Below are 144179 nucleotides of genomic sequence, written 5' to 3'. Positions count from 1 at the left end.
TGGGAATTATATCTTATCAATTGGATCAGAGGTTATTGTGTTGTGTGTTCTTTCATGTGGCGATTTAAGTTTAAGAGAGTATGTGGCAGCCAGAGACACTAGGCCGACACGGAATTGGGATGTATATTTCTGGAATGGTGGCAACCTGCCTTGGGAACTGGATGGGTAGAGAGATTGCTGCCAGGCTCAGAGAGTAGCCATCGGCAGTGTGATATGGGATGGAGCAGAGCAGGTGAGAGGCTTTGCTGACTGAGATGAAGATTATCTACCAGATACCTTGGGGCACTGTGGTGCCGGATCTAGTGCGGGATAAAAGAAAGCTTTCTTTTATAATTTTACAGCAACAGAGAGAGAGAGAGAGAGAGAGCTGGATTCTCAGAGGTATGGAAAATACTGAGAGCACAGGGGAGAACAGCACTTCAGCAGGGTCTGGGTACAGGGAGCTGTGTCACAGGGTCAGCTCTGGGCACAGGCAGAAACTAGAAGGATCCTGTCCCAGACTGCTCCTCGGTTCCTATGTCTAGAGGGCTCCAGGTGGGAGAAAGCCAGTCTCCAGGAGTGCTGACACACAGGCTTATACAAGGGTCAAGCCACTGTCAAAGACAGCCAGAACAGCTAGCACCAGAGATAAGCAGATGGCAAGAGGCAAGGACAAGAACCTAAGCAACAGAAATCAAGGCCACTTGGCATCATCAGAACCCAGTCCCCCCCAATACAGCAAGCCCAGGATATCCCAACACAGCAGAAGAGCAAGATTCTGATTTAAAATCACATTTCATGGTCAGGTTAGAGGACTTTAAGAAGGACATAAATAACTCCCTTAAAGAAATACAGGACCACACAGGTAAGCAGGTAGAAGAAGCCCTTAAAGAGGAAACACAAAAATTCCTTAAAGAATTATAGGAAAACACAACCAAACAGGTGCAGAAATTAAACAAAACCATCCAGGATATACAAATGGAAATAGAAACAATAAAGTAATCACAAAAGGAGACAACCTTGGAGATAGAAACCCTAGGAAAGAGATCAGGAGTCAGAGACGCAAGCATCACCAACAGAATACAAGAGGTAGAAGGGGCAGGGGCAGAAGATACCATAGAAAACATTGACACAACCATTAAAGAAAATACAAAATGCAAAAAGCTCCTAACACAAAACATCCAGGAAATTCAGGACACAATGAGAAGATCAGACCTAAGGATAATGGGTATAGAAGAAAGTGAAGACTCCCAACTTAAAGGGCCAGTAAATATCTTCGACAAAATTATAGAAGAAAACTTCCCAAACCTAAAAAAGAGATGCCCATAAACATACGAGAAGCCTACAGAACTCCAAATAGATTGGACCAGAAAAGAAATTCCTTCCACAACATAATAATCAAAACAGCAAATGCACAAAACAAAGAATATTAAAAGCAGTAAGGGAAAAAAGGTCACGTAACATATAAAGGCAGATCTATCAGACTTACACTAGATTCTCAACAGAGACTATGAAAGTCAAAAGATCCTGGGCAGATGTCGTACAGACCGTAAAAGAACCCAAATGCCAGCCTAGGCTACTATATCCAGAAAAACTCAATTGACATAGATGGAGAAACCAAGGTACTTCATGACAAAACCAAATTTACACAGTATCTTTCTACAAATCCAGCCTAAAAAGGATAATACATGGAAAACTCCAACACAAAGAGGGAAACTACACCCTAGAAAAAGCAAAAAAGTAATCTAATTTCAACTAACCCAAAAGAAGATGGCCACACAAATATAGTTCCACCTCTATCAACAAAAATAACAGGAAACAACAATCATTGGTCCCTAATGTCTCCCATCATCAATGGACTCAATTCCCCAATAAAAAGACATAGACTAACAGATTGAATATGTAAAGAGGACCCAGCATTTTGCTGCATACAGGAAACACTAACTCAGTGACAAAGACAGAGTAAAAAGCTCTAAAACAACTTTCCAAGCAAATGGTCCCAAGAAACAAGCTAGAGTAGTCATTCCAATACCCAATAAAATTGACTTTCAACCAAAAGTTATCAAAAAAGATAAAGAAGGACACTTCATATTCACAAAGGAAAAATCCACCAAGATGAACTCTCAATCCTGAATATCTATGCTCCAAACACAAGGGCACCTACATTCATAAAAGAAACCTTACTAAAGCACAAACCACACATTGCACCTCACACAATAATAGTAGGAGACTTCAACACCCTACTGCAATCAATGGACAGGTCATGGAAACAGAAACTAAACAGAGACACAGTGAAACTAATAGAATTATGCACCAAATGGATTTAACAGATATCTATAGAATAATTCATTCTAAAACAAAACAATATACTTTCTTCTTAGCAACTCATAGTACCTTCTCCAAAATTGACTGTACAATTGGTCACAAAACAGACCTTAACTGATACAAGAGGATTGAAATAATTCCATGCATCCTATCAGATCACAATGGACTAAGGCTGGTCTTCAATATCAACAAAAATGACAGAAAGCCCACATACACATGGAAGCTGAACTATGCTCTACTCAATGATAACTTGGTCAAGTAAGAAATAAAGAAAAAACATTTTAGAATTTAATAAAAATGAAGGCACAACATACCCAAACTTACGAGACACAAAGAAAGCAATGCTAAGAGGAAAACTCACAGTTCTGAGTACGTCCAAAAGGAAACTGGAGAGAGCATACACTAGCAATTGATAGCACCCCTAAATGCTCTACAAGAAACAGAAGCAAATACACCAAAGTGGAGTAGACAGCAGGAAATAATCAAACTCAGGACTGAAATCAACCAAGTAGAAACAAAAAGAACTATACAAAGAATTAACAAAACCAGAAGCTGGTTCTTTGAGAAAATCAACAAGATAGAGAAACCCTTAGCCAGACTAACCAGAAGGCATAGAAAGAGTATCCAAATTAACAAAATCAGGAAAAAAGGGAGACGTAATAACAGAAACTGAGGAAATTCAAAAATTCTTCAGATCCTACTACAAAGCCTATACTCAACAAAACTTAAAAATCTGGATGGAATGGACAATTTTCTAGACAGACACCAGGTACCAAAGTTAAATCAGGATCACATAAACCATCTAAACTGTTCCATAACTCCTAATGAAATAGAAACAGTTATTAAAATCTCTCAACCATAAAGAGCCCAGGACTAGATGGGTTTAGTGCAGAATTCTATCAGACCTTCATAGAAGACCTAATACCAATACTGTCCAAGTGTATTCCACAAAATAGAAACAGAAGGAACACTATCCAATTCCTTCTATGAAGCCACAATTATGGTTATACATAAACTACACAAAGACCCAATAAAGAAAGAACTTCAGATGAATTTCCCCTATGGATATTGATGCAAAAATACTCAAAATTCTCACAAACTGAATCCAAGAACACATCAAACGATCATTCATCATGACCAAGTAGACTTCATCCCAGGGATGCAGGGTGGTTGAATATATGGAAATCCATTACTGTAATCCACTATATAAACAAACTAAAAAAAACCACACACAATCATCTCATTAGATGCTGAGAAAGCATTTGACAAAGTTCAACACCTGTTCAAGTTAAAAGTCTTGGAAAGATCAGGAATTCAAGGCCCATATCTAAACATAGTAAAAGCAATATACAGCAAACCAGTAGCCAGCCTCAAACTAAGTAGAGAGAAACGTGAAGCAATCCCACTAAAATCAGGGACCAGACAAGGCTGCCCACTCTCTACCTGCCGATGCAATATAGTACTCAAAGTCCTAGCCAGAGCAATCACACAACAAAAGGAGGTCAAAGTATCTCTTTGGAAAGGAAAAAGTCAAAATATCATTATTTGCAGATGATATGATAGTTTACTTAGGTGACCCCAAAAGTTCCACTGAGAACTCTTACAGCTGATAAACAACTTCAGCAAAGTGGCTGGATATAAAATTTACTGAAACAAATCAGTAGCCTTCCTCTACTCAAAGGAAAGAAATTTGGGGAACAACACCCTTCACAATAGTGACAAATAATACAAAATACCTTGGTGTGACTCTAACCAAGCAAGTGAACTTCAAATCTCTGAAAAGAGAAATTGAAGAAGATCTCAGAAGATTGTAGGATGATGTCATACAGGTGAGGCAGGTACAAGATAGAATGAGGCCTGTCATTGGACGAGAAGGAAGGATGTGTGGGAGAAAAGTTTGAGGGAAGAGGAGGAGCTGGAACAGAGGAGACTGGAGGAGAGCCACAGAGAAAACATGGAAGCTGATGTTAAGAGTCCACTCTGTGTATTTACAGGTTGTTATGAATGTTCTTAAGGAGTGGATGTGTACTGGGCTTTCTATGTGTAGGTGGGCAATTATATCTTATCAATTGGATCAGAGGTTATTGTGTTGTGTGTTCTTTCACGTAGTGATTTAAGTGTAAGAGAGTGTGCGGCAGCTGATCTGGGCCACCACAGAGTTGGGATGTGTGTTTCTGGCATGGTGAAGACTACCTTGGGAAAGACCAGGTGGGGATAAAAGATTTTAATATAATTTTACAACAACAAAATGGAAAGCTCTCCCATGCTCATGGATTAACAGGATTAATATTGTAAACATGGTCAGATCGCCAAAAGCAATCTACAGATTCAATGCAATCCCCATCAAAATTCCAACTCAATTCTTCATAGAGTTAAAAAAACAATTTGCAAATTCATTTGTAATAACAAAAAAGCCAGAACTGAAAACTATCTTCAACAATAAAAGACCTTCGGGGGAATCACCATCCCTGACCTCAAGCTGTATTACAGATCAATAGTGATAAAAAACTGTATGGTATTTGTACTGAGATAGGCAGGTAGATAAATGGAATAGAATTAAAATTCAGAAATGCACCAACATACCTATGTCAAAGGTATGACAAAGGAGCTAAAACCATCCAGTGGCGGGGGTGGGGGGAGGAAGATAGCATTTTGTTCAAATGGTGCTGGTTCAACTGGAGGTCAGCATGCAGAAGAATGCAAATTGATCCATTCTTGTCTCCCTGTACAAAGCCCAAGTCCAGGTGTATCAAGGACCTCCACATAAAATCACATACACTCAAACTAATAGAAAAAAAAGTGGGGGAAGAGCCTCGAACACATGGGCACTGGGGGAAATTTTCTGAACAAAACACCAGTGGCTTATGCTCTAAGGTCAAGAATCAACAAATGGGACTTCATAAAATTGCAAAGCTTCCATAAGGCAAAGGACACGGTCATTAGGACAAAACGGCAACCAACAGATTGGGAGAAGATCTTTAGCAATCCTACATCCAATAGAGGGTTAGTATGCACTATATACAAAGCACTCAAGATGTTTGACTCCAGAAAATCAAATAAACCTATTGAAAAATGGGGTACAACCTTCAGCAAAGTGGTTGGGTACAAAATTAGCTCATATAAATCAGTAGCCTTCCTCTACACAAAAGAGAAACAAGCTGAGAAAGAAATTAGGGAAACGACACCCTTCATAATAGTCCCAAATAATATAAACTACCTCGATGTGACTTTAATCAAGCAAGTGAAAGATCTGTATGATAAGAACTTCAAGCCTCTGAAGAAAGAAATTGAAGAAGATCTCAGAAGATGGAAAGATTTCCCATGCTCGTGGAATGGTCATCTTACCAAAAGCTATCTACAGATTCAATGCAATCCCCATCAAAATTCAAATCCAATTCTTCATAGAGTTAGTCAGAATAATTTGCAAATTCATCTGGAATAACAAAAAACCCAGGATAGCTAAAAACTATCCTCAACAATAAAAGGACTTCTGGAGGAATCACTATCCCTGAACTCAAGCAGTATTACAGAGCAATAGTGATAAAACTGTATGATATGGTACAGAGACAGACAGATAGACCAGTGGAATAGAATTGAAGACCCAGAAATGAACCCATACACCTATGGTCACTTGAATTTTGACAAAGGAGCCAAAACCATCCAATGGAAAAAAGATAGCATTTTCAGCAAATGGTGCTGGTTCAACTGGAGGTCAACATGTAGAAGAATGCAGATCTATTCATTCTTATCACCCTGTACAAAGCTTAAGTCCAAGTGGATCAAGGACCTCCACATCAAACCAGACACACTCAAACTAATAGAAGAAAAAGTGGGGAAGAATCTCCAACATATGGGCACTGAAGAAAATTTCCTGAACAAAACATCAATGGCTTATGCTGTAAGATCAAGAATCAACAAATGGGATCTCATAAAACTGCAAAGCTTCTGTAAGGCAAAGGACACTGGTTAGGACAAATCGGCAACCAACAGATTGGGAAAAGATCTTTACCAATCCTACAACAGATAGAGGCCTTATATCCAAAATATACAAAGAACTCACGAAGTTAGACTGCAGGGAGACAAATAACCCTATTAAAAAATGGGGGGCTGGGGATTTAGCTCAGTGGTAGAGCGCTTACCTAGGAAGCACAAGGCCCTGGGTTCGGTCCCCAGCTCCGAAAAAAAGAACCAAAAAAAAATGGGGTTCAGAGTTAAACAAAGAATTCACAGCTGAGGAATGTCGAGTGGCTGAGAAGCACCTAAAGAAATGTTCAGGGGTTGGGGATTTAGCTCAGTGGTAGAGCGCTTGCCTAGGAAGCGCAAGGTCCTGGGTTCGGTCCCCAGCTCCGAAAAAAAGAAAAGAAAAGAAAAAAAAGAAATGTTCAACATCTTTAGTCATCAGGGAAATGCAAATCAAAACAACCCTGAGATTCCACCTCACATCAGTTAGAATGGCTAAGATCAAAAACTCAGGTGACAGCAAATGCTGGTGAGGATGTGGAGAAAGAGGAACACTCCTCCATTGTTGGTGGGATTGCAGACTGGTAAAACCATTCTGGAAATCAGTCTGGAGGTTCCTCAGAAAATTGGACATTGCATTACCTGAGGACACAGCTATACCTCTCTTATGCATATACCCAAAAGATGCTCCAGCATACAACAAAGACACATGCTCCACTATGTTCATAGCAGCCTTATTTATAATAGCCAGAAGCTGGAAAGAACCCAGATGCCCTTCAACAGAGGAATGGATACAGAAACTGGTACATCTATACAATGGAATACTACTCAGCTATCAAAAACAATGACTTAATGAAATTCATAGGCAAATGGATGGAACTGGAAAATATCATCCTGAGTGAGGTAACCCAATCACAGAAAAACACACATGGTATGCAGTCATTGGTAAGTGGTTATTAGCCCAAATGCTCGAATTACCCTAGATGCACAGAACACATGAAAGTCAAGAAGGATGACCAAAATGTGGATGGTTCACTCCTTCTTTAAAAGGGGAACAAGAATACCCTTGGCAGGGAATAGGGAGGCAAAGTTTAGAACAGAGGCAGAAGGAACACCCATTCAGAGCCTGCCCCACATGTGGCCCATACATATACAGCCACCAAAGTGGACAAGACGGATGAAGCAAAGAAGTGAAGGCCGACAGGAGCCGGATGTAGATCTCTCCTGAGAGACACAGACAGAATACAGCAAATACAGAGGTGAATGCCAGGAGCAAACCACTGAACTGAGAATGTTGAAGGAATCAGAGAAAGGACTGAAAGAGCTGAAGGGGCTTGAGACCCCATATGAACAACAATGCCAACCAACCAGAGCTTCCAGGGACTAAGCCACTACCCAAAGACTATACATGGACTGACCGTGGGCTCCAACCTCATAGGTAGCAATGAATAGCCTAGTAAGAGCACCAGTGGAAGGGAAAGCCCTTGGCCCTGCCATGGCTGGACACCCAGTGAACAGGATTCTCTCGGGGAAGGGTAATTGGGGGAGGATGGGAAGGGGAACACCTATATAGAAGGGGAGGTGGTGGGGTTAGGGGGATGTTGGCCTGGAAATCAGGAAAGGGAATAACATTCGAAATGTAAATAAGAAATACCCAATTTAATAAAGATGGAAAAATGGGGTACAGAGCACTTACTGATAAGTGGATATTAGCCCCAAAGCTGGGATTACCTAAGATACAATCTACAGACCACATGAAGTTCAAGAAGAAGGATGACCAAATTGCAGATGCTTTAGTCCTTCTTAGAAGGGGGAACAAAAATATTCATACTAGTATATATGGAGACCAAGTTTGGAGCAGAGACTGAAGAAAAGGCCACCCAGAGACTGCCCCCACCTTGGGATCCAGCCCATACACATACAGCCACCAAACCCAGACAATATTGCAGATGCCAAGAAGTACATGCTGACAGGAGCCTGATATAGCTGTCTCATGAGAAGCTCTGCCAAAGCATGACAAATGCAGAGGCAGATACTTGTAGCCAACTACTGAACTGAGAACGTGGTCCCCACTGGAGGAGTTAGAGAAAGGATTGAAGGAGCTGAAGGGGATTGAACCCCATAAGAACAACAATACCAACCATCCAGAGCTCCCAGGGACTAAATCACCATCCAAAGTGGACAGACCCATGGCTCCAGCTGTATGTGTATTAGAGGATGGCCTTGTTGGGCACTAATGGGAGGAGCAACCCTTGGTCCTGCCAAGGCTCGACCCTCCAGTGTAAGGGAATGTCATGGGGGGAGGCCGGAAGGGGTGGTGGATACGTGATGGGAACACCCTCATAGAAGAAGGGGGATTGGGGATGGGATAGGGGGTTTATGGACAGGGAACTGGGAAAGGGATAACATTGGAATTATAAATAAAAATATCCAATTTAAAAGTGGTAGTTTGCAAAAATTTTATGCCTTAAAATAGATCCTAAGAAGTATACAGTGAAAACTTTAAGAAGGTAGCTGTAGTCAGCCACAAATCTCAAAATTATGTGCTGCGACTTATTCAGAGGAACAAAGAGGAGGATATACCCAAGGAAGACTAACTCTTCAAAGAGTAGATGCGGACCTGTCTCAGCTATTTTCTACAGGATTTGGAACAGAAATGGCAGTCTGTAAGATTCTACTGGGCCCAAGGCAAGCCGCTTCATGTGAGCATGGTGTCATAGTGTTTTCTTGCTTTCTGTTTTCCAACTCCTTCACTATCTAAGCTTGGCTAGATCTTGTTATGTAGATTAACTTTGAAGTCCAAGATCTTGAGCCTTACTCCTGGGATTAAAGGTGTGTGCCACCACTCCTGGACTTAAGCCTTTCTTCACCTAGAATTTACTCTGTCCCAGGCTGGCCTTGAATTTAGAGATCTGTTTGCCTTTATCTCCTGGGATTAATGGTGTATACCACCATGCCTGGATCCAAATTTAGCTGGGTAGGATCTTGCCCTAAAGACCCACTCCCTTAATCTCCTAGAACACAGGATTAGGCTTCATTTCACTTCCAGGTTCCCTTTTAATACTCAGATTATGTATTTAATATTTCTCCTTTACAAGCTTTCTATGCTTGTTCAAAATGTTCTTCATGAGATTTAACAGAGAACAAAGTCTCTGCTGGGATTTTTTGAGACTTCCTTTGTCAGTGCAATTGATATAATTCTCTTTACCTTAGCCTCAGACAGACTCTTCAGGCAAGGGAAAACAGCCACATTTTCCACCAAAATACCACAAAACAGTCTCTAGACCACATATTAAAATTCTCCACTGAAACCTCTTGGGCCAAGTTCACACAATTCACATCATTGTCAGTAACAAAGTCTTCCATATTCTTTCTGGGTTAGCCCCTTAAGCCCCGTTTAAAGCATCCCACTGTTTTCCAAATCTGAAGGCCTAAAATCCACATTCTTCTATACAAAAGCATGGTCAGGCCTATCACAGCAAAACTTCACTCCTGGTACCAACTTTTGTCTTAGTGTTTCATTGCTATGAAGAGACACTGTGACAGGAAGACATTTCACTGGGGCTGGCTTACAGGTTCAGAGGTCCAGTCCATTATCATCAAGGTAGGAGCATGGCAGCATCCAAGCAGGCATGGTGCAGGAGGAGCTGAGAGCTCTGCATCTTCATCCTCAGGTTTCTATCGAAGACTGAATTGCAGGCAGCTAGGAAGAGGGTATTAAAACCCATGCCTACACTGACACATCTACTCCAACAGGGCTATACTTGCTAATACTGCCACTCCCTGGGCCAAGCGTATACAAACATATACAAAATGTGGATTCTAAGAAATACATTTACTCTTAGCCTATACCGATAGTATAGTGTCATCTAACCTTTATCACACGCACCTTTTGCCTAAAAAACTTGAGGATGGTTTTGTCATACCCCCATGATTCTTTCCTTTGGACTTGTTGGCCTAATACAGTGGATGTCTACTACCCAGAGGAACATACCATCTCACTTAGGGTCAACACCTTTGTGGCCACCTACCTTCTATCCAACACCCTCCACTTGTCAGAACTGACCCTATTGTTCTTTGCAGCCCAACTCGCAGACATTTGCAACGGAGTCTTTATGCGTGCTCCATGAAGGCCTTCATTCTCTAACACCACCATGGACACCTTGAACTCTACTTTTTGTTCTGTGGAAGCTGGTTTTTTGGCTATATACAGTGCTACTAGAGTGACAACTCATTTCTCAGGCCAGGTAAACAGGTCAAAGGTCTTTAGCTTAACCTTTGAAGAGAATCATGTTTTAGATTCAGGTGCCCATATAACAATAAACATGAAGAAGACTTGCCCTGAAAGGCTAGGAGAGCCACTCATGATATTTCTACTGTTTTCTCCTTTCACATGCCACAAAAGTACAGTCACTGGATTATGAAATTACTAGGGATATGAAACTCTGGGAGGACAGATTGAGAGAGTCCAACATTTAGCAGTGTACTCAAAGCAGACACTATTATCTATACCCATAAAGTTAGGAAGCTTAAAGCTATCACAGCAGAAGGAACAAAACAGCGATGTGTGAATCCAGTTGATGCATCTGTGCAAACTGTGACTGGAAAAACTTCTTTAGGAGATGCCCTGTCTCCATGGTGACACCTCAGGCCAGGAATACTATATTCCAGATTCTCGGTTCTACCCCACCCAGTAGTTACCATTTTTGCCTGAGGAGATTGTGTACCTTGGTCTTAGGACCCAAGATGGCCGTCTCTGGAGCCTCCTCAGACTTCCTGATGTTTCACATTCATCATTTGCTTTTCATAATGTTAGCGTCAACAGAGCTGAGGGACAACACTGGAAGCTAATGAGGCTCCCTGGACTCTTAGTTGCTCTTTTCATTAATAAAAACATACCTGGCCCAGGACTATGCCCCGTAGGCTCCTACTTGACTCTGATTCAGTTGGGTGATGCTTCACTATGATTGGCTTAGCTCAGAGTCCTACAGCTTCAACCTGTCTACAACCCCCTTTACAACACTTTTGTTTGAAAGTCATTTCATTACCTTTTATTTCTGAGTGTACTTTTCAGCTTGGTGTATACCAAACCTGGAGAAATATAAATCTGAAAAAAAATACGTAAGTGCCATTGGGATTGGCCAATGTCCTGCAATCTACATTATTTTATTGTCTTATGTTGTATTGTCTTAGTTTATTTTTCTGCATTTATTGTTTATTTATTGGAATATTTATTGTACACGTTCTCTTTTTCCTGTTGGGGTCTGAATTTGTAAATTGCTGTGAAACTGGTTTTTTTTTCCTCCATCTTTATTAACTTGAGTATTTCTTATTTACATTTCGATTGTTATTCCCCCTCCCGGGGTTCCAGGCCAACATCCCCCTAACCCCTCCCCCTCCCCTTCTATATGAGCTTCCCCTCCCCATCCTCCCCCCATTACCACCCTCCCCACAACAATCACATTCACTAGGTGTTCAGTCTTGGCAGGACCAAGGGCTTCCCCTTCCACTGGTGCTCTTACTAGGCTATTCATTGCTACCTATGAGGTTGGAACCCAGGGTCAGTCCATGTATAGTCTTTGGGTAGTGGCTTAGTCCCTGGAAGCTCTGGTTGGTTGGCATGGTTGTTCATATGGGGTCTCAAGCCCCTTTAAGCTCTTCAAGTCCTTTCTCTGATTCCTTCAACGGGGGTCCCCTTCTCAGTTCAGTGGTTTGCTGCTGGCATTCGCCTATGTATTTGCTGTATTCTGTCTGTGTCTCTCAGGAGAGATCTACATCCGGTTCCTGTCAGCATGTACTTCTTTGCTTCATCCATCTTATCTAATTGGGTGGCTGTATATATATGGGCCACATGTGGGGCAGGCTCTGAATGGGTGTTCCTTCTGCCTCTGTTCTAAACTTTGCCTCCTTATTCCCTGCCAAGGGTATTCTTGTTCCTCTTTTAAAGAAGGAGTGAAGCATTCGCATTTTGGTCATCCTTCTTGAGTTTCATGTGTTCTGTGCATCTAGGGTAATTTGAGCATTTGGGCTAATATCCACATATCAATGAGTGCATACCATGTGTGTTTTTCTGTGATTGGGTTAAACTGTTAATAATTCTTGTGTGTGGTCCTTATTAGCACTTAAGGACCAGGGGCTGGAATGTAATGAGTGTTGTAAAAATGCCCTTTAGACATGAAAAAAAATAAGTAGTCAGGATCTGCACTATCCCAAGACTGTGCCTGTCAACCAGAACTCAGTGACTCAGTCAATCACTCACTCAGGGTGACCAGACACAGTCCTAGAACCCCATGATGTTCACTAGACAGTATGTAAATAGAGACCAAGGACAATAGCTTTTGTTATATTAACTATGTGTATCTACCATCTTGCTCATGATATGGGCTGACTCAGTGGGTAAAATGCCTTTCTTGTAAATACCAAGACCCGAGTTTGGTCTCCAGAACTTGCTAAAAAGAAAACAAAACCCAGTCAGGCATGGTGGCATGTACAGAAAAGTCCCATTGCTTGTGAATCGATGAGTCCTTACCCTGGCTAACCAGACTGACCTAAGTGGTGAGCTCTGGGACAATGGGGGACTGTCCCAAGGGAAGTGGATCCTATTCTTCACGATGACCTTGAGGTCGTCCTCCAGCCTTCTCAGGCACACACAGATGCACCTCCATCCAAATGAACTTGCACTCACATGCAGAGAAGTATTGAGCTGAGTCAGGGGTTCAGATTGAACAGTGCTGTGTGACTGGCCCAGAGTGAGGCAGCCAGAGTGGGCACAGTAGGGTGGCCTAAAGGCCCTGAAGTTTAGCAGGTTATGGCACCCAGGCAAGGCCAGCCCACCTGGTCAGGGTAACAGCACCAAGAGGAGTCTGATGAGACATGCAACTGAGGCGTCTTGCTGCCACTTACTTCTTGTCCAGAGCTGGCAGCATTTTGGAGGTGACTAGTCCAGAAGATTCAAGGGCTGAGCAATTCACTCTGGATTCTGTGGGCAGAGAGGGAGGCAAGATTACCAACCTCCCTGTTGAGGAGATGGAGCCCAGGGGAACCAAGCCCCAGGCTCGAGTCCTACTTCTCTCCCTCGGCTGACGATTCCTTCAGGGCAGGAATAAGGCTTCTCAAAAATATCTCCCAGGGAGAAGGATGGGCAAGTATGACAAACTATGCTGAATGAAGTTCTCAGAGAAGTAATAAAAATGTTTTAAAATGGTAAAGGTATCCTCTGCCACATTGATTTGGAACTAAAAGATTTAAAAACAGAGGCAGGAGGGAAAGCGAAGGCGGACTTGCTGACTCTCCCCGCCCTGATGACAAGGCCCATTGCAGGCATCTGTGCATCCAAGTGAAGGGAACAGGTCGGAACAAATCCACTGTGCTTCCCTGCCCTCCCGTCTCTAAAGGAACAAGCCACTCACGGCAGCACCTCTGAATCTGAGAGAGTGGGGTGTCCTTGTCATGATTTCATCCTTATCCAAAGCTCGAGTTCCCTGAAAAGCGCTCCTAACCACTGGCTGGCAAGATGGTGCCCGTAACATCAGGGCATCCCTTCTACTGCACCTTATTGTGCCGTAGACCAAAGCTCCAGAGGCTGAGTCAGGAGGATGGGGAGTTCTGGACCACCATGTGTTATATAGAGAGACTTCTCAAAAAACAAAACAAAACACAAAACAAAAAATCCCAAAGAAGTCGTGGGGAGGAGGAGCGAGGGATGGAGCAGGGAAGTAGGGAAGGGAGAGGGGACCAGTAGAGTGGGAAGATGACAAACAGAGCCAGTGTCCCTGTGAACACTGTAACCAGGGGAGGTCAGTCCCCCAGGTCAGGGCCCTTGGTTGGGTGTTTCTGTACACACTGTAACGTCTGCTCTGAGGGGATGGAGACAGAAGGACAGTAGGAGCGTGGGGCTTGCTGGCTTCCTGTTTAGCCTAGAAGACTCCCAGGTTCAGAGACTCTTCGGAAAGTGAGAGAGGACACTCAGCACCCTTGTTTGGCCTCTGAGCACAAACAGGTGTGTCCACCTGTACACACATGTAGGTATGGTCACACAAACATATACATACAGGAATATACACAGGCAACTTCACTGTAAAATTAAAAAAAAGACCAAAAAAACAAACAAACAAAAAAAGAAAAACAAAGTAAACCAAGATTGGCCATGTACCTCAGAGGTACAGTGTTTGTGGCATATGCAAGTCCTGGGTTTGAAACTCTGTACCGAAAAAGATAGATACATCAAGTCTTTCCCCATACGAACTACTAACTGGAAGTCAGTGAACTACCACAATTAATTAAGCTTTCTTCCTCAGAGTGCTGCAAATGCAGCTGCCTTGAGATTTGTATTCATCAAATAATTTGTGTTTTGACATAAGGATCAAAGCAGAATAACTCGGGATATGGGAATTTAAACCGGTTTATTAAAATGCATGCAGAATGCAGAGAGTTGGCTCCAGGGTTAAGTGAACCTTGCGGAGGCCTGGAATTAGCACTCTCGGCCACCTGGAAGTCCAGCTCCAGAGGACCTGTGGGCACCGCCCACATAGATACATGCACGCATGAGCTAAAACATGCAAACAACCCGTACACAAACAGAAGGTCTAGTGCCTCAGTTGCCTCCTTTGGATGTGCGTTCTAGAGTTGCCTCTTGTTGAGCTTTCTGAGCTTCGATCTCACAACGTCACACTAGTGTTTAGTGAGCGTCTTCCACATGCCTGTTGCTATGGTAAATGCTATGTACAGATGATCCGTGTCATCTACACTTTAACCCCATTTGATGGGTCTGATCCAGACTCTGAGGGCATAGCTAAGATGTCAAACAGCACACAGCCCCAAGACAGTGGGTTGGAATTCTGATGCCCTGAGCTACACATCCTTAAATGAGCTGAATTTGCCATTTTTGCTATAATCCCCTCTCCTATGTTGGCCTCAAACTCAAGGCCATCCTCCTGCCTCAGCCTCTGACATGCTGGGATTACAGATTACAGGTAGTTCTAACTTGTCTCTCCAGACAGAAATACGAAAATTTACCCAAGGTCCCCGGAACTGTGTGAAATGCCTCGGGTACCACCCTTTGGAGCAGCTGGGTTATTTATGTCTTAGGGAGACTCTGCCTCACTGACCTGGAGATCCTGTGGCTCAGACTGACGTCATGCTCCTTCCTAAAGCATGGCACCTTAGAGTTAGTTATTTGTGTACACATGAGTTTCCTACATATCCTACAGACTAGCGGGGCTGATGGAGCTCTTCTCTGTGGCCCTTAGGAACTCAGGGGCATCTCTAGAAGACCTGGTTTTCTCCAGAAGTGAGGACCAAAGGGTTGGTGGCTGGTGGCCCAGAAATGCTCCCAAGATCTGCTCTAATCTCAGATGGATGGACCTGGAGAGCAGCACCTTTAAGAGCGTCCTTCCTTCTCATTTCTGTTTTCTTTCTGCCAGCAAAGAAAAGCTGCTAGGCCCCAGGCCAAAGAACTCAGACAGAAGAACCTTGCCTACCATCTTGTCAAGGAATTCTGATGCCAAGGCTGTATTGTCTCCGGAGTTCTCCTGGATCCATCCATCCATCCATCCATCCATCCATCCATCCATCCATCCATCCATCAATTAATCAAAACTCTCAAGCTTTTCTTCAGCCATTCACTGACCTCATTTTCAGTCAATGTGACCAGAATTTGACCCGGGGCTTAATGGTTATAGGATGGCAATTAGAAGTATCTTCGCATTTTTCTTTTACAGGCCTTCCTAAAGCTAATGTATGGATGATTAAGAAGTATCCCTTTCATGCTTCCCCAATGCCTTAAGAACAGATGGCTGGCCAACACTGCCTCCTAGTGTCTCAGGTCGATGCTGTCCAGAAGGGTAGATGTGAGAGCCTAGCTGTTTGGCCTCAAACTCAAGGCCATCCTCCTGCCTCATGCTTATATATATGTACCCACTGTACAACCCTATGGATTTCAAAGTTTAATAATTAAATCGGTTCCAGGGCCTCAAGCAATACATGCTTGACTTTTCATGACCAGGATTAAAATCCAGTGCCAGAGCTCACAGCCTTCACCAGCCTGGAGACAGGAGTGAGAGACCAAATGGGAAATGGCCACCCCTCAGGAAAACATTTCTTTTTTCAGGCTTTAAAATGTCACGTGCACCCCTAAATCGTCCTAAGGACCGCACCAGGATCTAAGGTGTCATTTAAACAATTCAAAATGGGTTGGGGACAGAGAGGGTGCTGGGGGTGTCACTTGGTTGGCGAAGTGTTCACTTGGCACCCATGGAGTCCTGGGTCCCATCACTGCACCTTGAATCTGCTGAGCACCCCTGTAACTCCAGCACTCAGAAGAGAGAAGCAGGATTGGGAGTTCAAGGCTGGCCTCAGGCTCAGGAGCGTCCTCATCTAAATTGTCCAATGTCACTCTTGGGCTAAGCCTGAGACACTTGAGGTCTTACCTGTTGATGAGCAAATGAAGAAAGACAAAGTTGTTCATTTGTTTGTTTTGTGGAGTTTTAAAAACTATTCTGAGTGAGCTGTGCTGCAGGGTTGCAAATCCAGCCTGATTTTAGAGTGCAAGTTTACATACCCCAACAGGACCAGAGGTCTTTTTCTTTTTAATTTTGTAATTATATTTATGTGTAGAAAACTTAGTGTATATTTAACCCAGTTTAGTGGCGAGTTCTTTAGCCTTTGCCTTTTCCAGCTTGGCAATGCGAGCCACAGACTTAGGACCCAGGACGTTGCCTCCCCAGTGGCGGCGGATCTTGTCATCTCTGTCATTATAATTGGTCCTAATAGCTTCCACCAGCTTAGCCAGAGCACCCTTGTCTTCCGAGGTAACCTGTGTGAAGGCAGCAGTGGTGCACGTCTTCCTGTGGACCAGGCGCCCCAGCCTGGCCGTTCCCTTGATGATGCAGTAGGGCACCCCATCTTTTGACAAAGGGCAGGCAGGAAAACCACCAGTTCAATGGCGTCTACACCATGGGCAATCACCACCAGCTGAGCCTTCTTGTTCTCCACCAAGGTGGTGACTGTATTGACCCCTGCTAGGAGGACAGGTGGTCCCTTAGTTGGGATGTCCCCTTTGCCAGCAGCTTTCTTCTCAGCGCGGGCCAGCAGCCTCTGCTTCTTCTCCTGCTTTGTCTCTGGCCTGTACTTGTGGGCGAGCTTAAGCAGCTGGGTTGCTGGGGAAACATTTAATTAGACCCCAAGCTTTAACTCTTTTAGCACAGGTTAGCTGCTTCCTGAGTGTGGGGCTGGCTACCTGGCAAGCAGTCTCAATTCTCCCTTGTTATGTGAATGGTCCCGACCCCTGACAGCTGTGGCACACAGTTTTAATCCTAGCACATGGAAGACAGAGGCAGGAATCTCAAAGCCTACCTGGTCTACATATTGAGCTCTACATCTAGATACCCTGATTCCACAACAAAGCCCTCACAAACTACCCTGTTGTGGTATGTACACCGATGAGAACGTGGGGGTCAACACTTTCCTCATTTGCTTCCCCACTTCACCTTGTTTCCGGTGTAGGGATGAGGACCCCCTTCCACCAATCCCTGCCACTTATCTTTATACATAACTGTTTTAATGTGGCTGTATACTGCATTAAGGGCAAACTCAGGACCAGTTTCAGGCTCCAGAAACTTCAAACTGGCTGTGTCACAGAACCTTACCTGTTTGCCTGTCCAGGGTGAACTGGTTGATGGCAGGAGGTACTTTGAGCAGCTTATAGAGGATGACTCTTTGCCGCTGAAGCCTGATGTAGCGGGGCCATTTGACGAAGTGGGACCATTTGATGGAGTGTGTGAGATCTCTTTTGGGCTGGATGTCCTGCCCAATGCCGAAGTTCTTAGGCCTTTTCTCAACAAAGGATTGACCATCTTTTTGGCCTCCTATTTCTTGACCATGGTGGGAGCCGGGGCCACCTTCTTCTCCTTGGCCTTATTTCCTTTGGGCATCTTGCTCAGCTGGAGGAGAGAGCAGGACCAGAGGTCTTATAACTGAAGCTGAGAGCCCTGTGATTCTGTGTGCAATGCCCTACATCCGTGGTTCTTAAGCTGTGAGTCACGACCCCTTTGGGGGTTGACATATCAGATATGTCACAGGGTTCGCATATCGGACATCCTGCATATTATCTACTTACATTTATGATTCAAAACAGTAGGAAGATTACAGTTGTGACGTTGCAACAAAAAATAAACTTATAATTGGAGGTCACCACAACATGAAAAAATTTATTAAAGGGTCATAGCATTAGGGAGGTTGAGATCCATTGTCCAGCATTAAGGATGGGGCCACACTTGGCTCAAGACAGTTTGCTGCCTTGAGATCCCTCGTGAGTTGTTTGTTGTTTTGTCCTGAGGCTGCAGGTTATGTTGCCATTCCCCTGGTGACAGAAACTGCCACCTCTGCCCCTTCTCTACAGTCTGTTTCCTTCCCTCACTCTGGGCTTGGTGCTGTATTAGGCATTGAGCCTGGCCTGGAACCGGAGTGCGGGAGGGAACTAGAAGAGAGGCAGGGTGGCAGTGGCAGTTCAGTTGTTTCTTTTCGCTCTCACCACGGTGCTGACACCAGGTCTGGGCACTACCTCGTGAGGTCCTCCTGCATAGGCCCCATCAGCACAGTGAGACCCCGTCATGATTCTGTTTTCGTGACTTGGTGACCCTGCCCAGCTAACATTTTTCTTATTATGAAAATTATTTGCTTATTTATTTATTTGATTGTGGTTTTTGGTACATGTGCTATATAGTACGTGTGTAGAGATCAGAAGACAACCTGCAGGAGGAGTCTGTCTTGCAGGAGTTTATCTATTCATTCCTTCCAACTTCTGGGTTCCATGGGTTGAACCAGCTGAACCGTCCCACCAGCTCCCAGTTTTATTCTTGCTGCCGGATATGCCTATCTTATTATGTATTTGTGTACCTTTTTGAGGGAGGGACTTGCTGTGTGTCCTTGGATGAGATTATGCTCATTTTGGATCAAGCTGACCTCAGTAGCAGTTCTCCTACCTGAGTAAGTGGGATTAAAGTCAAGCATGCCTGTCCCTGGATGTATCGTAAAGCCTTCAGCTTGCTTGCTGACAAACACGGGTGTCAGTCACAAAAGTGCCCGATGCCAACTGCACTTAGATGTGGGCCTTGACCTGAACTCGTCCCTGCCTTTAGACAGCACGTGCTCTCGTCACCTTCACTGTATTTCCCCTTGCCCTCTAGTGCGTTCCTATCCTGCTGTTCACCCGCTTACCATCCCCTCCGCCACACTGCTTACGAGACTGTGTGCTGAGTCGTGTGCATCCCGCACTGTGAATGGATTCTGCTCATCCCTCTCCACCGGCCATGAACTAGTGGTGTCTTCATGCATCTCCCGCTTGAGAAAATGGAGGCCTGTGAAAGAAACCTCACTCCAGTGTGCATCCCACTGCTGCCTGCCTTCTAATCCTGCCGGGAATTGTCCACCAACATTTCCTTTGACTGTCTCTAACCAGAAGCATGTCCCCTTCACTCTGTCCATTAGAGCATGTCGCTAACACTGGGCATGTGGGATGGGTTCTGTCTTTGGCCTTTATCTAGTTACCCTCCCTGCCTCTTTGACTAGCATGGCCTCAACCCCAGCTCAAACATCCTTCCACCTCCATGGTTCTAATAATTCACTTCTCAGTCCACACACACAAGCTGAAAAACAAAGTCTTCATTGTGTCTTGTTTTTCTCGCTGCAATGTGGGTTGTCTGAAAAGCATCCTTCATGGCTGCAGGAATGGTAGCTTCCCTTCCAGAGGACCTGGGTTTGGTTGCCGGCACCCTCATGGTAGTTCACCCTATGGTAGTTCACCCTCGTGGTAGTTCACCCTCGTGGTAGTTTGCACGCAACCGCTGTGACTCCAGCTCAAGAGTACCTCATGCCCTCTCTGGTCTCCGAGCTCTGAGCCGGTCACTACACACATATGATGACAGACACACATGTAGGCAAAACACCCATTAAAAACACCCAAATCATCAGTCATCAATCAATCCATCCATCCATCCATCCATCCATCCATCCATCCATCCATCCATCCACCCACTCATCTATCCATCCGTCCGTCTTTGAAAACTCCATGCTTTATGAATCCATGGTGTCCTAGAGCTCATAGCTCAGTGTTCACACTCACTTCTCCCCTTGAGGCAGGGTCTCTTGTAGCCCAAGCTGTGGCAAAGATTGGACTTGAGTTTATTATCCTTCCCGTGATCTTCCACATGCAGGGCTATTGGATGTGTACTACCTTATCTGGCTTATGTGGTGCTGGGGCATCAAACTCAGGGCGCTGTGCCTACTTGGCAAACACTCTGCTGAGTCTCACGCCAGGCCCAGGCCTCTGCTATTGCTAACTTTCGCCTTCCTGTTTTAATTTTAACCCATCATAGAAATGACTGTCAGAACCACTTCAGTAGCTTCTGAGCCCACATCAGTTTAAAAACAAAAAACAAACAAACAAAAAAACCCAAAAAACCCCTCAGTGTTTGGTCTCCCTGTTTCCCAGCTTTTTAGGCTTCGTTTATGAAACCCTCCTTGCAAGTGAACAGGACCTGAGATAGTTTGAACGCTTAGCTGGTAGATGGCTTGGTAAGCAAATGCAACCGAATTTCACAAGTTCTTCCATAGAGGTAGGCACAGTCACACACACACACACACACACACACACACACACACACACACACACACACACACACGAGGACATCTGCCCTTGAATAGAATTTGAGGTGTATCATTAACATTTTTCACAGCCCAATAACGAACATTTCCAATGACCCGCAAACCCCCCCCCCCCAGTAACCCAGAAACAACTGCCTAGTGTCTGCAATGAGAAACAGCCTGCAGCTGAGAGTGGGAAGCTCTTTAATGACTGCAGAATCACTTTTGGAGAAGTCGCCTTAGGGCCTCTGTGAGCAGTAGACAGGTCCTCAGTATTGAAGCCTTCACAGAACAGCCACCACTGCCCTCCTTGGTTGGTTGGATTCATTAAGCCCTTGGTTTCTAGGGCTTTTGTTGGTGGTTGAGGTGCCCTGAATGGCACCTTTCTCCTGCCACCCGAGGGATTAGCTTGAGATGACCTCATGCGATTCTGACACACAGTGAGCCTCATGCTGATGTCATCAGACCCTGCTGGCTGCCCTGGTGCCTGCTGGCAATCAGCACCTGCCCAGTGCAACAGCTCTCATGGCCTTTCATTCTAACGACACCCTTTCTGGAGTGTACAAGGACCTTCGGATTTAAGGTAATTGTCTGTGTAGATGTATTAGGCCTTTAGTTCTTAGTGTCTTAGATACAAACAACTTGTTGAAAACGAATCACACACACACCCCCCTTTTCTACCAAGAGGAATTTTTAAAAAATCAGTTAAATTTCAGAACCAATTTGTGCTGCTTAGAGAATCAATGTCTTTGCTTTGAGATTTGTTTTAATTACATGTATGTGTGTGGGTATGTGCATGTAAGCACAGGTGCTCTTAGAGAGAGGTGACAGATGCCCTGGACTTGAAAGGATCCAGGCTGGAGAGATGGCTCAGCCGTTAGAGCACTGTCTGCTCTTCTAGAGACAGTGACAGTGTGGAAATTGTGAGCACTTGACGTGGATCCTGGGAAATGAATTTGCATCCCCTGGAAGTAGCGCTCCTAACTACTGAGCTCTCTCTAGTCCAACTTTCAGCTTTTTGGGACAAGGTCTCACTATGTGGACCAGGCTGGTCTTGAACATGCAGCAGCAGTCTTCCTGCCCTAGCTAGGGGCAGTGCAAGGAGTATATCTGTGAGTCACAGTGCTGTGCACCAGTCAGGATTCAATACTTGTGTGCCTCCCCTCATCCAATAAGAATACTCTTTCACTTATCTTCTTGTTTGGTCATGTGCCTTGACCCTAACATATGCCCATATACTCACCCAGAAACAGATACAAACAAAAACGTAAAAATAAAAGAAATAGGTTAGAGGATACAGCTTAGTTGGTAGAGGGCTTCCTTAGAGTGCCCAAACCATGGGTTCGATACCCAGCTCTGCATAAACCAGGAGTAGTAGCTTCATCCTGGGTTTAATGCCCAGTATGGTATAGAACAGTCATGGTAGGCAGGGAAAGAACTTCACCTTTAATCCTAACACTTGGAGACAGACATAGATAAATTTCTGAGTTTGAGGCCAGCTAGGTCTAGACAGTGAGTTCTAGCATGGCCAGAGCTACATAGAAAAACTCTCTCTCTGTGTCTGTCTGTCTGTCTGTCTGTCTGTCTGTCTGTCTCTCTCTCTCTCTCTCTCTCACACACACACACACACACACACACACACCAGGAAACAAACACACAAACAAGGAATTTCAGAACTGGGGAGGCAGAGGCAGGAAGATAACAAATTCGAGATCAGTTTTAGCTAAATCACAAATAGGCCAGCCTGGACAATGTGAGAACCTGTCTTAAAAACAACACAGGGGTTGGGGATTTAGCTCAGTGGTAGAGTGCTTGCCTAGCAAGCGCAAGGCCCTGGGTTCGGTCCCCAGCTCTGGAAACAAAAACAAAAACAAAAAACAACCACAAACAAAAAACACACAGGAAGTGTTAATAAATGAAAATAAACTTAAGGAGTTAATAACTATTGGATATGAGATGAAAACACACAGCGTGTGATGGTGAAGAGAGACCTTGAAGAACAAAATGCTCCTGGACATTACGATGACGATGTCTTTGGTCTATTTGCTGGCACTAGTCTGTCACTGTTCCTCCCATGCTTGAGGATTGCTTGCTTTTCTTGTGCCCTGCCACCCCTGTTGTTCAAGCCACTAAGAACTTAGATTTTATGTAAAAATTTAAGAGTAAAAAAATTTTACTCTGTTATAGTCAAGGTAAGAAAGTTACAGACTGAGATTTGGTCTTGACCAGTCAAGGCTGGTCTCAGGTGACGCCTAGTCCCACGGTGAGTCCCTGGCGTTCGGGGTCCCGGATGTGTGCGGTTGTCTAGCTTGCAGCCATGGTCCTTTGCTTGCTAGTGTCCTCCGCAGGTGGCCTGAAGAGAGGCACCCCAGCCCAGCGGCGATGGAACGGACCTAACTGCTGAAGCCCGAGACTCTGGCCGACCTCATCCGCATCTGGCATGAGCTCTTCGCGGGGGACAAGTAAACATGGAGGAGGTGCAGGCTGTGCTGGAAGCTTATGGGAGCAATCCCGCTGAGTGGGCTTTGTATTCCAAATTCGATCAATACAGGTGAGTGCACTCCGCACTCCGGCTTGGGAGCGCTTCTCAGGTTTTCTGCTCCCTGTCGCTCGCGAAACCCCATCACCCCTGTCCCCAGCCTGACACAGAGACACCCCGCCTCTGCAGCCACCGCTGGCACTGCGCTGCGGGAACCCCTTCGCTACCTGGCACGTTAGAGCTCGGGGAGGTGGGGGGGGGGGTGGTGGTGTGGATGTGTTGGGGTGGGGGTGGGGGAACAGCCGCCTGGAACTGAGATCACCCTACCAAACATTCAAAAAAGGGTAGTTAGTGGTGGGAGACACAACCCCAAGTCAGTCCTATCACCGTCCTGGAATGCTTTAATGTAAAACAGCTCTCAGGTTTGGCCAGCTGTTACTATCCTGTTCTTCCAAGGCACTGTCACCCCCCCACTGGCTCACCCACTGTCAGGTTTTGTAAAATGGGCACACCTGGCTTTTGCAGCCCGCAAGTCTTTTGCCCTTTCTTGCCCTTGTTTTCCAGAATCTGGAAGGGAAAACTAAATAAAGACTGCCACTTTCCCGGCTTGCTTGAATGAGCTGACTGGGACCTTCAAAGCCTTGAATTCATGACCAGTTTGTGGGCCAAGTGGTCCTCCAGTCATGTGCATAGTGAGAGACAATGTTGTTCTTATCTCAGTTTCACCAGCAAAGACTGGTATGAAATGAGTTAAGTACGCTATACAAGGTCTATTTCCTCAAGGAGCCTACACTGGATCTGGGCCACGTGCAGCCCCTTTGGCCTGAAAAACTTTTACATAGCTCCTTGTATAAAATAAAAATAATTATTGGAAGTCAACCATAACTTTTTTTAGAAAATTGACATACATGTAATTTTATCATTTATTAAAATTAAAGCAAATATATATACTAAATAAAAAAGAAAGAAAGAAAGAAAGTCACAGACTACCATGCACATATGGCCAAATGAGAGTCCTTGATTTAAGTGGGCAACCACAAGCAAGTTCTTGCCACAAAAAACTCTTGTCCCAAAGCTTAGGGCCACAGTGTTTATAAATTAAAACACCACAAAACCCAAAGTGACCCAAAGGGGAGCCTGGTAACATCTATTCTGGTTATACATATTCAGTAGACATTTTGGCTATACATCTGGTCCATAGTCAGAGTCATGGACAGTCTCCGATATGTTGCAAGGTAGACATGACTGCCCAGGGGGTTTGGAGCTAAAAAGCACCTAAGCAGACACAAAATGAAGTTAGGGCAAGACCAGAACAAGATGGCGTTACCTCAGTCGCTTACCTCTGGAAGTTTAACAAGATCAAGATTTTTATTTTGGTGTTGGTGACTTGAGAGGGTGGAGGGAGGGGGTGGGGATAAAGCGCTTGTCATGCAAGCCCAATGACCTGAATTAGATCCGTGGAGTCCACTGGAAGGAGAGAACCAACTCCTAAAAGTTGTCCTCTGACCTCCACATGGGCACGAGGGCACAATGTGCCCCTCCTAATATCAAACAGAAAAGCACAATGGTAGGGTGTGGTGGCTAATGTCTATAATCCTAAGTAATCAGGAAAGGGAGACAGGATGGTAAGTTTAGGCCAGCCTGGGCTATAGAGTGAGTTCCAGGCAAACTATAAGGGCTATAGTATAGACCTTCTTAAATGAATAAACAAACAAACCAAAAAAGCAAAAAGAGACAGCAGAGGCTGGAGGTAGAATTCAGTGGGCAGAATGGCTGCCTACACACGAGGCTCCATCTTTAGCACTGCATAAACTTGGTGTGGTTTCGTGCCTATAGTCCCACTTGGGAGATAGAGGGAGGAGGATCACAAGCTCGAGACCATGCTGACTCACTGTGTAGTGAATTTGAGGAATATCTGGGCTGCAAGAAGCCTTGTCTCAAAACAAACAGGCAAACAAAGACATAAGCAATCTCCCTGTAAGAAAGTCACACAAAGCAACCAACCGACCTGAAGTGTGACAAAGATACGAAACAAAATAACTAAAGAGAAACAGTACTAAAAACAATACAGACGACCTGAAGTGTGACAAAGATACAAAATAGTTAAAGAGAAACAGTACTAAAAACAATAAGGACGACCTGAAGTGTGACAAAGATGCAAAATAGTTAAAGAGAAACAGTATTAAAAACAATAAGGACGACCTGAAGTGTGACAAAGATACAAAATAGTTAAAGAGAAACAGTATTAAAAACAATAAGGACGACCTGAAGTGTGACAAAGATACAAAATAGTTAAAGAGAAACAGTACTAAAAACAATAAGGACGACCTGAAGTGTGACAAAGATACAAAATAGTTAAAGAGAAACAGTACTAAAAACAATATGGACTGGTTGTGTGCCCTAGTCGGGCTCCCTGCACAGTGGCGCTGGCTACAGTGTAATAATCAGTCACCTCAGCTGCTTACTGAGCGGTTGTTCTCTTGTGCACTGTAATTAGTGCCAGCAATGGAAGCTTACACTGACAAAGCTTGCGCTGACAAGTGCGCCATTGGTTTCCAAAGCCTGCCCAGCATCACTCCCCACTTAACCTCATGACCTCCAAGATATATCGACAGCAAAGGTACTGTTCCCCCTTTCTGGCATGCGACAAGATGCAATCAGGATGAAAGGCCGTGGCTAACACCAGTTTTCCAGTTAATGACCCAGACATGCCAAGATACAATCATTTCTGTCATCTTAGACACACTGCCTGGGAAGGTTTTGTTGTTATTAGTAATAGAATCTTTATATTTAGTACTGTGCACCATTGGCCATGAGTGTAAGGGACTAGGGATGTAATTTAGTTGGTAGAGTGCTTGCCTAGGGTGCATGAAACCCTGGGACCAATCCCCAGCCATGGCATAAACAGGGCATGGTGGCACACGCCTGTGAGCCTAGCACTCAGAGGTAGAGGCAGAAGAATCAGAGGCTTGGTTATCCTTGATTATGTAGGGAGTTAAGAGGCCAGTCTGGAATACATCAGAGAAAAAAGAAAGGAAGGAAGGAAGGAAGGAAGGAAGGAAAAGAAATTTTTGAAAGATAGTTTAAAAGTTCCCATCAGGAGTTGGCAAGAGGCCTCAGTGGGTTAAACCACCTGCTGCCAATCCTGATGTCCTAAGTTCGATTCTAGGGTCACAATCGAAGAAAGACCCAACTTCTGAAAGCTGTCCTCTGACTCTCTCTCTCTCTCCCCTCTAAGACAGAACCTCATGTGTCCTAGGCTGACACCATGCCCAGCATGATGCATTATGATAAATCATTATTAAAGCTTTATTATGTGTATCTCATGTCAGTGTGTGTGTGTGTGTGTTAACATGAGTGTGGCGGTCAGATGACAGTTTGTGGCAGTCAGTTCTTTTTCCACCATGTGAGTTCTGGGCATGAACTCAGTTCATCAGACTCGACGACAGTGTCTCCTGCTGAGACCTGGTCAGTCTCTGACTTTTGATGCCATGTGATACCACACACTTTTTCTCCAGTTGGGCTGGAGAGATGGCTCAGTGGTTAAGAGCACTGACTGCTTTTCTAGAGGTCCTGAGTTCAATTCCCAGCAACCACATGGTGGCTCACAACCATCTGTATTGGGATCTGATGCCCTCCTCTGGTGTGTCTGAAGAGAGTGGCAATGTGCTCACATACGTAAAATGAGTAAATAAGTCTTTAATTTTTTCTCCAGTTATAACGTATCTTTTTTTCCCCACAAATTAATTTTCTAAGAACTCTACTAAAATCATTCTTCAAACACTGTTTGGAATGGCTGGATCTGCTTCCAGTAGGAAATATAGGAATATTAGTTGAATATTATTTCTCTCCTGAAAGATAGTTCACTAATTAATTGAGTCTATGAGTTTTCCATTTGTTCATCTAAGACTCAATGCTGACAGCCATCAGCCAAGCATCTGTTAGCACAGCTGTGAGGACAGTACTCATGAGTTGCTAGTTTTAGTTTTCTTTTCTAGAGGACTGCCTGGATTGCTACAAAGAACAGAGAATAAAGACATGCTATATTTTTATTTAGTTGAGTATTAAGTTTCATATTTTGAATTTTACAACCTTCCACAGCTATTAATTTAAAAATAATTTTCAATGATTAAGTACCTTCAGATTGCCTCTAGACACTCTTATAAAAGGATCCACAATCCTGTGTGATAGTTACATGTTCTGAGGCTTATTAAATGTAATGATGTCTGAAATTATGAGGAATTTCCCTCAAAGGCAAAGCTGAGGCAGTGTAATAAAAAAAAACAGGGAACATTAGTGGGGCCATAGCTGAGTGCTGGAGTGCTTGCTTTAGCATGTACAAAGCTCTGGGTTCCATTCCAGATCTGAGAGCAAAAGAAAGGGGACGGGGGTTGGGGAGGGGGAAGAACATCTAATTCACATGCTGCTTTTTAATATCTTCAAGAGCAGATTATTTTAATAAATGATCAGTTAAGGTAATGGTTTTCCCCACCCCATGAGAACTGGTGGGTTATACACCAGCCAGTCTTCCTTGCAGAAGGAGATGCTTGAGTGCTGGAATGTGTCTCCATTGGTACTGTGTTCACGCTGGCAAGCACAAAGTCCCAGGTTTGGTTCCCAGCACTGTGTGAACCAAATGAGATCGTACAACCCTGTAATCTCAGCTCTCAGTAAATGGACACAAGAGGACCAGAAGTTCAAGCGAGTTTTGAGGTTAGCCGAGGTTATATGAAACCTTGTATCAAAAACAAAGAAGGAAAAAGAGAGAAGGGAGAAGAGGGGGAGGGGGAGGAAAAGGGAGAGGGAGAGGGAGAGAGGAAGGGGAGGGGAAGGGAGAGGGAGGGGGGAGGGAAGGAAGGAAAGGGAAGGGGAAAGGAGAGAGAAAGGGGGAGGGAAAGGGAGAGGGGGGGAGGAAGGAGAGGGAAGGGAAAGGGTGAGGGAAAGGGGAGGGGAGGGGAAGAGGAAGAGGAAAGGAGTGGGGAAGGGAGAGGGGGGAGGGGGAGGGGGTTGGGGAGAAGGAGAGGAAGAAACTATAAATGAAAGGGACACAGGAAGAAACCTGGGGTCCTTGGTTACTGCTGACCGGCAGGGAGGAGATGCAGGAAGCTTCCTTTCGGGTGCAGGCAGGGAACAAGACATTTCTTAAACATCTACCTCTTCAGGAGTTTGTTTTGTTTTGTTTGTCAGCATAAGAAATCTATGCTTTGGGGCTGGGGATTTAGCTCAGTGGTAGAGCGCTTGCCTAGGAAGCGCAAGGCCCTGGGTTCGGTCCCCAGCTCCGGAAAAAAAAAAAAAAAAGAACATATTATGAGGCTGATACTCACCCTGAGAGATAGTTTAGTGGGTCAGCATGAGTCAGGGCCCTCACAGGCCCACTTTCCCCACAGCAGAGCTGAAGGCAGGAAGGTCTCTGGAAACACAAGAAGGCACCTGTGGTATGTCCCCTTCCTTCCAGCAACGTGTGGGCACAAAGTGACTACAGCATTAATGCGTGTGATCTATACAAAGGTCTCTGTAGGACACCTGGGGCAGTAAACACCAGTGCAGAGTGCTTTGGAGTCTCACACACAGTAATGTGCACCTTATTTCTCTTCCTTGGTGACAACTTTTTCAGCTAAGCCATCTGGTCTGGTCAATGACAAGAAGTCAGAAGGCAAACTGAATTTGATACCAACCTTCGAAGAACCGTTTCTCTAAGATACGGATCTCATGAACTACTGAAAGGTAATCATAAAGCAAATGCATCTTTGGTCTATTAATATGTGAAATACAATGCGTATTATTTCAAAACAGTCATTGTTTTATTCTTTAGTATTTTATCTCTTTCATGTTTTTGAATATTGGTACTGTAGTAATACACTTATGTATATGTTGTATGTAGCTGTCTTAGTTAGGGTTTTACTGCTGTGAAGAGACACCATGACCAAGGCAACTCTTATAAGGACAGCATTTAATTGGGGCTGGCTTACAGGTTCAGAGGTTCAGTCCATTATCATCAAGGCCATAGCATGGCAGTGCCTGGGCAGATGTAGGGCTGGAGGAGCTTGAGAGGCAGACAGGAGAAGACTGCCTTCCAGGCAGCTAGGATGAGGGTCTTAAAGCGCACACCCACAGTGGCACACTCCTCCAACAAAGCCACACCTATTCCATAAAGGCCATGCCTCCAAATAGTGCCACCCCCTGCCCCAACATATTCAAACCACCACAGGGATTTAAACATTTGTGTATAAATAAATATACAGTGGAAACTCAAAAGTGTTTTTGAAAGCAGTCTGAGGTGACACTTTGAAGACTGGTATCTGTGTGGTACTCCTTCATTCCTGAAGCTGACCTGAGTACCATTACTCTGCTTAATGGCTTTTGCTTGTTAGTTTAGTTTGTATGTGTGGTATACATGTGTACCATCTTTGTGTGTGCATGTGTGTGGTGAGGCCAGAGGCTGACAATGGGGGTCTTCCTCAGTCATTATTTTGTGAGACACAGTGTCTCACTGAACCTGGAGCTCACTGATTCTGACCTGCAAGCCCCAAGGATCTGTCTGTCTCTGCTTCGCCAGTGCCAGTTACAGGAGCACACTACTGAGCTCAGGATTTGAACTCAGGTCTTTACCCTTAACTAGCAAATGCTCTGTCCGTGAGCCATCTCCTTAGCTCCTTGGTTATTTAGTTTTATGGACAGGATCTTGGTGAGTTGCTCAGGCTGGCCTTGACCTGCTGGGTTCAAGTCTTCTGTCTGCCTTAGCCTCCCAGGTAGCTGGGAGGGCAGATGTGAGCCTGTAGGCTGCACTGGGCTTCAGTAATTTCACCAGTATCAAAAGGAAATCAGGGAGAATGGCAAGGTATCCCTAAGAAGGCTACTAATTTAACTACCTGTGTGTAACATGCATTAGTGTTGAAAGCTTGGAGTCAGAGGGTCCTGCTCCAATTCCTGTCTTGTTGCCTACCTGCCTTTGATCTTAAGGCAGTTCTGAAACCTCTCAGGGACATGGCTCTCCTTTGGCTATGAATTGGCACCATGGTCAACCGCAAAAGAGTCTCTCCTTCAGGGTCACACAAAGCTGACTTTACAAATTAAGGCACGAGTGTGTGCCTCAATCTTCCACATGTCCACAATCCCACCCCTGACTATTTTTCTCTGTGTGCGAGACATTCCCACACACGCCCAGAGCACCGGCAAGCTCACTGTTAGTGAGTGTCCCCTCTTCTGTTCATCCTGGCCTCCTAGAGCACAGCTGGGGGGGGACAGCAGAGGCTGTTGGATGTGTTTGGTGGTCACTTTCTTTCTGTGCCTCTGTGAAGGGGCTGCATTCACATCCCCGTGCTGACTCTAAGTAAATCTGACTGGAGGTTAGCTTTTGCACCCTCACCCTCGGGCCCTGCTGAGGCAGATTTAATTAACAATGGAATTAATTAATTCAGATTTTCCCTTTTTTTTTTAATTTTGAAGACAGATTTCTTTGTGTAGCCCTGGTTTTCCTGGAACTCCAGCTGCAGACCAGGATGGCTTTGAGTTCACAGAGATCCTTCTGCCTCTGTCTCCCAAATGCTGGGATTAAAGGTGTACATCACTACTGTCCAGCAGATTTTTCCTTCTTTAGAGAAAATCTCACTATGAAGTCTAGGCTGACCTGGAACTTGCTTGTAGATGAGGCTGGACTGAACTTATGTCAAGCATGACATATGTCAGTTATGGGAGCACACCACTGAATTCGGCCGTTTACATGGGTGCAGGGACTTGAACTCAGGTTTTCACCCTTGACTAGCAAACATTTTGCCCATGAGTTATCTTCCCAGACTCTTGGTTACTTAGTTTTAATTTTAGAGTGTTGGAAACTTCTAGGCGTTTATGGGACTCTCTCTCTCTCTCTCTCTCTCTCTCTCTCTCTCTCTCTCACACACACACACACACACACACACACACACACACACACACACACACACACACACACACAGACAAAGGCCAGGGGTGGGGTCATGGAGAGATGGAGGTTTGTAAAGTCAACTTTGTCTGAACCTGAAGGATATACACCTCCCTACTGTTGGCCACGGCCAACCTCTCCCTCCTGAGTGCTGAGATTGTAGACATGGGCTACCACACCCATTTCTGTGGAAAACCTTAGATGAATGCCTCCAGCAAATAATTAGAACCAATTTCTAATTACCTTATTGTTTCTTGTGTTTGTGTCCATGTATTCCAGAACTTTCTAACATTGCAAACATTCCAAATAAGATGTTTTGTACATGCTGTGTGTGTGTGTGTGTGTGTGTGTGTGTGAGAGAGAGAGAGAGAGAGAGAGAGAGAGAGAGAGAGAGAGAGAGAGAGAGGGAGAGGGAGGGAAGGAGGAAGTAGGGAGAGAGAGAGAGAGAGAGAGAGAGAGAGAGAGAGAGAGAGAGAGAGAGAGAGAGATTGATTTTACTGACCCATCCATTTTAGTTTGGGAACTTTCAGTTTTCTAATTTGTCAGCTGCAGATAACCCCGATGGGAGCTATAAATGTAACTGGATTACGGCGAGGAGTCTGCTCTTCTCTAGGCTGAATAAAATTCTCTTGGTGATATTTCTGGTTGTAGAGTGCCTAGAGGAAATCCTTTTTAATATCTCAGGATAGAATTCCTGAGGTTCGAGAGAAGCAGAAGAAGGCACGACCCAACTCTACATGTTGGAGTGAAAGCATGCACATTTGTGTACAGTAGGGGCTCGTTTTTTAGCCCAGACTCACCTGGAGCTTTTAGTAATCCTCCTGCCTCAGTGCTGGGACTTCAGATGAGTGCCATCATACACCTGATCCCACACTCATGTTAATTTGTTGTTGTTGTTGTTGTTAACTATTTTGTGTCACCGAATGCTCGCTTCAGTGCTGCACCTCAGCCACCAGCCCTAGGACAGACAAGGAGTGTCTGGTATCATCCATGCTGTGAAAAGTCACACACCTTATGTCTGCTCAGTGTCTGGCCGTGTCTACAAGGTCAGCACCGCCCCCCTCGCCCCTCACCCCCAACCCCGGCCCCTGGTTTTGCAGATGAATGTAGTGGATAGCCAAAAAGACCCAAAAATCATGGCCAGGGAAGCTCGGCAGATAAGCTGCACAGAGAATATGAACGCGTCCATTGGCTCCAAGTCCCTATTCAGCAGTACAGAGCCTCTCTCGGGGACACCCCGAGTTACCTCGTTCGATGACAGTCTTTGCTTTTATCTGAACTGCAAACAAGTGGTCAGCTCTGAGCAGCACAAGCCCCCACGGTGTCTGGGGAGCCTGCCCTGTGTTGGGGCTTGCTGGTACCTTGAAATCCTGAATCCATCCAACATGGGTCGCTAAGTTTATCTTCTCTGTAAAAGCCAAATAAACTCGCTAGTCTCAGGGGGACTACAGGACCGCATGAAGTCACCGTATGAAGAGCCAAGTGGAGCCATAGGTAAATTTAAAACTCACATGGTAGATCTCTTGTATAGTACCTGTAATACCGTGTATGAATACATGTCTGTGCACAGATACATGCCATTCTAGCCTGAGAAAGTGTCCAGTCACAGGGGCTGGGGATGCCTAGCATGAGGAAGTACTTCAATGACAACCAGCTCTGCACAACCCAGATGCTATGGCGTCAGCCCATGATCCCAGCACTGAGGAAGTGGAAGGCAGGAGGATCAGAAGTTCCTATAGGGAGTCCGAGGCTAGCCTGGGCTACAGATACTGTCTTAGACATTTGTCCTGTAACTGTTTCCTCCATGTGGGGTGTACCATGGCTATCTTAAATCAGAGTCTGTGTGTCACACAACTCGTGGGGAGAGGGCTGGGCTCACAGAGCCCAGAAGCATCATGGATCCTCCTGGACCTCTAGTCCTCAGGTGATATGAAAGAGTTAACCTGGGTGGGGCTCTTCACTGGAGCGGTGCCTGTGAGTCCTGGTGCACCAGTGATAACCCACCCTTGGCCCACTAAATTGGACCTGGAGGGAATCCTGTCTTTGGTCTCTGGGGGCCATTCCCCTCATTAGTCTCCCTGGGTAATACTGTATAGCAGCATTCTGCTATGCGACCACAACTGCTACTACTCCTTACGTAGATGCCAGGGTATGAACGCAGGGCCTGATGCACGCTCTACCATTTGGCCATGCCCTGAGCTATCCCTAACCACTATGACTGCATAGCTACAACACTGGCCTGCATCACCGCCTGGCAGCCACAGGCAGGATGGAGATGAGGTGCCAGCCACTGCCCCACAGGGCTTTCTCCTCAAGAACCCCTCAGCGGCCTTAAACGTCTGGGCTATAGGTTTCCTGCTTCCAAAATTTAATTACTCTCCTGCAGCAGTAATTAAATTTTCAGCCCCACTGGCAGTTTCCCAAACTTAAAAAAATAAACATCCCCTCTCCCTGCCTCCCATCACCCCACATCCTCACTTACTGGCTCAGGAAATAGCAATTAATTTACAATTTGGTGTGTATGCCTTGCAGCCCCTGACCTTCCCAGGGCTGTTTATGTTTATAAAGAATGGAATCTAGAAATTCAGAGCAATTCCAAAACCTGTATCAGAGGGATGTTAATCTTGACTTTTTTTTTTCCTTCCCTTTTCCGAGACAGGGTTTCTTTGCATAGCCCTGGATGTCGTAACTCACTGTGTAGACCAGTTTGGCCTCCAATTCAGAGATCTTGCCTACTTCTGGCTCCCAAGTACTGGGATTAAAGGCATGGACCACTGTGCCCAGCAATCTTACAGCATCCCTTCAGGCTGCTGTATTTTGGGGCTGACTACTCATGCCTAGAATTTCAACTAGAACATTTTCTTCATTGATTCTTTCCCCTTTCACTGATCCCCCCCGCCCTCTCTCTCTCTTTTTCTCTCTAGGGTCTCAGGGTCTAGCCTGGAAGTCATGAAATCCTCCTGCCTCAGCCTCCCAAGGACAGGGGCTATATAAGCATTCAGTTCCGTGTCTCCCTTTGTGCAGAGCTGGAGAGGAAATGGGGTTCTTGCCACCTAGGCAAACACTGGACCTACTGAGATACATCCCTAGCTGTTTTCCATTCCTTGGGAAATTTTTCTTCTGTAAGAGACCCCTGAGGTGGCTTAATGGGTAAAGGATGCTTGCTGCTAAGCCTGGTGATCTGAGTTGAATCCCTGGAAAGCACATGATGGAAGGAGGGGACCAAGTTTCAGAAGTTGTTCTTTGATGTGATCACCCCCTTCCCTCTACCAACATGTGAAAAAAGTCCTAGAATGTTTGTAGAATTAAGACAGAGGTATTGCAGGATATTCGATTACATTGTGAACCTCAAGGATGTGAACTGGGAAAACCTTGTTGTGATGTGGCTCAGTCCTAGCACACACTTTTAATCCAAGAGCTCTCTGTAAACAAGAGGTAAATAAAGCCAGGGGGAGGTCAAGGGTGGAGCAAGCAACCATTGACAGGGGTGAACATCGGAAGACCCAGGACAGAGGAAGGACGGTTCTTTGAGTATTTGAGACAGAGTGGAGAAGGACACATTCCTTCTGGAATTCCAGTGGAGTAGGAAGGTCGGCTGGGTGCTTTCTCTGCCTCTCCGAGCTAGCGGCTTTCACCATAGCATCCGGTTCCTGAGTCTTCTTCATTTGGTAAACTGAACATTTGGGATTTTGTTTTGAAAAATAACACAGAGGGACTTTTAAACACAAGGAACTCGTGCAGCCTCTGATAGGTCATGCTTGTTAGGAGACCGACTCTGGGTTATACATGCATCTGTGGGATATGAAAAGGGCACTCGGGTTGGGGATTTAGCTCAGTGGTAGAGCACTTGCCTAGGAAGTGCAAGGCCCTGGGTTCGATCCCCAGCTCCGAAAAAAAGAACCAAAAAAAAAAAAAAAAAAAAAAAAGAAAAGGGCACTCAATCCAGGGGCAGGAGGTGAGGCTCTGCATAGCTGATGACTAAGGGACACAGACCACCTCAGCCCGAAACTGGGACACCAACTCTGAAAAGTACAAACAAAATCTGGGGATAACAGAATGAATAATTAAATTGGGAGGTCTGCCAAGGTTCTGCAAGCTGGCAGAGCTCTGAGGAAGACTGGGAGAGGAAGTACAAGGAACTGAGAAAAGACAGTTGGCATTTCTGCATCTCTCTCTGTCTGGATTGACAGAGATGAAGAACCCGCTGCTTGCCAGGGTCAGGTAGGCCCTGGGGGTGGGGCATCAGAATAGTGCTTGCTTTCTGTTCAGCCTCAGAGCCACAGACGAACCATTCCAGTGCCTCTCAGAAATGCCTCTCTGTTCCCAAGGCCTGGCAATTTGTATCTGTATGTCCCTCATTTTCAATCCAACAGTTTCAGAGATCTTTGTTTATACCTGGGAGATATCTTTGTTAATCCTATGACAGCATACTCCTCTGGCTGAGCCCCATCCTGTGGCTCTCTAGTCTTTGCACCCTATCCAGACCACGTGAACTGGATATAGAGACCATACAGATGCACCGAGACACACAGGTACACACACAGAGAAATACAAATAGCTTATAGATACACAGGCAGAAAGAAGCACACAGAAATGATAGACACATACACAAACACACTATATACATTGACACACACAAATACACTCAAATGTATGCAAATGGACACTCATGATTATCACAGCATGAAACATACAGAATTAAGAATGTTCTGTAAACTGGGTGTGGACACATCTTCAATTCCAGCACTCAGGAGGCCTCTAGGATCCTTTTGTCTAGACCTCCCCCATACTGAGATTACAGATGTGTACCCTGTATGTGTACACATACATAAGTTCTGGGAATCCAAATTCAGGTCCTCATGCCTTACCCATTGAGGTATTTCTCCAGCTTCTGTGCTACTTCTTAAAACATTCTAGAATGAACCTCTGCAAAGAGGGGGTGGGAACAATGTTCTCTCTGACCACTGTCTCCTCTCACCCATGATACTGTTTGTCCCAACGGTCTTTCTTTATTGTCCATCCTCCTTTGTGAGAGTAACCCCCACCTTAACCTCACAATAAACTCTACCTAGCGTCTACACTGGAGAAAAATGTGGGTGTGGTCTCACATGTTTGTAGTCCAAGAACTTGAGAGGAAGAGACAGGAGGCTGCTTTAAGTTTGAGGGTCCACGCTATTCAAGTTCCAGGCCAGTCAGAACTATATCGTGAGACACTGTCTCAAACAAAGAAAACAGAAGAAAGAAGAGAGAAAGAAGAGAAGGATGCTTACTCATGCAAACCTGTTGCTTGTGTGACTGAGCAATGGCAAGAAACGCAGGCTTCAGCCTCTGGCAGCACAAACTGTCCTGATCTCTTGGAGCCTAATTACACCGCTCAGCAGTTTTATTCCATATTGGCAAAGCAATTTTTCGGTTGGATACTACTCAGTACAGAGCATACAGGGGATTGCCTTGTGGAAATTCATGGGCATTTCTTACTGGAAACAGAAAATATTCAAGAGCTCAAGAGTAGCAAAGTGTATCTGGAATCAGGCAGGGGCTGGTGCCACACGGCAGGCTGATACCTGTGTGCACCAGGTGCTGATTTTTGTAAGGGTTCAGTGTTTTCTTGTTTTCTCAGGGGAGCAGAATGAAATGAAATTTTAATCTATGCTAATTTTAAAACGATGTGCCTGGTGTTCTTATTTGATTAAAAAGCTATTCGTAGTAGGGATCTTGTGGGAATGCTCTCAAGATTGGAGGTGAAATGCACTGAAAGAAGTTTGTAAATGAAGATTCCGTTGTAAACCAACTCTCCCTACGCACAGGGTACCTCGGAGTATCTGACCAAGGTGCAGACCTCAGACCTCACCTCCAGATGCTGACACAGGTACAGGCTCAGTGATCGGCGCTGAGGAGAGCATGAGGAAGCTTCAGAGTGTTTTGTCGAATGAATTAAAATGAAGTTGGAAGGCTGAGTGAACTTCCAACAGGCTTTTGAAAGACAAAGAGGATGAAGTCGGCGAAGAAGGTTCTAGACTAGGGGGTGGGGCTGCAGGACAGTTCTGCAGGTTTGGAAAGTGGGGTGTGGCTTGGTCTACACAGACATGTCCAGGGTCATAATATGAAGTGAGATAGGATGGAAACTTACTTTCCTCAGCACCAGTCACCAGGTCACATGAGCATGAGTACCACACTTCTGGTTTGGACCAAATTCTATACTATATTCTATAATATAACAGGATGTATTGCAGAAGGTTTGGGGGAAGAAAACTGACATGTTATATGAACTTTCTGTGTTTGGTAATGCTGCCTGCTATAGCAGTCCAATCTATCTAAAAATGTCTTTAGGGAGGCAAAAGCCTGGAGACAATGAGAATGACAGTAGGAACAGAGGCAAGGACTCGGGTCAGGACAGCTCAGCTCAGGGACAGACTTGTCTAGCATGCAGAAAACCCTGGGGTTGATCCCTGGTTCTACACAAAGCAAGCACTCCTGTAATCCCAGCACTCAGGAGGCGGCTTAAAGGCTGGAGGATCAGGAGTTCAAGGTCATCTTCTCACACATCATGGGTTCAATGCTAGTTAGCCTGGTTACATGAGACCTTTCTTCAGTGAAGGAAGAGGAGGAAGAGGAGGAGGAAACAAAGGAGGTGACTGAAAAGGAAGTGGGGTGAGGGGACCGAATGAGGGAGCTCTGCAGCTGGGTAGCTTAGGGAAGAGAGAAGCTCAGAAGGGGCTGTGGAGGACCAGGCTGCAGCCCAGAATAACTGCCCAGAGCAGAGACAGAGACAAAGCTGTGAACAGGCTCAGATCTCTGGAGTTTTTCCTAAAGTCTGTGGCTCTGCTCTGTTATCAACTCTCTTACCACTCTGAACACTTAGCCAATCAATCCGGTCTTGGATCATTTTCTCCTGCCGTTGCCAAGACAGCAGGGAGGTCCATTGAGAGCAGTGACAGGACCTTCCTCTTAAAGGAGAATGCCAGATACTTCCAAAGGAACCGGGTCCTAATCTTTTCTCTCTTTGCATCCTCATGGCAACAGAGAACACCCAGCTGGATCCTGCCTACAGCTCTGAGATGGAAGGTTTATGGAGCTGCTGGGTGGGCAGTTTTTGAAGTGAGCCTATGGTTTTTGTGTTCCTTTTCTTTCGTGGCCCTGCACAGCTAGTTAAGCACAGGAAGTAAGATCACATTATTCAGTTACTCATGGGCTAAGTTCCACAAGTTAGACAATCTCCAAGACTGGTTGTTTTATTCTTGCTGTCTTCTATGCATAAATACACATCACAGAAGGATGTTTATCAAGAGCTCATTTGAGGGACCGGTGCACACAAGATGGTAGGTAAGGCATGACATCTACCACAGAGGCCATGCACCATTCTAGAGAGGAGCTGTTTTCCTGTCAGGGCGAAGGAAGCCCTTGACTGGGAGAAGCATAAACAGAGATAACTTTTCTGCAAATGAAAGTTACTTGAAATATTTCTCTCATTACCAGTTTGGTTCAGGCTACAAACGAGGGAGGCAGGCCAAGCACTCACAGGGAAATGCACTCTAGGTTAGCATGCATTTAGTAGCAGGAGTTTTGCCTGTGTCAGAGAGTACATACCTCCTCGGTGATACAATGATGCTTACTTCTTCCAGAATGTGGGCATTTTGCCCCAGACATGATCAAAGTAGAGGCTCATGATTTCTGGAGCTTTCAATGTAAGAAAGACAAGAGGGTGCTCTGAGCACCATTTAATTTGCTCAGGATGCCATGACAGAATAGCCTGGCTTGCCTGTTGAGCAACAAAACTTTATTCTCTAACAGTTCTAGAAGGTGAAGTCTGAGATCAGGATGCTAGTTAGTGTTGTTGGGTCCTAATGGTGCATCTTCTACGTTTGCAGGCAGCTGTCTTCCTTTGTTACCCCCCCCCCCCCGCCTACAGTGTGTTTTATAACACAGCTATCCCCCTTTCTTGTAAATCAAAGTACACTCTAGGCAGGTATTGGCTACCACAGGCTTCAAAGGTCATGAGGCTCATCTCCAGACAGAGTAGTCACCTTTAACAGGCACCACGGCACTGATATCTACCTTTGCCGTATCTGGTATTATGAGCTGACCAGCATCTCCTGAAAGGACAGGTTGCAGTCTTAAGTTTTGGAATCTGTAAATGTGATCTTATTTGGAACATATTTGCCTACGTGCAGTAATTGATTCAACATAGCTAGCTTCCTTAGAAGGGGAGAAGATCAGGGGCCGGGAGATGGCTAAGGGAGTGCAGGAAATACTTGCTGTGCAAGCACGACGACTTGAGTTCGTGTCTTAGAACCTTTGTGAAAAGTTCACGTATGGCGTGCACTTGTGATCTCAGTGCTAGGAGGTGACAACAGGTAGATTCTTGGGGCTCACTGGCCAGCCAGCCTAGCCTACTTGATGAATTACAGGCCAGTGAGAAACCCTGCCTCAAAAAAAAAAAAAAAGGGTGGAGGGTGTCTGAGGAATGATACCTAAGGTTGATCCAGATGTGGCCTCTACATTCTTGCACATACATGTGCATGAACATCTACACACACACACACACACACACACACACACACACACACACACACACAGATAGATGGGGGGAGAGGAAAGGAGGGAGGAGGAGAAACCCACAGAAAATGTAGATGATTGATGATACAGGCAGAGATGAGAGTGATACAGGCCCAGCCAAGGAACCCCTGGTAGTGGGCAAAAGGCACAGAACAGAAGCCCCTACAGGCTTCTGAGAACACAGCCCCATCTACACTTGACGCTGGCCTCTAGGCCTCTTGAATGGTGAAGGTTTATGTATTAAGCCACTCCATTTGTGGTGATTTCTTCTGGCCCATTCACTAGGAAAAAAGGCATCGGTCAGTGCAGGGGTTCTCAACCTGTACGTTGTGACTTCTCTGGGGTTGAATGACTCTTTCACAGGGGTCGCCTAAGACCTTCAGGAAACACAGGCACTTATATTACGACTCCTGACAGTAGCAAAATCACAGCAATGAAGAGAATGTAATGTTTGGGGGTCACCACAGCATGAGGAACTGTATTAAAGGGTCATAGCTTAGGCAAGCTGAAGCTCACTGGGCTAGTGAAACAAAAGGGGAGACATCTGGGAGCATGGCTTCTTCAGAGTCTCCTCTCTGTCCCTCTCAGAAGGGAATTTATCACTATAGTTTTGCATCGTGGAGTTGCCGTAACCATGGTGAAAGTGATGAGGCTAGGCCCGAGGACCAAGGCCAGGGCGCAGGGCCTGCTGGGACAGAATGCATAGGCTCACGAGGACATCATGGAGTTGCTGATGGGTCTCAGTTACAAATGAGAAAATACAATTTGTTCATTCTAGGGCATCTAGCTATGTTTGTGTTCTACTGGCTGCCCACAACATCTTTTTAATTTTTGCATTATTTTTGAGACAGGCCCTAACCCTGCAGATTAGGATGGCTTTGGATGTTTTATCCTTTCTCACCAGCCTCCCAGGTGAGGGGAAAACAGGCACAATTGTAGCACAAAAACATCTTTGATAATCTTCAGGGCTAGTGATGTCTACAGGAAATTGCAGAAGCCAGGAAATCTTTCTCCTATCAGTGACTGAGTGGCCATCAGTCCCAGTGAGTCCCATGCAGAGTGGACAACCCCTGGCAAGGCACACTCTATACTGGTCAGCTTCAGGTTTCTCTAAAGCTTCTTCCTGGTGGAGTGAACAGGACATTTGGGTTCTGGGGTGCCGTCCTGGCTTTGTCTGTCTCCTCTCACAGAAGCACACACAGCCCATATTCTTCCTCTCCCTATACTCTGGGTTTCAGCGCAGACTCCATGGTTTTGGGAGACATCTACTTGACCTAATAGTCAAGGCCAGGGGTGCCGGAACGGCTTTCTGGACACTTGCATTTCTGTATCTAGCATTTGCACTGCAGTCGCCTGATCACTGGTGCTAGACTAGATTCTAAGGCAGCGGTTCTCAACCTGTGGGCTGAGACCCCTTTGATGGGGGTCATGTATCAGATAGTCATAGGACCATTCATAACAGTAGCAACATCACAGCTATGGAGTAGCAACGATCTGATCTTATGGTTGGGGGCCTTGGCAAGAGGAGGATCTGTATTAAAGGGTCGCTGCATTAGAAACATCGGGAATCACCACTCTAGGGCCAGATCCTGTGAACGACTTATTTACTGTTCACATTAGTCACCTTCTTTGCTCTGACAAAGCGCCTGGCAAAGGCATCTTCAAGGAAGTGTTATTTTGGCTCACAGCTTAAGCATTGCACGTTGCTATGACAACAGAAGGGGTCACACTGTGCTGCCTGAGGTCAGCAGCAGAGGGAGATGGAGGCTGGTTCTCAGCCAGCCTTCTCTTTCCAACTTCCCTGGGACCTCAACCACATTTAGGTGTGTCTCCCTCTCTCAGTTAGCACAATGGGCAAACTCCCTCACAGGCATGCTTGTTCCCAGGTGGTCTAGGTCCTGTTGACTTGACATCATTATCAATCATTGACCACACACGGTTAAAGCACATGGTCAATGTAGTAAATATACGTCAAGGAAATGATGCTAAAACACACGGCAATGCCAACAGCCTGCAGTAGGGACTTTGTTGCTTTGGTCCAGGCTTCAAAAACAGACAGACTGACAGACAATAGGAATGGGCAGGACATTAATAACATGCACAGAAGGAAAGATGTCTTGTCTGGTTCTGGGCCCCGTTTGGGAGCGTTCACACTTTTTATTTGTCTTCATATTTTCTCTTTAGTTCCCCTGGACATTGTTTTAGGTTTAGGATTATTTGCTCCCTTGCATGCAGGAAAAAAGGATAAAGAATTACCTATGAGTGGTCAAATAATCTAATTCATCTGTGGAAAACCCACAATTCTTTAAGTCCCAGAAAAGACCAAGTGAATTACTACATCTCTAGAAAGTTCCTCAGGCATCAGTCAAGAACTTTAGAGGCTAATGTGTAGGGCACAAGTGGGATTTCCGGTAGGTAGGCAGTTTCCTTCTTTAGTCTTGGTTTCCTCAACGATGCTGGGTGATCACCCTATCTTTCATATTGGAAATATTTCCTAGTTCTGTTGGTGTGGTATTGACTTAACCTAAGTGTTCTAGGTCATGTCGACTTGACACACTGTTAAAGCATGATCAATATAATAATATACATGGAGCAAATGATGCTAAACACACAGCATTTATTCCTTAAGACTAATTATACATTTGTTGATTTTCTCCCAGGATACATTTATGCAATGTTCTATCATAGAAAGTCGTCAGTATTTTTTTCTACAGTGAAGGTTACTCATTCATTCAACATTCAGGTGATTACTATCAGAGCGCTAAAGGTGTTAAGCATGAGGCCCTGTCCTAGGAGACCTAGTTCAGCAGAGGTGCTTATCTATAAATAAGTACCCAAACTAGCTTTAAAGGTTAGAAACAAAATCAGGAGGTTGTTGGGGTAGAGAATGAAGGGAACACCGAAGTGAGAATTAAGAGAAGAGAAAGCGGGGCTAGAGAGATGGCTCAGCTATTAAGAGCACTTGCTGAGCTTCCAGAGGACCCAGTTCGGACTCCTGGTGCCCACTCACTGCTGTCTATAACTTCAGCTGCAGGGGATCCCAAGCCTCTGGCTTCCAAGAGCACCTGCTCTTACATACATGCACCTACCAACAGACAGACACACACCCAATGATATCAAAAAAGTTGCAACTAGATAAGCCGAGAGTGGTGGTGCACACCTTTGATCCCAGCATTACCGAGGCAGAGACAAGTGGGGCTAGCCTGGTCTACAGAACAAGTTCCAGGACAGTAAGGGCTACACATAGAAACCCTGCTTCGAAAACAAAACAAAACAAAATTACGATTTGAAAAAAAGAGAGAAGAGAAAGAATTCAGGCCTCGCAAATGGGGTCATAGTCATCTTATGCTTGTTAAAAATAGACTCCAATCTCTTCCACTGCAGGATGGATGCAGAGGCTAAAAAGCCTAGCTGCCAGCAGTAAGGATGGCTGACAAGGGGGCGGAGCGTGCGCGTCCCCGATTGGCCAACTGTAGAGTGACGTCATGAGGCGGAGCCTCTGGGTTCCCGGCCGCTCCTGGGTGGGGAGCGGCGCGGGCAGCGACCTGGCAGCTAGGCTCTGGGTCCCCGGTGCACGCTGGGGCTGGTGGGGACCGAGCGCCTCGTGGACGAGCATGGCGGGCTCGCTGCCTCCCTGCGTGGTTGACTGCGGCACCGGGTAAGAGCCGCGCCCACTCACGCTTCGCTGGGCGTCCTGAAGCCATTTCCCCGCGGGGTCAGACCGCTGGAGGAGCGCGGAGGGACGAAGCGCTGAGGGACAGAGCTCAGTCTGAGGGTTTGGGGAGTTTGAGGGATAGGGCTCAGTCTAGGGGTGGGGTGGGGAACTGAGGGGACGGAGCTCAATCTGAGGGCATAGAGAGCTAAGGGATGGGGCTCTGAGAAGATGGGGTGCTGAGGGCATGGGGCTGCGGGGTTGCCGGGTGGGCAGCACCTCGTGGGGATGTTGCTGCAGATGCTTTCGCTGCAGGTCTTGCACCTGAGAGCTCAGGGTCCGGCCCCCTTCCCCCCACGACTGCTCCCCCCCACCCCCATGGTGCTTGTCACCTGTCTTCATACTTTGCACTCATGGGCGTTTTACCTTTCTCTTCTGATGTACCAAGCACCTACTTGTGGAGATGTTTACACGTGCCTTGTCAACTTGACACCCTGTCCCCCTTCCCACTCTGCTCTTTTCCACTCTGAATGGCACAGCCAAGCCCAGCCCCTGCTTTGGTTTGCATGCACTCATCTTTGCTTTACACACACACACACACACACACACACACACACACACACACACACACTGACCGATGCATTTAAAAAAGACTAACATTTTGAATAAAAAGTCTTCTTTTTTGGGAGGTAGATAGCTCTTTTCTTTTTGGAAGACGTTGATTTTTTTTTTTCAGAGGAGACCTTAAGCGTGGCTTATGCTGTCAGGCTTAGCTAATTTTAGGAAGGTGGCAACCAAGCCCTCCAACCTGGGGGTTTGGGAATACCTGCTGGCATTGCCGACAAAGTACTTCATAAATAGCCTGCAAATAAATTTAGCCTCTTAAAATGTTTTTCAAGGGATTGTAGTCCTTTGTCACCAAATAGTCTGTGGCATGTTCTCTTGCTATTCTTTCCTGTAGAAAAATATACTTGGTTTGGTTTCCTTGACAACCTTGTGGGGGTGTCTTCTAATTTGTTACAGTCCATCTCCTACTGATGTGTCTTTCCTTTTGGTACTGGGGAACCAGCAGTGATGCAGACTGGAAAAACATCCTTTATTTGTGCTAATTCTTCTTTTGGAAATACACGTTCTAGAGAAGTTTTGTTGCCCTGTATTTGAGAAGTTGCTTACTTCCAGACATGCTCAAAGCAGTAGGGCTCTCCCAGCCCACTCTGTATGTGCTGGCTCCCCTTACAGTCTCACCCTAACTGGTACTCCCTTCAGTCTGGTAGTGTCAGCAGTGAAGGCAATATGTAAAAGTTGTTGTTTTAACGTCTGCGGGTGAGATTTTTGGTTGCTGAAATACGAAGCATTGTGCAGTGGTACAGCAAAACAGTTCTCCCCGGGTTTATAAACTGTGTTTTATTTCTTATTAGTAAGCTGAGATCTTACTCATTGTTCTTGCTATAAATATCTAAAGCATGCTCAGTTTTGACCTTTTGGGGTCAGTGATTAATGCTGCTGTCACCTCCAGTGGATCATCATGGCCCTGGGTGCCTCAGGGTGTCATCTGTGGGCTGTCATAGGCTCTGGACACAGTGCCAGGGACCTGGGGTTCCTATGGGGTGTTTTCTGCCATTGAAGCCCCTGTGGTTATCATGACTTCCTAGTGCTCAGTGTGTGAGCAGAAGGAAGGCTGCATAGCCTAAACGTGCCAGCTTCCATGTATTAGTAACTCTTGTATTTATTTTGGATTGAGTTTTTACCTCAGAATAGAACTAAATGTAAGATACAGCTGAAAATAGCAGGGGCTGGGGGACAGAATAGACTTGGGAGATCTCATTTTGGACCAAGTTATACCTCAGAATAGAACAGTGCAGCTAAAAATAGCAAGGGCTGAGGAACAGAATAGACTTGAGAGATCACGTGGGCACTGCTGATGAAATAAGTGGACAGATTTTTGTTTTGCATTGTGTTGTGTTGTTTTGATGGTGATAGGCGTCAAACCCAGCGATATTGGTAAGGGAAGCCTCTGCCACTGAATTGCACCCTGAGGTCCAGTCTTGTCCGTCTGTGTGCCCTCTCTGTTTCTCTGTCTTACTGTCTCTGTCTTTCTCTTAAATAGAGTCTTCTCATTGTATAACCCAAGCTTGAACTGGACTTGAAGAAATCCTCCTGCCTCAGCCTCCTAAGTGTTAGGATTACGGGTGTGAGCTAACATGCTCATCTGGCCTGTGTTTTATAGGAAATACATTTCTTTTGTGACCTCGAGTCTGATGAGCTGCCAAGCTAGCTGAGTGGACACAGGCATGCTGGGGACAAGAGAGAAACAGACGAAGGTATCTGTGAGGCCCAAAATTAAGTCTCAACTATTTAAAGGCTGCTGAGCTCCCAGAGAAAACACCACAAACCCTGTCTCACATCTCACCCAAACGTTTAAGGTAGTTTTACACAGTTAAACCATCTTTGAAGTGATTCCAAGCTTACTGAGAACTGGGAGAGAGCAAATCTATTCTTCCAGGTTCAGCGGCTTTGAACGTCATGCCACCCAAGACTCCTGAATGTGCTCTTACTTTTCTGAGCTGCTTAAAAGAAGGTTGTTGGCATTACCCTCCTAGATTTCAGTGCCTACTTTCTGAGTGAGAGCAAGGATTTATATAATCCCAGACTCGTCAGAGAAGTTAACATGTGTGCAGCACTGCTGTTCCCTCTGCAGTCTGGACTTGGGAGCAGTTTCAGTTCTTGTCTTTTTTGGAGTCTAACCCTGTCTAGCAATTGCCTCAGACTTTGCATTTGGTGGTCATGTTTTTAAGGGGGTGGAGTGAGGGAGGGCCTGTTATGCAGCCCCTGCTTCAGCCTCCACACCTGATCATTACGTTAGTCGTGTCTCACAGCTTCTGGGATAGTTCCTCAGTCGTCTTTTTGATACTTTTATGTAGATGATGCCCCTCAGTTTTGGCTGTCTGGTGTTTCTGGTAGAGAGAGGTTGTGCAACTTTGTAAGGAGTCATAGCATCTGTTGCTCTTCCCTGGTGCATCCACCAAAAACCCTAGCACAGCATCTACCTCTTTCTTTAAAACGGGGTTTTTGTTTCTTTGTTGAGATAGGGTTTCTCTGTGTAGCCCTTGTGGGTCTGAGTCCTCTGTCTCCCTCTCTGTTTGTCCAGATGCACACTGGGCTGGAAGGATGAAGCAGCCTGGTCAGCGTATTTCTTTATTCTGTATGTACTTGTATACACATACACTTGATTCTGGGTGAACCAAGGTTTATATAGTTTTGGGGAAGAGGATGAGAATATCCAGGCAAAGACCACGAAGGCTTAAGGAACTGAGATGCCTCATTAACATGGGGAGGCCTTCCAGGAATCTTAGGTGCATGTGTGGGGTCCAGGAAACCCCAGTGAAGAGGAAGCTGGGAGTCCACCATTTTGCACCAAGCTTGGGGCTGTCTGGTAGTGTCAGACTTTGACCTTAGCTGCAGCCTTGCTGTTTAGCTGTCTTAGAACTCACTCTGTAGACCAGGCTGGCCCTGAACTCAGAGATCCGTCTGCCTCTGCTTCCCTAGTGTACAGATTAAAGGTGTGTGACACCAAAGCCTAGCTTAAAAGTGTTTTTTAATTAGTGTGTATTAACTATACATAACTGTTAGTTTTATGATGACCTTTTCATACATGTATAGAATATATTTCAGGGCCGAAGAGGTAGCTCAGCCATTAAAGGCTAGGCTCACAACCTGAAAGTCAAGAGTTCAGCTTCCAGAATGTGGCACCCCTCTCCCACTCCCTGCTGCTAACCCCCTCTGTGTTTTCAAATAGCCCTGCTTCTCCATGCAGGCTGGTGGAGGGGGCAGTGAGTTTCATAAAGGTTGTTTACAGAGCATGGCCACCTTACTAGTGGCTACTACACTAAAGAAAGTGTCCCTCCCCATTACATCTATAGAAATCTTCAGAGAGGAGTGGGCCGATGAGCCCTTCCCTTCCAGGAGAAGGCAACTGGTCCAGTCTTGTGCAGGGAGGGAATCATAGGTAGTGTAAGCTCAAGGGCGCCACAGCTACGCCATGTCTGAAATTCAGTGACGCACTCCTTCCCCACCAGCTTTCATTTCATTTATTTCATTTCTTTCTTTCTTTTCTTTTTTTAAAGATTTGTTTGTTTGATGTAAGTACACTGTCTTCAGACACACCAGAAGAGGGCACCCATTACACATGGTTGTGAGCCACCATGTGGTTGCTGGGAATTGAACTCAGGTCCTGTGGAAGAGCAGTTAGCGCTCTTAACCGCTGAGCTGTCTTTCCAGGTTCTGACTTGAGGTTGGTCATTCAGCAGGTATTTATTCTGAGTACTGGGGCTGGCTCTAAGTCTCTATAGCCACTGGCAATCACTGTAACAAAAGAAACTTCCATGAGCAAAACCAACAGCAGCACCAATGGCTGACATGACAAGGCCTGAGGTGTCTCCAGCAGGAGGGTCTTCACTCCAGTGGACACCCAGTGTGCTGTAATTGCCAGTATTGCTTAGGGAAGCTCAGGGGCCTTCCTGACCAACACATGGGGAGGTGGCTCACCCCTGAACCTCAGATTTTCATTTAGTAACTTATGGCTCCTGAGTGTAGCTTGATCATCTCATGTGGCTTACTTTTGTTCAAACTCTTTTGCAATTATCTTCTTAATTTTAGAAAAGATTTGGTCCTTTTTATTATGTGTACTTGTGTTTTGTCTGCCTCTGTATGTGCACTGTGTGCATGCCTGGTGCCTATGGAGATCAGAGGAGGGGCTGGAGCCCCTGTAAGCAGTTACAGATGCTCGTTAGTCTCCATGTGGGTGCGGAGAAAGAGCAGCAAGTGCTCTTAACCAATGAGCCATTTCTCTAGCCCCAACTTTTATACATTTTTTGAGACAGGATTTTATTATGTACATCTAGCTGGTGTGGGACTCACTGTGTAGCTCAGCTTTTCCTCTAACTCATGAAGATCCACCTGCCCCTGGATCCCAGTGCTGGGATTATAAGGCAAATGCCACCATGCCTGCTCTCTCTCTCTCTCTCTCTCTCTCTCTCTCTCTCTCTCTCTGGGCATTTTTATACATCATTAGTTTTGGTTGGCCCTCTCCCTCCTCCCTATGGTTGGCCCTCTCCCTCCTCCCCTATGGTTGGCCCTCTCCCTCCTCCCTGTGGTTGGTCCTCCCCCTCTTCCCCTATCTCTCTGTCCCTCTTCCCTTGATTACACCTATAAACATTCTTCTTCGGCTGTGTATCACAAGAGTTCTACTGCCTGCCTCACCAAATCTTTTCTCCTTTCTCACGGGTCCCTTTCTAGTTTCCTGGACCCTATACACACTCCCACATACTGCGTATATAGAAATGAAAAGCTAGGACCTATATTTTAGAGCTCATGTTGTATTGTCATTCTGTGCTTGGATTGCTTCACTTCATATTTTTCAACCCCATACATTTTAACGCAATTTTTACCTTTCTTTATGGTTGAATAAAGTTCCATTGTTGTGGGTACCACCTCTATCCATTTATTAGTTGGTGGCCATCTAGGTTGTTTTTCTTAGCTTGTGAATACAGAGGTAATAAACATAAATGTGCAAGAATCCATGTGATAAGATTCAGACTTCTTTGGGCACACAACCAGGGGTGGTATAGCTAGGTCATGAAAGTTTGTGAGAAAATAGCACACCCATTTTTATAGTTTGCACTCCCACTAGTAATGAATAAGGGTTCTCCTTTCCTCATATCCATGTTTATTAATAACCATTCTAATTGGAATGAGGTGGGCTCAAGGAAGTTGAAAATCTTTCAGACCTTTAAATTTTATGTATATACATAAACATATGTGTAGTTTTTCCTGCATATATGTATGTGTACCACATGTGTGAAGTAAGTGCCTGTGGAAGTCAGAAGAGGGCATTGGATCCCACGGAACTGGTGTTATTGATGATTGCAGGCCACCATGTGGTTGCTGGGAACCAAACCTGGGTCCTCTGCGAGATGAGCAGGTGCTCTTACCCGCAGAGCGATCACTGCAGCCCTGTGCTGTGTGCATTTTAGTGTGGTATTGGAATGTGTTAGGGTGGTGTTGACTTCAGATTGCTGTGGCGTTCGTTCTTTCAGTGAGCGTAAGGGGCCTTTCCACATCGTCTTTCTTAGTTCTCTTCTCTTCTGTGTTCTCATCTGAGCACTTTCTCTCCTTTGGCTAAGTGTGTTCTCAGGATTTTATTATTACTGTCTTTTGTGGCCGCGGTGAATGGAATTGTTTCCCTGCTTTCATTCTCAGTAGGTTTGTCACCGGGCTCCAGGACTGCTGTTGATTTTTGTGTGATAATTTTGTATTGTGCCACTTTGCTGAAAGTGTTTATCAGCTCTGCGAGTTTTCTGGTAGAGCCTTTAGGGTCTTGTATGTGGATGGGAACCTTTTATTCCCTTCCCTTAGCACTCTGGCTAAGACACCAAGCACTGTCTGGAGTAGGAGTGGAAAGAGTGGACACCCTCATCTTGTCCCTGATCCTGGTGGAACTGATTTCATGAAGTGTTCCCTTTTAACATGAGTGGCTCTAAGCTGGTCATGTACAGACATTAGTATGTTGGTATAGGGTCTCTCCATTTTTAGTATTTTTTGTGTTTTTTATCATGAATACTGTATGTTGTCTAAATCCTTTTGTGTCTTTAGGTAATTGTGTGATTTCTGTCTTTAAATCCATTTTGTGATATATTTCTTACATATATTAGATCATTTGTGCTGTCTCCAGAATATAGCTAACACCAGTCACCATGCGGTGAATGATTTTTTTAATGTGATCCTGAATTCTGTTTGCAAGTATTTTATTGAAAAACTGTTTTGTCTAAGTTTATCAGGGAGGTTGGTCTGTAATTTTTGTTTCGTTTTTGTCTTTATCTGCATTTGGTATTTGCCTTCATAAAATGAATTTAGAAATAGAATTCCTTTTCTATTTTATAGAATAATCTGAGAAGGGTTGATTTTAGTTTTTCTTTAAAGATCTGGTAGAATTAGTTAGTGTATTTCTTCTAGACTTCTTTCTTTCCTTCTTTCTTTCTTTTTTTTTTTTGAGACAAGGTTTCTCTATATAGCCCAGGCTATCCTGAAACTCACTTTGTAGACCAGGCTGGCCTGAAATTCAGAGATACGTCTCTGCCTCCCAAGTGCTGGGATCAAAGGCGTGCACTACCACAACCAGTTCCAACTGCGAGATTTTTTTTTTTTTTTTTTTTTTTTGGTTCTTTTTTTTTCGGAGCTGGGGACCGAACCCAGGGCCTTGCGCTCCCTAGGTAAGCGCTCTACCACTGAGCTAAATCCCCAGCCCCTAACTGCGAGATTTTTAATTACTACTTTTATCTATCTTAGTGTTGATCGTAGATCTTTAAAATTGTCTCATGTTGGTTTAACTTGGTTGATTGTCATATGTACTAGAAGTGCATCTGTTTCTTTTAGATTTTCTACTTTAGTGTAATACAAGTTTTTAAAATCCTTATGATAGTTCCAAGTTTCACTGCTATCTGTTATTTTTGATTTCATATCTAATTTTTATTAATTTGGATCTTTTCTCTTTTTCCTTAGCCTGCTAAGGATTTGTGGATCCTTTTTTTTTTTTTTTTTTAAGAACCATTTTTTAAATCTTGTCTTATCAATTCTTTGTATTATTTTTTGTTTGCTTTGTTTCTATTTCCATTACTTTTTGCCCTCTCCCTCTTTTTTTTTTAACATTAAAAAAAAACAACCCTACATCTATTTATTTGGGATGTGTGCTTTCTGCGGTGTGCGCATGCACAACTTCTGTGTGTGGTTCCAGGGGATCCAACTCTGGCAGACACCGTTGCCTGCTGAGTCATCTCCAGCCCCTTCTGCTGGACCTTAGCTGTTTCTTTACATGTGCTGCCTTAGAGCTTGACTTACTCTTGTTTATTTGAGACTGCTGTGATTGAAGCCGAAGCCCCCATGGCTTCCAGTCTCAACCGGTTTCATTGTGTTGCACAGACGGGTTGTTGGTATGCTGTGTTTTCATTTTCATTCAGTTCCAGAAATATTAAAAATTTCCTGATTTATTTATTTATTTATATTTTAGCAAGGTCATTATTAGACCTTGTTGTTTAGTTTCTGTGGTTTGTGAAGTTTTTTTTTTTGTTTGTTTTGTTTTTTCTTGCTGTTGGTCTCTAGCTTTATTCCACGGCGGTCTAAAAGGATACAAAACATTATTTTAATTTTCTCACATATGTGATCTGTTTTAGGCCGTTCCATCGGCTGCTGAAGAGGGTGGGTGTTCCGCACTGCTCAGATGAACTGTTAGATAGATGTCTTCGTTGGGTTCCTCTGACTTATGATGCTGCTACTTAGCCATCGACAGGACTGAGTTAGCCAGAGCCAGGCTGACTCCATGACAGGCTGCAAACTGGCAGTTTGGGAGACTAGGCCTAGGCTTTCGCTTCTCAGAAATGAGAACCCAGATCCAGGAACCGATGGTCAGCCAACCACAGCTGCGGGCAGCCAATCCGAGAAGCCTTGCCACCCTGGAAAGTCCCCAATCACAAAGGCACCCGTACCCCTGGAGATAGAGCCACCAATCAAGGGAAAGAAAGGTAAAGTCAGTCACTCCCACCCTAACAGCTCTAATTGGCTCAGTAAAGCACACACGGGGTTTCTATTCTCAAATGCAGGGACACCCCCCCCCCCCGCGCCCTCCCCGCTCCCCGCACTAGACTTTTTAAATGAACACTCTTTGCCGTTGCGTATTGTTGAGTCTGGAGTACCATTCTTCGGCGTACCATGGACCCTTGCACTAGGATGTTTGCTCTTTTCTGTGAGATTGGAGTATTGAGGACACCGTTACCGTGTCGGGGGTTAGGCTCTCATTTATATCTAGTAGTATCTGTGCTGTGGAATCAGGCGCTCCTGTGTTCACCGAGTACATACTTAGAGTCGTGCTCCTGATGGGTTATTCCATTATTTAGTATGGAGTAACATTTTGAAAAATCTCAACTGGTGGTGCTGGAGACTTGGCTCAGCAGTTAAAACAATGTTCTCCAGCCGGGTGGTGGCCATGCGTGGCGGGAGGCAGAGGCGGATGGGCCTGGGAGTTTGAGGCCAGCCTGGTCTAAAGAGTGAGTTCCAGGATGGCCAGGGCTACACAGAGAAACCCTGTCTTGAAAAACCAAGATAGACAGACAGACAGACAGACAGACAGACAGACAGACAGATAGACAGAGACAAAATACACTGTTCCTTGCAGAGAACCTGACTTTCGTTCCCAGCTCTCATGGCACACGGTCACCTACTACTCAGGCTCCAGGTGATCCGATGCCCTTTTCTGACCTTGTCAGATATGCACTCGCATGAGCACCTCCCACACGTGTGTAATTAAATAATAGTAGGAATAAAAATAATAAATTCTTGGGCCGTAAAGAGCATATACTGCTATTGCAGAGGACTGGAGTTGAATTCCCAGCAGCCACATGGTGGCTCACAACAGTCTGTAGCTGAGGAAGTCTGACACCTTGGGCACCTATACATGGACACACACAGAGACACATACACACAGGTACACATAGATACACATACATAGACACACAGCCACACACATATACAGACACATGTAGCCACACACAGACGCACATAAGTACACATATACGCAGACACACACAGACACATGCAGACACAGATAGACAGACTGACAGACAGACACACACAATTTTAAAAATGTCTGAGTAGTTTTTGGTTGGAATCTATTTTGTCAGATGCTAGAATGAAAGCTGGCTTATTTTTTGGCTCCATTTGCTTGGAACGCCTTTCTACCCTTGCCTCCTAAGATAGTGTTGTTGGTGGTGAGGTGTGTTTCTTGGAGGCAGCAAACAGATGGATCTCATTTTAAAATCCAGTCTCCCAGTCTATGTCTTTTGATTGAGGAACTGAGGCATTAGCATTAGGGTTATTATTGACAATTACTTGTTATCATTTTGCTGATTTTGTAGCAGTTGGTGTTTTCCGAATTCTGATTTGTTCTCTATTGTTCCAACATATCTAATGATTTCCCTGTAGCCACTTTGATGGGTTTATCATTCTCTGGCCCAGTAATTTCTTTTGGAATCCTCCAGAGAGCTACTTAATACTCTCAATCCTTCTAGTCTGTTTTCTAGCATAGAATGCTGTTCTCAGTTATGACAGTTTGTCGGTTTGTAGGAGTTATAGATGGATTTACTGAAGTTATTTGGGTTGGCAGCTCTAGACTTTAAGGCCTTGAAAAACATCCTTATTAGCCCTTTTGTCTTTTGAAGTTTCTGTTGGGAAATCAACAGTTATTCTGATGGGCCTGTCTTAGTATATTACTTTGTGTTTCTCTCTTGCTGCTTCTAATATTTTCATTAGAATGTATTATATAGTGTTCTTTATATTGGGTACTTTAACTCCCATAGGGAGTTTCTCTTCTGGTCCTTTCTGGAGATATATGTGCTTCTTATATTTGAATGGTCCTCTCTTCACCTAGACTTGGGAATTTTCTGCTGTAACTGTATTGAAGATATTTTGTATGCCTTTGGCATGAGTTTTTCTTTCATGTCTGTAATTCATAGAGTTAGTCTTATGGCGTCTAGAAGACCTTGTATGTTCCACTCACCCATTTTGTGTGTGTGTGTGTGTGTGTGTGTGTGTGTGTGTGTGTGTGTATGTGTGTGTCTGAGAGAGAGAGACAGAGAGAGAGAGAGACAGAGAGATAGAAAGAGACAGAGAGGGACAGAGAGAGACAGAGAAACAGAGAGACAGAGAGGGACAGAGAGAGAAACAGAGAGAGAGACAGAGAGATAGAGAGAGAGACAGAGAGAGACAGAGAGGGACAGAGAGACAGAGAAACAGAGAGAGACAGAGAGAGAAAAAGAGAGAGACAGAGAGAGACAGAGAGACAGAGAGAGACAGAGAGGGACAGAGAGAGACAGAGAGAGAAACAGAGAGAGAGAGAGAATTCGAGCTCGTGCTAGCATATGTTTGCAGATGCCCATGGAATCAAGGAGAGGACATCAGACCTTGGAGCTGGAGTTAAGGTGATTGTGAGCCAAACCTCATCCTTCGCAACAGTGGCAAGCACTCCCAACTGCTGAGCCAACTCTCCAGCCCAGTTTGTATGTTTTAAAAACATATTTGTGTCCTTCAAGCCTCTCTCTGACCCGTTGCGTTGTTTGGACTTTGCACTGCTCTTTTTACTCGTGTCTAAGTGTTCCCATCTCATTCTCTTCTGTGTTGCTTTCCATTTCATATCCTGTATTCAGCCCTTAGCTCTGTGTTTTCTCTTTAAAGATTTTTATTACTTTATGTATGTGTGTCTGTGTACCATGTGTGCTGACATCACATCCCCTGGAACTGAAGTTATAGATGGTCACCGTATGGGTGCTGGGAATCAAACCTGGGTCCTTTGGGAGAGCAGCTGGTGTTCTTAACCACTGAGCTATCTCTCTCTGTCCATGCTTTCTTAACATTTGTTGAGAAGTTTGCTCATGTCTTCATTCCTTTTCCTTTAATAATTAAAGAATATTTAGTGTCTAAGTGTTTTACCTGCATTCATATAGACCACTTGCGTGGTGCCCGCAGGGTTAGAAGAGGGCATCAGATTCCTTGGTTGTGAGCTGCCATGTGGTAACTGGGAATCTAACCTTCCAGGTCTCTGGGAGGGTGACTAGTACTGCTAACTGAGGAACTTCTTCTCTCCCTCAGTGATGCAGATAGAGGCCAGGTTAGACCAGATTAGAGCAGATTAGACCAGATTAGACCAGATTAATGTAGATAATGGCAGGTTTATTAGGAGGCAGCTCTGGGGTGGGTTCACTGATCTTAAGGTAGAGGTCAGTGAATTCACACATCCAGGCTAAAGCAAGGGGGGTTATGGGTCCTGGGTTTAGAGTCATGGTGTGTGAGTAGGAGCTGAGATTGTGCCCATATGTGGTCCCTGGGTGGGTGGGCATTCTTGGTTGGGTTGCCAGAAACATGCAGATGAAGAATCATAGCATGTTAGCCTGGAGTTTTCTCTGTGTGGGAAAGGTTGGGGAAGAAAGGCTGACAGGGTTTCCCAGCTTGTGCAGGGGCTGAGCAGGGGCTCCAGCCTAACACTAACTGTTGAGCCATCTCTTGCTAGCCCATGTCTTAGTTTCTTTGAACACATTTGTCATCATTTAGAATTCTCTGTCTGAAATGTCATATAAGTCACTCTTACTGGGTGAACATGACTTTAGGATTGGTAGAGGTCAGAGGAGACATTGTCTTTGGTTTCCCGTGTGTGTGTGTGTGTGTGTGTGTGTGTGTGTGTGTGTGTGTGTGTGTGTGTGTGAATCTGTTTAGTTGCTCTTCTTGTTTCAGTGGAGTGTGTACAGTGTTTTGAGGGACTTGGTTCTAGGTAGGATTGAACTGCTGTTTTTCTGTTAGACTGGAGGTCAGGGCACCAGGCTCCATCCCATGCTCTCCCTGTGAGGAAACCGCAGCGACTGTCCAGGGGTGGAACGCTGTGAGCTAGAGCGGTAGTCAGCTGTGGAGTGTTCACCCCAGCAGTGATGGTCATCGTAGGGAGGAAAGAGACAATGACTGTACTGTGTACACCAACATATTAGCTATTGTAGGAGACTGGAAAGAAAAAGAGACCAGATAGAAAGAAGAGAGGAGCGAATAGAAGGTAGAGCCTTAGTGAGTAAACAGTGTTGGGAGATGCTGGGGAAATGGCTCCGTGGAGAGAGGGCCTCATAGAGCGCTCAGGAGGTGTAGACAAAGAAGGGATCCTGGGACAAGCTGATTACGTAGACTACTTAACTTTGCAAGCTCTAGGTTCAGCAAGAGACCTCATTACATAACACGGAGAGGACAGAGGAAGACATCCAGTGTTCACATGTACATGTTCATGCTAACACCTACAGATATGTACATACAGGCATACACATGCACAAGCACACACATGCACAAGCACACACACACACACGCACAAGCACACACATGCACAACGAAAAATCAAGTAGGGTGGAGGATGGAGGGATTCTGGCTGAAGATGGAGTTAAGAGGGAAAGATGTCAGGGTTGGGGATTTGGCTCAGTGGTAGAGCGCTTGCCTAGTAAGTGCAAGGCCCTGGGTTCGGTTAGATCCCCAGCTGGGGGGGGGGGGGATGTCTGCTAGCTAGCAGAGCAGTTCCTACTGCAGGAAGCTGAGGTGGGGAGGGGGAGGGAGGATCCGCAAACTAGCCAGACTCTGTTCCTTGGGAGTGGAGAGTTCAGATGCAAAGAATGGGGAAAGAGGGAAACAGGCAGTCCCTGTTTCCCTCTGTGTGTGTGTGTGTGTGTGTGTGTGTGTGTGTGTGTGTGTGTAACAGGAGAGCAGGGGAGACTAGGGCCAAGGGTGGCCTGCCAAAGTGACACTGGGTTAGGGGAGCTCTGTGTGTGTGTGTGTGTGCGCGCGCGCGCGCGCGCGCGCGTGCTTGTACACGCGGATCTTTGGTCTTTTGTGCACTTTCTGTCTGGAATAAGTTCGTAGAAGTGGGGTCTTGGGGTGGAAGGGCAAGCTGGCGGGCACTCCCTGCAGTCCTGCCCGAGCTGCTGCCCGTGGCTGCAGACTCACCTCAGCCTTGTCGCCACAGCTTTTGATCTTTTCCAATCTGGAATAGAAGTTGTGCTATCTCTGGGTAGTTTTAACTCGAGTTTCTTGTGAGGTGGGAAGCTAGATATCTTTTCATATGTTCAAAAGCCTTTTGGGTTTCTTTTAAATCTCCATTTCTGTCACTGTTTTTCTCTGGGTTTCGGTTTTCTACCTTATTTTTAGAAGCTCTTTATATATTAGGATTAGTGCGGGCGTAGGTGCCACAGACACTCAGCTTCAGTGATTTGCTAGGAACAAGACAGTAAGTCTGGGAGGGAGCGTGGGACGGGATCTGGAGGAAGCCAGGTGCAGGCTTCTGAGCCCCCTCCACCCCTGCCTCCTGTGCAGAACAGATCTGTGCACCCTCTTCTTTCTGGTGAGTTATGCCAACCTGCTATAGGGCCATCAAGTGCCCAAGGCTGTCACTGGAGCTGGTCATGAAGTCCTTTTCCAGAGGACTCGGGTTTGATTCCCAGGACCCATATGGTGACACAAATCTAACTCCATCCAGTTCCAGGACATCCACCTCCCTATCTTAGCCTCCAGGGGCACCAAGCTCACAAGCGGTACACACACACAGGAGGTGCAGACAAAACACCAGGCACATAAAATAAAGATAAGTGAAAGTTAACAATAACAGATATTCAAATCCCAGAAGAGCTCCTCGTAAATTGAGTTGCTGGCACCATATATCCACCACTATGGTTAGGGAAGGTAGGGATCTTCCTAACCTGTCTGTCAGTTCTTAGATACCAGCAAAAGGCCACACTAGCACACAGGCCTATCTTAGGCGTGGGCTCAGGCTTGTTCACACTTTTTTTTCACTCTGTGTGTGTGTGTGTGTGTGTGTGTGTGTGTGTGTATGTGTGTGTGTGTGTGTGTGTGTGTTGTATGTGTATTCATTTTTCTTAATTTTCTTTTACTGTGCAAAATTTTAAGTAGTTATATTGACCCATCTTTTCTTCCTTGATTTTGAATCAAATAAGAAAGGTTTTGTTTTTGTCATTTTTTAGAATGTTGTTGTTATAAAATGTTATGTTATTTGGGGCCATAGCTCAGTCGATAGAGGGCTTCCCCAGAACTTCATAATCAGGTATGATGACTGTCCCAGCACTCAGAATGTAGAGACAGGAGGATCACAAGTTTAAGGTTATACACCACCATTTAGGAGTTGAAGGTTGGCCTGGACTACATGTGTGAGACCCTGTGTTAAAAAAAAAAATATTTACCTTCATTTAAACTCTAGCTCACATGGAGTTTGGTCTGGAGTTTTGTATGAGGAGTAGAACCATTTGGCTCAGTTCCTTGTTCTCCCATTGGCTGTTGTGTGTATCCCAGCATTACTCACGGGACAACATGAAGCTCACGGCTGGACGGGTTCCCTTACTGCCTGTCTTCAGCTGTTTACTCTGCACTTATCTTTGCTGGACTGCTTGACCTCTGCCGTGGGGCATGAGCCTTCCAGGATGCTGCAGGTTTGACACCTGCTGACTGGCTTTTCTGCCCTGACAAGTCTCTCAGGGGTTTCCTTCTATTCTTGTCTACTACGCCAAGTGAACCTTACATTCAGCTTCTCCAGGTCCTGGATAAAATGCTTGATTGAATTTTTTAAGATATTAACTTTCATCTAATGAGCATCATCTGAAAATGCCGAGTCTTCTTATCAAGAATGTAGTGTATCTCCATATTTCAGAAAGAAGCATTGTGGTGTTTTCAGGTGGATTCCCACTCCTCTTGGCCATAGTCCAGGCTGGCTTCTAACCAAGATGCCCTTGCCTTAGCCTTCTAAGTGCTGGGATTACAGCAGGCCTGAGCATGAGTTCGAGGCTAGTCTTGGCAACATGACATGAACCTGTTTCAGAGAAAGAAAAAAACAATAAGGCAACCGCTGGGATTACAGGTCTGCACCATCACACCTGGCTTATTTCTTAAATGTACACCTTGGTATTTGATCCTTCCTGTCCTCTGCCCTGCTGGGAGTGAACCCTGGGCCATACAGGCTAGTGAAGCACTGCACTGCTTAGCTAATCCTCATCTCGGTTTTTATTTTTTGCCTGTCATAAATAAGCGTCTTCTCTATAAATTTGTATCTCCCCATAGCCGGCTCCTGTTGAGTGGATTCTGTACCCTGAGCTGGACTTTTGGTGCCTTCTTTTCTTGAATACATGAAGGCCAGTCTTGAATTCCTGGTTCTCCTGCCTCAGTCTCTTAGGTTTTGGGATGTAAGATACCATGCCTGACTAGCAGCTAGTGTCCTCTTCTTTTTTTTTTTTATTTTTTTATTTTTTAGTGTCCTCTTCTTTTTGAGACAGGGTCTCAACCTATAGTCAGGCTCTCTGGTAACTCCCTATGTAGGTGAGACATGCGTGAGTCACAGAGATCCACCGCCTTTGCTCCTGAGTGCTAGGATTAGAGGTGTGCAGCACTGTGCCCAGCAGCAACTGCTGTGTTTAAAACTAAAGTAGGGTCCTTTGGGTCTACACTGTTAGCTTGTGTGTGTGCAACATATATGTCTATAAATACATGAATACACATTATACATATAGCAGATATAAAATGTATATGTACATATATAATATCAATAGGAAAGTATCTGTCAAGTTAAATATTTTGGAAAAATTTGTATCTTGAATGAGCATTAGATGTTAGATATCTTTGTCCTAAGTGGACATATATGTATGCATGTACATATACACATATAACATATGCATATACATACACATATACATATATACATCTAACATATACACTACCCACCCAGCAGACATCCCCCTGCTGGGATTCTGCTTCCTGGTGTGATTACTCTACGGGTTTATCTCTGTAAAAGGAAAAGACAGTGCTACAGCCACAGGCCAGGCAGAGACCCAGAGGGACACTGATCCACCATCTTCTCAGACCTGCCTGGGGCAGTAGAGCTGCCTTTGTCCCGCTATCATCATCTGACAGACGCTGAGACCTGCAGATAACAGATGGGATCTTTTAGCGGCAGATGAACTTGGGCAAACTTGCATGATAGTACGTAAAACTGATGTTAATACCCTCGCAAACTGTACAATCCACTGAACAATGAATTAGTTCAATAACCCCTTGTCTTTCTAGCCCCCACCCCTTGTTACCCCTCTGGCTTATGTTTTGTTTTATTTTGATGCTTATACCCACCCCACCGAAGATTTCCACTACAAATAACATTAGGGACAGTCACTCCAATGACACCTCTCCTTTATAAGAAGAAAAGGAGGAGCTGTGGGACAGGGGACAATGCCAGGAAACTTGGTAAGGTAGAGTAGGTCTGAGACCCCGGTACCAACCTGAGACAGTAGTTGCCTCCCTGCTCCCTGCCAGATCCTGGCCTGGAACATTGCCCGTATAAGAAAATGTGACCTGTGGTCATGTAGTCCCAAGACAGAGTTCTCCATGGTAACAAGGTATCTGGAGGCCCTGAGCACTCCCTGAGGTTCACCTCCCCAGCAGTGTGTCCCACACACCAGCGACTGGGGACAGTCTTAGGTAACCCAGGGTGTCCTTGCATTCTTGATAACCTTGAACTTCTGATCCTGGTGCCTCTGCCTCCCACGTGCTAAGATTACAGATGTATGGTGGTTCAGCCAGCAAGCGTATGCAGTGCCAGGGGCAAACCCAGGGTTCATACTTCCTAAACAAGCGTTCTCTCAACTAAGTCATCTTTACCCTTGGATGCAGTATATTTTGACACAAAGCTTTGACCTTTTGTTAGCATTTTACTTAGATTATAACAGAAGTCAAAATGTAGGCGATTTTGTAGGTTGTGTCTCTGTGTGTCTTTGCATCTTATGTATGGGTATGTGTGCATACATGTGCGTGCCACCTGTTAGGGTTGACGATTACATTGTCTTCCTAAAACACACTGGGCTGTTCCTGTTCTTTCTGTGTGTTCTGTGTGTTGGAACGACCTGAGTGGAAGTCTTGGCACAATTCTGCAATGACTCTCTGAGTTTGGTGCTTAAGGAGGCTGTCTACTCCATTTCTTGAAGTCTAGCTATGATTTTTCTCCACTAGAGCCAGTTTGGTATGTTTCATTTGTCTAAAGAGTCCATCTCATCTAGATTTTTCAGTTATATGTATATGAAAGCTTCCTAAATCTTTAAAATATGATTATTTCCTGTTTGTCATTTATATTTGGCTTACAGTTTCCATTGGTAATTAGTCATCAGGACTGTGATCAGGTCTTTAAACTTTGCTGGATCTTTCTCTTTTCAAAAGATAAACTTCGGGGTTTATTCTGTTGTTTTCCTGTCTTTGTTTTGGAACTCTCCTCTGTATTTATTGATCTTAATTCCTTGCTGTTCCCTTTCTCATTCGTGATAGGGCCAGGGCTGGCTTTGAACCTGTGAACCTACTGCTTCAGACTCCAGGTGCTGGAACCCTACAGGCGTGCACGGTGTACCCGGCCCTGTTGCTTTTGTTTTGTTGTGTTTGAGTGTGTTGTTAAATTAGTGTTCTGTTATATAGAAAGGCTGTTCAGCACACACAGCTTTGGCAGAGGTGGGTCTTAGGTATGTGTTTAGCCATTTGAATTCTTAGGTTTTGGATATTTTGGGTATCACTGTCAAGACATTTCTTACTTTTGGTTTTGACATACCCACTTGACACAATATTTGTATACTATTCTGTGAATAAGCATTCCCCGTAGTAAGCCTTTTTGTTTTTAACTATGGTTTGGTTTCATTTGTCTAAAGAATGCTGTTCATGCTATTTCTGTTCTTGGGACTTCACTTTGCTCCAGGATTGTTAGGGAAAGTTTCTGAAACCCGGTATTGCCTCTGTGTGTTCAGCGTTCAGCATCTTCCCGCATCAGCTGGAGGCATCAACATCATCCTTGTCCTGGATTCTCCAGATATCCAGCTTCTCGTGTGTTTGGCCGGCTGAACGGTCTTGGTTAAGATCGCCTGGCAAGGTGTCCTGGGGATACTGTCTTTCTTTTTCCTCCTTGTGGCTCCTGAGACTTCTGCTAAATGGGAGTTGTTGCTCTCTTGAGTGGGTGCTAATCATCACTCGTGTTTCCCTGAAGCGTCGTAGTGTGGAGCAGCAGCGCCCTCCGCGAGACTTTCCTGCCTGAATTCTGCTTCACTGTTTCGGAATGATTCCTGCTTGTGCTCGTGTCTGCCTTCGCACACATTCTTGCCCATTCCCTCATTACTGTTTCTGCTCGTTTCACTCCTGACCTTTATATACAACTGTACTGTTAAATTTTGACATGTACCAGCATGAAAGCATTTTATATAATGGGTCACCTAATCTCATTTACGTTCATTGGCAGCCATATTAAACACATTTGTATTCATTGATGTGATCAATATATTTGGCCTCTGTTTCACCATATGTATCTATGTATATATATGTATGTGTATGTATAATGTATATGGGCATATACATATATACATATATGTATAATTATATACATATACTTCTGACTTAAGCTCAATGTGTTTGATTTCTATATTTTTAGAGGAAATTTGGGATTTCCCTTTTTCTTCTGGCACTGGGATTAAAGGGCTTGTGCACTGATGAACACTACACCATTGAATGATGGTCTCAATTATTTTTAAAGTTTTGTTTTGAGACAGGGCTTCATACTCACTACGTAGTCCAGAAAGGCCTCAGATTTGTGACTCTCCTACCTTTGTCCCTAATGCTGGGGTGGCAGACCATGCTTATCTCAGGTTGCAGTGCAATGGAACGGTCACTGTGTCTTTAGGGACTTCTCGGCAGTGAGCTGTGAGGGAAAGGCTTAGTATCCCTTCTTTCTCTTCCTAACATTTAATTTGGAGGGAAGAAAATCATTTTATGTCTAATTAATAACTACATAGTCATCAACAAGGTTGAAGAAATGTATTCTATTTTGTAAACGTGTCTTTTGGGGGTAGAGAGATGGCTTGGTGTTAGGAGGCTGGAGAGATGGCTTGGCGTTTGTTAGGGCTAGAGTGATGGCTTGGGGTTAGGAACACCTATTTCTCCAGAAGACCAGAGCTCTGTTCCCAGCGTCCACATGAGATGGCTCATTCTCAGTCACCTGTAACTCTAGCTCCAGCATCTGGCCTCTGTAGGCACTGCAGTGATAGGCACAGTCTCTCTGACACTCTCTTACACACACTCACAGTTCAAAATTAAACCGTGTCCTTTTGAGTAGTTTTGGACCTTTGTTGTCAGGATGTAGCCATTTATTCCCCCTTTCTCCCTTTATTACCTTAAAGCTTCATTATGGAAGTTGTCTGAATTACTAGTAGCTTTGTTTTTTAAAAGCACGTATCACAACGCCATCCTAGACCAGAGGTTTTACATACTCTGTTGTCCATATGGGACTATAGACATACATTCATACGACTGTTCCCAAAGTGGACAAACTAAGTAGAGAACAGAGACAAAACCATCTGAAATTCCTATGTATTTAATGATGTTCACAGTAAATGTGCACCCACATGAGGGAGGGAACTGAGATGTGATGTTGTTGTAAAAAATATAGAAAATATGAACGTATTGTTGTCTTTTATCCCACTGGATCCTGCACTGTGGCAGAATCACATCCCAACTCCTCGGCAGCCCAGTGTCTCCTGCTGCTGCACACTTTCCTACACTCAAACCGTCACATAAAAGAACACACAACACAATAATCTTAGATCCAATTGGTAAGATATAATTGCCCACTTAAACATACAAAGCCCGGTACCATCCATCCCTTAGGAACATTGATAACAACCTGTAAATACACAGAGCGAGATCTTTACGTCAGCCTCCATTGTCCTGCCACGGCTTCTCCCTCTCTCTCCTGTCTCTCTTCTTTGTTCCAGTCTCCTCCTTCTCCTTCGAGCTTCTCTCTCGCCCATCCTTCCTTCTCCTCCAATGACAGGCCTCCTTCTATCCTGTACCTGCCCCTCACCTGTATTTTACAAATTCAATGGGGAGGTTCTGGTGACATTTCTGCTACCTCTGGGTGGCTCCATGTGTTTCAGCGTTAGTGACAAGGTTTCAGTATTAGTGACAAGTCTCTGGAGACCCACCTACAGCTCTTGCTGGATAGCTGGGCTTCAAATCATGAAGAGGCCATTGCCTTGCCAGAGAAGTTCATTTCCACAGCGCCAAGTAGCAAAGCATGCTGGGCTGAGGCAGGGTCACTTCTCCCGACCCCCAGCAGACTTTATGCTCCTGGAGATCAGGCCTCCTGTGAGGAAGACCTGCTTCCTTCACAGCAGGAATAGCTAATGTCTGGATAGCTGTTTCCCTTAGACTTTCTACATCCTGCCATGAGCTGTGGACTTGGATGTGTTCAGGACAAAGATTATAGAAGAATTACAGAGGAAATTCAGTGTACCTGTGCTTCCAGTGAATTCTTCTTTCTCTAAAGCATGGCTCAGAGCTTGCAGGACATTGCGTTTCACATCTCTGTAAGTGAGGAGGACTTTGTTAAGCAAATAGGGCATCCAAGAGAACTGTTCTTATTCAGAACTGATTATTAAATGGAAAGGACCCAACATGAGACCCACACATACAAATAAGTCATGTGCACACACCACACACAAGCTTGCATGTGTGCACACAAGAAGGTGGGCATCTCTACAAGCAAAATGGCAGATGTTTTTTGGAACAAAGAGTGCTTCAGGAGTAATTTTCAGAATATTTTTAGAGAGAACTGTCTTGTTCTTAAAAAATTTAGATGGCATAGGCACAAAAAATTGAAAGATCAAAGAAACAAGAAGATTGAAAAAGGAGGATGTTAAAGATGCCTATAAGGAGGGGAAAAGTGGTTTTTGGACTAGTGAAATGGTTCAGTAGGTAAAGGCACTTGTAGCCAAACCTGATGACTTGAGTTCAGCTTCTGGGACCAGCATGGTTGAAGGAAGGCTCTGAGTCCCTCCAGATATTTCCTGATGTCCTGTTGGGTGGCACTGTTCTTGGGAAGATATGAACACTCATCTATATAGGAACTGATAGCAGATCAAAGCACCATTGTAGCTACAAATTAGCTAAACTGCTTTGTGCTCCGAGCAGGTCACACTCTCAGTCACCTGCTAGAGGAGTGCGCGCGCACACACACACACACACACACACACACACAAACACACACACATTACAGTTTGTGTAAGGCTGAAGAGGAAGAGGCCTTGTGAATCTGCTCAGTTTCAGGGACTGTCAGAAACTTTTGAGTTGTTTACTTCCTTAGTTTCGATCAACCTTCCTGGAAGAATAAAATGTTTCATCTCTCTTTAGGACATTCAGCATCTTTAGGAGCTTTCCTCTAAGACAGAAAATTTTATCTTGGAGAAAATTACTACTACACAAGTGCACCCTGGGAAGCATAGCCTACTTGTAAACACAGACACATGCCCCACCCCTAAATAAATAATTTTAAACATCGTATCATTACTGGGGAGATTGGAGTTCCCTTCTGGTATCATTAGTAAAAGAATTTTAAAAGTCAGATAGAGTGTTGTATGCCTATAATCCCAGAACTCAGGAGGCATAGACAGGCAGATCTCTGTAAGTTCAAGGCCAGCCTGGTCTACATCGTGAGCTCCAGGACAGCCAGGGCTACATAGATAGAACCTGTCTCAAGAATGAATGGATGAATGAATTTAAGATTGGACTCTGAGCTTGAGGACAGCTTTAGTCATATTTAAAGAAGAATCCCAGGGGAGGAAAGCTCAGCATCTGCCTAGAAGAGAAAGATGGAGAACAGGAAAAGAGAAATACCATTGGATTTAAGCAAGCATGAAGGCCAGCCACGTGGGGGACAGGCAGCCATACTGATAGGAATAAGAATGAAAAGTCCAGAGTTCCAGAGAAGGCAGATTCCCCCCACCCCCACAGCCTCACTATGTAGCTCTGACTAGCCTGGAGCCTGCTGTGTAGACCAGGCTGGCCTGTAGCTCACAGAAATCTACCTACCTCTGCTTCCCAGGGTACTTCCAACTCAGAGGAAGCCTGATTAGATTCTGGACAACATCAAAAGACACAGAAAAGAAGAAAAAGGAGAAGTTAGGCTTTTCCGAGTAATTCAGAAAAGTGGGCAGGCATAAGCCAGCTTCACGGCTCCATCCCTGCATCCCCGTAAGTGCTGCACTAGGACTGACTATCTGGGAAGGAACAGTACATTATCCCATTTAAAGGACTGGTGTTACTCCTGTTTCTTTAGCATGGCTTAAGGTGATCCTGCCGTCCTGAGGTCTGGGCCCAGCTAGAATGTCAGGTCCTCACCTAGGCTAGAGCCTCCTTCTCTTGACCAGAAGAAAACAGCTTTTCCTTAATGGGCCTTCACCGCCACCCTAAGAATTTCAGAATGGGAAACAGTGTTGGAAACGTGAAGAAATCACACCGTTGCCTCTGAGCTCAGTCCCATGAGGACAAGCATTGGGAAAGAGGCTCTGAGAGCTTCTGTATGGTCTGAAGAATGAGCTATGGTAGCCATACTTTTTATTAAGTGCATGGAAAGCTAGAGTAAAAGAAATAGCAAGTGATAGGTAGATAACAGGCAGACAGATAGATGGATAGATAGCAGAACATGATCAGATCAGGTGCTCCAAACATTCACAGAAATTGACCCTTCTGAAAGCCCCTCTAACGGCAGCCAGCTCGTGTGGCTGACTCAGAGTCTGGGGCAGAACAGAGCGTCTGCTTGTGTGATGTTTCCCAGTAGAAGAACAAACAGTAACAGATGACATCATCAAATCAGGTGCTCACACCGTGCAGTAGAAACCAGCTGGAGGGTGAGGCAGTCAGCGGGTTCCCAGTGAGCTTGCTTTCCATGCCGTCCTTCCTGTGACTCCATTTCCTGCTTCTCCTCTCCACTGACAGCCCTTTTATAAACAGTGGTAATGCCTGTGGGAAGTGGTTTACTTTTAAGCTGTTCTTGAGGACTAATGTTTTTATTCTTGGGCGGTTTTATGGTCTTCTCTCCTTGTGGGTAGTTAGGGAGGCCCGTCTATCCCCAGACAAGAGACCTTAGAGCACATTTTAGACAAACATGCTTGGGTCATCTGCTTCCAGAGGCAGCTTCTCAGTGAGCTCAAACAGCACACTGACCAAGTCTAATGTACATTCCAGAGCTAGAGTGCTGTCTCACAGTCAGACTGAAACGTTCATGTAGTCGCATGTATAGACGGGCTCACTATGGACTGGTTATGAGTTCCCTGAACACTCACTAACATGGAGACTCGTCCTATTGAATCATCCTGGAAGATCAAGAAGGAGCCACATGCACAGCCACGCAGGAAACCTTCCCTGTGCTGCTTAACACTGATGATCAAGCTGGCAGGATGCAGAATCCTTGAAGAGGGAAGAGAGTGTTCTCTGCATGTGTCTGTGAGGGAGCTTCTTAGACAGGGCTGTGGTGGAAAGGCTGACCCTAACTGTGTGCAGTATATTCCATGGGCCGCACAGGAACGAGAAAGCAAGCTGCACTCCTGTCTCTGTTTTCTAACAGTGATGCCCTGGCCAGCTGCCTCGTGTCCCTGCCGTTGCACTTTCTCTGCCAGGACGAACTCTTGAACGGGCACCCTGAGTAAAACCTTCCTTGAGTTGTTTCTGTTAGTTACTTTCTGGTAGCAGCAGAATGGGGTAACTGAAGCACGCTTGCTACATGTGGATCTGCCACCTATAACAGAACCCTTAGAATCAGGTTAGCCTGAACTTCCGAGCAGTGTATCTGCCTGAAGGTGGTGGAGCAGTGTGCCAGAGTGACAGTGTGATCTGATTGAAATGTCACTAAAGTGCAGCATGATCACACCCTCAGATGTGCAAAAGTTCAGAATTGCAGCACCACAAGCCTCTCTGAAAAGCCTCCATGTGGGTCTAATCCAGCCAATGGGGGGTGAATCGATGAGGATTCTACAAATGGAGGAGCTGATGTGGGGCAATGCCAGCTTTAAAACTGGATAAACACTGACAGCATCAACATATGGGAAGCGGAAGGGAGTCGGTGAGATTGCATGGGGGATGAGAGGTAATGAGGACGATGAATGTCTAAACACATATGTACAGGTATGGAAATGTCGTGACGAGACTCATGGGCACTGCATGCCAATAAGAACATGCCACATGTATCAACACAAAGGTAGCAAGACAGCAAACATCCTGGAAAGGCCAAGAAGCAGTAGGTTAAGAGTGGGCAGGGAGTGTGGACAGGAGATACCTGCTCTCTGCTTCCCCTTTACGCCTATGGAGAAGACTGAGTTCTGGCGTTGGTCAGCTGGGAACGCTCTTGCTACATTTGACACTGCCTTTGTGTGTAGACCTCTGAGATCGGCAAACTGGGAGAAAGAAAAATAACCCAGCAAGAACAGATCGTTTCGGACTGTAGGCATGGAACCCCGTGGTACGGAACCTGTTTTAGTGTGTGTAAGTCTCTGCTTTGAACTCCAGTGTTCTCACAGACCTGTACACACACACCGTTGAGGAAAACCCAAACAAAGGGAGGAATTGTATAAGGATTAAAATGAAGGTGACTTAAGTCTGTTGCCTTGAGATGAAACCGTCTGACTTTGCCTAAACAATTTAATTAACGTCTTTTATTAAGATTTAATTACACTGGGGCTTAGAGGTGGCTTTTAGTGTGAGCATTTACATTCTTCCAGGGACCACGTTTGGATCCCAGCACCCGCGTCAGGTGGCTCACGACTGCCCTCACCTTCTTCTGATTTCCGAGGGCACCGGCCCACATATGGTGCACATACATTATCACAGGCACATGAACATCCATACATGGAAATTAGTTACAGTTGACTTATTATGTGTATGTATGAGGGGTACGTGTGGGGTATCATAGTACCTGAGGAGGTCAGAAGACGCCCATGTGGTAACTTGTTCTTTCCTTTTGTTACGTGTGTCCTGGGGGGATCAGATTCAGGTCATCAGATGGACAGCAAGCATGTTTACTTACTGAGCCACCTTGGTGATACTATAGTAATAATAATAATAATAATAATAATAATAATAATAATAATATAAAGCAATTAAACTGGTGTTGGTTTTTGTAAGTCAAAATCATTCAGGGAGCAAAAGGGTAGTCAGAAATATACAAGCAGGTTGAGAGCAATGGGTAAAGATCACTGGCTGCTTTCCTACAGAGCCAAGGTTTCATTTCTAGCACCAACATGGTAGCTAGTAGCTCTAACTCCAGTTCCAGGGCCTCTAATTGCCCTCTCTTGGCCTCCACAAGCTCCAGGCATATGTGTGGTACACAGACATTGTCTTACTTAGGGTTTTACTGCCGTGAACAGACACCATGGCCAAAAGGACAACATTTACTTGGGGCTGGCTTACAGGTTCAGAGGTTCAGTCCATTATCATCGAGGCAGGAACGTGGCAGCATCCAGGCAGGCATGGCGCAGGAGGAGCTGAGAGTTCTACATCTTCATCTGAAGGCTGCAAGTGGAAGACTGACTTCCAGGCAGCTAAGACAAAGGTTTTAAAGTCACGCCCACAGTGACACGCCTTCTCTAACAGGCCACACCTTCATTAATAGTGCCACTCCCTAGGCCAAGCATATACAAACCATCACAGACATGTATGCAGACAAAACAGCTGTACACATAAAATAAAATAACAAATTGACAAACAAATTAGACTAAAAGAGAGCAGGGATATTATTTGAGTGCTTGGCTAAAGCTTTCAAAGAATGCTTCAAATTAAAATTGGTTGATTGATTGACTGACTGAGGTAACCAGAGCTCAAGGCGAAGGCCTTGTGCCCATGAGGCAAGTAGTTTACAGTTAAGCTCTGTTCCATCTCTAAACTAATTCAGAACAATTTTGGTAACTTTGTATTTTTTTTTCCACTGACTCCAGAGACCCTTTTCTCCAAATACTGCCAACACTCACCTTGCCGTCAGAGCTGCGTCCAGAGAGTAGCAGGCATTGGCATGGAACAGAAGTGGCCTAGTGTGTCATTCTTCCCCGGAGCTTCTGTTCCGGCCTCACAGGAGTTTGTGTAGTTGCTGAGGCCGGAGCTCCTGAGGATCAGGGGTGTACATGGGTCTGTTCTGCAGCTTCTGTTGGCACTCCCTTCTGTCTTAGTCAGTGTTCTATTGCCATGATTTAAATGTAAAGGCCCATGAAATAGATTAAAAGATTAAACCAGGTGTGCTAGTGCACAAGGATTTAATCCAAGCATTTGAGAGCAAAGGCAGGCAGATCTCTGGGTTCAAAATCAGTCTGGTCTATGGTAGTGAGCTCCAGGACAGCCAGGGCTACATAGTGACAGGGTCTTTTAAGACAGGGTCTTTGTCTTAAAAAAAAAAAAAAGCAAATACATTTAGGTAAAGTTAATAATACATTTGAACATATAGTAACTCTTTGTTCCATAAATAGACAACCTAAGGAACATCTTAATATGTTTCTCTTTTAAGATTTATCTATCATGTATAAGTACACACTGTAGCTGTCCTCAGACACACCAGAAGAGGGCATCAGATCTCATTACAGAGGGTTGTGAGCCACCATGTGGTTGCTGGGATTTGAACTCAGGACCTCTGGAAGAGCAGTCAGTGCTCTTAACCACTGAGCCATCTCTCCAGCCTAAGGAACATCTTAAAAACTGGTTGTGTATTTTCAGTACAGTGTGAGCATTAGGTGTTATTTGAAACTATATTATGAAAATGAGGTAACAGTTTCATGTGAAATCTTGGGGGGATTAGAGCAGTTCTGGTTGAAACTTAGGACTGCAACAAGACTTTACAAGGCGCTCACTCAAAAGAGCCTTCTTCAGGGTACAGTTGGAGAGCATCGTATCAAGATGAGAAACAGTTTTAAGATGTAACATTTCCACTTTGGAACACAAACTAATTGAGCTTACGTTGTCACCTTCTGCTCCAGACACATGGTTGTAGGAGGAATTTTGATTATACAGAAATATGTTCAGGCAGCTAATTCTCCTGACTTAGCAGAATTAAGTCTCCATGTGCTATGGAGAGATAGTGGCATTTCCGAGGAAGAGGGAGAGTCTGTTTAAAATGTATGGGGCAGATAAGGATACACTGCAGTTATGGGGGATGGAGACACTAGAATAGAAAGCAGAGTTGGGTGTAGGAGAGCGGTCAGACCCCAGGGGATACTTTTCTCCTTTTCGAGACATGGTCTCATCATGTAGACCTTGCTAGCTTAGACCTCACTGTGCAGACCAGTCTGGCCTGTCTCTGCTGTCTGAGTGCCAGCACTAAAGGCGAGGGCCACCACACTCAGCCCCCTCAGCGAAGACCTTTGATTTTGATTTCGAACCTGGAGGGCACCTTCTCCAGAAGGCAGAGGCGTAACATTGGCATTGCGTTCTGAAGCTGTCGAGTATGTGCCATCCTTACCTTCTTCCCCCTTCTGCCTTTCCGGATTTCCAGGTGGGTTTTCTCAGGTCAAGGGTGCAGAAGGTCATACTGAGTGAGCATAGATAAGCTAGCTTGTGATTCTGAGAATGATGTCTGTCTGGCTTTCCTGCTGGCTTTTCAATGGAGGTATTCAAACAGAAGCCAGGGCTTTTAATGCAAAAACTAACTAGTTTCTTTCTCCCTTTGTTTCTCTTTCTTCTTCCACCCTGCCCCCCTTTTCTGAGTCAAGGACTCACTGCAAGTCTGGTCTGGAGTTCCTGGTTAACCCTGCTGGCCTCAAACCCAAGTCAGTATTCCTGCCTTGGCCATTTGAGTGCTGCTTATAAGCATGGCCCTTCTGTCCAGGGAAAGCTGATGGTCGTACATGCTTCTAACATGTTTGGGGAAACCTGGTTAGCACAGTTCTTCCTGTGAGATTCAAAATGTATCCTACACCAGAGATAAAATGCAGAATCCATTATGTGGGGAACTTTCAGAGTAGAAACATGATGAAGGCTTTGTAGGGAAAAGATGTGGCTAAGCCCGCCCAGCCCATGTAAGTTGTTATAGTTCAGAGAATGCATGCTTCATGCACTGCATGGGTGCTGGTTGTTCTAGGCCTCATGTCAGCATGGGCAGTGATGGTCACCTTTATGACGGGTTTGTGTAAGTATAGTCTGTGATAGTCACACACGTGACAAAGTCCCCTGATAGTGCATTCTTAGGATGCATCTCTGCTAAGTGACTCATGACTGTATAAGTCAAGATCAGCAGCAGGGAGGAAGTCAGTGTAAGTAAGCAGATGTGTGTGCAAAGAGTTCATAAAGGTTGGTTTGCAGACACTGAATTCTGTTGGGGACTGTGCTTAAGTCAGGGAAGAAAGTATATAACAAACACTGTTTAGTGGCAGAGGTGACATCAATGAGGATGCCATGTGTGCTTTTTGAATTAGGAAATAGTTCCAAAACGGTAAGTGTAAGATAGTGGCTTCAGATGACAGAGTGAGGATAGAGGACGAGTTATTTCCCTTTAGTCACGTGACTGGCGCTGAGCCTTGACCTCAGTTTACCTGTTTTGTGGTGCTGTGAAGCTGCCTCATGTCACAACCATGTACTGAGTACAGTTATGTCAATTATACTAGGCATCTGTTTATACTGTGGGTCACCATCTTACTGAATGGATGTAACATATTTAGTACGCCCTGCTTATTGTCTTGTTGTTGTTATAGTACTGCAGTAAACCTCTGTGTGTGTGTGTGTGTGTGTGTGTGTGTGTGTGTGTGTGTGTGTGTGTGTGCGTGTCTCTTATAATGTCAGGTTTCTGGGCACTTACTGGATGTGTAACAGGCTCTACACACTAACATTTTGATAGAGTATGTGAAGTTGTCCCTCACGATTGATCTTCAGCTCCTGGTCACCACTGCTGCTGAACTGACCCCCGCCCTCAGTATTAGCCACACTTGAGTGGTTTGCAATACATTTCCAGATGGATTCAGTGACATTGGATGTTTATTTGAAAAATACCGTCTTCCTGTATTAGGATGTGTCAGTACCCACTTGCGAGCATGGGAGGTCTTCACACCTGCAGTTTCAGACTAAGGCTGGCATTCCGAGTGAGATCTTTTCACTCAGCAGTTGTTCTTGGTGAATTTTGCCTATTTACAGGCTGTCATCTTATTGAATTCCTTGTTGCTTTTTGTTTGTTACTTAATTTTCTCAAGTATTCTATAATTCTATAATATATAATAATAAAATATAATATACATAAAATATACCATATAGCATATAATAGCATATGTAATATATTCTATAATTTTATTGTAGAATATAAGAATATGATTATATAATTATAATTCCATAGTTATTATAAAATATAATGTAACTATAGAACACATTATATAATAATCACTTACAAATTATTTTTGTAGGGATGCCTCCGAGGCTGGAGGTCTCAGGTTTGGTTTCCTGCATCCACATGGTCTGTAACTTTAGTTCCATGGGATTTGACGCCCTTTTCTGGCCTCCATAGGAACTGTGTGCACGTGGTGTACATGTTTAATAAGCATAAATAAATCCTAAAAAGTGTTTTGGGTTCGGCAGAGAAGTCTCTAGACTTCTTTAGGTTGAGAAAGTCAGAGTTTGAGAGATTCTTAGCCCTGGTTGTCTCACGTCTTAGAGCTTTATTGCTGTGAAGAGACGTCATGACCACGGTTACTCTTATGAAGGAAAGCATGTAACTGGGGCTGTTTGTTATTACCACACTATCATCATCACAGTGGGACGCACGGCAGCGTGCCGGCAGAGGTGTCTGAGAGCCCCGCATCTGGATTTGCAGGCAGCAGGGAGTAACTGACATACTGGGTGTGGCTTGAGCAGCTGAGACCTCAAAGGCCACCCCTAGTGATGCACTTCCTCCAACAAGGCCACACCTTCTGCTAGTGCCTCTCCATGTGGGCTGATGGGGCTATTACATTCCACTCTCTGGTCCCCATAGGCTTATAGATATCACAATGCAAAAATGCGTTTATTCTAACTTTAAAAGTCCTTATATTCGGGTTGGGGATTTAGCTCAGTGGTAGAGCGCTTGCCTAGGAAGCGCAAGGCCCTGGGTTCAGTCCCCAGCTCCGAAAAAAAAGAACCAAAAAAAAAAAAAAAGTCCTTATAGTCTATAACAAGTCTCAAACTTTTGAAATTCAGGCAATCTCTTAACTAACTCTCTGTAAAATCAAAATAAAAAAGCAGATGCCATGCTTCCAACATATAGTGGCACAGGGTGTACATTAATATTCCAAAAGAAAGGAAAGAGGAAATACTGTTCAGTAGGAAGATTGAAAACCAGCCGGGCAAACTCCAGACTTTGCATCTCATATCTATCTGTCAAGATGTTCTTCAGATCTCCAACTCCTTTCAGTTTTATTGAACAAACGTCTTTCTCTTGGGCTGGTTCCACACCCTGTTAGCGGCTCTCCTCAAGAGATAGCCCATGGCTCTGGCATCGCTAACATTTTGGGGTCTCCAAGGCAATCCAGGCTTAATTTTCAGTTTAACACAGTGGCCTATCCAGGCCTCCATGCAGGGATACCCCTGACACATACCTGGTCATAGTAGGTTTCCTTAACCATGGAGAGAGATTTTTAACCCCTTTCTTGTAACTTTGACTCTAAAACCAGATCCACGTGGCTGAATCGTCCAAGTTCTGTTTGCTGGGGCTGCACCATGAGCTCCCCTTTCAATGGAAGGGCTCACCAGCTTTTGTTTTTTGATGGTTTCCTTCACTGCTTAAGCCTGGCTGTCCTAAAAGTCAGTCTCTAGACCAGGCTGGCCTCAAACTCAGAGATTTGCCTGCATCTGCCGCTGGAATTACAGGTGTGCACCACTACACCCGCGTCCTAAGCTTTTCTTTAATTTCTTCTCACAAGTTGGAATCTTAACTGGGTCAGGTCTTGCCCTGAGGTCATTGCTTCCTTTATTCCATTTAACATCAGGGTTTTCTTTAGTCTGTTCATCTCTGTGAACACAGGACTTAGCCTCAGTCTACTTTCCGGTGCCCCGTTCTCCCTAAGCTGTGCATTTTGCTTTGTTCCTGTTCAGTTTGCTCCTTTTCATTGTGTATCTTCATCAGGGTCAAAACTAACAACCACACGACACAGCCAATGCTGGGCTATTTTGAAATTTGCTCTACAGCACAGTGAATCCACAACCCTTCAATTTAGCCTCAGGTGGACTTGTTGGAGAAGGACAAGAAGCTGCCACATTCTTTGCCAGAATATTGTAAGAATGATCTGTAGGCCATGTATTAATGTTCTCCTCTGTAACCTCTTGATCCGGGCCCCCCAAGTTCAAACCACCCAAAACACCTCTGTCTTCTTTGTTCCTAAGCGTATGGCCTGTTAAGCTCCACTCAAAGCGTTTTTCTAACCCAAAGTCCCAAAGTCCACATTCCTCCAAGCACAAGCATTGTCAGGCCTATCACAGCAGTACTCCATTCCCAGTACCATGCCGTTTTAGGGTGTTACTGCTGTGAAGAGACACTGTGACCACAGCAACTCTTATAAAGGCAAACATTTCATTGGGGCTGGCTTACAGTCTCAGAGGTTTAGTCCATTGTCATCGTGAGGGGAGCATGGTGGCATGCTGGCAGACATGGTGCTGGAGGAGCTGAGAGTTTTTTATTTGTATCCACAGGCAGCAGGGAGAGACTGCCATAGTGGATGCTTGGGCCCACCCCCTAGTGGTGTACTTCCTAAAACAAGGCCACACCTACTCCAACACAGACACACCTCCCAATAGTGCTTCTTCCTGTGGGCCTGTGCGGTTCTTTTTATTCAAAGCATCACACCTTATAAGGATTAAATGCTTCTGTAATAAGCTTATTTCCTTTTCATTTGCTAGTTGTGCCTAGTTTATTTTCTACGTGTAAATTGTGTAATATTTTAAATCGAAATGACATTTTTTTCATGGAGTGCCTAAGCAGTATGCTGTAGTCATTGCAGCTGGGTCCTCTCATCTGGACTTCTGGTTAGCACTAAGCTTCACCGTATAGATATTGTATTTGGTGATTGGGGTGAGCACGGAGTTATTTTGTTAGAATGTGACCGTGAGGCCAGGGACCTTGTGTTGGATACATGGAGAGTTGATTGTGTGTGATTCGGGTCTGGGAACTGTTCTACCCTGGCTGACCTTTGCCTTGGGGCAAAGGGAGTAGGATGTTAAAATATGGGTGCCAGGCTCTTCCTGAGTCTTGTGGGCCTGGGGACGTGGGTGATAGGTGTTTGTCATGGGCTGCTGATTCTTTTCATGTGTCTGCTCAGGTGATCTTAAACTTGCTTATGAGATAGAACATGTCAGGTAGCCATGCAAACCTCAATTTGAAGTCATGGTTCAGTAGGCAGACAGATAGGGCCGTTCTGAAGACCTCGTGTTGTTTCCCTCCCCACCTCAGTATCTTTGGTGACAATGGCATGAGCTAATAGACTCTAGTCAGGAAGCTGATTCCATGGAAGCTTGGTTTGGGAATGGGAGCTTGAATGCTGTCCAGATTTAAGGATGGGGCTTTATTTGTTGAAAAAAAATCTATCTATCTATCTATCTATCTATCTATCTATCTATCTATCTATTTATTTTTTTTTTGGAGGCACATTCTGGAAAGTATTTGAAAATAAGCACCTTATAGATTACTTTTACAGTTTTAATTCATAGGTTCTCAGAGAATTTGGTGGGAGCTTATATTAATGGAGGATTTATTAAAATTTTGAATTTGAAAATTTGTGTTAGATATTCATTACACTGTGATTATTCAACAGAAGTCACAGGTATTTGATACTTTATGAAGAACAGTACAGGAAACCTGAAAGTCATTTAATTACTGTGATATAGTTATACTCTATGTCTTTGCCAGTGGACTGCCTCTAACCCTCATGGCTCCAGTACTCCGTGGAGGGAGAGAAGAGCCTCACAGTTTGGCATGCAAGAATATAATACATCATTGTGGTAGTTCCCTCAGGCATGAAAGTCACTGCTCAATGCTACAGGAGCTAATGTGGGAAAAGGGTTTCAGAATGTTACTCCAGATACTCTGAAGGCCATCAACAGGTTTGGTTGGAGTTTGGAGCATGGGTCATAAGGGTTCCTGCCTATTTCTGTAGTCTGACCTCCTGCTGTAGGCACCTATTAGGGTTCAGGGAAGATGACTGAGGCAGGGAAATGAGATATTTAAGGGTGTATGGTGTCTACTAGAGTCACCATTAACGGTCATTTATTTTCATCCTTACCTGGGTGTGGTTTAAAGAGGGACCACTGTGACTTGGGGCAAAGTATATTAAAAAAATAAGAAAAACATTCTCAGCTGCAGGACTTGGGAAAGTGGCTCCTGCCTGGCAGTGTGGGAGAGCTGGTCCTGATGGGTGGTGATAGATAAGCTGGCCTGAGGGTGTGAGCCTGGGAGAGCTGGTCCTGATGGGGTAATAGAGCAGGAGAGCTGACCCTGATGGGGTCATAGAGCAGGAGAGCTGGTCCTGATGGGGTCAAAGAGCAGGAGAGCTGGTCCTGATGGGTCATAGAGCAGAGAGCTGTCATGATGGGGGTCATAGAGCAGGAGAGCTGGTCCTGATGGGGTCATAGAGCAGGAGAGCTCTCCTCAGATGGGGTCATGAGCAGGAGAATTGACGGTGATGGGGCCAGGAGCAGCAGGGGTGTCCTGATGTGGTCATAGAGCAGGAGACCTGTCCTGATGAGGTCAAAGAGCAGGAGAGCTGTCCTGATGGGGTCATAGAGCAGGTGAGTTCACCCTGATGGTGTCCTAGAGAAGGAAAGCTGTCATGATGGGGTTATAAGCATGAGTACTGACCCTAATCTTGTCATAGAGAAGGAGAGCTGACCGTGATGGGGTCATAGAGGAGGAGAGTTGACCCTGATGGTATCATACAGCAGGAGAACTGTCTTGATGGGGTCATGAGCAGGAGAACTGTCCTGATTGGGTCGTAGAACAGGAGAGCTGACCCTGATGGAGTCATGTACAGGAGAGTTGATGCTGATGGGGTCATAGAGCAGGAATGCTGACCCTGATGGTATCATGAACAGGAGACCTTGTCCTTATGGGTGGGGAATATATAAGCTGGCCTGAGGGTGTAATCCTGGGAGAGCTTACTCTGATGGGGTCATAGAGCAGGAGAACTGTCCTGATGTTGTCAAAGATCAGGAGAACTGACCATGATGGAGTTATAGAGCAGGAGAGCTGACCCTGGTGGGGTCATGAACAGGAGTCCTGGTCCTTATAGGTGGGGAATATAAGCTGAACTGAGGGTGTAAGCCTGGGAGAGCTTACCCTGATGGGTAAGAGCAAGAGAGCTTTCCTGGTGGGGTCATAGAGCAGGAGAGCTGTCCTGATGGGTCATAGAGCAGGAGAATTGTCTTGATGGGGTCGTAGAGCAGGAGAGCTGACCCTGATGGAGTCATGTACAGGAGAGTTGATGCTGATGGGGTCATAGAGCAGGAATGCTGACCCTGATGGTATCATGAACAGGAGACCTTGTCCTTATGGGTGGGGAATATATAAGCTGGCCTGAGGGTGTAATCCTGGGAGAGCTTACTCTGATGGGGTCATAGAGCAGGAGAACTGTCCTGATGTTGTCAAAGATCAGGAGAACTGACCATGATGGAGTTATAGAGCAGGAGAGCTGACCCTGGTGGGGTCATGAACAGGAGTCCTGGTCCTTATAGGTGGGGAATATAAGCTGAACTGAGGGTGTAAGCCTGGGAGAGCTTACCCTGATGGGTAAGAGCAAGAGAGCTTTCCTGGTGGGGTCATAGAGCAGGAGAGCTGTCCTGATGGGTCATAGAGCAGGAGAATTGTCTTGATGGGGTCGTAGAGCAGGAGAGCTGACCCTGATGGGGTCATAGAGCAGGAGAGCTGACCCTGATGGGGTCATAGAGCAGGAGAATTGTCTTGATGGGGTCGTATTGCAGGAGAGCTGTCCTGATGGCTCATAGAGCAGGAAAAAGCTTGTCCTCATGAGGTTGTAGAGCAGGAGAGCTGGTCCTGATGGGGTCGTAGAGCAGCAGAGTTCACCCTGATGGGGTTGAAGAGCAGGAAAGCTGTCCTGATGGGGTCATAGAGTAGGAGAGCTGACCCTGATGGGGTCATGAGCAGGAGAGTTGACCCTGATGGGGTCATAGAACAGGAGAGCTGTCCTGATGTGGTCGTAGAGAAGGAGAGGTGACCTTGATGGGGTCATGTGCAGGAGAGTTGACCGTGATGCCGCCATGAGCAGAATAGGTGTCCTGATGGGGTCATAGAGAAGTAGAGCTGTCCTCATGGGGTCATAGTGCAGGAGAGTTGACCCTGTTGGTGTTTTGAGTGCAGGAGAGCTGTCCTGATGGGGTCATAGAGCAGGAGAGCTGGTCCTCATGAGGTTGTAGAGCAGGAGAGCTGTCCTGATGCAGTCATAGAGCAGGGTAGTTGACCCTGATGGGGGTCATATAGGAGGAGAGCTGGACATTTGGTCCTCACCTGCTGCAGCACTTGGAAGAGCCCTGCACCTCACCTGGGCAGCACAGTAGAACTGGCCCTGAATGTGGGAGTTGCAGGTGTGATGGCCCTGAGGGAGTGAGTATGACAGAACAGGCCCTGCAGCTTGTCTGCTGTGGTGCTGGTGAGGGAGGACATCTCTCCCTCACCCTCACTTCTTGCCACCTATTGTTGGGGAGAGACCTTGCTTTGTTGTCTTGAGAGCAGGGAACTGGTCCTGCTGTAGCCATTTGGTGAGTGGGTTCTGTGCCTCACCTGGGCAGCAGGGGTAGACGTGGCCCTGTTCACGAAGGGTGTGCGTGGGGGTTGCCAGTGAGCTGTCCAAAGGGTGTGAGAGCTGGAAAGCCAGTGGACTGAGCAACTCAGATACCCCTCAGGTCCACATCCGCTTTGACTTGGCCCATCCTATGTCTACTCCATTGACGAACTGCTTGAGGGCATGAAGGGCTGGTCCATCATTTAAAGCCGCAGCATCTGCAGGACCCAGGGCACCTCATTGCAGTGAGCACTTGCAAACAAAGAAGCGTGGACAAGGGGGTAGATACACGACACACTGGGATATACCACAGCTTCCACAATGAGATTTCTTTTGTGGGGGAGGTTGCAAGAGTAGAGGGCAGTTATGAGGGGGAGGGGAGAGGAATGGGGTTGGATGCCTGATAGGAAATGCACAAAGAACTAATAAAGGTTAAAAAATGAAAGAAAGAGAATGCTATTTTTGCTGAAGGGTCTCATGTAGCCTAGACTAGCCTCTAACTTGCTGTGCTGTGCAACGGAAGCCGAGGATGCCCTTGAGATCCCAGTCTTTCTTCTCTTCCCTTCCCAGTGCTGGGATGACAAGTGCGTGCACCTTATCTGGCTACTTTCCAAATTTTTAAGTTTCGATATATTTCTATCATCTAGAAGAACGATATTAAAATAACAAAAGAAATGCACAAGCACAACACTGTATCCTGTTTACGTATCTTATCTCCAGGGTATTACTGTCCCAACTGTAATTTGGGGTAGGGGAGGGATGGCTCATACAGAGAGGTAAAGTATTTTTCTCAGATTCGGCAAATAACGGGTAGGACTTGAATTCAGACCCTCTGGTACCCAGTGACATGGTTTGCTTGTTTTGGAGATGGGTCTCTCATTATGGAGTCCTGGCTGCTGGTAGAATGCACTGTGTAAACTAGGCTGGTACTGGGATTAAAGGCACCCACCACTACCAAATAACAAGAAATACTTGTTTAAAAATACAGTAAGCATGAATGCTACTTCCCACCTAATATTAATAAGTGCCCACACATTGCCATACTCGTAGTAGATCCATTACACGTGGTAGGTCTGTCCCCGTCCAACAGTTGATCGTAAGAGTCCGACCCTCTCTGGTCTCATCGCTTTTCCTTTTCAGGACCATCAGCACCACATGTTAAGCCTCAGTCTTGGTCTCTGTAGCTCAGCGTCTGGCAAGAATGCTTTCAGCAGGTTCTCAGGAAATTCTGCTCTGTGCCCAAGTAGTGCCCCAGGGAGCAGAGCTAGGGCCATAAATGCCAGCCACTCATGTGCTTACTGTGAGGAAGAGTGGGTTGGTTTAAGTGACTTAAGTACAAGGGCATAGTTTTATGGAGTAGGTCATGAGTGAGTAAGTTGGGTTATTAAAAACATGATTAGACCTGATGATTTAGGGACACCTGGCTTACTTATTGGCTCACTAAGCATTTTAGCCTTGGGCATGCCTCAAGAATGGTATCAGGTTATGTCGGGATGAGCTGGCTATCTCTCGCTGGGGCCTTGAACTTGCTGTTCCTGCCTCAGCTTCCCTGCTGTGCGAATTGTAGCCTGAGCCACCATACAGTGCTATCTTGGAGTCTCAAGTTCAGTCTGTGTTGCCTTCATTCTCTAAAGGCTCCGGGTGACTTAGAAACTTACTCTGCCATGGGTCTGTGATCCCTGACATGGGAGACTGTGGATCCGCTTGGTTATTAATTCCTGTGCCCAGATCTGAAGGGGCTTCAGATGGGCCTTTTCCTGTTGGGCCTAGGTGTGTCGGGTTCTGGCCTTGCCCTCTCCCGTGGTCTGAAGAACTCACACCCTGTGGATGGTGAACAATTGGTGTGATATAAGGGTAGCCAGCTTGTGTGTCTTACCAGTTATGTTTTCAAAAATACCAAAGCCAGCATGTGGTAAAGTTTTTTTTTAAACATAAAATTAAGAAGATTTAGAAATATCAAGTGGAAGCATTTAATATTAAATATATTGAAATGATCTGTAAGTTAGAGTGTGTTTATTGTTCTTTTCTAGTCCCGGGAAGTGTTTTGCCCACTATAAGCAAAGGCCGGCTGCCCCGAGTGCGGGGATCCGCTGGGATCAGCTGGGATGGGGCACTGGCCCTCAGCCTCCTCAAGCTCCTGTGACCGCTCTTCCCTGCCCTTCCAGCAGATGGTCTGGGTGGTGTTTTACCCCCCGCCCCCCTATATTCAGGAGGATAGCGAAGGCTTTTGGAACAGAAAGTGGCGTTCTGGCAGTGTCTTCGTAAAGGCGTTGGAATCCACCAGAATGTCTTGACAGAAAGTGGGCTTCTTTCTCCTGTATGGAGATGGGGAAGAGATCTCATGTCAGATGATCCTCAGGAGACGGCAGGAGCTGTGTCTAGACATATGCCACGGCATTTTAAGAAGATGACGTAGTCAATCCGAAAGTTTAGGAAGTGAGGAAGTAAGTCCTTTGCATAGAGCCCGTTCTGGAGTTAGCCGCAACTCAGGCGTGGGCTCTTTTCTGAATTTCACCAGCTCTTTAGTCTGGGTGTAACTTCTCAGTGCCCCAGTTCTCCTATCTGCAAAACTGGGACAACTGTGTCCTCTTTGTGTTCCTGTGAAGGTCAGAAGAGTGTGACAGCTCTTCGAGAGGCAGGGGTCGGAGGCACAGGCAGTCATGCTTCTGTCCTGCAGCACAAGGCAATGTTGTAAGCATTGCAGCTACTTTCAAATGGTTCTCATGGAGCACAGTTCGTTTCGCTGTCTCTTTACGTCAGGGAGTGCCATAATGAAAGGCACGAGTGGGTGTGGTCTGGAGCATTGCTGTTAAATCTGTGTTGATGACTTTGTGCTTTTAGGTACACCAAGCTCGGCTACGCAGGCAACACTGAGCCACAGTTCATTATTCCGTCATGTAAGTAGAGCTCTCCTCGGGTTCTTAAAGGCTTGTACGTCTCAGCATTTAAAGCATCCTAGTTCTGTGTGTCAAGCTGTCATATGTTTTTAGTGTCTTCTTTTAGACCATCACCCACTTCCTGGGAAGGGCTGAATGTTGCTCTGGGAGGTGGCTGTCACCAGGACCTCATTAGTAGCACGCTTGTCCTCCATCCCTTCAGACTGCCTTCTTTGTCATTGGCTTTCTAGTTTCACGGGGAGGCTGGCAGGGCCTTCCATTATTTTCTAAGTGTCCCAGCTGTCTGGAACAGTGTCTCTGGTTCCTGGAGGCTGATCAGTAATTGTAAGAAGCACAGCTTCGTGGCCTGCCTGAGCGTCGGTCGCACGGCGCCAGTCACTGTTGAAACTTTGTTTGTTTGTTTGCTTGTAACAACAAGAGGTCTATGGTTACCCTGTTCTGTTTCTTTAACTTTTCAGCAGCCAAGGGTGGTGCACTTAGATGTCAAATATTGGGCATGAACTCATCCTACCTGTTCTTTATAACCCATGGGCCTCTCTAGCTGGACTTCAGAGGTAGACGTCTCTGGTTTGGATCCTAGAAACAGTTTGTCCAAGGGAAAGAGGAGTAAACACAGATGTTGCTGCTGAGGTCCTAGGACTCAGCTCGGAAGGGGAGCTTGGTTACAATGTATTTAGGTCAAGGCCAAAGCCTTTCTGTGATTAGTGTGAGCATCAGATCACTAGACAGTGCACTCCAGATTCCACAGTCTCTGGCTCGGTGCCTGCGGGAAAGCAGCAGCTCTGGCTTTCCTTGGGTGTCACATGTGGAGTGTACCTGGGAATGTGTGTGTGGGCTGCTGTGCTCCTGTGTTCTGGTTTTAAGTTCATACAGTGGAGCGTTGTCTGATAAGGGTACCTGGTAAATAGCAGACAAGGGGACTTAGTCAACAGAACCGAAACCCAGTCCTGCAGGTCCAGAGTCCAAGGTCAAGGTGGTGCCTGGTGAAGCATCCTTTTCTGGACTTCCGGACAGGCTGCCTTTCTCCCCACTGTGCCTTCTTGTTACCTTTGCTCTGTGTGAGTATGTGTGAGTGAAAGGGAACTGCTGTTCCTTCCTATCAGGTCAACGTGCTGACTGATTAGGACCTGCCCTCGCAACCTCTGGGGGCTCACTATGTTCATAAAAGTCCTGCCTCCAAATCTAGTAATAATGGAAGCCGGGCTTCCTTCTGTGGAGGCTTAGACCTCTGACATCTGTACAGGGATTGGCCACTGGACTTCCTCAGGAGTAGTGTCGTTCCATGCTGAGTTGACAGATTGGGCTTTCCCGTTCTCTTTTTCAAAGAAGAGATTAGATTTTTAACCTTGGTAAGCCTGACATCTAGGATGGTGTCCCTTGGCTTTGCTGGAGCCCAGCAGCAGGCGCCCGGCGGGCTTCCCCACTCAGCTGCCCTCATTCACAGAAGGACCCGAAGCCTGCTATTAGCAAGAGTCACTGTGGAAAGGCAGGCAAGCTCTCAGACTGGGGCTGTGGGAGCCTCAGCAGGGACAACAGTTAGAAGAGAATAAAGACGTCCGAGAATGGGGTGTGGGGCGGGCCAAAGGATGGGGATGTTCAAAATTCATTTTATCTGTTTAAAGTTTCACTTATTTATTTTCATGCGTATGAGTGTTTTGCCTGCATGCATCTGTGCACCATGTGTTACAATGCCCTCCGAGACCAGGAGAAGGCATTGGGTCCTCTGGGACTGGAGTTGGTTTTCAGCCACAACGTGGTACTGGGAATTGAACCCAGGCTCACCAGAAGAGGGGACATGCTCTCAACTACTGAGCCAGCTTTCTGCCCTCATCTTTTTATTTTGTAATTTATATGTGTACACGGTGTGCATGCGTGTGCGTGTGGGTTTGTGCACTTATGAGTTCAGATCCCTGCACAGTCCAGAAGAGGGCAAGACCCTGGATTTATAGGGGGTTCTGAGCCACTTGAGATGGGTGCTGAGAGACGCAGTCCTCTGCGAGAGTGGCGTGTGCTCTTAACCACTGGGCTATCTCTCCAGCCACCAAGGCGATCCTGTTGGCTGCAGTTCTTATGGGAGAGCCTTGCCAGAAACACAGCTGAAGGTGCAAGGGCAGATGGGTAGCTGTTGTGGTAGGCGCAGGCCTTCCTGGACCACTCACTCGTCCACTGCTTGCTTCTGTGCTGAGAGGTTTTCTGTTTGCAGAGGTCTCATTTACAAGACCAGCTTGAGGATGTTTGTGCTGAAGAGGCTTCAGGAGAGATGGATCTGGAACTTACCTAGCTGGCACCAGACCCATGTCCCATAGCACAGGGAGGGGGGCGGGAGGGGGAGAGCTGAGAGAGAGAGGGGATGGGGAGAGAGGAAAGAGAGAGGAGAGGGAGAGGGAGGGAGGGGGAGAAGAAGTGAGAGAGAAGGGGGAGAGAAGGGAGAGCAAATGAGCAACAGAGGGAGGGAGGGAGGGACAGAGGGAAAGAGGGAGGGACAGAGGGTATTAAGGACTGAAGCAAGACTGTGATCCCATGTAAAGAGGTGGAAGCTGAGCTCCTTGCAGCCTGACAGGAGACAGGATTGAAGTCTGGAGAAGAGTCATGTGACTGACTGGATTGTCCTCCTAGAGAAGCTCATTTTGCACATCAGGAATGCTTACAGGACCCCAAGGACTTCCACAAGGGCCTGCCTACTGGGAGTATACTGGCAATACACCTCTCCAGACTATCAGTAGATGTGTCCAGGCCTCACTGTGTCTGTCTGTTGAAGGCGCTGTGTTGTAAGCCTCACCGTTTGGAGGAAGTTTATTCTTTTCCTGCCTGTTTTTGTTTTGAGGTTGCTGGAGATGTTTGGAGCTGAGGAGAGCGTTTGGAGCTGAGGAGAGCGTGTTGAGCAGGGCAGTGGAGAGGGCAGTGAACAGGGAATGTCAGGGGTGGGGTGGGGGAAGGGTGGGACGTGCTGCCTGTGCTCACTGCATCAGACTAGGTGAGTTCTGGAGGAGAACTTGTCTTCAGAGGCCCTGAGGCAGCTTTGTTGCTGTTCTTTATTGAGATGGATGTTACTGTGTAGCCCTGGCTGGCCGTGAACTCTTCATGTAGACCAGGCTGGCCTCTAACTCCCATAGCTTTACCTGCCTCTGCTTCCCTGTCTGCTGAGATTAATGCTGTGTGCCCCCACTCCTGGTCAGTTTTTTTTTATTCTTTTATTAAATGAAGTTAAATATAGCCTTAATATTTTGGCTTGGTCAATAAAATGCAAAGGAAAATATAGTAAAGCTCCAGGACACCACCCACAAAGGCACAGTAACCTTTCATCTTCATGTCAGAGTAAACAGACCTTCAGGTGCTGGGTAAGGAAGTCTGGCCAGCGCTGGCCCGCAGTGACACGGGCCTTGGAAGGTTTTAGTTGCTGTAAGTGTATCTGCTTGCTCTGCCATCACCCGAAGTGAGGTTCTCAGATAACAGCTGTCTGTGATGGACACCTTTCAGGCTGCATCTCAGCCCCTCCTTCCTTCCTCCCTCTCTCCCCTTCCTTCCCTCCTCTCTCTCGCTCCCTCCTTCCTAACTTCCTTCCGGTGGTGGATATTTTCTGCCTAGGTTTATAGTGTTACATTTCAGCTTTAACTTCCTCAGTGTTGTCTTTAGTATGTATCACTGCTAACGTATGCAGGTCTAAGCCGAGTCTAGTATGCTATAAAACTTAGTCTCCTTTTGTAGACTCCTCTTGCCTCAGCTTCCTTGTGCAAGGATTCCAGACATAGGTCATTACGTCCAGCTAACATTTTAGCCACACGGATATTTCCCGGTTTTTCTATTATACATAACAGTGTAGCGAACATCTCCTTATGCGCATGCCCATCTCCCCGCAGGGGTCTGAGCTGCTCTGATTGGGTGGCCGCTGTGCTGCTGTCTTTTCAGGAGTCCGTGTGGACCTCCGCCCACCAGCACCTCCAGCGAGGTTCTGTCTTCCCTCGGTTAGCCGAAGTTCAGTGAATGTAAAGTTACCCGGCTTTTAGACTTTGACTTCTCTGATTACCAGTAAAGCTGAGAATCATTTGTTGGCTGTTGATGTTTTTTGCCGTTTTTAAAATTACATTTGTGTTAAGTTTTGGTGTTATGGGGACACTAGGTATCGTGTACTGATTTGTTACAGCTATTGTTCCTATTTTTGTGATTATTTATTTATTTTTGTGGTGTTAGTGCGTACTTACCACTGAGCTACATTCCTGGCGCACTGTGACATTTTTAAACCGATTTTATTTTTGTCATCTAGAAATTTTAAATTTTGATAGAGTGAAACATTTCAATGTCTTTTCAGCTTGTAATCTTTCTATTTTTAAAAGTGCACTCCCCTTCCAAAGAGCTCATAAGGAATTGTGTATTTTCTGAGTTAAGGTTTGAATATGTATGAAGGATAGCTAGTTGATTTCCAAGTCTGAGCCAGTTGCCCCAGTGATCAACACGCGCATTCCCATCTGACACTCCTCTTCTGTCACACCGGGGTCATGCTTATGCTTGGGAATATTGTTCTGGAGACAGGATTTTACCAGATAGCTCAGAACTGTCTGTTTTCTGCCTCAGCCTCCAGAGTGCTGGGATTATAGGTGTGAGCCACCATGCCTGCCCATGCTTAGGAACATCTGGTCTTCATTTTCTTCATTGATGTGTTCATCTGTCTCTGCTTCCGGGGTGCGATTTGAATCCCATTGTTGTGTTGAACAGTTTTCTCTAGTGGGTTTGATGTTTTCTTTTTCTTTCCTTCCTTCCTTCCTTCCTTCCTTCCTTCCTTTCTTTTTCTTTCTTTCTTTTCTTTCTTTTTGAATGATTTGGCTCTTCCTTTATACTGTAAATTTTAGAATCAGTTAGATAATTATAAAAACCTATAAGAAGCCTTGATTTGAGATACTCAAATTTCTAGGCTAATTTAAGATTTTTACATGTCATTTGATATTCACAGGCAAGAAATGAGCCTTCAACCCCTGTGTGCGAAGGCAGTATAGTGTTGGCCTTCGTTTAGTCATGTCCAGTGAGGTTTATCGTCTTTAAATTCTTCCACATGCTTTTTTTTTTTTTTTTTTTGGCTAGATTTATTTTTAGCAGTTTTATGTCTTATTGTGTGTGGATTTATTTTAAAGATTTATTTTTGTGAGTCCACTGTCACTATTTTCAGACCAGAAGAGGGCATCAGATCCCATTATAGATGGTTGTGAGCCACCATGTGGTTGCTGGGATTTGAACTCAGGACCTCTGGAGTTCAATCAGTGGAGCAGTCAGTGCTCTTAACCACTGAGCCATCTCTTCAGCTCTGGATTTATCTTTAAAATTAAGCTTTTTAATTAGTTCTTGCTAGCCACATAAGCATGCTCTTGGGGCTGGAGCAGCTGAGAGTGTGTACTGCTCTTTCCAAGGGTGTGAGTTCGGTTCCCAGTACTCGTGTTAGGCAGTTCACAATGTCTGTAAGTCCAGCTTGAGGGAATCCTTTTCCCTTTTCTGGACTCTGTGAGCATCTGCATACACACATGCACAGTCCCACATACAAATGTGTAACCTGAAATACGAATCAATCATAAAGAGTAACACGTTGAGATGTGTAAGTTATTTTTGTATGCAGCTGCATTTGTTTGATGCCTGAAGACGAACCCTCCCTCTCCCCCTCCCTCCCTCGCACCTTGAATGCCTTCCTAGCACGGAGGTTCTGGATACATGAGTTGGATGCTGTGTGTGGATGCTCTAAACTCAGGTTCAGTTGCTTGTAAGCAAGGCAGGCTCCTTACTGATTGGGCCATCTCCCAGCCCCCTCTGCAGGCAGGCCATTGTATTGCTGGCAAGTAATGGTCATGTTTGGCTTCTAGTTCCCGTCTTAATTTTGTTTCCTTATTGTGGCTGTTTGTATTTGCTTGTTCTTTTGGAACATTTACTTACTTATCGTATGTGGGGTGTACATGCACCCACGGTATGCGTGTGGAGATAGAGAACGGCTTCTAAGAGTCAGTTCTCTTTTTCTATCATGTGGGTCTCAGGGATGAAGCTCAGAGCATCAGGCTTGGTGGCAAGCACCTTTACTCACCAAGCCATCCTGCTGGTCTTTGGGTGCTGTTATGTTGGCTAGAAGGTATATGAAAACAGTAATTAGAACTGGGGCTTGCAGGTGCTTTTACCATACTGTCTTTAAAGAGAGCACGGTTTTAGTGTGTCATTAGTGGTTCTGTATAGGTTTATGGCTGTACCATTTCAGGATTAAACAATGTTCTAAGTGACACAGCTGGGCCCTTGAGAGGCAGAGACAACCAGGACAGGTTGTGTTCTTCATGTTGATTATATTCCGATTTTTATTTTCTGAACAGAAATCGTAAGACAATGAGTTAAGATAGTAGGACATGGTGTATTCCAGACACTTCATTGTTTTCCTAAAGGCAGTGTTTTCTATCCCTTTGACTCCTGCCGTTCTGCTGTGATGGTTTGGCATCCATAGTATTTCTGATTTTATCTTTACCCCAAATGTGCTAAACAAAGAGTTACTCTCTGTGTACTTAATTCCGTACTCTAAGGAAACACTGCCTGACTGCATAAAACACACATACGGAACATGATTTTGATATTTGCAGAACACAAGTCTACTTGGACATTTAGATTTTCTTTCTTTGTTCCTACTGAGATCCTCAAAAATAGATAGCAAGAATTTCATTCACTTCAGCAGTGCATAGGATGGCGCCCGTCAAGCTCCTCTAAACAGACACGCTACAAACATTCCCAGCAAAACTTAATGCCTGGAAGTGTGATCAAAAAATATAAACATGGTGTGTCGGAACTAGACTGGCTTTACTGTGCAGCTTTCCCTAGGGAAAACAAAGCCCCGAAAGAGAAGTAACAACAAATTAGATACAAAGAAACAGTGTGGGGGCTGGGCAGGATAACCCAGCACTGTAATCCAATCAGCAGGCTGTGGCAGAAGGATGGAGAGTTTGGGCCAGCCGGGACCATACAGCAAGAGTCTGTCTCCAAAGCCATCCAAACAGTAAAATCCTGTTCTGTTCCAGGGAGCTGCTTCCGTGTGCGTGTGTGCAGGTCTTTGTTTGAAATTTCTCCTGAAGACTGTTACAGGCTTGTCCTAGGGACCTTGCTTGGTAATGGGATATCTCTGCCATCTCTATCTGGTCTTATTTAAGATGAGGTTCCTGATTCCTGCTCTATGGTTTGTCCGGCCATGAGATTCTTATCTTGTTTCTGGCAGTTTGAGGTCAAAGTGCAAGGTTTCCATCAGGCCTTTTCCGACACCTAGTTGGAAGGGTTTGCGTTAGTGTTGGGTGGGGAGGAGGCCAGGCTCTGTAGCTTGCTGTGGGTGCTGGGGTAGCCAGGTGACCTAGGTTAAGTACCATCTCCTTCCCTACTTCCAACCTCTCTCCCACCTCTCTCTTCCCCTCCCCCTTCTTTTCTGCCACCAAAACTTAGCTTTGTTATGACCTAGGCTCAGAACCGGGAGGGATAAGATTTACTTTACTGTCATTTACATTTCTGTTTGTCCTCTTTTATTTCCTGTTAAGTCTTAGGCTTTTTGGGGGGGGGGGTGGAGCATGGCTTTCTTTTCTTTTGGTTCATGTTTTGCCCCAGACTCTTGGCAGACGTGAGAAATGTCATGAATTGTGGGATCTCTTTTTTCCCCTCACCACCTCACATTTTGTACCTCTGGCTTGACAGTTTAACAGAAACTTATACATATTTCGCTTGTTCTTGCCAGACGATAAAATAACTCTGTATCTTTTCCTTCTTTTAGAAAAATATTTTATGTGTGCAGGTAACTTACTTGCACGCATGTCTGTGCATCACATTCATATCTGGCCCACAGAAGTCAGAAGAGGGTGCCAGATTGCCCTGGGCCTGTTACAGGCGCTTGTGAGCCAACTGATGCTAGGAGTAGAACCCAGGTCCTCTGGGAGAGCTGCAAGTGTCCTTAACCACTGAGCCATCTCTCCAGGCCCTTCTTGTATCCTTCTCTTTTCACTGTTACATCATGATGGAAAAAAGAAAAAGATATCCCATTCACTCTTAAAATTCTTTAATTCTGCATAATAATTTGAGGGTGTCAGAAAATTTACTTTTAGAAATAATTTATGTGTATATTTGTTTTGGAATAATGCTTTACATTTACTTGTTATTACTATTTATTATTATTATTATTATTATTATTATTATTATTATTATTATTATTATTGGTGTGTGTGTGTATGTGTGTGCGCGCTTGTGGCACAGTGTGCACAGAGGTCAGACGATGAGCTGCTGGTGTCAGTTTTCTCCTACCCGTTGGCCCTCGAGGTTGAACTCAAGCCATCAGACCTGGTGGCGTGGGCCTTTCCCCTGAGTCATCATGCTAACCCTAGAATCGTTTTTAAGATGAATTCTGCAAAGTTTGTATCTCACAGTCCCAGCTAGGTGTGTAGTTGAGTTTATTTTAAATGTCCCACTGTGGGAGGTCCCAGGCTGCCTGCTGACACAGTTACAAGCTCACTAAACTCAGCTGTGCAGTTTTTAACTGTGGCCTTGTCCATGCCCACTTTGTGTAGCAATCTTAAAAGCTGGGCACAACCTGCTAGGGTACAAACATTTGAATTTTGCTCTGTTATCTTCCCTCCCACCCCCATGATTGAAAAGCAAGTGTGCTTAGCAGCTAAAGAGAAAGCTACTGTGGTCCTGCTGCCCAGGGTTAGCTGTGGCCTGCTTTGACTGACAATCTCAGGCCCACACACGGGTGGTCTGCAAGTTACTGAAATGGAGCTTGTGGTTCTGTAAGGCCACTTGGAAGCTCTGTGGGAGGCTTTGATACAGTTTCACTGCCTCTGACTTCAGATGAGGTAGGAGTCCTGGGTGTGCCTTGTCACCGTTGTGATTTGCTCTGTGGAACATCCTTCACTCGGACACTCCTTTAGAGTGACTTTTAAAGGATGACTTATTGGATGAATCCATTGTCACAGTGTTTCTTCATTTCTCCCTCCCAGTGGTTCCATCTTGCTGCCCCTTGAGCATTCAGGCACATTTTCAGTGTGCTACTATGTCCCCGTTGAGTGAGTGTGTCTGTCTGTCTGTCTGTCTGTCTGTCTGTCTGTCTGTCTGTCTGTATTATGCAGTGCTGCAGCCCTGCATGGGAGGTGGTGGGACACATCCCTCCCTTTCCTGGTGAGAGCACTTACCACAGAGCAGCTAGCCTGGAAGTGGTGAGCTTCATGTGCACAGGGGAAATCATCAGAAAGATCACGCACCCTGCCTTTGGAGGTACACACAGGATTTTCACGGTGGAACTCTGAGGAATTTCTGTTTATTTGCAATGGTGACTGTGGCTTCACCAGGTATATACTAAACTCCTTAGGAGGTTCTGTTGGCATAACCTCAGAGTTTAGACTTACACTGGAACAATTTGGCATAGTCTGGGCGTTTTCCAAATTCACTATCAGATTTCAATGGTGTAGAGTATTAACACAGAGCACGTTTCTCTAGCGCTCACTGGTGGCAACTGCTCAGGTGCAAAGCCTGGCTCTGTCTCTCGGAAGCAGCATGACCTTGGTTGTTGACATAGCAGTACCTACCTGATAGGCTCCCCTGAGGACCCAGTGACAGTGACACACAGAGGAGCAGCCAAGTGCTCCCCAACTGCTGCTTCTTACTTTAGTGATTTGCATGTGTCTGTCTGTGGAGATGTAGTAGAAGACATGTATTTGTGACTCGGAGGTGTCTCCAGTCCCCGTGGTAGACTGGTTGGCGTTCTTTTTGTAGAATGTATTGGTGGGAGTAGGAAGGGCCAGTGACATTGAGAACGTGCCCTCACCTGCTAGGTAGTCAGGGAACGTTTCCAGGAGGGGATGATTCCCGCAGAGACCTGAGGATGGGGAAGAGTATGATCAGGGGTTAGGGGTGTCAATGCAACAGAATCTTTGTTTCATAGTTCATTAAATTCTGGAGTGAAGTTTATATGATTATTATCACTAATATGTACTGCTAAGATCTGTGATATTGTTGTTTGAATAATTATATTTCTCTTTTTGCAACAGATGCCGGCCTATAACCCAATAGCTTCGTTTTAATTGGAATGCACAGTTTCCCCCTCTTTATAAATAAGCTCTATATCTAAGAACTAAGATGTCATTTCATTAAAATGACTTAACACATGCACATTATTTTTCCCTTCGTCTTCTATGTTGTATAGAACTTTGCCCTCCACCCTATTTTACAACCACCCCAACCCGAGGTGGGTATAAGGCCCATAACATCCCCTGCTTGCTTATGGGGTCCTCCAGATGAGGCTGATTAATAACATTGCTTCTGTGCCGACATTAAAAGCAGTTCCCTCGCATCCCACTGAGATGATACTAGAAGAGAGCTATTTGTTTCTCTGTTACGTCATGTGCTCGCCACGTCTCCTGTGAGCATCCCAACCCCAGATACAACCTAAGCAGTCACCATTCACTTGTTTGGACATACAGATCACGTCCATTTCCTGAAACTTCAGGTAGCGCATGGAGACTGCTGGCGTCTTTGTGAAAGAAAAACATCTCTCTCCCTTCAGGTATTGCCATCCGAGAGTCGGCAAAGGTAGTTGACCAAGCCCAGAGGAGGGTGTTGAGAGGAGTTGATGACCTTGACTTCTTCATAGGGGATGAAGCCATTGATAAACCTACCTACGCTACCAAGGTAAAGTTGTGCCGCAGTGCGCTTGGGTAAGAGCAGAGCCAAACCGAGCAGAGCCAAGCCGCGCAGAGCCAAGCCTCGCAGAGCCTGGCTGTGCCTGGAGATTGTACCTGTGCGTTGTGGGCTGTCCCTTTCTTACGCTCAGGAGGAGGTGGTTAGTTGAACGGGGGCGTTGCTTTTGAAGAGGTGCATTTCTGAGTGGAGTACCGAGTCACACCGGTGTCAGCAGGGTGAGCAAGCTCTGCCCTTCTGGGAAGGTGCAGGTTGACTAACTCATGTCAGATTTGGAAACTTGCAGACTGAGTGACTAAGAAGAAGCACTAATATTAAAGCAGGCATTTTGAAGACATGATTTACATTACTTTTTAAATTTAGCATACCAAGCCATGGATTGCATCCTGGCATTTTCATAGACACAAGTCACTGTACTTTGTTCTTACTCTTCCCTACTTCCTCTGATGACCTCATGAACTCCTTTGTCTACCTGTCCACCTTTGCAGTTCCCTCCAAACACTCCTCTTCTCTGCCCTCATGAGCCATGAACTTCACCATTCTCCTTTTCTCCTGCCTCCCTTAAGAGCACTTCCTCTCCACTCATGGTACCCTTTTGCTTTCACTCATTACAGTAACACACAGACATACACGTACATTCATACACACACACACACACACACACACACACACACGAGAGAGAGAGAGAGAGAGAGAGAGAGAGAGAGAGAGAGAGAGAGAGAGAGTTAAATCTAGGTTCCATATATGAAACATGCAGTCCCTGCTTTTCTGAGTCTGGCTTATTTTATTTGCCCCAACAGTCTCCCTTTGCATCCACTTTCTTGCAATTGTCATGATTTCACTTTTTAAAATGGCCATTGTGTACCGGTACTACACTTAAAAGGAATCCACCCACCTGTTGACTGACATCTGGCTGGGTTCCATTTCTTGGCTACTGTGAATACACAACGGTCGCCATGGACATGCCTATGTCTTCCAGGTTCATGCCTTGGAGTCCTTCAGTTGTTACATGCCGTACGTGGGCTCCCTGGGCTATACTGTAGTTCTGTGTTTAGTTCTCTTCAGGAACCTCCACACTGACTTCTATAATAGTTCTGTCAGTTTACAGTTCACCAGCAGTGCTCAGTAGTTCCTGTTTCTCCACCTCTTCACCAGCAAAACCAGTGTTTCTTCTGTAATCACAAAAGGACCAGAGGGCGTTGGATGTAGATGAGTCTGCCCATGGCTGCCCAGGTAGTTCCACGTACTAAGAGGAGCTGCCGTAAACGCACTGGAGAAGTAGTTCCTTATAAACCATGCTGTTTATATTCGAATCACCGGGAGCTTCCCACAGGATGCCTCCGTTCTGTTGGCCTACACGGCCTCCTCTGTGCTTGCGTGGTGAATTTGTTGCTTCTGTCCTTTTTGCTCCAGTGGCCTATACGACATGGCATCGTTGAAGACTGGGATCTTATGGAAAGGTTCATGGAACAGGTGGTCTTTAAGTATCTCCGTGCCGAACCTGAGGACCATTATTTTTTAATGGTGAGTAGTTGGAACCAAGAGAAATATATTCCTGCGAATTCCAAAGTACTTGGATTTTTTTAAACATAAAGTCCTCCTAAAGACTTTGGCATGAATCAGGCTGCTTTTAGGGCCAAATACCAGAAAGTGCAAGAAAAATATCAAGGACCTAAAAGGCTTAGCACCCTGTAGCTCAGGAAGGCCGGAGCCTGGCTGCCTTGGGCCGCTCAGTTCAACAGCTTGGAGACAGACTGGTCTTTTAGTATGGCATCTTCTTGTGGCTCTCTGGTGCCTCAGGACAGCTGTCCAATTCTCTGTGTTGCTACTTCAGAGTCTTCGTGTATGTCTGCTCAGTAGTGAAGGAAACTTCCTGAAGCTTAGCAGCCATTCTGAGGAACCTTCCTGGTGGTTTTGCCCAGTTCTTGAGTTGTCAGTGGGTCTCTTAGACTGAGAGGAGGGGTGGCTACTGTAACCTCCAGCACAGGGTCCAGAGAGGGAGGCTTGGGTGGGAAGCTCTTGTGTCCTCTGTGTCCTGGAGAAGTAAGTGAGTGTTATTCTGTCATAGCAGAGGATGTCACTTTGCAGTGTTTAGATCCTACTGTAAGAGGGAGCTGATCTGAGCCATGGACTCTGCTTATGACACTTAAGTGTCCTGTGAAACAAATCAGCATAGAGAAATAAGGAGAAGCACCTCTCGGCATCTATGAGATCTGATTGTTCTATTCAACAATGTTTCCTTCTGTGGAGTAGCCTTTTTACATTAAAAGTAGTCCAAGGTAGGGGTTGGGGATTTAGCTCAGTGGCCCTGGGTTCGGTCCCCAGCTCCGAAAAAAAAAAAAGAAAAAAAAAAAAAAGAAAAAAAAAGTAGTCCAAGGTATAAAATGCTTACTTCATAAACAGCAACTCTATACAACATAAGCTGCATATTAAACTCACATGAATAAGCTTTGGATTTCTCTATGCAAGTATATTGTTAAATGGTTTCAAATTCAGTTATAATTATTTCCTACACACACTCTTTAGAGTTGTCTGGTTTAGAAGGTGGTAACTACAAGGCCAATAGTTATGGAATCTACATGTTTAATGTCTATCAAGGCAAGTCTTTGAGTGTGCTCTGACCTGTCTCTTAGGTGTGTTTTTACACTCAGACTGTCAGGTGTAGCTTGTGTGTCACAGGCCTCTGTATTTCCTCTCCTGCACTCACACAGTGGTTACACTGAATAAAGGAAGCCAGGAAATTGAGAGTGTGTGAGTTACTTTGTCTCAGACTCCGCCTGCTGGGCTTGGCGCTCTAGCTTATCACTGACTACCCCTTGGATAGGATTTTAGGCACCGTGCCCAGCTGCTTCTTCTTCTGCCTGCTTCAGCTTACTGTGCCAGCTCTTCTCTGCCTCTGCCTGAAGGGCGTCTGATCTAAGGCCTGTGGAGGAAGTGCGGGCACATGCCACAGGACACTTTTCCTGGAAAGAAGGCAGGCAGGCAGGCAGGCAGGCAGGCAGGCAGGCAGGCAGGCAGGCAGGCAGGCAGGCAGGCAAGCAGGCAAGCAGAAAGCTACCCAGATTTTTTGCCTCTTTCTCTGTCCTGCCTCTATTTTCCTCCTGCTCCCCCCTCCCATCTCTCATATATACACACCCTTTTCTGGTTTAGCATATATATAAAAACTGGAAAAACAATCCGTTTCTAGGAAGAAAAAGGAGGTGGTGTTTTATGTGAGCCTAGAAAAGTCCATTTGCTAGTAGGCACCTATGGTGAATTTTAAAAATATTCAAATTCATTACTAAAATTAAAAAAAAGTCATACTGTACACACTGTACTTTGAATTCTGCAAGTGTTGGATACGGTGAGGGAATTTCCTGTTTCTGTCAGGTGTGTGTGTGTGTGTGTGTGTGTGTGTGTGTGTAGCACAGAGGCCAGGAGAGGGCCTTGGATCCCCTGGAGTTAGGGTTACAGGCATTGCGAGTGGACAGAGACGTGTGCTGGGAACCAAACCTAGGTCCTCTGTAAGATTTTAACCACTAAGAAAACTCTGTAGCCCTTCCACCTCGTTTTTATAGTAAAAAATTACGCTTATGGATTTTGTGTGGTAGTGTGGGGTATGTGTGTGCTATGGTATGCACTTGAAGGGCAAAGAAGAACACGCCAGGTTTCTCTCTTACCAGGCAGATCCAACACCTCAGGACTCCGGTCTTTGTGGCAAGGGCTGGGCCTTCTTGCTGGTTCTCCACCACCTTCATGTCTTGAGACATGGTCTGCCACTGAGCCAGAGCTTCCCACACCGGCTCTGCAGGGAGCCACGTGGGTCCTCTGCCCTGCCTCTCACAGGCGTGTTTGCTGATCTTCCTGAACCTTTGCGTGTGCGTGGGGGATGAACTCAGGACTAGTGTGGCAAGCTCTTTCCCAGTGGAGCCATCTCCTGTCAGCGGGTGGAGCTGGAAGGAGGGAAGCAGATGTGGGAGGGAGCGGAGACATCTAATGGCTGTTTTCGGTGAGGACTTGGGGTTTAGTGCGCCTAAGGCTTTAGTGTGTATAAGCCCTGCATGACTCATATCACCAGCCCTTTAGGAGCACACAGGACTGTCCTTTGTGACTCTCGTACCTGGGCATTGGAGGTACAGAGTGAGAACAAGCTGGTAATAGCAGGTTTTCTTTTCTTTTCTTTTCTTTTCTTTTCTTTTCTTTTCTTTTCTTTTCTTTTCTTTTCTTTTGTTATTGGGTATTTCTTATATATATTTCAAATGTTATTCCCTTTCCCAGTTTCCTGTCTATCATCCCCATAACCCTTCCCTTTTCCCTTCTATAAGAGTGTCTCCCTCCCCATCTACCCCCCTTACCCCCCCGATAATCCCCTACATCGGGGGGGGGTCCAACCTTGGAAGGACCAAGGGCTTCTCCTCCCACTGGTGCCCCAACAAGACCATCCTCTGCTACCTATGCAGTTGGAGCCCAGGGTCAGTCCATGTACAGTCTTTGGGTCGTGGTTTAGTCCCTGGAAGCTCTGGTTGGTTGGCATTGTTGTACTTACGGGGTTGCAAACCCCTTCAGCTTTCTCTTTTTCTTTTTTTTTTTGGTTCTTTTTTTCAGAGCTGGGGACTGAACCCAGGCCCTTGCGCTTCCTAGGTAAGCGCTCTACCACTGAGCTAAATCCCCAGCCCCCCTTCAGCTTTTTCAATCCTTTCTCTAACTCCTCCAATGGGGGTCCCGTTCTCAGTTTAGTGGTTCACTGCTAGCATTCGCCTCTGTATTTGACAGGTTCTGGCTGTGCCTCTCAGGAGACATCTATATCTGGTTCCTGTCAGCATGCACTTTTTTGTTTCATCCATCTTACCTAGTTTTGGTGGGGATGGATATATATATATATATATATATATATATATATATATATATATATGTATATATATGTATGTATATATATGTATATATATATATATGCCACATGTGGGGCAGGCTCTGAATGGCTGATCCTTCAGTATCTGTTCCAAACTTTGCCTCCATATCCCCTCCTATGAATACTTTTGTTCCCCCCCTCTTTTTAAAGATTTATTTATTATATATAAGTACACTGTAACTGTCTTCGGACACACCAGAAGAGGGCATCAGATATCATTACAGATGGTTGTGAGCCACCATGTGGTTGCTGGGATTTGAACTCAGGACCTCTGGAAGAGCAGTCAGTGCTTTTAACCACTGAGCCATCTCTCCAACCCTTGTTCCCCTTTTTAAGAAGGAGTGAAGCATCCGCATTTTGGTCATCCTTCTTGAGTTTCATGTAGTCTTTGCATCTAGGGCAATTCACGAATTTGGGCTAATATCCACTTATCAGTGAGTGCATACCATGTGTGTTTTTTGGTGATTGGGCTACCTCACTCAGGATGATATTTTCTAGTTCCATCCATTTGCCTGTGAATTTCATAAAGTCATTGTTTTTGATAGCTGAGTAGTATTCCATTGTGTAGATGTACCACATTTTCTATATCCATTCCTCTGTTGAAGGGAATCTGGGTTCTTTCCAGCTTCTGGCTATTATAAATAAGGCTGCTATGAACATAGTGGAGAATGTGTCTTTGTTATATGTTGGGGCATCTTTTGGGTATATACCCAAGAGAGGTATAGCTGGGTCCTCAGGTAATGCAATGTCCAATTTTCTGAGGAACCCCTAGACTGATTTCCAGAATGGTTGTACCAGTCTGCAATCCCACCAACAATGGAGGAGTGTTCCTCTTTCTTCACATCCTCGCCAGCATTTGCTGTCACCTGAGTTTTTGATCTTAGCCATTCTGACTGGTGTGAGGTGGAATCTCAGGGTTGTTTTGATTTGCATTTCCCTGATGACTAAAGATGTTGAACATTTCTTTAGGTGTTTCTCAGCCATTCGACATTCCTCAGCTGTGAATTCTTTGTTTAGCTCTGTACCCCATTTTTTTAATAGGGTTATTTGGTCTTCTGGAGTCTAACTTCTGGAGTCCTTTGTATATTTTGGATATAAGCCCTCTATCTGTTGTAGGATTGGTTAAGATCTTTTCCTAATCCGTTGGTTGTCATTTTGTCCAAACAACAGTTTCCTTTGCCTTACAGAAGCTTTGTAGTTTTATGAGATCCCATTTGTCAATTCTTGATCTTAGAGCATAGGCCATTGGTGTTTTGTTCAGGAAATTTTCTCCAGTGCCCATGTGTTTGAGATTCTTCCCCACTGTTTCTTCTATTAGTTTGAGTGTATCTGGTTTGATGTGGAGGTCCTTGATCCACTTAGACTTAAGCTTTGTACAGGGTGATAAGCATGGATCGATTTGCATTATTCTATATGCTGACCTCCAGTTGAACCAGCACCATTTGCTGAAAATACTATCTGTTTTCCATAGGATGGTTTTGGCTCCTTTGTCAAAAATCAAGTGGACCATAAGTGTGTGGGTTCATTTCTGGGTCTTCAATCCTGTTCCACTGGTCTATCTGTCTGTCTCTGTACCAAAACCATACAGTTTTTATCACTATTGCTCTGTAATACTGCTTGAAGTCAGGGATGGTGATTACCCCAGAAGTCCTTTTATTGTTGAGGACAGTTTTCGTTATCCTGGATTTTTTTGTTATTCCAAATGAATTTGCAAATTGCTCTTTCTGTCTCTATAAAGAATTGAGTTGGAATTTTGATGGGGATTGCATTGAATCTGTAGATCGCTTTTGGTAAGATGGCCATTTTTACTATATTAATCCTGCCAACCCATGACCATGGGAGGTCCTTCCATCTTCTGAGATCTTCCTCAATTTCTCTCTTCAGGGACTTGAAGTTCTTGTCATATGGATCATTCACTTGCTTGGTTAGAGTCATACCGAGGTTTTTAGAGACGCATGCTGGCCTGTGGACTGAGCTGGTGGCAGATAGGAATCCTGTGCTTGTCTTAGCACTGAACCGCCCAGACCTGAACACAAAACCATGCTGTTTGAGGCATCCTATAGCCCAGACTGGCCTGGGACTTACTGTGTAGCACACTCTGGCTTCAACCCACAACAGTCCTGCTGCCTCAGACTCCTGGGGTTGCGATTAGGAGTGTGAGCCACCGGCCACCATGTTTGCCAGGGCCATGCTTTACAGAGTTTTGGGGTTTTTCTTTTCCTTTTTTCTTTTTTTGTTCTGGGAATTGAACCTTAGGCCTTGAGGCTTGCATGGCAAGCACTCTGCCACCTAGGTTCACCCTTAGTGCCTGCCACTTAGGCCCCTAATACCCACCACATACCCTAGTGCCCACCTCGTCTCTGCTTTTTTCACATTTTTTTTTCCGGAGCTGGGGACCGAACCCAGGGCCTTGTGCTTCCTAGGTAAGCGCTCTACCACTGAGCTAAATCCCCAGCCCCTTTTTTTCACATTTTGAAGCAGGGTCTAAAGTTGCTGAGTTTGGGCATGAACTCTCTTTTTCTGAAACCTTGGCAGGCCTCAAAATTGTGATCCTCCTGCCTCAGCCTCACAAACAATTGGGATCACAGTGGTTTTGAGTGGAAATCAAGTTGTAACTTCAGAAGAGATCTTTCAGACTTTATGAATATAACTCATAAAGAACAGGGAAGACCACCTGCCATTGTGGCAACAGTAAGGAGCCAACGAAAGCATTGTGATGGGGGTGGGGTGTGGCCTGAGGTGGGGCACGATGGAGGGTGACCGGGGCCATGATGTGGTGACGCCGCTGGTGATAGTGAGCGTTGAGAGACCAGGATGACCGGACATCTGTGTGCTCACTCCTGCAGCCTCAGATGTTATCCATTGTGTGTGTGTGTGTGTGTGTGTGTGTGTGTGAGAGAGAGAGAGAGAGAGAGAGAGAGAGAGAGAGAGAGAGAGAGAGAAGGGGACAGTTCTCTTACTGTTCTGAAACTTACCAAGTAGCCTAGGAGGCTTGGTTGTCAAGCTCCAGGGACTTACTGGTCTCCATGTCTCCAGGTCTGGGATTACAGGTTCACACCATCACATCCCTTTTCCTTTTCCTTCTCCACCCCCTCTTAAATCAGGTTTTTGGTTAGCAAACAAAGAAATGGATCTCACTATGCTAATTTCATCGTGTATGTCACGCTCTGCAATTCCTTGGACTGTTGTCTTAGAATTTGTCTTGCTTCAGTGTAACGCCATGACTAAAGAGCTGGTTGGGGAGGAAAGGGTTTATGTGGCTTACATTTCCACAGCCGTTCATCACTGAAGGAAGTCAGGGCAGGAACTCAAACAGCACAGGAACCCGGAGGCAGGAACTGATGCAGAGGCCATGGAGGAGTGCTGCTTACTGGCTCGCTCAGCCAACTAGCTTCCTTCCTTCCTTCCTTCCTTCCTTCCTTCCTTCCTTCCTTCCTCCCTCCCTCCCTCCCTCCCTCCCTTCCTTTTTTTCTTTAATTTTTATTCTTCTCTCATATTTTGCATCCTGACTGCAGTTTCCCTTCCCTTTTCTCTCCCCAGTTTCTCCCTCCCAGCCCCCTGTCCCCAACATCCACCCCACCCCTTCCTCCTCTCAGAAAAGAGCAGGCCTCCCAGGGACATCACCCTACAAGCTACAAGAAGACCATGTGATAGCACATGCTATCACAGCAAGGTTGGCCGCGGCAACCCAGTAGGAGGAAAAGGATCCCACAAGTAGGCGTAAGAGTCAGGGACAGCCCCTGCTCCCACTGTTAGGAGTCCCACAGGAACACCATGCTACTTAGCCATAGCACATATGCAGAGGACCGAGGTCAGACCCCTACAGGCTCCCTGATCTCTGTGAGTCCCCATAAGTCCTGGACAGTTGACTCTGTGCTGTATTTTTGTGGTGTCCTTGGCTCCTCTGGTTCCTCCAGTTCTTCCTCCCCTCCTCCACAGGACTCTCCAAGCTCTGCCTAGTGTTCTGCTGTGGTTCTCTGTATCTGCTCCCATCGGTTGCTGGATGAAGTTTCCCTGGTCTCTGATACAGTTCTTCTAGGTCCCCATTCTAGAGCACTCTCCAGGCAGGACAAGCTGTAGGTTGAAGGTTTTGTGGCTGGGTTGGTGTCCCAGTCCTTCCACTTGAGGCCTTGCCTGGTTACAGAAGATGGCCTGTTCACCAGCCTGCTTTCTTATAGAGCCCAGGACCACAGTAGGCTGGGCCCTCCCCCTCCAATCATTAATTCAGAAAACACCACCGGCTGAATCTCAGTGGAGGCTTAAGATTGAGGTTCCGTCCTTTCAGATAATCCGAGCTTGTGTCAAGTTGACATAAAACTGAGCAGCACATCAGTGGTGGCTTGGACAAGCCCTTCCCAGCTCAGTGGCCACTCGTCAGCGCAGAGAGAGATGGGCTGATGGGTCCACTCAGTCTCTGCTGGCCCACCTGACATGTTTCACCTCCTCCCCGGCTCTCTTTTCGTTGGCCGTTTGTATTTTAAAAGTTGTTTCTTAGGCAGTGAGACGGCGCAGTAGGTAAAAGTGCATTCTCTGCAAACTTGTTTGGTCCCCAGAGTTTGTATCCGCAGTGCAAGAAGAGACAGGATTCCCAAAAGTTGACCTTTGAACTTCATGGCGTGAGTGACACTTGTGAGTCTGTGCTCACGGGCACACACAAATACCAATAATAGTAATAAAAATGTTTTTTAAACTGCAATTATGGAGGGGCTTGAGGGTAGAACTAGGTATGTGCATCAGTTTTCCAGCTCACGGAGAAATACAGATTATTTTTCATAATACTCATTAGTTATTCATTTTATATCAGCACCAGGTGATAGTTTTATGATTGCTGTGGATTACAGTATCCGTGCAATTTAATTTTATGTGATGTTCTAATCATACGCTTCAACATTAACACAATAAGGAAACTCTGCTCTCGTGTAAAGGTTTGGGAATGTTTTATTAAGTGTGCCTTCCAGGGGCACCCTTGCCTGGTGACTTGTCCTTTGGTGATGGACAGGAAGAAGGAGACAAAAGGCTGAGGAGGAAATGGGTTATGAGGGCGTACCCTCAGGCACACTGACTTTGATTCCAGAACCAAGAGACCCTGACTGTGTAACAAGTGTTTCCTGTAGTAGAAGTAGAGTTTAATGCTTCAAAGATGGTGGGTTATGATTTGTAGCCAGTGATAGGAGTCTAAGAATAGTAGTTCAGACAAGTTGGGGGCTCTGATTTTCTTGATAAAATAAGTCTATGGCAGGCAGTTGGTGTTGGGCATGGATGCTCTCTGGTGTCTCGGGGTCTTTCTTCTCTAGTGTACTTGATGCCTGGCTTCTCTGGTAGGGATGCAGACTGTCCCAGGGTTGGTTGCTGTAGCTTCAGGGATTTCTTTATTCTGAGGGGAGAGGGAGGATCTATTGTTTGGTGTCCGGTTTGGTATCTTATTGGCTAGAACTTACCTGCTCAGTCATCCTGGCTCACAAAGAAGTCTATGACGTGCCTTCTGTCTGGGCCTGCTGCCGTCTCCAGTATCAGTCAGTGACTAACCAGTAACGGCCACACGGCGCTAATATGTACCCCTCATAGTACCTGTTGGAATAGGTAATTCATAGGTCTGAGGCGAGCCGTTAGACAGAGCTCAGCTGCTCCGTGCCTTGTGCTGCGTTCTGCCCATCTCGAATGTTACGCATTGGGACCCCATGGGTCAGAGCGCCACAGCCATGCCGTGTCTGCTCCAGCTCTGTGGTGGGTCTGCTTCTGTCAGAGTTTAGTCTATAGCGAAGGGGGCTGCATTGCTATGCGAGGGGTTTGTGTGGGCCCTGGTCCAGTCACACCCAGGTGTGTAAGCTCCCTCCTTTTTGACAGGAGAGATGAAGGGAGGGACCAGGATGTTTGGAACCAATATCTGTGCCTTTCTCAGCCTCGACACATTAGCACAGCGATTGGTAACGTTTAGTAGGTTTTCACTCCCTCTTTTTTTTTTTTAAAGATTTATTTATTTTATGTATATGAGGACACTGTTGCTGTCTTTAGAAGAGGGCATCAGATCCCATTACAGATGGTTGTGAGCCCCCATGTGGTTGCTGGGAATTGAACTCAGGACCTCTGGGAGGGCAGCCAGTGCTCTTAACCACTGAGCCGTCTGTTTAGCTCAGTCTTTTAACCCACGATTTTGTATTTTATATACAGCGTTTTCTTGCTACTGTACTTATTTATTTTTGTGTTTGTGTGTATGAGTGCTGTGTGTGTGCTCATGTCGAGGTCAGAAGACAACGTGTAAAAGACAGCGTGTAGGAGTCAGTTCCTTCTTTCTTCCATGTACGCGCCGAGGCGTGAGCTCAGGTCAGCTTCGACGGCACCACCTCCATGCACTGAGCCATCTTGGTGGTCTGTGCTCCAGTTTTATTTTCAGTCTTTATGTTATACTTTTACTGCTGTGATAAACCACTGTGACCAAAGGCAACGTAAGGAAGAGAGTTTATTTTGGCTTAAGGTTCCAGAGTGTCTATGGTTGGGAGGCAAGCCAGCAAGCGCCAGACATGATGACAGGCGCAGGAAACTGACACGAACCAGAGAGAGCAAACAGGAAGTAGAGTGAGAGAATAAAACCTCAAGGTCCACTCGCAGTGACGTCTTTCCTTCAGCAAGTCCACGTTTCCTAAAAGCCAAAAGCGTCACCTATGGGGTCCACGTGTTCAAATTCACAAGCTTATGGAACACATTTCTCATTGGCGTTCCGTAGCCGTCAGCAGAACAGCTGTATAGCGGGCAGCTGGCTCCTGTCCTGTACTTGTTCTGTTTTCAGACACTAACTCCTGCTTCTGGTCCCTGAGACACAGCATAGTCTTTGTGGATACAGGCATGCAGGCTGTTTGTTGTGTGTGTGTCTGAACTCCCCATGTACCAGGCTGCTGTCAGACTCTTAGATCTGTCTGCCTGTGTTCCTGAGTGCTGGCATAAAAGGTGTGTAGCACTGTGCCCACCTCTACATACCATTTTATTCTATGTATAGATCTTTCTTTTCTTTCTTAATAATTACACATTTTAATTAGAATATATCGTTTCCCCTCCTCTCCTTTCCTCCATCCAGCCCCTCCTGTGTTCTCTTGCTCCAACTCCTGCAATGTACCCTTCGCTGTCTCTCAAACTCATTACCTGTATTATTATTATTATTGTTACGTGTATAAACACATAGATATATAAGTATAACCTGCTGAGTCCATTTAGTGCTGCTTTTATGTATGTGAGTTCAGGGCTGAGCACATGGTATTGTATAACCAGTCAGGGGACTCCTCCCTGGGAAAACCTAATTCTCAGCAGTGGTTGGTTGATGTCTAGGGGTGGAGCGTCATGGCCTTCCACATCGGCATGTGTAGTCCTCTTGTTGGTTTTGTTCCAGTAGCATGGGTGAGAAGCTTCCCTGCCCTTTCTAGGAGGTTGCTTTGTAATCTCAAAGCACTTCCTGGACCCCTGGCTCTTATAATCTTTCTGTCCCCTCTTCTTCATTGCTCTCTGAGCCTTAGGTCACAGGTGTATTTCTTTCAGCCGGGCACCTTGTGACCTGGTATTCTTTGTATTTTGACCAGTTGTGATTTTATGTGGTGGTCTCTGTCTCCTACAAAATCAAACTTCTAACGGGAGAGGGCTGATGTCTTAGTCAGGGTTTCTCTTGCTGTGATGAGACATCATGACCAAAAATGCAAGTTGGGGAGGAAAGGGTTTCTTCAGCTTACACATCCATAGCACTGTTCATTTTTGAAGGGACTCAGGACACGAACTCAAGGAGGGCAGGAACCTGGAGACAGGGGCTGATGCAGAGGCCATGGAGGGATGTTTCTTACTGGCTTGCTTCCCTTGGCTTGCTCAGCCTGCTTTCTTATAGAACCCAGGACTACCAATATAGGGATGGGACCACCCACAATGGATTGGGTCCTCCCCCACTGATCACTGATTGATAAAATGCCTTACCATTGGGTTTCATGGAGGCCATTAAGATTCCTTTCTTTCAGATAACTCTAGCTCGTGTGTCAAATTGGCATACGCCCAGCTGTCAGAGATGAGATTTCCACTTACCTGTGGGTATGAGAATAAGTATTTAGAATGCTGGTCTAGTAAAGTAGTGTTAGCAGCTTCTCCTCTAAGACCCATGACCTCCATTGCCCTGGCAGGTTTGCTAGGTGGTCAGTGCCAGGTTGTTAAGAAAGCTTGGGTTTGATTAGAGAGCTGCTGGTTACCAGCAAGTCTGAGCACTGTCGTTTAGGGCCGTCCTAAGGGCTGGTCATTACCGTGGCTCATAGGCATCACGGCTGGCTAGGACTACCAGCTGCTGCCTCCGTGGCAGCTTGCATTGCACCTTCTTATACTATGAAGGCTAGTTCTCAGCAAGGAGGCTTTCTCTGAGCACTCTTTATATAGAGATAATTAGGGTTTAATTTGGGATTCTCAAGCAGTCACAGTGTTGGGATTGTATATAGTCCATTGCTCACCTCACCCTGAGCAGCATATAGAAGACCTTCTCAGCATTAATATTAATTTTATGAGTTTATGCACAGTTAATAAACATTTTGGTTTTGCAAAAATGTTAGATTGATGCTGTGGCCAGATACCAAATTATTGGGTTTCCCTTTCTCTCATGGAGACTGTGTAGCTGTGCGCACCACAGAGTTAAAGTAACCATACTGAAGCCAGAGGCTATAATTTCCTGCTTGAAGTGTTCATCATGTGCTCTGCTGCCCTGACAATACCACAGACAGAGTGGCTCAATCAAGAGACGTGTATTTTCCATAGTTTTGGAGGCTGCAGGTTCAAGACTAGGCAGGTATTGTCTGGGCTGGTTCCTGGCGGGGGCCTCTTCCTGGCCCTTCCATGCTGCCTTCTTGCTGAGTCCTTGCTGGACATCTTCCCTGTGCCAATGTGGTAAGGAGAAAGGTGGGGAGGGAGGCAGACAGTAGGCGAGAGGAAGAGGGAGGTCATGGTTGTGGGTTTAGGGCTTTAATGCATGGGTTTTTAGGGGACTCTTGAGTCCAGAATAAAGGATAATGTGGACTTTTTGCCAAAGGGCCCAGAAGATTTTCATTGATTTTTGTAGTTTACATGAATATAAGATGTAGAGCTTCACTGTTTTGAAAGAATACAACCCCTTGTTTTCATTTTCTGCTGTCTGGTGATTTCTGTCCTACTTGGTGGTAGTCACTGTTTTTAAAAGGCTTCTCGACTTGCTGAGAGTCTTTCAAGATTCTACCTGCTTTTTCCCATGCCACGCTAGGTACACAACCACTGTTCCTTACTCAAAACGTGTGCAACCAGAGTGTTTGGATTTTGGAATACTTGAGCATACATAATGAGATACCACGGGGTTAGGGCTGAGGTCTCAATGCTAAATGTATCTGTGTTTCACCAGGATCTGTGCACACAGCCTGAGACGATTTTATACTGTGCTTTAGTGTACCTGTACGCTGATTGCCCTGTCTTGTAAGGTCACTGTGACATCAGGTTGCTGCCCAGAATTTCCAGTTTGCAGTATTGTAGGCTGCTTCTTCATATGTGTGTGTGTGTGTGTGTGTGTGTATGTGTATGTGTGTGTGTATGTGTGCATGTGTGTGTATGTGTGCATGTGTATGTGTGCATGTGTATGTGTGTATGTGCATGTGTATGTGTGTGTATGTGTATGTGTGTGTATGTGTGCATGTGTGTGTATGTGTGTGTGTATGTGTGCATGTGTGTGTATGTGTGTGTGTATATGTGTGTGTGTATGTGTGTGTGTGTGTGTGTGTGTGTGTATGGTTTTGTTCCATTTATGTTTCAATTACTTTTCTCTTTGTTTTAGCATTTTTACATAATATTGACTGTTAGCATTTGCTCTCAGTGCATGTGTGAGTGTGGGCTTTGTATGCCCAGGAGGTTGCTGCCCGGGGAACATGGCAGTCATCCTGGAGTGTGATGGCTGAGCCTGCCACTGCTGCTGTGAGTGCCAGGTGGGAGGAAGCTTCTGCCTGACCTCTGCTGCTTCTTTGGAGAGCTCGGCTGCCTCTGGCCCAGGCACCGGGTCTGGCGTCATGAGTCTCACTCCCGCCTGTGGTGCCCCGCATCAGGGCTCTCTGCTTTAGGGAGGTGATGAACAAGCCCTTTTTCTGTGACTGGTCGAACTTTGAACTTTGGGTGAGTCGTGAGAGCAGAAGCCCCACCCAGCCTCACTCTGCCTTGTCAACGCTTTTAAGACCCACAGTAAGCGACAGTAGTCGCCCTCAGTGAAGCCGGTCTTTACACTGGGGAGTTCTAGAATACCCTGGCCAACCTACCTGTGGGTTAGCCTTTTTATAGTTCTGATGTAGATAATGTTCTCTTACAGACAGAACCTCCACTGAACACACCAGAGAACAGAGAGTACCTTGCAGAAATCATGTTTGAATCATTTAATGTACCAGGGCTCTACATTGCAGTACAGGTAATTAAAAAAAACAAACAAACCACATTGTTGTCTTTGTGATTCTGACAGTGTCAGAAGCAGCAGTCCCAGGGCAGTTTGTGCTCAGCCTGGCCAGACACTCGTCACTGCCACTGAATAAAGCTGGTCTGGCTCTGCAGGTTTCCTGTGCAGAGTTGGAGGCAGGAAGATCAGGGGTTCAAGGCCATTCTTGGGTACACAATGAGCCTGGGTTATGTAAGACCCTACCTTTAACCACAGATAAACTCCCAAACAAACAAACAAACAAACAAACAAACGCTCCATGTGTGTGTCTTAGCCTGCAGTATTTGTGGCTGCGCTTGGACCCTCAGCAGATTAGAAGTTAAATCTAATGATTTAGCAGTGGGATTCCATTTCATTGATTTTGTTTGTAAAACTGTATAGGTTTTTGTTGAAAACTGGACTCCTTCATTTGAAGTGAAAACTGGCATGTTGACTAAGTGAGAATTGCAATTTGGGAGATGTGGGGTTGGGAAGGGGAAGTTTGTCAGGTGTATGAAGTCAGAAAGAGTTCACTGCAGAATCTGAGACCAGCGGCGGCCCCTGATCTTCCTGGGTTTTATGCCTCTCTTCAATGTCTCTCTAGGCAGTGCTGGCCCTGGCGGCCTCTTGGACATCCCGGCAAGTTGGTGAACGCACCCTGACGGGGATAGTCATAGACAGTGGAGATGGCGTCACCCATGTTATCCCGGTGGTAAGCATGGGCTCTTGCTTTGTTCTCGGAGGGTTAACCTGACCCTGGGTAAGAGAAGATGCAAAAAAGGCAAAACAAAACTCAGTCTCCTCCGAGCAACATGCTTATGTGCTGTAGTAGAAACAGCAATGGGACCTTCCTTCCTTCCTTCTTCTCTCCTTCTGTCCCTCCATTTCTCTGTCCACCCCTCCCTCCCTCCCTCCTTCCCTCCCTCTCTCCTTCCCTTCCTATCTCCCTCCTTCCCTTCCTTCTTCCTTCCCCCTCTCTTTCTTTCTATCTTTCTTTTTATTTTAAGACAGGTTCTCCGTGGCTGGCTTGAACTGGCAGACACCTCTCTGCCTCTGCCTCTGCCTCTGCCTCTCAAGTGCTGGCATTAAAAGTATGTGCCACCATGCCAGCCTTGGCAGTGGTAATTTAGAGTCCAAGAAGGTGAGAAAGAGTTCGAAAGATGGCTATGTTTATGCCTTTGGTCGTTTTGAATTATGGAGCAAATTCTGTAGTCACAGTTTTGTTTTGTTTGATTGGGTTTTTTTTGTCAGACTTCTGCTGTATTCCCATGAGTGTCACTTCAGTGTCCTGGTTCATTGTGGTGGCCTGAATGAAAATGACCCACAGGAGTGACATTGTTAGGAGGTGTGGCCTCGTTAGAGGAAATGCATCACTGGGGGTGGCCTTTGAGGTTTCAGATGCTCAAGCCAGGCCTATGTGGCTATTCATCCCTGCTGCCTGGGAATCCAGATGTGGTCCTCTCAGCTCCTCCTTCAGCACGTGTCCTCCAGCATGCCACCATGCCGCCCACCATGACAGAACCTCTGAACTGTAAGACAGCCCCACTAAAGAGAGCTGCTGTGGTCGTGGTCTTCCCAGCAGTGGAAATCCTAACCAAGACGTCATCATTCTGAGCTGTGCTAGAGAGCACTCTGGACGTCAAAGCCGAGGCTCAGGGCATGTCCTGAGGGCTCTGACCATCTGGGGCTTTGGAGAACTTTCTCTTGTATCTGGATGAATTAAAGACCTAGAAGGGAGAGTTCCCATTTGATTGTAGGGCTCCTCACCATACCACCTTTGAGTCTTAAGTCATTAGGAGAGTCACTTCTGACTCCAACTGCAGGAGGCTTTCATGTCTTTCTTTGGCCCAAGGGATTACTTGAAGGAATTATTTAAAAATAAATCAACTAGTGTCAGTAGAAAGTCAGTCAATCCGGGCCACCCCCCTTCAGCTTTCCTTAGTAACTATAGTTACAGTGTTAACCACAGTTATTTATGTCAACCATAGCTATAAACACACATGAAATATATGAAGCTCTGTAGCTTCTTTTTGCTACTTATGGGCTCTATTTCTCCCCACCCTTCCTCTGGTTTTACCCCTATTACTAAATATGAGAGAAAGAAGGCTAGAGAGAGAGAGGGAGGGAAGGAAAGACAACCACCAACTCCGTCTCTTAGGGTTCCAGCATTTATTTTTATACCATCTGAAAAGTTCCCAGAATCCCAAATGTCACACAATAACAGAAGATATCTGTAGCTGACAAAATCATAGTCAGCTGTTGTGGTCAGTTGGAAGTGGTCCTACATCCCCACACCTGGGACCAAAATGAAAACACATTCTTATAATATTTCTGTGTTTTTAAAGAAACCAGAATACCAGAAATGTTGCTATAGAGCTCTTTTTTAAATTTGAAGTCTTTCGCTTTTGAAAAATTCTGTGGGTGTGAGTGTATGTCTGTGTGTGCATGTGTATGTGTGTGCATATGTGCGCGCGTGTGTGCACACATGTGTATGGGTGTGTGCTTGTACATGTGTGTGTACATGTGTGTGTATGTGTGTGCATACTGCATTTACATGGGAGTGCATGTCATGATCATATGATCTTGTGGGAGTCAGTTCTCTCTATCATGTGAGTTCCAGGGATCAAACGCAGGTCAAGCACCTTTATCTGCTAAGCTATTTTACCAGACCTTAAATAAGTTTACGTTTTGAAAAAAAAATTAGAAGTTATTTAATTGTATGTATGTGTCTCTGTAGGGGTTTGTGCATGTGAATACAGGTTCTCCCAAGAGGCCAGAGATGTTGGAACCGCTGGAACTGGAGTTATTATGTCTGCTGTCTGCTGTCAGTGCTGGCAACAGAGCTCAGTCTGTTGCAGAGCAGTACATGATCTTAGCTCCTGAGCCATTTCTCCAGTCCCCTAAATATAATTTTAAAATGCAAATAAGAGTATTAAAAAATCCAAAATTGAGTGGGGCGGCACAAGCCTGTAATCCCAGCGTTTGAAAGGTGAAGGCAGGTTTAGAAGAGAAAGGTTGTTCTTGTCTTTGCTGAGCCTAGGGGCAGCCTGGGACACATGAGAACTTGTGTCAACCAGCTCCACAAAATGGAACTCCTGCCTTCTTGTACATGTGTGTGTATGTACACACCAAACAAACAAACAAACAAACACAAATCAAACAAAACCCAAACAAATAAAACCCAACTTGGCCAAAGCCAAGCAAAACAGGCGGACTTCCTTTTTTGCTGATTTGTGTCTGCTGAAAGCTGAAGTCACGAGGGGCTTGGTAGTCAGGGAGGACAACAATCCAAGTCCCTGTCACTCCCGTACCCCTGCCCGCATGCCCTCTTCCTGGGAGGAGTGGACCCTTCAGAGCGACCTCAGATGCTGGCTTTTACGGGAATTGCTGGAGGAGGTGACACCACTCTGGCCTCGGGCTTCTCTCTGCTGTGCTTGCTTTCTTGAAGAGCAGACCTCAGCTCCTTGCACCGGCCCCAGGTCTGCCTGCAGTTGCTCCCATCATCTCTACACTGTGGTGACGGTGAGCAGAGGCTCTTTCGTCACTCTTTCACTTTGCCCAGGGTCAAGGGTCACTCAGCAAATGTATGGTAGGAAGAGAAGACATTTCACATAGAGCCCAGGTCCAGAGAGAAAGGGTTTTTGTAATTTTCACTGTGTATTACTTTAGATTCTTCTCCCATTTACAAAGATTAATTTCTTACTGAAAATTTGGATAAAGTAATAAACAATAGAGAAAAAAATTACCCATAAACCCATCTAGACAATCACATTATAAACTGCAAAGCTTTTCAAGCTTTGGTTAAGAGACAGACAGACAGACAGACAGACAGACAGACAGACACACACACACACACACACACACACACACACACGCAGCACAGAGCTGTCGTTCACTTTCATGTCCTCTCTTCCCCCTGGGCCCTGTGGCACAGAAACCATGAAGTGCTAGAGTGTGGAACTGATACCGGTGCCCCCACACCTGGGTCTTTGCAGACAAGCTGTATGGGTGGCCAGGCTTGTGGCTGCTGTGGCAAGTGTGTGTCCACAGAATTGAGTGGGGGGTGGGGCATCGCTGCTGTGGGCATGTGGACTCTAGGCATTAGTCCTGCCAGTTGATAGATAGCGGAGTTATTGTGGATGCCCACAGGCCTCTCACAGACACTCCTTCAGTAGCTCAGGAAGGCGTCAGGGAGGATCCAGATCCTACATTGTCCTGGTCTTCAGCCGACACCAGTTAGCTATCTTCTTTGAATCACTTTCAGTGTGCTGGACAGAACCATTTCTTGAATGCTTAGTATCTGCCATTAAAGTACATGTTTGACACGCAGGATTTGTTTTGTAGACACTGTAATGCCCTCGGGGCATTTGCTCCACACTAGGGATGGGGGTCTGGGTCCAGGCTTTTGGGGATCACAGTCCTCTGTACTTTTCCATAGTTGCCAACTTTGGTTTAGGGGGAGCTTTGTCGATGGTTTAAGAGTGCACGAACGAAGCCTGCTCTGTGTAGTTAGAGGGAAGAATTACTGTGTCTACTGCAACTCTTCTCTCGGGCAGCAGCAGCTTTTAGGAATGAATAATCCTGTGCCGTTTCCCACATGTTCCTAATGGAAACATTTTGGTTGCTTATGGAGAATGAGGCTATTGGAGTCATTTAGAATTTTAAATATTAATGGAACTGTAGATGCAGTCATTTAAAAAGACCTTAGGTACAGAACCTCACAAGTGGGAGCCTTTAAATGCTACTTCAGTGCCCAGAAGGGTGGCATCCGGGAAGGTGAGGTCGGGGACCTCCTGAGTGCATGGGCTCTGGACTGTGGTTACTGACATGGCTGTCCTGCATCCTCTTCCTCTCCAGGCAGAAGGTTATGTAATTGGAAGCTGCATCAAACACATCCCAATTGCAGGTAGAGATATTACGTATTTCATTCAACAGCTGCTAAGGGAGAGGGAGGTGGGAATCCCTCCTGAGCAGTCACTGGAGACCGCAAAAGCCATTAAGGTAAAAAACAGAAGGGAACCTGGCTGGTTTGGGGGTGAGAGAGAAATGGTGCTTGGACATCCCCTCAATGCCACTGTCCCCTCCTGTCCCTTCCTGTCCCCCTGAGAGCATGGGCCTTGATTGCTGTTGAGTTCTGTGTGCTGGGGACTTGAGGTTCAACGTGCTCTCCTACACAGAAAGCACGTGATAGCTGGTGTTGAGCCACCGGTGTGTGGAGTAGAACATCATTTAATTGGAGCCTAATTAAACAAAACCTTCAGTTAGCTGCATGCTGCTCCTACATCTCCCTCCATGCTGCTGTTTAAAATCAGGAGGTGAGTCTCAGCGGCAGCAGCTGTCAGGAACCCGGTGGTGTCTGCCTGCGCTGTGCCCTGAGAATATACCTCAGAACAGAACGCTGCCCGTCTAGATCTCAGAGTCCTTAAGCGGAATGCACCTGCATGTCTCCAGCCTCAGTTACGTGCTAGAACAGAGACAGGAGAATGAGCTTAGTAACAGAAGAACAGAGTGGCTCTTAGGTCATTATTTAGAGTGTCTACTTGACCTCACCCATCCTTGTACTGGTGCGGGGGCAGTTACAGACCATTAAAAGGGATTTTTCTTCTCAGCTAGCAAAACCAAAACACATTCAAAACAATCAAAATGTAAGAGATTCCTGAGTGTTCAAGGCTCTCATCTAGCAACAGGAGGACCTGGAGAGGGGTCTGATGTGGAGTGTGGTGTGTGGCCTCCTCATGAAGCTCTGATTCTGAGCTGCAGGGCAGAGGGGTAACTCTCCTGCTGTTTCCTCTCAGCCAAGCATCTCTGGAAGCTGGTTGAATGCAAGGATGCATGAGAGACGATTTCCGAATTTTGGCTGATACTAGTTGAGAAGAATCCTTTTGGGATGGTGCAGGTAGAGGGCTGGACAGAAAGAATGTCACCTGTCCCTGCCTCATGGACCTGGGCTCTCAGGACTGCGGAGACTTGAAGTCAAGCGGAAGGGAAGAGCCAGGCCTTCCTGGGTGGCCGGGGCGAGGACTGCAAAGTCCTCAGACTTTCCCTGTAGACCACAGTATTCCCAAGCTTTCCCCTAAGTCAGTGGGAGCCATCTATCGGCAACCCCAGGCTCCTGCCTGATTCTGCTTCTCTTACTCTGCAGTGCCTGCTAACTTATGCCATGTCATTTACTTATGTCAGTTGCCTAGAGTCTGATCCTCAGCTAGATTGTCTGAGTAATTCATTGACTGTGTCTCTCCAGTGTTGCTCAAGTGCCTTAGAATACCTAACCAGCAGGGTACATTCTCAGGTACATTGTGGTCAGAGGATCAAGCAGACATTTAACAGGGGGATAGACAGCACTCCTTAAGTCACACGCATGTGCATATGTGTGCACACACTCATACACGCACACACATGCGCACACACATACACACATACATGCACACATGCACACACGCACACATACACATACACAGACACACATATACATACACACACGTGTGCACGCACACACACACATACGCACACAGAGACAGACAGACACACACACATATACACACACATATACACACAGACAGACACATACACAAACATACACAAACACGCATGCACACACATACACATACACACACATACATACATACACACTCACATACCCATGCACACAGGCACACATACACAGACACAGACACACATACATATACACACACATGTGCGCACACACATACACACACATAGACACAGACACATACACACACCCATACGCACATACACCCACACACACATACACACACACGCACACACGCACGCACACACACACATACACAGACACACACATACATATATACACACACGTGTGCACGCACATACACACACGTACACACACATGCACACACACACATACACACACAGAGACACAGACACACACACATACACACACCCATACGCACCCCCCACATAACACATATACACACACATGCACACACGCATGCACACACGCACACATACATACACACATGTGTGCACTCACACACACACAGGTGCACATGCGTGCACACACACATACACACACATGCACGCATGCACACATGCATACATACATACACACACAGATAGACACACATACACACACCCACACACGTGTACACACACACACACACACACACACACACACACACCCCACAGTTGCTCTTTAGGATGCAGTTGGCTTCTGCATTCTAGAATGGGCCAAGCTTAGTTTGCTAAGACAGTGAAGCAGGCACCTGACAGGGAGTCTGAGGGAGCAAGCAAAGCCCGGCTGGAGACAAGGCTGACGCTTTATAGATAGATATTTCAAACAATATGTCAGCAAAATTAGGGAGAACATGGTAGTGACGCGTCACCATTGCAGAGAAGGCAGACTTACCTGGTCAAGTGTAGCCATGTCTGAGCTGAAGGACAACGGGACACATGCTAGATGGTCTAGCCACACGAGAGTCACAGTGTAGGCAGAGGTGAATTCAGAGGTGTCTGTAAGATGTGGGTTCCTGTGTATTGGTCAGAGGGCAGAGACATTGGGACTTATCAGTGCTGGCCATGTCTTTTTATGTACACACAGGAGAAGTACTGTTACATATGCCCTGATATTGTCAAGGAATTTGCTAAATATGACGTGGATCCCCGGAAGTGGATCAAACAGTATACAGGGATCAATGCAATCAACCAGAGGAAGTTCATTATAGATGTTGGTTATGAGAGGTTCCTGGGACCAGAAATATTCTTTCACCCTGAGGTAAGAGGGCTGAGTGTCTGAGAGCAGTGTGTGTGTGTGTGTGTGTGTGTGTGTGTGTGTGTGTGTGTGTGTGTGTGTGTGTGCGCGCGTGCGTGGACTGATGCTGCCCCCTAGTGTGCACGAGGAGCAGTTCTCAGTAAAGGGGCCCAGTGAGCAAGTTGGTTGTGTTACTTGGTGGTTCCAGTGTGGCTTCCTGGTGTACCTGCTTTAACAATTAAGGTTGGGGCTATCCTGGGGATGAGGAAGATCTCTGAAGAGCAATAGAAGAAAATGGATTTGAAACTGATCTCAGGGGACCTGTAGTAATAAAGCAGTCACTAATCTCAAGGACTGTGTGCATTGGCCTGCATGAAAGTGGGATTAAGACAGTGTTTTATGACTGTCCCTGTAAAACCAGTGAATGTCCAGCTGGTGAACTGGCTCACAACTATCTGTAACTCTACCTCGGGGGGACATGCTGTCCCTGTCTCTGTGGGGTCTGCATTCACATGCTCAAGCCTGGGCACAGTACTCAGACACTCCAGCTCCATGGGACATGCTGACCTCTTCTGGTCTCTGTGGGCATTGCACTCACTCAAACCCACACTCAGACAAGCCCACACACGTCACTAAAAGTGAAGTCTTAAAACGTTGTTTGAAAATAGTTTGTGTTATTTGAGGAGATGTATAACGAATGTTTCATATTTGTATGAACTTTAGTTTGCCAACCCAGACTTTATGGAGTCCATCTCGGATGTCGTTGATGAAGTCATACAGAACTGTCCCATAGACGTGCGCCGACCGCTGTATAAGGTATAAGCTTCTTGGGTAAGGTGCTTTGACTTCTTCCCCACATTAAAGGCCTGTAGCTGTAAGCTATTCCTGAAGCGTGTCTTCATCACTGTTCTGCTCCTGGGGCACGTGCCAGCAGCGTGCTGGGAGTATGACACAGCCAACAGAGGGACTTTTAAAACTCTCTTCTTCCTCCCTTCCCCTCCCTCCTCTGCTTCAGTACAGGCTGGTGACTTTCCTGTCTTCCCTTCCCTAGCATTGGGGTTTCAAACGCTGTGTCTCCATGCCTGGTGTGAGCTGTCTTTTCTTCTTGACTGGCAGACTGGATTGAGTTAGACGGTCTGAGCCATACACACTAATTGAAAGGGGAAGGTTTGCCCTGTTCGGGCTCTCTGGGATGGGTATTTAGGGTCAGTGCTGAGATTGGCATGGCAGTAAGGGCAAATACACACGTGGGGTATTTTTCAAAGTTCTTTGATTGGAATTGTAAAACTTGAAATGAAAGAAATCTAGTCATTGTTATATGAAAGGAAATACGGCTGACAGATGGTTAGCAAGAACAGAAATCATTCCTTCATCCCCAGCTAACATGTGCACGTGAGCTCAGCTAACATGTGTATGTGAGCATCATTCCTTCATCCCCAGCTAACATGTGCATGTGAGCATCGAGCCTTCATCCCCAGCTAACATGTACATGTGAGCATCGAACCTTCATCCCCAGCTAACATGTACATGTGAGAATCATTCCTTCATCCCCAGCTAACATGTGCATGTGAGCATCGAGCCTTCATCCCCAGCTAACATGTACATGTGAGCATCATTCCTTCATCCCCAGCTAACATGTGCATGTGAGCATCATTCCTTCATCCCCAGCTAACATGTGCATGTGAGCATCATTCCTTCATCCCCAGCTAACATGTGCATGTGAGCATCATTCCTTCATCCCCAGCTAACATGTACATGTGAGCATCATTCCTTCATCCCCAGCTAACATGTACATGTGAGCATCATTCCTTCATCCCCAGCTAACATGTGCATGTGAGCATCATTCCTTCATCCCCAGCTAACATGTTCATGTGAGCATCGAGTCTTCATCGCCAGCTAACATGTACATGTGAGCATCGAGCCTTCATCCCCAGCTAACATGTACATGTGAGCATCGAGCCTTCATCCCCAGCTAACATGTGCATGTGAGCATCATTCCTTCATCCCCAGCTAACATGTACATGTGAGCTCAGCTAACATGTGCATGTGAGCATCATTCCTTCATCCCCAGCTCACATGTGCATGTGAGCATCATTCCTTCATCCCCAGCTAACATGTGCATGTGAGCATCATTCCTTCATCCCCAGCTAACATGTACATGTGAGCATCGAGCCTTCATCCCCAGCTAACATGTACATGTGAGCATCAAACCTTCATCCACAGCTAACATGTGCATGTGAGCATCATTCCTTCATCCCCAGCTAACATGTACATGTGAGCATCATTCCTTCATCCCCAGCTAACATGTACATGTGAGCATCATTCCTTCATCCCCAGCTAACATGTGCATGTGAGCATCATTCCTTCATCCCCAGCTAACATGTTCATGTGAGCATCGAGTCTTCATCGCCAGCTAACATGTACATGTGAGCATCGAGCCTTCATCCCCAGCTAACATGTACATGTGAGCATCGAGCCTTCATCCCCAGCTAACATGTGCATGTGAGCATCATTCCTTCATCCCCAGCTAACATGTACATGTGAGCTCAGCTAACATGTGCATGTGAGCATCATTCCTTCATCCCCAGCTCACATGTGCATGTGAGCATCATTCCTTCATCCCCAGCTAACATGTGCATGTGAGCATCATTCCTTCATCCCCAGCTAACATGTACATGTGAGCATCGAGCCTTCATCCCCAGCTAACATGTACATGTGAGCATCAAACCTTCATCCACAGCTAACATGTACATGTGAGCATCATTCCTTCATCCCCAGCTAACATGTACATGTGAGCATCATTCCTTCATCCCCAGCTAACATGTACATGTGAGCATCGAGCCTTCATCCCCAGCTAACATATGCATGTGAGCATCAGGCCTTCGACTCAACTTCATGATCTCACATTACACTCTTCACACATAGGCATCTTTATTTTAAACAGTCACAACGCATTAACTACTGCTCCGTTCCATGCGAGATACTGCATACTTCCGAAGGAACGGGGTAAATCAGCCATATTCCCGTGGAAAAGTCTGCTGGGAAAGCGACTACTGTCATGCAACTCATGAATACAGTGCATGGGTTTAGTGGTTACCTGCATTTCCTTATTCTCATATATATTCTGTTTACAGGATGTAGCTCTGCAGTCTAGGTTGACCCTTAACCCTCTCTTTGCTGGGTTATTTGTGTAGCATTTCCTGGTTTTCGTTAGTCCTGTGCTGAGAGTAACCACACAGTCATAAGCGTCTATAGTTCCAGATTGAGTTTATGTGTTTCCTTGCTTTTCAGGTCCTGTCACTGTTGAGCTTCTTCTAGCTGAATAGATTATTCTTATTACTGGCCATAGGTCTCAATAAATTAATAAATAGGTGTGATGTGTCAAGTGTGTATGTGTTTAAGAACTGAGTCAAACAGTTCCCAGTGGCCACTCCCTGTGGGCATGCTGCTTCTGTCAGCATATCACAGTCAAACAGAGGCAAGCCCTTGAATACCAGTCCCTGTCCCCAGGCCCACCCATACAGTTCTGAGTTAGTGAGGTTTCAGCATGCAGCCTCTACAGTATGCTGTGCTTTTGAACTTGTGTGTGTTTGGGAGGTTCGTGTTAACTGCTAAATGGCAAGGCTAACATTTGAGCCAGTTCCCTGTGTCTTTGAAAACCTTAAGCCTTCCCTACTGTATCACACTGCACATCACAGAAGAGGTGCTGAGAAGGAAGCCTTGCCTACTTCTAGGATGACCACTGTGGGTCTGTAGAGGCTTTGCCGTCCAGTTTGTGACCGTAACTAGTGTACAGAGCTGTGTTTGTGTGTGTAAGGACGTGGTAGATATGCAGGTAGTTGTCTCAGTTAGGGTTTCTGTTGCTGTGATAATCACTATGACCAGAAACAACCCAAGGAATGAATAGTGTTTGGCTTCTGTGTCCCAATCACAGTCCATCATGTAGGGACGCCAGGCAGGTGCTCAAGGCAGGAATCTGCAGGCAAGGAGCTAATGCAGTGACCATACTCCTTTCTGGCTTGAACCCTAGGGCTTGCAAGCTTGTTTTCTTATAGCATCCAGGACCAACAGCTTAGGGATGGCTCCACCCCCAGAGAGCTGGACCCTACCATATCAATCAGTCAAGGAAATGTACCACAGGCTTCTCCACAGGCCAATCTGGTTGGGGGACAGTCTCTCATTTGAGGTTCTCACTTCTCAAATAGCTTGTGTCAAGTTGATAAAAAAGTTAGTCCTCACAATAGTAGTAGGGTGGCAGGTGGATGGGGTGGCAGGTGGGTGGGTTGGCAGGTGGGTGAGGTGGCAGTGTGTGGCAGGTGGGTATGGTGGCATGTGGGTGGGCTGACAGGTGGGTGGGCTGGCAGGTGGGTGCGGTGGCAGTTGGGTGGGATAGCAGGTGGGTGGGATGGCAGGTGGCTAGGGTGGCAGGTGGGTGGGGTGGCAGGTGGGTGGGATAGCAGGTGGGTGGGATGGCAGGTGGGTGAGGTGGCAGTGTGTGGCAGGTGGGTATGGGGGCATGTGGGTTGGCTGACAGGTGGGTATGGTGGCAGGTGGGTGGGGTGGCAGGTGGGTGGGCTGACAGGTGGGTATGGTGGCAGGTGGGTGGGGTGGCAGGTGGGTGGGCTGACAGGTGGGTATGGTGGCAGGTGGGTGGGGTGGCAGGTGGGTGGGCTGACAGGTGGGTATGGTGGCAGGTGGGTGGGGTGGCAGGTGGGTGGGCTGGCAGGTGGGTATGGGACTGCTAGTTGCTATTGTAGCCTTGGAGTGATAGAATTCAAGTCCCACTGAGAGCTGGGAAGGCTGAGGACAGTGGAGTTGGCCACACTTTTTGTTGTTTATAATGAAGCTGAGCTCTCTACTCTGGAGAGAAAGGAGAGTCAAAAGAGGCTGCCCTCTCCTGTGTCTCCTAAGACACTGGTGTAGACCAGATTCTGACATGAAATGATCCTCGGGGGTTCATCTCTGGAGGTTTTTTGTCTTTCTAATGGTAGAAGCCATTGTGGATCCTCAGTGGGTTTGGCATCATCTTGGGTTCCTAGAGGAGCCGCCACTCCTTGGGCAGCCCTTGGGTCGCTCTTCTCTCTCTGTCATGTTTGGTGGGCATCACGGATTCTACCATCACTAAGAAAGGGACTGCTCTTCAAAGCCAGGGTGGGATGAGCAAGGTGAAGGCATCCATATTGAGAATTATGGATGCCCACTTGAAAAATATCCTGTGGCCTCAGTTTCACACTGGCTAAATGTATATAGGTGTGTGGGTATCTAAACAAAGTAGGTTAGAAGACACAATGTGCACCACATGCCAATGTCTTTCTCTAGGGGGTGCCTGTGCACAGCACCTGTCTGTAGGGGGTGCCTGTGCACAGCACCTGTCTGTAGGGGGTGCCTCTGCACAACACCCACTGTCTGTAGGGGATGCCTCTGCACAGCACCCACTGTCTGGAGGGGGTGCCTCTGCACAATACCCACTGTCTGTAGGGGGTGCCTCTGCACAACACCCACTGTCTGTAGGGGGTGCCTCTGCACAGCACCCACTGTCTGTAGGGGATGCCTCTGCACAATACCCACTGTCTGGAGGGGGTGCCTCTGCACAACACCCACTGTCTGTAGGGGGTGCCTGTGCACAGCACCTGTCTGTAGGAGGTGCCTCTGCACAGCACCTGTCTGTGGGGGTGCCTCTGCACAACACCCACTGTCTGTAGGGGGTGCCTGTGCACAGCACCTGTCTGTAGGGGGTGCCTGTGCACAGCACCTGTCTGTAGGGGGTGCCTGTGCACAGCACCTGTCTGTAGGAGGTGCCTCTGCACAGCACCGTCTGTAGGGGGTGCCTCTGCACAACACCCACTGTCTGTAGGGGGTGCCTCTGCACAACACCCACTGTCTGTAGGGGGTGCCTGTGCACAGCACCTGTCTGTAGGGGGTGCCTGTGCACAGCACCTGTCTGTAGGAGGTGCCTCTGCACAGCACCTGTCTGTGGGGGTGCCTGTGCACAGCACCCACTGTCTGTAGGGGGTGCCCGTGCACAGCACCTGTCTGTAGGGGGTGCCCGTGCACAGCACCTGTCTGTAGGGGGTGCCCGTGCACAGCACCTGTCTGTAGGGGGTGCCCGTGCACAGCACCTGTCTGTAGGGGGTGCCCGTGCACAGCACCTGTCTGTAGGGGGTGCCTGTGCACAGCACCTGTCTGTAGGGGGTGCCTGTGCACAGCACCTGTCTGTAGGGGGTGCCTCTGCACAGCACCTGCTCTCTGGAGGGGGTGCCTCAGTTTTGTTCCCAGGTCCTCTCACCCTCTCTTCTCCATGACTGATCATTCTTGCCAGTGACTCAGGCCCCTTTCACAGTGGGGCAACAATCAGTGGGTCAGAACGATTGGAAACCATGGTCTGAGCCCAGGGAAACTCAGGTAGAAAGGGGGAAGCACATTTGCTGGGCCCTGGTGGACTGCCTGGGTGGTAGAACGGCCTCTCCTAGGAATGTGGATATTATGTTCCTGACCTCTCCTAGGAGTGGGGTGGTAGTTCCTGATGTCATCCTGTGTGTCTGCTCTCCAATCCTACGGCTTTATCTAGACAGTGGTAGTGGACATTCTAAGAAGAAGAGGGACCACAGAGGACTCGTGGATGGAGTTTGGAGCAGGCTCCATGGTGCCCTGTGCAGCCCCAGAGGTTACCTTTCTTCCTGCTTGGACCCTTCTCCTTCCGGGGTAATCCAGACTTGGAGGTCCAAGGCTGTCATACTGGGCTCATTCAGTCTTGGTGACTCTCAGGGTTTCTGGACTGAGTAAGAAGTGGCTCACTTTAGACTATGAGATGACCTAAGACTTTCTTGGCCATTGAGCCGACATCTTGCCCGGGTTCTCAGGCCAGAAGAAAAAAAAATGGTAAGAATGAAAGATGGCTCTGAAGAGTTGGGCTGCTTGCTTAGGTCTATGGAGGTACAATTGACATAAAAACGGTGTGTGTTTGCGGTGTGGACAGGCTGATTTGATGTATATATCCCCTGCAGAAACCACATTAAGCTGACTAATTCACTCTCCACCTCACGGCTTCCTGTGTGTGCATTTGCTGAGAAGCCTAAGATGTGCTGACAGCGAATCCCCGTGTACAGTGTACCTCACTCTTACACAGCAGCTCGTGTCCTGCCCCACAGGTCCTCGGGTAGCTGGGCCCCTGCACACTGAAAACGTTTCTAGAGTTTGGCTAGGTTGACAGCGGCTGGTCTGCTCTTGGATCACCCGGTGTTTAGTAATTTGTCTGCTCTGCACGAAGGTGGAGCAGTGACGATGGCTTTGTCATGTGACCGGGTGTCTTTCCCTCTAGTTTGTGAGGTGTCTTGGGTGCTTGCTGGTTAGGTGCATTGCTGAATTTAAGGAGATTTAATATGTGGTGTGCTTGTCTTTAGGAATTGATCACAAAGCTGGAAATGCTGGAATAAACAGTGGGAGCCACTGCAAGTAAATGGCGTTAAAGTGAACCACGCAACTATGGATGTAATAGAAGGAGGAGCAGCTTTTAGTTAGAGGGGATCAAAGCAGGCTTTGAGAAGGCGCCTTCTGAGCCGGTCAGACCACCCCCGGCCCATGGAGCTGGTGTGGGAGAGGCCAGCCTGGTGTAGAATCCTGAGCACTGAGGTGGGGAATCCAGGGATGTGTAAAGCAATTCACCCTTCCTGAAGCCAGGGTGCAGCAGCTGGGAGGAGGTGGCAGTAGGACCGCAGAGGAGTGGCAGGAAGATGTCCGTCATCCTGCTTTGACACTAGGTTGGGAGGTGAGAGAAGGCCCTGTATTGTCAAGAAGATGTGACTGCATCCTGATGTGCTAACGGTTGGCTTTTTCTGTAACTAGTGGCTTGGATTAGGTCTGGTATCGTAATTATCTTAGAGTCTTTTAAATCAGAACAGCATGGTGCAGGGTGAGCAGGCTGTGTATCTATTGATGTTGAATAATTCCCTTATCTTCAACAGATGAAACAGAGAATTAAGAAATTAGAAAAAAGTAAAAGCCAGTGGTGGTTAATCCCCTTTCTCCCCTTTCTCCCCTTCCCCTGGGGACAGAATGCAGGTTATTGCAGGCAGGCACTCCTCTGTGAGCTACGTCTCAACCCCGTGTCCTTTGCAAGTAGACTTTTCCTCATGAAACCCAGGCAGAAGTTCAAGATGTGAGAGGAGGGAAGGCCGTGACTCGGATTTGGGCAGGGCCAGGGGTTTGACAGTTACAGAAGTTTTAAATTTGTTTCTATACTTTCCTACGCATAACATTTAACTGTGCTTCCTAGTAATGTCCTCCAAAATGGTCAGATTACATTTTATCTTAGTGGGAAAGGAAGCCTGGTTAAAAAAACAAAAAAACAAAACTGGTCATGGCTGAGTTCAGGGATTTTTATTTCAGGGATAGAATGATAAGTGATAAGATTCTCATAACGCCTCACCGAGGGGCATCTGTTAGCTGCCCGTCAGACTCAGCACCTGTGCTCAGGATATAGGCATTTAACAGCATATAGTGAGTCGAGCATGGTGACTTATGGGGGCCCGGGTTCAACATGGCATACCAGCAGCTTCCTGGAGCTAGATTCCCCATGTGGAATCTCATTGTGCACCACAGTGGATGTGTCTGCAGCTGCGACATCCAGGGTAGTGCCACTGGCCACGTGTGGCCCGCTGCACCCTTCAAACATGTGGTTGCAACAAGAAGGCGTCTTAAATTTTGTTTAATTTTTTACCCCCTTCGGAGTTGAAGACCGAACCCAGGGCCTTGCGCTTGCTAGGCAAGCGCTCTACCACTGAGCTAAATCCCCAACCCATTTTGTTCAATTTTAATTGATACAGATATAAGTAGGACTAAAGGGCTACACGATGGGACAGCTCAGACCTCCAGGCTGGTGTGCATCCTGCTCAGAACAGGGAATGCAGCAAGGATGGGAAATACATATCTGGATTTGTGTGTGCTTTAGTCCCCAGATGTGGTAAGTATAGAAGTTCAATAGACACAATCACCCTGGGAGTCAAGAGAGTCTCAGAACACTGGGAGACAACTGTCCCTGGGCCTGCCAGGTCACACTGTCCCCACAGAACCAGCTTTGAGAGGGGAGTTATGCAGAGGACAAAGTAATGCAGATGAAGGGAAAAACGGCCCTGTGAGTAATTCCTGCAGATGTCCTGCAGCCCCTAGAGCCAGCCCCAAGCATTTGCTTGGATTTCAACAGGGACGTGGTTGGCTGTCGCACGGTTGCATGTTACTTAGGGGTTTTCTCAAATGTTGTATGCTTTCAGTTGTGAGCTGAGCCTGTAGCTGCTATGACATCGTAAGTACGAGAGGGGAGAGGGACCCTGTCTCCAGGCGTGCTTCTTTTTTCCTGACCTACAGGGGGTTGGAACTGAGGGAACCCCGTATGGTTTGCAAGCTTCCTCCGATTGGACCTAGGGCCACCTTGTATATGCTAAGCAAGTGCAGAAATACCACTGAGCTGCATTCCCAGTCCCTGAAAATTGTTTTTGAGACAAGACAGGCTGCTAGAGGTGGCCTCGGACTTGCTCTTTGGCCCAGGCAGGTTTGAACTTTCAATCCTTTTTCCTCAGACTCCAGAGTAGCTGGGATTACATACAGTCCTACAAGACTAGGGCCGGCTTGAGTGGTTTTTTAACACTGGACCTGCAGTTACACGTGATGGCTCATAGGTGGCTCCACGCGTCTGTTAAACTGAATTCAAACTCCAGTATGGGCTGTGCATCGATGTTACAGGAGCAGGGAGTATGGTTATTTTTGACGTTGTGTTACTTTGTCGAACAGGTATTGGAAATGGGACTTAGTGCTTGCGATTGGCCAACCCCCTACCATGGATCCATACCCCAGCCTCTATTATATATTAACAATGAACTTGCTGGTGGTAAAGATTTTTAGTTTAAACCTCTCTGACTTAAACTTCAGGAGGCTGACAGGTTATGTGTGTGTGTCCAATGTTGTGTCATGGCATTCTCTACCAGCAGAGAGAAGGCACAATTTGCAAAGGTAACTTAAAATGGGGACTTTTTGTAGGGAGGTAACTTCAGAAGGGCTCTTGGAAAAACAAATCTAGACAAGACCGTGGGTTTCATGAACACCTTCCACCCTCACACTGAGCAAAGGGACACAGTAGATACATCCAGAGCCACTTGGGGAGGGGGAAAAGCAGAGGAGAGGGGTAGCCAACGCATCAGGATGTAAAAATGTACGTCGTAAGAAGTTTAGACCCTGTAGGTCTCTAATTTAAAATGCACATTCAATTTGGTAACCTTTAGGTGCACCGGAAACTCATAGAAGAAAGCCGAAGTCGCTTATAGCTCTGATGATCAGTTATTGCTGAACTTAGCGCCCTGAGAGAGAGAAGGTGGATGGATGGGTGCAGCCCATCATGTTTATATCTGTATCCTATGCGCTCACTCAGCACAAGGGTGTAAAAGCGTCTCTAACAAAGCAAACTGTCCAGAAACACCATCGTCCGAGAAGCCTGCTCCAGTGCCAGCTCTTTCCTACGTGGGGGCATCTGGTGTTTTTCTGAACTTACGTCATGTTTTACCTCATTATGTTTTGGGGCATATGCTAACCCGAGGCTGGCTTTAGGGGCTGGCTCTATTTCTGTTCTTTGGAGTTGGATACTCTGAGGACCTGCTGACTAGAGAAGATCTGATCCCTTGCTGTCTAAGATGCCTTCCGACCTGACTGGGCCTAGGACTACATTTAGATTCTCAATGACAGCGGGTTTGTGGAGTTCCTGGGTATAGGGAAAATGTCTTCAGAGGCTCACTGGAGCCAGAATTGGAGCTTGAAATGTTCTGATTGTTAGTGAAGAATGCTTGTTTTCTGAAGGTTCCCTGCAGGGAGACGCACACTGAGCTCTGGCTCCCATCAAGGCTTCTTGAGAAGCACCGTCTCCTTGTCTTCATGGTCAGGAGTGGCTGCTCCAGAGCAGACAGCCTGGGCTATGTACTGGCCAAGCCGTGCATGGGTATCATGATGCCTGATTCCCTAATTTCTTAGACTTGCTTGCTTGGAGCAAGGCTCACATAGGGATGCTGTGATGTCAGAGGTTTGCTGGCTGATATAACTACATGGTGCTTGGTAAAGGCAAACGGCAGCATTTGACGCTTAGGAAACAGGGGCAGGGCTAGGCAGTTCAGTTTCTAAGCAAGCATTTGCGTTCCTGTTCTCCCAAGCTCTTGAGTTACTCAGGTCTGCAGCTTCCTAGCTTTGTGCCTTTGGGCAACTGTTTAACTCCATCTGCTGGTCCTTTAGAAGGCGAGAGGGCAAGGGGGCCTTGAAATGATAGAGGCTCCTGTGGGACAAACAGCACATAGCACATTGGCCAACACGTGTTTTTCTCATCTCTGTGATCGATGCCTGAAAGAGGCGCTTGGTGGACAAGCGTTTATCCTGGCTTACAGTTTAAGGTGACACAGTCCAGAGTGTCGGGGAAGGGATGCTAGCAGGTGGCTTTGTGACAGTGGGAATGTTTAGCAGTGGGAGTGTCCTCTGGTGTCAGAAGAGTGGTGTGCCTGGCAGTGGGCCTGTGTGGTGGCAGCTGCTTTCTCACAGATCAGCAACCAGATAGCAAAGATAGAAAAAGAATCAGGGTCAGGCTATAAACCTCCAGGCCATCTCCCCCCAACCCACTAGACCCTAATTTCCCAAAGTTGTACAACTTTCCAAAAACAGTGCCAGCAGCTTCGGATCTAGGAGCCTGTGGGAGACATTTCTCATGCAAACCATAGCCCTGAGCTGTTCTTACTGTTGACACTGTCGATCAGCCAGCAGGGAAGAGCCTCACTAATTAAAATGGGCCAGTGGAGATGCAGTGGTGCACTGTGAGGGCTTGGAACAGATTATGATCAGGTGTGGCAGCTGGGACCCTGAACCGTATAAGATCAGTTTAGGTTAAGTTCAGAGATAATGCTGTGGTTATTTAATTTGGTGGGATACTTTTGTTCTGAGAGCCCATGATTTGACCAAGAATGACTCAAATAGTATGCAAATGCAAAGTGTGTTTTAAAATAAGTCCAGCGTGCTGGGGCCTCCCATTACCAAGACAGAGAGACAACCAAGTGAGCTCGCAAGCTTGGTTCACAGCACGTTGGAATTCTGGGGTGGATGAGCTCTATGTTACTCTGTCTCTAGGCATTCCAAAACCATTATTGGGTCATAAGGCTGGAACCTGGGTTTTTGTTGTTGTTGTTGTTGTTTTTTTTTTTTTTTTTTTTTTTTTTTCTGTTAGTAATTGACTTGCCTGGGTTTGCCAGGACTTGCCTGGTTCTTAGGCCTAGTTTCCTTAACAGCCAATTTGAAGTCTGTGCCTAGCTTTCTCATTATAAACTGAATTAGCTCAATTAATCCCACTTGGGGCGGGGAGATTCTGTGCTATGACTAATGAATCAGATTTGTTTTGACTTAAGCAGTTGAGGACACGCTGACTTTTATATTTTTATGAGACTCCAATGGAGATTGGGTATTGTGAAAGTGCAGGGGACACAGGCCCCTTCAGCTGAGGCTGGCTTATTGAGGGTCCAGGACAGAGCCTGAGCTCTGGCCAGGGGAGACAGAGGGTGGGAAGGCAGCAGTGGCAGTGGCACGGCGGTGGCAGTACACAGAGGCTGTCCCAGCACTGTGAGGTCTGTTCCCTCATTGGTATTTAGAGTTCCTGCTACCTGCTGGTAATCACTCAAAGACCTTAATGTTGCCTGCCACTCAAGTGGGGACAAAATCCTGGACACCAGCTGCGTTATGCTGTGGGGGTGTGGGGGGGGGATGGGGGCAGGGCGGGCAGACCAGGGGTCGAGGGAGTGATATGATACTGTGTGTGGGGGTGGGCAGCAGTCAGTGGGCAAGGGAATGAATCAGTGTGAGAGTCAAGGAAGAGAGTGTTAACAAGGGAGGGAGGGAGCCTGTGACTTGGGGTGTAGGGCTCATTTTAGGTTTCTGTTGCTGTGGTAAAATACAATGACAAAAACAACTTGGGGAAGAAAAGGATTATTATCAATCGTCTTACAACTGTCAGGTCACACTCCATCACAGGCTCTGAAGCAGAGGCTGTGGGCGGGGCTGCTCAATGACTGGCTCCTCATGTTTGCTCAGCCTGCTTTCTCATAGCACCCAGGACCACCAGCCCATGCTGGCCCCACCCCAGCGAGCTGAGCCCTCCCACATCAATCCACTCTCCTGAGCTTGCCTCACAGTCCAGTTTGGTAGGGGCCTTTTCTCAGTTAAGATACCCTCCTCCCAAGTGACCCTAGTCGGTGGGAACTTGACACAAAACTAACCAGCACAGGGCTCTGTGTCCTCAGGGAATGTGGTGAGCAGAGCAGACTCAGGGGATGACAGGAGGGGACTCTGCATGGAGGTGGACTGTCCTGGGAAGGGAATGCTTGAGCTTTCCCCCATGTTTTCCTGGTTAGCTTACTAGTGTTATACTCATTCTTACCATAATCATTAGTCAGATGTGTGTGTGTGTGTGTGTGTGTGTGTGTGTGAATGTGTGTGTGTGTGGTGTGTGTGTATGTGTGTGTTTGTGAGTGTGTGTGTGTGTAAGAGAGAGAAAGAGAGTGTGTGAGTGTGTGTGTGTGTGGTGTGTGTGTGTAAGAGAGAGAGAGAGTGTGTGTATGGTGTGTGTGTGAATGTGTGTGTGTGTGTGGTGTGTGTGTGAATGTGAATGTGTGTGTGTGTGGTGTGTGTGTGAATGTGAATGTGTGTGTGTGTGGTGTGTGTGTGTGTGTGTTTGTGTGTGTGTGTGTTGGGTGGTAATGGTGGTGGTGTGTGTGTGTGAGTGTATGTGTGAGCAAGTGTGTGTTGCAGAGATCTTTTCCCTAGTCTGTGATTGTCTTGATTTTCTTAGGTATATATTTTGAACAAGAACATAAATGTTTAATTCATGAGGTTCAATTTATTTATTTTTGTCTATGTATTTTGCTTTTTATTTATCATCTAAGGGTCTAAATTGCCCCCAGGTCTTGAAGCTTCAAAAAGCTACACATTTCTATACCATTCATTAATTCCGGGACTTCTATGTCTCTAACTCTTTACCTAGGTCTGTGGTCTGTTTGAGTTAACTTGTGTGTCTGATGTAGGATGGGAGTGGGTGTGTGGAAGTCAGTGATTTTCCTACATTTGCCTGGAGAGGCTCTTCTTGCCCATGGAGGCACCTCAGTGATTGTTGAAGTGCGGTATGTGTATGCTCTGTGTAGTTCTTCCTCTCTGAGGCTGCAGAGACGCCACATGCACCCTGAGCATCCCACCCCTGGAGGCAACCGAGATCTTACAGCACTTCGAAAGTATTTTGGTGAACATTTATTTCATACCTAGTGGGTTTTTACTATTTTTTTAATTAAGAAATCCATTGCAAAGACATGGCAGGTAATTGTAAAGTTGAGCTAGGTCTTAGACTGGAGGGGAAAATTCTATAAAAGTTACACAGAAACAAGATAGAAAAGGAACTGGGAAGATGGCCGCTGTACTGTGGGACAGTTTTAGTATGCACACATCTGAAGTGTTTAGGAGGAAGCATGATGCTCTCTGGTGTGAGGGTGTGAGGGTAGAAGGGGACGTGACTGGCCAGAGCCACAGAAGATCCACCTTCCTTACAAGTTACTTATGCTAAGCTTGATGTCATTTCTAAAGAAATGTTCTCAAATACAAAATAACGTAACTAATTCATGATGTAAGTTGGGTCAAGAAGCACATACCTATAGCCTCTGAAACAGGAGGATTATGAGTTTGGCGCTATATAGGAAGATTAATTGAAGAGGGGCGGGGGGGGTCTGTTGTTGTAAAAATATAAAAAATAAAATGCTGTCTTTTTACCTGTGTTAGGTCCTGCACTGCAGTGCCCCGTGATACCTGCTAGATATCTTGTCTCAGTCAGCAAAGCCTCTCACCTGCTTTGCTCCATCCCATATCACACTGCGGAAGGCCTCTCTCTGAGCCTGGCAGCAATCTCTCCACCCATCCAGTTCCCAAGGCAGGTTTCCATGCCAGAAACACACATCCCAACTCCACGGCGGCCCAGTGTCTGTAGCCGCTGCATATTTTCTTACTCTTAAATCGCTACATGAAAGAACACACAACACAAAAACATTTGATCCAATTGATAAGATATAATTGCCCACCTAAACATGCAAAGAACATTCATAACAACCTGTGAAGGTAAAGCGTGGACTCTTAACGTCAGCCTCCATGCTGTCCCTGGCTCCTCTCCCCTCCTCCTCTTCCTCCAAACTTCTCTCCCGCCCATCCTTCCTTCTCGCCCAATGACAGGCCTCGTTCTCTCTTATACCTGCCTCACCTGTGACATCACCCCACAGGGGTCATCGCATTAACTCCTTGCTTACGATTTGCCCCTTTCTATGTAATAGAGTTTAAATACACTAAAACATCTGTTAACAGACTTAAGTGAACAGGATTTGCTGCTGTTGCTGGGGTTGACCTCTGGGGCTGTGTACATTCTAGGCTCTTTACCCTGAGTGACATTCCTGTGAAAAGACACGGCCACTCTCGGCATGCGGGTGCCACTCTCGGCATGCGGGTGCCACTCTCGGCATGCGGGTGTCACTCTCGGCATGCGGATGCCACTCTCGGCATGCGGGTGCCACTCTCGGCATGCGGGTGCCACTCTCGGCATGCGGGTGTCACTCTCGGCATGCGGGTGCCACTCTCGGCATGCGGGTGTCACTCTCGGCATGCGGGTGCCACTCTCGGCATGCGGGTGCCACTCTCGGCATGCGGGTGCCACTCTCGGCATGCGGGTGCCACTCTCGGCATGCGGGTGCCACTCTCGGCATGCGGGTGCCACTCTCGGCATGCGGGTGCCACTCTCGGCATGCGGGTGCCACTCTCGGCATGCGGGTGCCACTCTCGGCATGCGGGTGCCACTCTCGGCATGCGGGTGCCACTGTGATGGTGTCCTGCAGGGCCGTCTGTCTCTGAAGCCAGAGTTATGTTGGAGCCACTGCAGATTTCTAATGATCAGTGTCTTTTGGATCGCTAGTGTGATGGAAATGAACTATTGAGATGATTGCTAGGCCATATGCACGACTCCCCACTGCCACAGCGATCTTTTGTGAGGAAGACAGAATCGCCATTCAGTTCAGCTATTGCACAAGATCTTCTGTGTGAACTGAAGTGCATTTTAAGTCCCATTCTGTGTTTGATCGATTTTCTGCCTCAACAAAGTCAACGCACAAACAAGCCCGTGGGCTTCCAGATCTAGGAAACTGCTCACAGGGTGGGAAACTAGGAGGACTCAGGGAGTAAGGACAACCAGTGGGCTCTAAAAATGTGGCACTCTTCAGGTGACCCATTGCCATTGCCACCCTACCCTTGCTGCTTTCAGGGACTTCATTTCCCTAGGTTTCCCCACGGCCATAATGTTTGCACACGATGTACTTTGTGCAACTAGATGTCCTTAATGACTTTTATGTCTGTTACTGTGTCATCCAGGGGAGCACTGTGTCATCCAGGGGAGCATCGTGACAGGCAGGGGAGCACTGTGACAGGCATGGGAGCACCGTGACAGACAGGGGAGCACTGTGACAGGCAGGGGAGCACTGTGTCATCCAGGGGAGTCCTGTGACAGGCAGGGGAGCACTGTGATAGCCAGTGGAGCACTGTGACAGACAGGGGAGCACTGTGTCATCCAGGGGAGCACCGTGACAGGCAGGGGAGCACTGTGTCATCCAGGGGAGCACTGTGACAGGGGAGTCCTGTGACAGGCAGGGGAGCACTGTGTCATCCAGGGGAGCACTGTGACAGACAGGGGAGCACTGTGTCATCCAGGGGAGCACCGTGACAGGCAGGGGAGCACTGTGTCATCCAGGGGAGCACTGTGACAGGGGAGTCCTGTGACAGGCAGGGGAGCACTGTGTCATCCAGGGGAGCACTGTGACAGACAGGGGAGCACTGTGTCATCCAGGGGAGCACCGTGACAGGCAGGGGAGCACTGTGACAGGCAGGGGAGCATTGTGACAGCCAGGGGAGAACTGTGACAGTCAAGGGAGTATGGTGATAACCAGGGCAGCACTATAACAGGCAGGGGAGCACTGTGACAGGCAGGGGAGCACCGTGACAGGCAGGGGAGCACCGTGACAGGCAGGGGAGCACCGTGACAGGCAGGGGAGCACCATGACAGGCAGGGGAGCACCGTGACAGGCAGGGGAGCATTGTGACATGCAGGGGAGCATTGTGACAGCCAGGGGAGAACTGTGACAGTCAAGGGAGTATGGTGATAACCAGGGCAGCACTATAACAGGCAGGGGAGCACCGTGACAGGCAGGGGAGCACCGTGACAGGCAGGGGAGCACCGTGACAGGCAGGGGAGCACCGTGACAGGCAGGGGAGCACCGTGACAGGCAGGGGAGCACTGTGACAGGCAGGGGAGCACTGTGACAGCCTCTTCCCTTAGCTAGCACCATCATTGGGGAAAGGCACTACACTCTATGTACCACCAAACACCTAAAGTGGCATTGGGCAGACCCTGGACCAAAATGAGAGCACTCTGTGGCTTGAGGAAGGGCTTCATACCTCTAAATCTAAAAATTCTTAAAGGAGTCTATGATTTTGAAAAAGTTTAAAAAATGTAAAAATCACATTTTAAGATATGAGCTTTCTATCATTCTAGATGTTGTGTTCATTGAACTGTGCTTGTTTTAAACATGTAAAAAAGTGAAAAGCTGGGCTGGGGAGGAGGCTCGGTGTGTGAGTAATCCAGGTTAGAGGGTAGTCTGTATCTGTGATCCTAGTCTCCTAGGATGAGGTGGGAGGCAGAGACAGGAGACTCCCCAGAAGGTCACGGGACAGCCATCCTGGGGGTCAGCAAGGGGCAAAGGGGAAGGTCAGGAGCAACCCCCTGAGGTTGCCCTCTGACCCTGACACACCCACACTTGCATCCACAAACGCCCCACCCCCACCCCCGCCCCCCACGGAAGAGAAAACAAAGTTACGTTTTCACCTGGGAGCACGTGTGGCAGCTTCACAGTGCCCAGAAGACAGGTTTGGAGCTGTGAAGCCTGAGGCAGGGTCCCTCCTCTGCACAATGTCAGTGTCCCTCAGGGTCCCTCCTGCTATTAGTCCCTGAACAAGAGCTGACAGCCTGAACTTTTCTCTACTAGGGAGCTGCAGAAGGTTTGCCTCAGTGTTTCACATCTGGCCTACAAGCTCCCTTCAGGACCTCTCAGACATCTGACTGGAGATCACAGTGGCTGCCCAGCTGTGGTTTCCCATGGCCCATGGCTCAGCCCTGTTGTGGCCTGGCAAAGTGTCCCTGCAGGTCCTCAGCCTAGCTCCTGAAGCAGTGCAGGCTTCTTGTAGGCTTTCCTAATGCTATGGGCAGGGTATTAGAGGTGAAATGTCTACCTAAACTCACATTGGAACAGGAGTATGTGCCAAGGCAAAAGCCTAGATCTGAGGTGGCTTTACAGGGCTCTGCACTTCTGCCTTTGTCTCCATTGCCTGCCCTGCAGATCTCACCGCTGCCACTGTGGCCCTCGGCTTGGCCATCTCTCACTGGTAGCAAGCAGCAGTGAACAGAACGGATCCATCATAACCTGGGCTGTCTGGCCTGGGTCTGTATGGATCTCTTTCCCATAAACTTGTGAGGGATGGGCTGGCTGAGGGAGTGCCTGACTGCAGGCCCTGCAGCTACACAAGGCATCCAGGAAGGCAAGTGTGGGGACTTGTGGTTCCGTGAAGGATGGTTTTTATTTTCTTTATAGTTTTCTCAAATGATATTTTCTGTCAGAAAGTTAAATGAGGGCAATTTCACTTTCGTTGTCCTAAGTAATATTCTGTAGCCTGAGAGAATGGAACTGTTAGCTTTCATGGTACCAGCCAGCCAGTTTAATGATTCTCACCCCGCCTCACCCACCAGACGGCTGGTGCAGTCACATGATAGAGGCTGGCACATTCGTGGGGCTGTGGGCAGAGGGAGGACGCATTTGAAAATGTTCCCCGGGTGATTTGAGTGTGCCTCTTTTCCACACTGCTGCTCTGAAGGGGTTCCAGTGTGAGCGGAAGGCCCTGTTGCCCTGTTGGCTATTATGGCAAAAAGAATTGAAGATCCATGTTAGTGATTTGTGTGGAACCTGCCTGTCAGTGAATGTGGCTTTTCTGTCGTCTTGGCTCTTGTCAGGGTTCTGCCCCAGGGCAGGGGGAGCTCGAGCACACGCTGCTTTGTGCTTTCAATTGCTTACGGTGAAGGAAATACCAGGGGAATGATTGGTGGCAAGCCGTCACAAGAAAAAAATATAACCCATGCCTTTTGGCTAAGTAAGGTCTCAGGTGAGGGATTCAAGGAAGTCAGTTATTAATGCTGTGGGTAATAGACATGTTGGAAACTCTGGGGAGTTCAGGCCCTGGTGACATAGACAGACAGACAGACAGCATGGCAGAGCTCTGAGGAGAATCAGCCTATGAGGCAAGAGTGCCTTTTTATAGCCCCTTTTCTCTGAGGAAGGATGAAAGTTTCTCAGGAAGATTCTGCAGCCAGGCTGTGTCTGATTCTCCCTGCAGATGAAAAGGGACAGCTCTCACTGTTAAAGGAAATCAGGACTTACTCTGGAGAGGACTTTACAGCACCAAGGCCCGGAAATGCAGATTGAGGCTACCCCAGGTTCCATGCTCCAATGTGGAAGCAATTTCAGAGTTTTACAGATCAAAGAAAGTTGTAGATCAAAAAAAGTTTAAACTACACTGGTGGGCACATAAGGGAGGTGGATACAGCAGGATGGGCGTCTGCGTTTCTGTAGGCAGATGCTATTTGCTAACTGCCTTAGTTAGCTTTTGGTTTGGTGGAAACTAGGGATCTTCTAAGCTAATACCTTACTTTTATACATCAGTCACAGGATGTTTGTTCTGGCACAGGGGTGGACAAGGAATGGTTAACCCAGGACTAAAGCTAGCCTGAGGTAGGCAGCTTGCCTCTGGAGCTGCAGCATCCCGACCTCTCCATGCCCCTGCAGTTGTACTGCCGTCGGAATGCAGGCGGTCCAGCAGCAGTCTGCCTTCAGCTCCCGACGGCAGGCGTTCATGCCTCAGTTAGTGTCTGCGTCTGCGTCAGTGTGCTGCTTACCAGCAGCCCTGCTGTGGGGCAGTGATGGGACCATCACAGACAGCTTGGTGTCACCCGAGGCGGCTCACTGTCCACTTTGGTCTTTCAGAACATCGTTCTCTCTGGAGGCTCCACAATGTTCAGAGATTTTGGACGCCGTCTGCAGAGAGATTTGAAGAGAGTGGTGGACGCCAGGTTAAAGCTGAGCCAAGAGCTCAGCGGGGGCAGGATAAAGGTAGGAGGCTGTGTGCAGGCTGCTGTCCGCCATGTCAGTGTGTGTGTGGGGGGGGGGGCAGGCAGTGAGGTGTGATGCCCAAATTCACACGTCCAAAGGGAGACGTCCTTAAGACCACTCAGACTCTCTTTTGCAAGATGAGGCATCAGTGTGTGTGACCAGGGTGCTGCAGAGACAATGGTGAGGGAATAACCTGTGTGTGCAGGGAACCAGGCTGTGCTTCTCCAAGGCCACAGCTCTGAGCTGCCCGGTGCTGCATGGGCTTCTCCCTGAGGTGGGATTTGGTAGGGAAGAGGGAGCAGAGAGCCCAGTGCAGTGAGGTGCCCGTTACAATGTTTGTTTTGTTTTAGTGTTTGGGGGTTCACTTTGTTATTGACCTTGCTAAGCCCAATGATTTGTTTGATTAATGCTAGGTTAGTGATGTGTTTCAGTACTGGAAGAGGGGGCCTCAGCTAGGCACGAGCACGTCCTCCCCTGAATCTCCTGGGCTGGCAGTGCGGTGCGGCTGAGGCCGTCACTGGAGGAGCTCAGGGTCCGTCATGGTCACACTGGTGGAAGGATGTACTGTGCAGACTAAACGCGGTTGCTTGCCTTTGCAGCCTAAGCCTGTGGAGGTGCAGGTGATCACACACCACATGCAGCGCTACGCCGTCTGGTTTGGAGGCTCTATGCTCGCCTCGACTGTGAGTCCCTTTCTCGACTGCTCTGTTGTCCTTCCTGCTTCCCTATGGAGTTTGGATACAAACACGAAACAGCATCTGTTCTGTTTGCATGGCCTTCAATAGGCAAAATGAATTCTGTTTGATGTAAAAATGTTTTAGCTACCATTTAAATTGTATGTCTCGTTAACACACACCCTACTCATTGTCCTTTCCAAGTTGTTGGTTGGTTGGTTGGTTGGTTGGTTGGTTGGTTATTTATTTATTTATTTATTTATTTATTTATTTATTTCCCCCTCAATGTTGTTGGCAGTTATTTTTAGTTCACATTGACACATATTTGAACCCAGTAAGGGAAACTGAGTAAGTTTATTGTTGCTTTCCAATGTTGGAAATTGCTGAGTGAATTTTAAAAAGCGAAATAAACTTCTGCCTGGTTTGTCACCAGGTTTAGAACAGTGCTTGGCAGGGGGACCTGGGGATAAGGATAGCCTCTTCCCCTGCTCATCATCTTCCTTCCGCTGGCTGCTTCTCCTGCAGCCGGAGTTCTTTCAGGTCTGCCACACCAAGAAGGACTATGAGGAATACGGCCCCAGCATCTGCCGCCACAACCCCGTCTTCGGAGTCATGTCCTAGTGTCTGCCTCAGAGCCATTGTCTTGACAGTGTCCTGTTGGGGAATAAGTGTCCTTCAGAACCCAGAGCAGCCTTGGCTCCTGTACATAGCAGTGTGGAATCAGTGTGTGAGCAGCGTGATTTCATGGCCGGTGCTCGGGGCCGGGCACAGTCTTCCCAGTAAAGCCATTTATCCGGTGCGACTGTTCGTGGTCCTCCTCCCATCCCCCTCCCCTCCTGCCCCTCCCACTCTCTCTCCTTTCCACCTGAGCTTCTAGGCGAGCATAGCTCTGAAGGAGTCCATTGCAACCTTAGAAACTACCAGAGGAACACGTGATGCAAGTGGTTTCTCCGGGACAGACTGAAGGGTGGAGGAACCCTGGCCTTCCCAGCCTATTTTTGTAAATAAAATGTTATAAACTTGAAATACAAATTGATGTTTATATTTCCTATCATTTTGTATTTTATGGCATTTGGTATAACCGGCTAATATTAAGCATGAGTAGTCACAGAGTTCATGGATGTCACAGAGTTCTGTAATAAAGTGCTTAATTGTGAGGCATGCTCTGATGTCTGTACAGGCAAGTAAAACAGCAGGCCCAATGCCACATGTCTGCTGGGCAGTGATCACATGTTGGTGGGGTGGTGTGACATCTGGGCACTCACCAGGACTGGGTGGGAGTTGCTACAGATGGATCTGAACTTCCTGAAGCTGCTTTATAGAAGATGATGGTTTATGTTGTTGAGTGTGGGATGAAATACTATTGCACTGTTGTAATAAAAGCTGCTAGAATCTTTACAACTGTTCCTTGTGGTGTCTCTTGAGAACCTTGGACTCCACAGGTTTGCAGATGATAGATGACTGATACTGTGTGCATGCATGCGTGCGTGTGCACCTGTGTGTGTGTGTGTGTGCGTGTGTGTTAAAATTGATGTTACCCAAGACTGGGTGGATAACCTGTTTTGTCTTGGAGGGGGTGGGTACATCCTTAGGGTGTCCAGGCTCCCCTGTTAGGAAAGCTTTCAGTGCTGACGTCTGCTGAGTGACCCCTCACTCAGGTGTAGGTCAGTAGATCTGAAGCTCTCCCTTCTCCTAGAACCCTTGGTACTTTAAAAATTGTTGTTCTAATCCTCCGAGTTGTGAGGCACGTTTTACTCTCAGAAAACTCCATTTGTAACAGTTTGGTTTTGTTATTTAATTTGGGAACAAGTTTGAGCTTTGAGGGTTGCTTTTATTTCCACATTTGATTCTTCACTTCAGTTATTCACAGCCATCTTCAATCTGAGAATAGTCAGTGGAAGATTCCGGTAAGCAGGGAGACTACATCCAGGGAACTGTAAAAAACTGTTAAAAAACTGTTAAAAAAAAAACCTATTAGTGTGTGGCCTGTATATGTGTGTGTGTGTGGTGTGTGTATATGTGTGTACATGTGTGCATAGTGTGTATATGCATGTGTATGTGGTGTGTGTGTGTGCACATGTGTGGCCTGTATATGTGTGTGTGGTATGTATATGTGTGTACATGTGTGCATAGTGTGTATATGCATGTGTATGTGGTGTGTGTGTGCACATGCTCAAGCATGTGTGGTATGTATATGTGTGAGTGCAAGAGCCAAGGTTCCCATGTGAAGGTCAGAGGACAACTTCCCAGAGTCAGTTCTCTCCTTTCACCTTCATGGGGTCCAGGGATTGAATCATGTCTCCTGGCTCACATGTGCCTTGACTGGTTGAGCCGTCTTACTGGCCCCTCATGTAATTTTTATTGTAGATTGACTATTCTTACTCTAAAATGAACTTTATAATTATTAAATACTTAACGAATACTTATTACATGAATATACACTTCATTCACTTGGCTTGGCAATGTGCTTTTGAGTCTCTGCATGTGTGCACAAGCGAACGCACATACATGGCGTGGTAACACTTGTCTTCTTATAGTCTCAGCATTTACCAGGCAGAGGGAGGAGGTTCACTATAAGTTTAACGTCCACCTGGCCTAACAGTGGGTTTTATGTCAGCCAGGGATACACTTGGTGTTTGAGATGGTTCATTGAGTAAAAACTGTATTGTACAAGCCCAATAACCTGAGTCTGATCTCTAGGACCCCTAGTGCAGGAAGAGAACTGAGTCCCCGAGGTCCTCTGACTTCTACCTATGTGCTGTGATACATATGCTAATGTGCATACACATGTACACTACTAGTGAAACGTTCCCCAAAGTTAAAAGCAAAGTAAAGGGGCTGGAGAGATGGCTCAGCGGTTAAGAGCACCCGACTACTCTTCCAGAGGTCCTGAGTTCAATTCCCAGCAACCACATGGTGGCTCACAAACATCTGTAAAGAGAGATCCGATGCCCTCTTCTGGTGTATCTGAAGATAGCTACAGTGTACTTATATATAATAAATGAATAAATCTTAAAAAAAACAAAGTAAAACAACATACACACTGTATATGTGTACATACACACCCACACACACACATGCACACACACACTGTGTGTGTATGTTTATGTGTGTATGTGTATGGGTGTGTGTGTGTGTGTGTGTATATATATATATATATATATATATATATATATATATATATATATATATATGTACACGGTGTACCCATCATAGTCATGCATGGACAGAATCATCTAATCCAAAGCCAGCTTTGTAACAGACTGTTGACTACACATGTGGAAACTGTGCAGACATGATAGGATGTAAAACACCATTCTACCATGCTGACAGCATGGCCCACTACATGAGGAAGGTTCCCACAATGACTGATTTTCTTTACTTTGCTTACTGCTGCAAGGTACACCTTCTCCAAGCTTCTAGTATAAGATTACTTCTGTATGTCAATGTTGGCACCCATGTTCGCCAAACTAGAGCCAGTGTAACCTGGTCTCAGACCCAGAATGTTTAAAGCTTCCTTGATCTCTTTGCCACAAGATTGTTTTTGAAAGCCTTTTATTTATTTATTTTTTAAATTAAGTGTGTGTACATGTGTGTGTGGTGTATGTGTAAGTGCACATGCATGTGTTCGTGCCTATGGAGGTTAGAGGTCAGTGTTGGATGTTTTTCTCAATCACTCTTTAGTTTTTGAGACAAAGTTTCTCCATAAACCTGTAGCTTACTAATATGGCTAGACTGGCTGGCCAGTGACCTCCTATCTCTGCCCTACTCCCTCTCCATGCTGGGGTTCTAGCCATGTGCCACTGTGTCTTGACTTTTTACATTGGTACCAAACTCAGACCCTTAGGCTTGTGTGTCAGGCACCAACTGAACCTCCTTCCCAGCCCAGAGATCATTTTATTTTAGATATAACATATAGAAAGCAGGATGTTCCACTGCAACAGGACTATGTGGTGCTATCCTCTGCCACCCCACCCAAACACATTTTAGAGGAAGTGGGGAGTGGGGTGAAGAAGGAAGGTGCCCATGGCCTGCTTCCATTTTCAGACTCCTAGGTGGAGCTGGGCTGAATCTGGGTCTGCAAGCCCTGACAGGAAGACCCTTTGACTCAGAGATGTAAGTATAAAGTTTTACTATTCCTTAAATGAATGATACCTACTCCTATCTTTCCTCAATTTCCCAAGTATTCTAAGGGTCCAGTTGCTGTCAGTGGGTTTGTTTGTTTTTCGTTTATTGATTAAAGCTGCCACGTACTGTATAGAAAACCAAAATATGATTTGGTCACTTTATAAAGAAAGTTATGTTAGAATTATATCACTAATTTACAGAAAATCACCACACAATTTTGTTCTGGTTGACTTAGGCTGGATCGCAATGTGGTAGAATTGGGAGCAAAGCTTCCAGTTGGAGCTGACCCAGTGCCACAGCTTTCTGTATCGAAATCCTGCCAGGAGAGAGTTGGTCTCCCAAGAGTGCTGGCACATATGAGAACACAGGTGAGACCACCACTTCTGTTCAAGGGGACCCACCCGGAGCCCTCAGGACCCAGGAACCAAGGAGCAATCTGGGACAGGATCTTTCCAGTTTCTGTCTGTGCCCTGAGCTGTCCCAGTACCACAGCTCTCTATACTCAGATCCCACCGGGAGAAAGCCAGTCTCCCAGGAGTGCTGACACACAGGCTTACAGAAGGGTTAAACCACTGTCAGAGACAGCAAGACCAGCTAACGCCAGAGATAACCAAATGGTGAGAGGCAAGTGCAAGAACATAAGCAACAGAAACTGAGGTCACTTGACATCATCAAATATTCCCCCACCACAGCAAGTCCTGGCTACACCTACACACTGGAAAATCAAGATTCGGATTTAAAATCACATCTCATGATGATGTTTAGAGGACTTCAAGAAGGACCTTTAAAGAAATACAGGACAACACAGGTAAACAGGTAGAAGCAAAACCATCCGCCCCCGCCAGCGGGGACTCAGTTATTCGTGGGGGTCGAGGGGGACCCATACCTGTGGGAGAACGGGTGAAAAAGAGGAGCGAGACCAAGCAGTGTCCTTGTCAAGGTCTGTTTATTGAGAGGAGTGTACAGCATTTAAAGCTCTGAAGTAGGAATTGAAGCTTGGGGTTGGGGGGAGGGGAGTACTGGGAAGTGCTCAAGGACATAAGGTGAATCATTAGACCGCAAGATGTTCTCCTTAGACAATGAGGCAACAGTCTTCCCGGGAACCTGTTCTTTCTTTGTAAAGGTCAAGTCCTTCTCAGGAATCTGCTCAGGGCAGGGCTCTAGCTTTGCCCAGTCCGGCAGTCTGGTCCCAGACAACCAACCAGAATCTAAAAGTGGAAATAGAAACAATAAAGAAATCACAAAAGGAGACAATCCTGGAGATAGAAACCCTAGGAAAGAGATCAGGAGTCATAGACACAAGCATTACCAACAGAATACAGAAATAGAACAGAGAATCTCAGGGGCAGAAGATACCATAGAAAACATAGACACAATGGTCAAAGAAAATGCAAAAAGCAAAAAGCTCCTAAACCAAAACATTCAGGAAATCCAGGAAACAATGAGAAGACCAAACCTAAGAATAAGGTATAAAAGAAAATGAAGATTCCCAACTTAAAGGACCAGTAAATATCTTCAACAAAATCATAGAAGAAAACTTCCCTAACCTAAAGAAAGAGATGCCCATAAACATATAAGAAGCCTACAGAACTCCAAATAAATTGTATCAAAAAAGAAATTCTTCCTGGCACATAATAGTCAAAACACCAAATGCACAAAACAAAGAAAGAATATTAAAAGCAGTAGGGGGAAGAGGTCAAGTAACATATAAGGGCAGACCTATCAGAATGACACCTGATTTCTCAACAGAGAATATGAAAGCTAGAAGATCCTGGACAGATGTCATACAGACCTAAGAGTCCAGAAATGCCAGCCTAGGCTACTATATCCAGCAAAACTCTCAGTTAACATAGATGGAGAAACCAAGATATTACATGACAAACCCAAATTTACACAGTATCTTTCTACAAATCCAGCCCTAAAAAGGATAATATATGGAAAACTCCAACACCAGGAGGGAAACTACACACAAGGAAAAGCAAGAAAGTAATCTTCTTTCATGTAATCCAAAAGAAGATAGCCACACAAGCATAATTCCACCTCTAACAGCAAAAATAATAGGAAACAACAATCATTTGTTCCTAATATCTTCAACATTAGTGGACTCAATTCTCCAATAAAAAGGCATAAACTAACAGACTGGATACATAAACAGGACCCAGCATTTTGCTGCATACAGGAAACACACCTCAGTGACAAAGACAGGCACTTCCTCAGAGTAAAAGGCTGGGAAAAAGTTTCCAAGCAAATGGTCCCAAGAAACAAGCTGTAGCAGTAATTCTAATATTGAATAAAATCAACTTTCAACCACAAGTTATCAAAAAAAGATAAGAAGGACACTTCATACTCATTGAAGGAAAAATCTACCAAAATGAACTCTCAGTTCTGAATATTTATGCTCCAAATGCCAGGGCACCCACATTCATAAAAGAAACTTTATTTTTTTTTTAAAGATTTATTCATTTATTATATATAAGTACACTGTAGCTGTCTTCAGATAACACCAGAAGAGGGCATCAGATCTCTTTACAGATGGTTGTGAGCCACCATGTGGTTGCTGGGAATTGAACTCAGGACCTCTGGAAGAGTAGTCGGGTGCTCTTAACTGCTGAGCCATCTCTCCAGCCCTAAAGAATATTTTATAGTGTTTCTTTTTAAGTTTACTGTCAGGCTTACTAAATAGAAATATAAATTGGTTGGCAAGGTAATTGTGAGAGATGCTGATTGGCAGCTTCAATTTACTTGGTCACGTGTTTTACGAAGAGACAA

General features: G+C 46.2%; 2 protein-coding genes and 1 long non-coding RNA gene across 8 annotated transcripts; 1 reads left to right on the top strand and 2 right to left on the bottom strand.

The window, feature by feature from the left end:
- Positions 1-16894: 16894 nt before the first annotated feature.
- Positions 16895-19596, bottom strand: LOC147994670 (large ribosomal subunit protein eL8-like). The gene is made up of 5 exons (XM_087659853.1): positions 19480-19596; positions 18141-18203; positions 17910-18066; positions 17197-17420; positions 16895-17077 (listed from the first exon to the last, which is right to left on the bottom strand). Exons 1-5 carry the CDS (start codon positions 19594-19596, stop codon positions 16895-16897), a joined length of 744 nt encoding a protein of 247 aa, XP_087515979.1.
- Positions 19597-43358: 23762 nt separating this feature from the next.
- Positions 43359-138680, top strand: Actr3b (actin related protein 3B). 6 transcript variants are annotated; one of them, NM_001191860.1, is made up of 12 exons: positions 43409-43515; positions 82542-82597; positions 93138-93262; positions 94685-94795; positions 108487-108582; positions 109190-109297; positions 113443-113586; positions 116165-116338; positions 117038-117130; positions 136483-136608; positions 137208-137291; positions 137808-138081. In NM_001191860.1, the coding sequence occupies exons 1-12, from the start codon at positions 43472-43474 to the stop codon at positions 137901-137903; spliced, it is 1257 nt and encodes a 418-aa protein (NP_001178789.1). In that variant the 5' UTR covers positions 43409-43471; the 3' UTR covers positions 137904-138081. The 6 variants fall into 6 exon arrangements, with proteins under 6 accessions (XP_087514061.1, XP_087514064.1, XP_087514066.1 ...); XM_087657936.1 differs by lacking the exon at positions 43409-43515 and adding an exon at positions 71056-71452 and having other exon boundaries at positions 137808-138680; XM_087657935.1 differs by lacking the exon at positions 82542-82597 and having other exon boundaries at positions 43359-43515; positions 137808-138680.
- Positions 63748-69505, bottom strand: LOC134486710 (uncharacterized). Its single transcript, XR_015685899.1, has 4 exons — positions 69388-69505; positions 68894-68952; positions 68258-68375; positions 63748-64512 (listed from the first exon to the last, which is right to left on the bottom strand). It is a non-coding gene; the product is annotated as an uncharacterized LOC134486710 (long non-coding RNA).
- Positions 138681-144179: the final 5499 nt, after the last annotated feature.

This window comes from Rattus norvegicus, chromosome 4 (assembly GCF_021556685.1).
Source record: "Rattus norvegicus strain SHRSP/BbbUtx chromosome 4, alternate assembly SHRSP_T2T, whole genome shotgun sequence".
NCBI classification, from domain to species: domain Eukaryota; kingdom Metazoa; phylum Chordata; class Mammalia; order Rodentia; family Muridae; genus Rattus; species Rattus norvegicus.
This window is presented reverse-complemented; position numbering and strand designations above follow the sequence as displayed.

What these genes read in the sequence shown, in the direction of transcription:
- LOC147994670 (XM_087659853.1), bottom strand. Translation starts at nt 19,596, where the DNA reads ATGCATGAAGACACCACTAGTTCATGGCCGGTGGAGAGGGATGAGCAG. An exon ending in TGGCCCCGGCTCCCACCATG is followed by an intron (nt 18,067 to 18,140) that starts GTCAAGAAATAG and finishes GGCATTGGGCAG; the next exon opens with GACATCCAGCCCAAAAGAGA. An exon ending in CACCCTGGACAGGCAAACAG is followed by an intron (nt 17,421 to 17,909) that starts GTAAGGTTCTGT and finishes ATGTTTCCCCAG; the next exon opens with CAACCCAGCTGCTTAAGCTC.
- Actr3b (NM_001191860.1), top strand. Translation starts at nt 43,472, where the DNA reads ATGGCGGGCTCGCTGCCTCCCTGCGTGGTTGACTGCGGCACCGG. An exon ending in AGACCGCAAAAGCCATTAAG is followed by an intron (nt 113,587 to 116,164) that starts GTAAAAAACAGA and finishes ATGTACACACAG; the next exon opens with GAGAAGTACTGTTACATATG. An exon ending in GCTCTATGCTCGCCTCGACT is followed by an intron (nt 137,292 to 137,807) that starts GTGAGTCCCTTT and finishes CTTCTCCTGCAG; the next exon opens with CCGGAGTTCTTTCAGGTCTG.